The sequence below is a fragment of the Hyaena hyaena genome, unplaced genomic scaffold (assembly GCF_003009895.1).
Source record: "Hyaena hyaena isolate Hyena2069 unplaced genomic scaffold, ASM300989v1 scaffold_241, whole genome shotgun sequence".
NCBI lineage: Eukaryota > Metazoa > Chordata > Mammalia > Carnivora > Hyaenidae > Hyaena > Hyaena hyaena.
This window is the reverse complement of record NW_024080875.1, coordinates 347,176-481,449: the sequence shown is the minus strand read 5'-3', so window position 1 is coordinate 481,449 and position 134,274 is coordinate 347,176. Positions and strand designations below refer to the sequence as shown.

Sequence of the window (134,274 nt, the reverse complement as noted above, 5' to 3'; positions counted from 1 at the left end):
TTTCACGTCTTCACTGGAAATCTATATGAAGATATCCCTTATCTCAAGGAAAAAAATGGAAGTTATCTACATGTTCACTGAAAGGTCAATAGGTTAAAAATTGAAGTATATTTATACAGCACAACAATATAGAGTCTTAAAATACATGGATAGTTCCACATGCATCAACATATTTAAATCTCAAAAAGAGCAAATCTCAGAATAACATTTCAAGATGTATGTAAGGAAAATTTTACAAACCATACTTGTAAAGCAATATTATATTTTGTTTATGGATACAAACACATATATAGAGCATTCAAATATAGACCACCTTCAGGATGGTGATTATCTTTGGGGTTCAGTGAAGGGAATAAGAAAAGCAGGCCTTTACCTTTATTTGTTAGGGTTTTTTAATACTTAATAATGCTTTAATAATATAAGCTTCATTTGTGTTCCTAAAATTTTCTTCCATATAATAGTCATCAGCTAAATTTACAAGTATTATGAGAAAACTATTCTTCTTTAAAAAATAATGATAAAAAGTAACAAATTTTATTTTTCTAAATTGTCACTGTGATATCAGATATCTATAAAATTGTGAAGAAAAAAATTTAAATGTACAAATAAAAAATTTTCAGTTGGTTTTGAAGTAGAGTGAATGGCAAAGAGAATTTTCTGTGTGCAAAATAAACTGGAAGGCTACAAGGAAGAAAAGAGGACTGTCATTTATCCTTGTGAATCCATCTAGAATGCACTGCTTAAATGAAGCCAGAAGTGATTGTTCAGTGCTTCAGGGCTTTTTCACAAGACTTGAGTGACTTACTTAGCAATGTAAAGCAAGATAACAAACTTTGAGGCACATCTAGACTTCATTCCAATAGATTTCTTTTTTATGGTAGGTAAAGTTGCCATATGCCCAGCTGCTAAAGCATTATCTCAATACCCTGCAAAAATTAGATTATCCAATTTACAGATGGGGTGTTAGAGAATTTTCACTTAACTTTGTACATACGGTGTGTGGTTTCTTACAGCCAGTGACCTTTGGAGATCCTAAACATTGAAAAGATTATGGAGTCCTACCATCCCACTACATTGGTAATTCAAAATTTTATTACGGCACAAAACTCCCATGCATGCCAAAATTACAAATTCTTTTCTGGTGAGCACGGCATAATGTATAAACTTGTCAAATCACTGTGTTGTATACCTGAAACTAATGTAACAGTGTGTGTCAGTTATACTTTAATTTAAAATTTTTAAATAGATAAAAAATAAATTTAAAAAATTAAGAATTCTTTTCTACATTTTTGAATATGAAATTCTGGATAAAAATGTCAAAATTAAGTTGGTTATTTTTAGAGAAGATGCCCTTGCATTGCTGGTGCCCTGAACATGTCATAATCTGTTGGTTAGTCCCACACTGTTTCAGTTACCAATAAACTGAAGGGTTCTTTAAGGCAACCCAGTATTCTAAACCTCCTAAGTAACTAGGAAAATTATTCAAGGTTTTACGTTTTCTCACCAGTTTCAGGACTCAGATTCTAGTCTGAAACAGCAAAAGCTCATGTGACTGAAGCCTAAGAGAGAAATTTCTATTTCTCATCCTCTCCCACCAAACTAGCATGTAAGGCATCAGTGGAATTTGGACTTAGAATCTTCTGGATATACTACATGAACCCCTTTTTAAGATACCATACTCTTCAGTTCTGGACAGCTTTGTTGTATTTGCTATGGTGCAATTACTAAAACAAGATGGCTGAAATGTCTTTCCCAGCCAGTGCTACAGATCTCTGGAAATAAAGGTGATTCGGGAATATGCATACCCAAGTTTCAAAAATAAAGTTAATTTTAATAAATGAGTATGGTTTTAACCCAATTAATTTTAAGCCCATACAATCTTACCAAAAGGCTTTACATTTTTATAAACTTATTTAGCAAACTCAATGAGGTCAGGAACTCTCTATGATTTTCTATACAATTCCCAATTAGGTGATGGAAGAAGTGTTCATTTGTTACATTGCAAATTATAACAAGTCACTTGTTTTCCAGTTATCTAAAAACATAAAATAAGTATTTATGTTAAAATTCACAAAAAAAATCTAAATAGGACTGGTTAGGTGGCTCAGTTGGTTAAGCGTCTGACTCTTGGTTTTGGCTCAGGTCATGATCTTGAGGTTTCTGAAATTGACCCCCACATCAGGCTCTGTGCTGACAACAGTGTAGAGGCTGCTTGGGATTCTCTCTCTCTCCCTTTCTCTTTGCTCCTCCCCTTTCTTGCTCTCTCTCTGTCTCTCAAAATGAATAAATAAACTTTTAAAAAATCTAAATAGGGGTGGCTCAGTTGGTTGAGCATCCGGCTTTGGCTCAGGTCATGATCTCGCGGTTCATGGGTTCGAGCCCCGCATTGGACTCTGGGCTGACTGCTACCTCAGAACCTGGAGCCTGTTTCAGATTCTGTATCTCCCTCTCTCTCTAACCCTCCCCTGCTCATGCTGTCTCTCTCTCAGAAATAAACTTTTAAAAAACATTAAAAATAAAAATAAAAAATCTAAATAGATCAATATACTGATTTTTAAACAGAAATTCACCAAAGGAATCAAACACAATAGTATAATAGGAAATACCACTTCAAACTTTTTTTTAAGTCTTTTTCTTTTCTTTTCTTTTTTTTTTTTTTAAGACTATGGTTTGGTAAATCCAAGAACATTATCAATCTGTCAATTAATCGGTGTTATTGAGTTCCTATTATATGAAAAGTATCATAATATTACTGTATGAACTATAAAAGAGCATGAAGTATAAGTTTTGCCTTTAAGAGATTTATAATTTGGTCTGGAAGAAAAGATGTAAGTACATTGAAACATAAATTACAATATGTGAAAATAACACAAAAGCAGACAGAAGGCAGTATATGGCCAGTGGTCCAATCAGTGGTATAAACACTAAATAAAAGTATTGCTTTCATAAATGGAAGAAATCATTATACAACAAAATTTTGTACAAGAAAATGTTGTTATTTAGTCAAAAAACACTGAAGGAGAGGCAACTCACAGGTCAGTTAGGCAAGAGAATTCGTTCCCTTGCTCCAATGTTGAAACAAACCCTCAGGTCAAAACTATTTGCAGATAAAAGGGAGGGCCAGGGGGTCAATCTTAGGAAGACCAAAAAACATCTACCACTTGAAATATTGGAAATATGGTGCCATTAAACTCAATTCTTAAAATTCTCTTGTCTCCTTTTTATTTTTTTATTTTTATTTTTTTTAATTTTATTTCTAGGAGAGAGAGAGAGACAGCATGAGCAGGGGAGGGTCAGAGAGACAGGGAGATACAGACTCTGAAATAGGCTCCAGGCTCTGAGCTGGCAGTCAGCACAGAGCCCGACGCGGGGCTCGAACCCACGAACCGCGAGATCATGACCTAAGCGAAAGTCGGACGCTTAACCGACTAAGCCACCCAGGCGCCCCTCTTGTCTCCTTTTTAAACACAGTTGTACAGGGCTGAGTTCATCATACACCTCGGCTCATGCCCACTATCGTGGACCAGGCAATGACTCGTGTTTATTTTCTTTTAATGTATTTACTTATTCCCTTTTATCTCCCTGTTTCACTCCCTTTTCCTTTTGTCTTGTAGAAAGCCATTTTGACATATATGATGTGTTTAACATATATGGTGACATTTGCTGGTGTTCTTACAAAATGGATATTATTCTTTTGTCTGCATGTATTTTTTACAGTTTTATCAGGATATAATTCACATACCATATAATTCACCCATTTAAAGTATACAATTGTATGGTTTTTAGTATCCTCATAGATTTTTGCAACCATTGCTAGAGTCAATGTTATTTTTTTCATCCCAGAAAGAAACTCTGCACCCATTAAAAATTAGACCTTATTCCTCTCCACCCAGCCACTGGCACCCACTAATCAGCTTTCTTTCTCTACAGATTTGCCTCTTCTAGACATTTCATATAAGTGGAATCATAAAATGTGTGGCCTTTTGTGTCTGACTTCTTTCACTTAAGCACAATGTTTTCAAGGTTTATCCATGTTGTAGCACAAATCAGTACTCCATTCCTTTTTATGGCTGGCTAATATTTCATTGTATGATCATATTTTGTTTTATTCTTTCATCAGTTGATGAACTTTCAGGCTCTTATGAACAATACTGCTATGATCACCCATGTACCAGTCTTTTTGTAGACTATGTTTTCGGTTCCCTTAGATATATACCTAGGAGTGAAATTGCAAAGTCATATGGTAACTGTATGTTTAACATTTCAAGGAGCTGTTACACTTTCAAGGTGGCTGCTCCATTTTACATTCACACAGCAATTTCTCCACAATCTGGCCAACACTTGTTATTTTCTGTCTCTTTTATTATAAGCATCATGGGTATTAAGTGGTATTTCATTGTGCTTTCTTTTAAAAGATTTTATTTTTAAGTAATCTCTACACCCAACGTGGGGTACACACTCATAACCCTGAGGTAAAAAATCACATGCCCTACTGTCTGAGCTAGACAAGCATTTCCTTACTGTGCTTTTGATTTGTATTTCCCTCATAGTTACTGTTAGGCATCTTTTCATGTGCTCAGTGACCACTTGTATATCTTCTTTGGAGAAATGTCTATTCTAATCCTTAGCCTCTTTCTAAATTGGGTTGTCTTTGTATTATTGTGCTGTAAAAATTCTTTAAATATTCTAGATACAAGTTCTTTGTCAGGGCTGTCCCTTCAATTTCTTGATAGTATCCTATGAAACAAAAAAGTTATTCATTTTTATGATTTCTAATCTGTTTCTTCTTTTGCTGCTTGTGTTTTCGGAGTTATATCTAAGAAAGCAATTATGAAATACAAGATCACAGAGATTTTCTCCTACACTATCTTCCAAAAATTTTTATGACTCCAACTCTTACGCTTTGCCTTTGATCCATTTTGAGTTATTTTTGTATCTGCTGTGAGGTATGGATCCAACTTCATTCTTTTGCATGTGGCTATCTGGTTGTCCCAGAACTGTGTGTCAAAAATACTATTTTTACTTCCATCAAATTATCTTAGCACTCATGTCAAAACTTGATTTACCATAAATGTGAGGGTTTATTTCTGGATTATCAGTTCATTCCACTAATCTGCATACCTGTTCCATATGCCAGTACCATAATATCTTGATTATTGTTGCTTTATAGTTAGTTTTGTAATTAGAAGGGCAGAGCCTTTCAATTTTGTTCTTTTTCAATATTGTTTCGGTGCATATATTTTAAAATTTATAGCATGTTTCATTTTTATCCACATATCCTTTTTATAGGTGATGTTGAAACAAAGTCCTAGTGATAATTCCCTGTAAAATTGCATTTTCCTTTTTGTGGAGGTGCTCTGCCCTTCTCTGGATTGATTTAACATCAAGGCTCCTCTTGCTGAAACTGACTGAGGCAGTTTCCAAACAAAGCCCTTCTGTGAGGCTGGCAATTCTTCCTTCTTCCTCAAAGTTTCTCAGACCAGGTCTCATCTCTTTGTGTTGTTGTTGTTGTTGTTTTAACTCTTGAGACTCTTGGAACAATTGCTCTATTCTGATGTTGAACTGTTCAAATTGAAACTGAGTAAATTGTCTTAATAATATGCTTTTTGGGGTATATTTTTTAAAGCATGTGTACATAAAGCATGCACATAGAGACGAGCGTAAGTCATAATGGTACAGGAGTATCTTTATTTTAATTTATGCAAGTGACATTATGATAGATGTAGAAATATAGAGATAGCAATATATCTTATCTTTTTCCCGTAAGTTCCTACATACAACTCCTTTCATAAGACAAAATGTAAACAAAATGGTTTCATTCCCTCACCAGAATAGAGTATAAATTATAATTTAAAAGATTTTTTAAATATTTTATTTATTTTTGAGAGAGAGAGAGAGAGAGAGAGAGAATGAGAATGAGTGGGGGAGGGGCAGAGAAAGAAGGGGTAGGGGATCCGAAGCAGGCTCAGTGCTTGAACTCACAAACCATGAGATCATGACGTGATTCAAAGTCAGAGGCTCAACCAACTGTGCCACTCACATGTTTTAAATTTTAATTTTAAAACAAACAAACAGGGGTACCTGGGTGGCTAAGTCAGTTAACCATCAGACTCGTGGTTTCAGCTCAGGTCATAATCTCATGATTCCTGGGATCCAGCTCTATGTACGCAGAGTCTGCTTGGGATTCTCTCCTCTCTCTCTGCCCCTCCCCCTGCTCACATTCTCTCTCTCTCAACATAAATAAACACTTTTTTAAAGAATTTAAAAAATAAAAACAAACCATCCCTCCCTCCCCAGGCATTAAGCTATCGCTGTTGACATCTTTTTTAAATTTTTTAACGTTTGTTTATTTTTGAGAGAGAGAGAGAAAGAAACCTTGAGCAGGGGAGAGACAGAGAGAGAGGCAGACACAGAATCCGAGGCAGGCTCCAGCCTCTTGCTGTCAGCACAGAGCCTGAAGCAGGGCTCAAACTCACGGACCACAAGATGATGACCTGAGCCTTAGTCGGATGGTTAACTGACTGAGCCACCCAGGAGCCCCACCTGTTAACTATTTTTGTGTCTTGAGGAGCACAGGTTCCCTGGTGCCACCAACTCTGAGACTAGGGCCAGCCATTGCCTGAGACCATCTATGTGGTTGCCTTGGCGAGGGGGGTGGGGGTGGAGACAGAGAACCACTGTTTTCTTAACAAAACTTTTGGAAATATTTGAGTCCTTATATAATTTTTATTCATAAAACTTAAAAAAAGAGGAGGAAGAGGGGAGAGGAGTGTGGAAAATACATCAGTAAACAATTGCAATAATCCAGGAACAATGGAACTCTGATTAGAAAGGATGGAAATGGGGGGAGAATTGAATGAAGTTTCTTAGGAAAATTCTTAGGAAAGGGATTAGTGCCTGAATGTGGAAGAGAGACACTGAGGTGGCTAAAATCTTAAGCCATTTTACTGGGAGAATAGCATGTACTTAGAGAAAATAAACTAATATTGTATTGCACATATTGTCCACCTCTTACCACCAGTGCATCATTATATACTATCATGTTTTCTAATTATGTGATTGTAGAATTTAGTATCTATTTGTATTGGGCTGTCATCCTCATGAACAGCTTCACGTCTGTATCATCATTTTTTAACACTATAAACTCCTTTGCTTTATATTACATTCAAATGCTTTCATGGTTTCACATAGCTAGGGTTATAATAGATTCTCTATAAACAATCCATGGTTAATTGATGGCATTAGGTAGAAAAAACAGGTTTTACATGTTGACAGCTGGTAAGGAAAAAGAAATTCAAATCTATAATTTTAAGTTACTTTATTTACAAGTATATATGTTATTTTATACAGAAGTATAATTACTAACACTTATACAGTACTTTCTGTGGTCCAGACACTATTTTTAAGTGCCTTATATGTTTTAACTCATTCACCCCTCTCACCCCTCTCTATCTCATAAGGTAGATACTACTATTATGCCCATGTTACCAGTAAACAAACCAGAGCACATGGAGATTAAGTAATTTGTTCACAGTTACATAGCCACTAAGTTGCAGAGTCAGGTTCAAATCCAGATAGTCTTGCTCCAAGCTTATATTCACATATATATGTCACATGTTCTTACTGACATGGTATGATACTATTATGTGGTATAAAGAATTAAATAATTCACAGTGTGATTCAGAGAGAGAATGCTCAAGCCACCAGAGAACAGAGAGATGCTTATGAATGGAATGAATGGGAAAGAATTTCCTGAGGACACAGGATATGAGGACATCATAGGTCAGTTTGCTGTAAGTCAATATATCCAATGATTTATTTGTCAAATGACAAACTTGCTGAAATTTATCAGAAAATCATCACAGCTATGTTACCATATGAGCCACCAACATGGCCAGAGGCAGAAGGGACAGAGGTATCTAAATTGTGAGATGGGTAATAACCAAAATTGGTAATTTGGCAAGTGTAGCAAATCTCTAGCTGCAGGACTATAGCAAAGTTTTAAGGAAACTAGAATGTGGGAAAAGTCCCCAGTAAGGCAATGAAGTAATGGGTCAGTGAATAAATCATTCATGGAATTGATTTTTTGTGAACTAGCTTGTGGCAAATTCACTCACTATCAATGAATTGACTTTTGCTGCATGGGCCTGATTCAACACGTAGAACTGGAATGTATAAATGTAGGTTAGGTTCTATATTCTCCACCACAATGATCTTTTTTTTTCTGTTTTTTTTAATAGTTTATTGTCGAGTTGGTTTCCATATAACACCCAGTGCTCATCCCCACAAGTGTCCTCCTCCATGCCCATCACCCCCCTCCCCCTTCCCCCATCCCCATCAGTCCTCGGTTTGTTCTCAGCATTCAAGAGTCTCTCATGGTTTGCCTCCCTTCCTCTCCCCCACTATTCCCCCCCTTCTTCTCCCCACAGACTTCCGTTAAGTTCCTTCTAATCCTCCTATACATGCAAACATATGGATCTGTCCTCTGCCTGACTTATTTCACTCAGCATAACACCCTCAAGTTCCACCACAATGATCTTGAATCCTACTTTACTGCAACCTGTGGAATACACTTTGCAGCATGACTACGTGCACACACACACACACACAACACACACAAAAAAGTCACATTGCCCTTACTCCAGGCAAAGCACTCTGATATTTTCTATCCTATTTCTTTTTTTAAAAAATAATAGTTACAACCCAATAACATGATTTCCTAATCATTCAATTGGTTTTGACCTATAGTTTAAAAAACCCCTTCTAACAGAAAGCCTGGTGTAACTTTGAATATATAGTACAAAGTTAATAGTTCGATAGCACCAAACTAATATATTTAATACTGTTTTGGAGGAAATAATAGATATAGCTCCAACTGAGTGTTCCACTGCAAGGGAATGTTCTATTTACTCTATGTCCCGTTGTGGCACTGTAGGGAGATCTTGTAGCTACAAATTGCTGTTGCGGCTGCTCTGGCCTGATGGGTCACCGAGGAGGTAGTTAAAAGGCTGGGGGGAAAGAAATGCCTTGGTCACCAGATGCATCACTAATGGAGCCCTTTCTTTTCCTCTACCAAACCTATTTGTTTCACTTTGCACTGCCAGAACTGACTATCTGCTGCCCTTAGGAATTGTTCTTTCCTTCATTCCACTAAAACACCATCTCTAGCTTTTCACTTCTTCTTCTGTCTGGGAATGAAGTCGGCAACCGTTTGAAATTTCCTAAAGGGTAGAGTGGTGGCAATAAAAATGCACTGATAGGCTAGAAGTTTTCTACTGTATTTGCTTCATGGCCTTTCTTTTTCCCTTATGCCAGGTAGGAAAAGCTGGAATTGCACATAGATATTTGTGCTGAGTTTTCAAGTGTAGCAGTGTTGATTTACCATCATTTTAAGAAAAACCAGTTGTGGTTGTCCTGATGGAGCCCTCAGGTTATCTGCCTAAAATCATTATTTCTAATTCGGTGACATATAATATTAGAGGGGAAAATGTTAAACATAAGCCATGTGCTATTGTATAATGTCTCATCATTTAGTCTTGCATTTAAACAAATTAGATGCTGATTATACTTCAAGTGTAAAATGCTGAGGGCCTCTTCTGCCCTTTTGAGTTCAATTAAATTTTTAATTACTTGGTAAAAGGAAGCACTTCAGGAAAGAGAGGTGACGTTTCACCCAAAGGCTTTTGTAAAATTAAGAGTTGAAGAACAATGATATTTTTATCTGCTATTGTTCCCTGATGACCAGCCAGTGTGTTTTGTTTGTCTGCTTTTGTATTTAACCATCTCCATGTGTCCATCCCCAATGGACTTGTATCTGCCCAGCTGGATGCTGATAGAAAAGATAAGAATCAAGGATGAAGAATAAATAAAACCTCACCTATTTTCAGGTGTTTGCAAATTTCTGGGACTCATCCTTTGTCACTGGAGCTTTCCATATTGAGGTCAGTCCAAAACTTAACTTAAGGAGAATGTTTGATTAGCATTCCTTCAGTTATGAGACCTTTATAAAGCACAGTGTTTTCTTGGCATCTTAGATTTATTTTCTTCCTTATCCATGTGAACATATTTAGAAGAAGATGATGAAAGAACTGAACTTTGAAACGGACTTACCAAGAAGGTAAATGTTAAGTACTCAATTTGCAACACTGAAAAAATACAAAACTGGGAGTGTTATATCAGTATTTGAATATCCTGAAAGCCTAGTGTGTGTGTTGGATAATTCTAACTGAAACACCTAAGAATCTGTTATGGAATTCCAAGCCTACACTGGAGAGACTGATAACTCAGTGTGTTAGAACATAATGCTAATGATCTGAAATGACCATTGTAGTCCTTGTTTGCCTAGAGTCATTTTATTACTTTTACCACCACCACCACCACCACCACCCCACCCCCTCCCGGCCACTAAACTTCTAACCTCAGTGACCTGCTGGGAAATTTTGTGCTACTGCTCAAAATAGGACTGGTTGAGGATCAGGAGTGATTATACTATCGTTACTTGGAAAACCTTCAAATGCCTGGTACCTGATAGGCACTTGATAAACATTTGTTGACTGATTAGAGATGCCTGATTGTCATACAAAGAATACATTTATTCTTCCTGGAAGCAGTGATGTATAATGGGAAGAAGGCCAAATTTAGAGTTAGCTGCCTATCCTGCCAATTTTCCAGCTAAGTGATTTGCAGCAGGATTAAAAAAACAAAAAACGAAAAACCTCCCTATGGCTCCATTTACAAGTCTGTAGAACAGGGAGCACTCTGTCTCCAAAATGAACTGTGGAAGAATTACATGGGTAACAGTATGCAAGCACACCTGACAGACTGGGGCCCTTATCAAGTGCTGGATGAGTCAAATCCTAAATTTCCCGTTGTCGTGAATGAGTGTCTTTAATTTTTGTCGTTCCACCAATAATTTTAATCTATTTATTTTGTTCTCTGGATTATGTAGTTTTCTTCCTCCCTTAAAAATAACTCACTTTTTGGGGCACCTGGGTGGCTTAGTCGGTTAAGCGTCCGACTTTCGCTTAGGTCATGATCTCGCGGTTCGTGGGTTCGAGCCCCGCGTCGGGCTGTGTGCTGACTGCCAGCTCAGAGCCTGGAGCCAATTTCAGAGTCTGTGTCTCCCTCTCTCTCTGACCCTTCCCTGTTCACGCTGTCTCTCTCTCTCTCCTAGAAATAAATAAATCAAAACAAAAAAAAATAACTCACTTTTTGAGGCAAACCATGAGAGACTCTTGAATGCTGACAAAACTGAGGACTGATGGATGTGGGGGGGGAGGGGGGATGGGCATGGAGGAGGGCACTTGTGGGGAAGAGCACTGGGTGTTATGTGGAAACTAATTTGACAATAAACTATTTGTAAAAAAATAAATAAATAAAAATAAACTAACTCTGAATTTCTTCCTAAAAAAAAAAAAATAACTCATTTTTTGGCAGAGTACAGATGCAAGCAAAAATAATTGTAATATTAAATATTACAACGCCGATAAATAGAATTAAGACCAACTTTGAGATATTAGTAAGGTCACAGAGTAGCTCCAGGCTCGAGTCTATGTGGGTAAAGGAGGCAGGAAATCCAATAGTAACTTCCCTGGCTGAGGGCAACTGCAGCATTTCAGAGAGATCTCAGCTGATTATGATTTTATGCCATCCTCTGGTCAATGATGGCCTCTAGGCAGTTACCTATGCTGACATTACTATCGTTGTTTAGATTAATACAAAGCATCACGACAGCTGCTGGGGTATTTTCCTTCAAATAAAATGAAAATAAGACCCAAGGGAAAAGGAAGAGATACAAGTGAAGGAGCCAAAAGTCACCTGAGTGAGACGGGGCCATTCTGAACATATCCTCAGCTTCCACAGAGGCCGACATCTCCAGTATGAAACAGGCCAGACTCTTCGGGAGCTGCCTCTTCTCTTCTGCCAGACGTGATGATCAGTAACTGTCACATGAATAGGCAGAGCTGGGCCTGGCCCTGAAACTGCAGTGAGGAGCACTGGCCCAGCCAACAAGCCTGCAAAGAAGTTGGAGAATAGAAAAACGCTAATGTCCTGGGTCTCCTCAACCTTCAATACACAATACCAGTTCCAATATATGGTCAACTGTTTTAGAAAGGCAAAGAATTGTTTTTAGTAAAACCTGGCCATTTGAAAATCAGCTTAGAAATGTTCTTATATTTCAGAAACTTTTAAAAGTTTATTTATTTATTTTGAGACAGAGAAAGAGCTGGGGAGGAGCAGGGAGAGGGTGAGAATGGATCCCAAGAGGGTTCTGTGCTGTCAGCACAGAGTCCAACATATAGGGAGATCATGACCTGAGCGGAAGTCAAGAGTCAGATGCTTAACTGACTGAGCCGCCCAGCACCCCTATATTCCAAAAGCTTTTGATCTCAATGATATTTTTTTATAATTTTCATCACTAATCACTTTAATATTTGAAGATTTTTTAAAATCTAACTCTTCAAGTTTCTTCAGTTCACGTTGTAATATCCTATTTCTAAAGAAAGATGAATCTTAAAACATAATCTTGAGACCCTCTGCAATATGAAAAGTGGCTTAAAATAAGATGAAAATGGGGTGCCTGAGTTTCTCAGTCAGTTAAGTATCTCACTCTTGATTTCAGCTCAGATCATGGTCTCATGGCTCATGAGTTCAAGCCCCAAGTCATGCTCTATGCTGACAGTAAGCAGCCTGCTTAAGATTCTCACTCTCTTGAAGTGCCTAGGTGGTTCAATTGGTTAAGAGTGTGACTTTCAAATCAGGTCATAATCTCACGACTTGTGAGTTTGAGCCCTGTGTCTGGTTCTGTGCTGACAGGTCACAGCCTGAAGCCCGCTTCTGATTCCATGTCTCCTTCTCTCTCTGCTCTCCCTGCTCACACTCTGTCTCTCTGTCTCTGTCTCTCTCTCCCTCTCTCTCAAAAATAAATAAACATTAAAAAAATTTTTTAATATTCTCACTTTCTCTGCCCTTCCCTCTCACTCTCTCTCTCAAAAATAAATATTTATAAATTAATAAATAAAACAAAATAAAATAAAATGAGATGAAAAGTTTGTTTCCATGGTCTGATCTTGCCTCGTACAGTGTTTTTTTTTTTTAATTTTTTTTTAATGTTTTATTTATTTCTAGGAGAGAGGGAGAGACAGCGTGAGCAGGGGAGGGTCAGAAAGAGAGGGAGTCACAGACTGAAACAGGCTCCAGGCTCTGAGCTGGCAGTCAGCACAGAGCCCGACGCGGGGCTCGAACCCATGAACCGTGAGATCATGACCTAAGCGAAAGTCGGACGCTTAACCGACTAAGCCACTCAGTTGCCCCACATCCAGTGTTTTCTTATCTTAAGTTGGCATTCCAATGTTTTCATATATACTAGCAAGCTATAACAACAATGTTCACCCACTTTACACCAATAAAGAAGATAGTTCTGTGATTTTGCTACCCTTTGGAATGCTTCTCAAAGAAAAGCCGCTGTTAGTATACCTTTGCCTCTCTCAGACTGGATATGACCTGACTTGCTTTATAGTCTACAAGTTGAGGAGAGTAAATGCTCCTGCTCAACTTCATCATCTTGCCATGTTCTCCTACAATTTGGCCCAGCAGATTCTCTGCCAAAAATCATCTGAAGCAACAGATGTATCCTGGAATTGCCAATAAATATATGTGAAGGGAACAGTGCTCTAAAGAAATAGCCTGTGTTCTAGAGCTGTTGATACAAGGACACTTACTTTTTCATCTTAGAAATTATTTTTCTTTATAATTTAATTAAAGCTGGAAGTCAGTGATAGGTGTCCTCTTAGGAAATACAGAGAGGCACTAAACTGAAGTCAAAAAGTGAAGACTGTTTCCCCCATCTTGTGAGTTGTATTTCTTTTTTACTTTTCTTTTAAGTTAGCTAAAAATACTTTATTTAGTTACTTGCTGTGCTGAAAAACATGCTGTGTCCACAGCATACACCGAATATATTGCAAGAATTAGTTTTCGGTGTTGTAACTTCAGACTGAAGCGCAAAGGCTTCATAACCACTTCAAAGTCTCAACACTAAAGTTTGGGGGGGAAATAAGTCAATAAATGTTACGTTTCCAAAAGAGAACCTGGCATTCTAGCATTTAATGTCACCCTGACTATTCCTCTACCTAAAATGTAAACATCATAATGTATATAAATTAGTGCAGTTGTTAGAGAAACACCTTTATTTTCAAAAGTTAGGCAAGTTATAAAAGTCTGACAAAAACTTAGCCAAAGCAAAATCACTGATAATAAGGCCTACTTTTTTTTTTTTTTTGAAAGATTTATTCCTGGGGTGCCTGGGTGGCTTAGTCAGTTGGGTGTCTGACTTTGGCTCAGGTCACCATCTCATGGTTTGTGGGTTTGAGCCCCACGTTAGGCTCTGCACTGATGGCTCAGAGCCTAGAGCTTGCTTCAGATTCTGTGTCTCCCTCTCTCTCTGCTCCTCCCCAGCTCATGCTCTGTTTCTCTCTCTCTCTCTCAAAAATAAATAAACATTTTTAAAAATTTTAAAGAAATATTTACTCTTTCATATTTGTATGTATTATTTAAATTTACTATCGAAAAAAGATCCATGTCTGCTATAAGATGTATAAATAACAGAAGTAAAAAGTAAAAGTTCCTTCATCTAACTGCCAAGAGTTACGATTAACTGTTTTGTATGTATTTGAAATACATAAAAATTTGTCATATTAGCATTCTATATGGTGTGTATAAAATAAGTATAGATTTTACAAAATTGGAATTTTATTATGTTCTGCTACCTGCTTTTCCACTTTCCTACACTTTAGACATCTTTCTTTGTCAGTACAGTAAACAAGTAGAACAAGCTATTCCACTCTTCCCTGTGACTAAATATTCATTGAAGTAGCATAATTTTTAACAGTCTATCCACTACTAATGGGATCTGGCTTACTGTTACTCTTTCATTAATATCAACACTGCTCTGTAGAACAGAAATCAAAACTGGTTGATTTGGCTCAGTTGGTTAAGCATCTGACTCTTGATTTTGGCTCAGGTCATGATCTCACGTTTCATGAGTTCAAGCCCCACATCAGGCTCCATGCACTGGCAGTATGGAGCCTGCTTGGGATTCTCTTTCTCTCCCTCTCTCTCTTTGTTCCTCCCCTGCTCACTCCCTCTGTCTCAAAATAAATAAGTAAATTTTTAAAAAAAGAAATCAAGCATAGTTTCATTTAAATTTTTGAAAGCTATTTCACATTGCCCTCTTCGGTTCTGTATTGGATGCCTCTTGTGTCCACCTTGCATCTTGCCCATCTTTTATTTCCTTTATTGTTGTAGCTTTGTGCAGCTGTCTGCAGCATGACAGCACCTCACTCCAGCCTGACCTCATTATCTCTCACTTCTCCTCAGGGTCTATCAGGCTGTCTGACCAATGCCCCGGGTACACTGATCAGCTTTCACAAGTGTGTACACCTTGAAATGGGAAAGGCTAACACTTCTTGCTGTGACTCTTACCCAATGAGGACAGGAGCTGGTGGGTAAATGCTCCCCTCCCCTCTCCCATTCTTCAGATGGACAATTATAAGGCACAATTCACATAACCTCTCAAAGGTCCCTGAGCGATCCAGCCCTGACTGCCTACAAGGGTGGTGACCAGCTGGAAAAAGCTCCCCTGGACAGGCTTCACCCTTCCCTTTTCATTCCCCCCACTCCTGTTTCCCAGGCTCAGGCTCTGCTTTTGGTGGGGCCCGGGGTGGGGGGGGGAAGGGATGTCATTTAACACAGGTACAGATTATCCTACCAAAGGTGACTGTTTCTTCTCATCCTCAGTCACATCAGGCATTGTCCACCTTTTTAAATGTTGTTAGTCTTATAGGAAATAAATAAATCTCACTGTTTTAATTTGCAAATCTGAAAATAGTTAGTTACACATTTAAGGGAAAAAATTTAAAGTGAAAAAAAACACTTTAAAACATCAGCAAGTAAACCATAATCAAGAGTCGGTCATTTCTTCTAACATTAAAACTCTAAGGAAAAACACTTTGTTGCCTTTTCCCCCCTGATGAAGCTAGTACTTTCTGATTTTCAAATAGTAACTGACAAGACAAAGATAATAACAAGGATACAACAGGTCAGAAGTCTTTTCTTACTATCTTAGAGACTTTGACACATTAAGATAGGACTAGCAAATGATGGCTGCATAATTTGAACTGGGGTCGTTGTCCTTATGTGTCAGACTCTGATAAAATGCTGTTTGCTAATGATTCCCGTGGTGTAAATTTACACCCATCCATCCATAAAATGTTAGAGCTGAAGTAGACATTAAATACCATCTTGTTCAGCAAACTTACTTGGAAAATGGGGACAATAATGCCCAGGGAAGGGAAGTGACTGAATGATTCACCCAATATGACACAGACAGAGGGAGTGACAATCTGGGACTCCTGACTCTAGGTTTGGTGTTTTTCTTACTAAATTATGTTCTCATTCTTTCAGAAACTAATCATTTGGTTTCTACAAAACATCCTCAGCCCTTAGATCTGGTAAGAGCCCATTGACTATTGAAGTATAATAAGATAAATAATGTTATTCAAAATTTCACCATAACAACGTCACAAAGCACTACAAGTTTCCTCTCTAAAAAGAGAGCTTTCCTACAAAATCTTTTGTAAGCCAAAATAGCATAAAGCAAAGAAGCACTAACAATTAATTTATATGGAAAAGTTCTGAGCATTCCCAGAGCTCTCGCCACAAAAAAACTCTCAGGTTTTTCTGATACCACAGGATACATCTTGCTAATGGATGACAAAATAAATTGAGATAAAGCAAAGATGCTCACAGACACAGTTCAAAGCTATAGTGGCTTGATGCTGAGTGTAGTTCCCATGTTCATATTTCTTTTGATTAGCGAAAACAGGTACCAATGCGGGTCTTTAGCAAAAGCAAAGATTTGTAAGGAAAACTTTCAAAAAGAAAGGGACACCTACATTTTTAAAGAGAACTATCTAGAGAGGTTATAGCTTTTGAATGGTGAAAGAGCGTTCTAATGGCTCCAAAACTCACAATAGCAAATACTAGAATATTCGGATCCTGGCATACATCACTGTTCAAAAGTGACATACAATATGAGGTCAAGACAAGACTCCAAAATTAAAACCAAAATAAAACAAAACTGACAGTTGCTAGTGAAAAATCAATAGCAATGAATAAAGAGTTAGAGACTTAAAATTTATAAGAAGGCTGTAGCTACCAGCAGTGTAAAGAGAGCCTGGAGATTTGCATCTCACAAGAGTACATTCCTGAATTAACTTTGACTTTTTGGTTAGGTTAGAGATTTATCTTAAGTTTTCATATGTATAGTTTGCATTTTGATGATAAAAGTCTATTTCAGATAATGAAAGTTTTAAAAAGTCACTGGCGGTGATTTATATATTTAGGACAATTGAGTTTTAAAAGCATACTTTCAGTTTCTATTATAGTTAATTAAACCTTAATAATTCTGCTGGGGTTAGCCATATATTATTTCAGTATAGGGAACTGCTAATGTTTGTGGAGGACCTGCTAAGCTCCATGCACTTTACACAATTGCAACTTTATTTATCGCTAGCTCCAATCCTACTTTGAGTTGCCCTAAAACCAGACCTTGAGACAGGATGCTAATGCAAATAGATGTTTTAGAGGGGAAGGCAGTGGAGTGGAGAACTGGGACAGAAAAGCAGCTAATAAAAATTGTATTTCCAGGAAGGCTACCACTATCGGTAACTGGAGATCATTCCTCCTGGGAAAAAAAAAAATCTCGAAATTATTGCCTAACATACTCCTGAATTATTCCACCCAAAGGGTAAGACATTATGGTATGTTGGTCAGTGTTTAACAACAGCTCTGGAAGAGGATGGAAGAGTTCTTTTTTTTTTTTTTAATTTTTTCAAGTTTATTTGTTAGAGAGAGAACACGAGCAGGAAGGGGGGAGAAAAAGAGGGAGGGAGAAAGAATTTCAAGCCATCAGTGCAGAGTCCCTTGTGGGATCATGACCGAGATCAAGAGTCAGATGCCCAACTGACTGAGCCACCCATGCCCCCCAAGTTCTGATTTGTAGCATTTACTAATAAGTCCCGTGGTGTAAATACATCCATCATGGCCAGTTTCAAACCACCAATGTGACGTCACTGAACTTAAAGTTGAAAAGGGATGTGTACTGCAGGTTCTTACAAATGAGTGCAAACATCTGCAATAATACACCACTGTAACCCTTGTCATTGGTTAAGGACGGCTCAGGATCAGGGTTCAGGGTCCACTTCCAGCAGGCTGGATAGTCAGCAAAGTGAGCATTAGAGGCCAGAGAGACGTTGCTAGCATGGAAATGTAGGTAGTGTGCACCAAAGTCGTGGTAACAGTAGGAGAAGAAGGGGGGGCTCCAACAGAAAACCCCATGTTAATGATGACTAAAGTGTATACAACTTGTCAAAGGTCATGTCACTAATAATGGAAGAACTGAGATTCCAACACCAGCCTGGGTGATACCAAAGTCTTCTTGTATCTGTGTATTTCTGCTTCTCCTATAGAAAGTGGTATCTACAAGGCGTTCGCGAACAAAGAAAATTATATTGTATTAGTTATGGTAGATTAAATTGCTATGACAAATAGATCTAAATAAGCAATGGCACAAAACAATAGATTTTTATTCCTGGGAACGAATTCAGGTTTTCTAGAGGAGCTGTCCTCTACCTAGTCACTCAGGGACCCTTTTATTCTGTGACTCTGCTGTCCCATTGGGGTATTGTACTCATCAGTATCCAGCTAAAGCCATTTCTTTAAAATCATGGTTCACACATTCTATTGGTGAAACAACTCACATGGCCTTATGTAACTGCAAGGATGGCTGGGAAACAGAGTCCCTCACTGGGCAGTTGCTTCTCAGCTACAGCTATACACAGTGCTGCAAGCAACAGATATTTGTGGCTGGAGCCCAGGCCTCAGGACAGGGTGAATGGTGAGATCAGAATAATTTATGGTGGCAAATAGAAGGAGGAGATAGACTGAGAGTTCCAGGAGGATAGAAAGCATGTCTACTTTGGTCCGGTGATATTCTTGGGCCTTGTATGGTATCAAACACATAGGAGTTAATGCACTTAGGGGCGCCGCCTGAGTGGCTCAGTTAGTTAAGCGTCAGACTCTTGGTTTCAGCTCAGATCATGATCTTGCAGTTCAGTCAATTGAGCCCCACGTTTGGCTCTGCGCTATCAGTATGGAGCCTGCTTGGGATTCTCTCTCTCCCTCTTTCTCTGCCCTACCCCACTTCCAATGTCTCTGTGTCTCTCAAAAATAAATAAACTTAAAAAAATAGGGGCGCCTGGGTGGCTTAGTCGGTTAAGCGTCCGACTTTTGCTTAGGTCATGATCTTGCAGTTCGTGGGTTCGAGCCCCGCGTCGGGCTCTGTGCTGACTGCCAGCTCAGAGCCTGGAGCCTGTTTCAGTCTGTGACTCCCTCTCTCTCTCTGACCCTCCCCTGCTCACGCTGTCTCTCTCTCTCTCTCCTAGAAATAAATAAAACATTTAAAAAAATATTTAAAAATAAACTTAAAAAAATAAAAAAACTAAAACTACAAATCTTTTTTTAAAGAAATATTTTTTTAAAAAATATTTTTTAATATTTGTTGAATCAATGAAAGAAGGAATTTAGGTTGTATTCTCTATGTAATGTAGAACCATCAAAGAGTTTGAGGACGAGAAGGGACAGAATCGGAACTATAGTCTAGAAAGATAACTAACTGACAATAGTGCCTAAAATTTATTTGAAAGGTTAACTACTGGAAGTAGAAAGTGATTTACTCAGTTATATGTTACTATTTTCTATCTGTTGTGATTTTTTATTTACAGAAAATATGAATATGGATACTTTTTATTATATACCAATCTGGCCTAACCAGGCATTTAATAATCCATAAAACTCACAAGTGTTAGGTACAATGACTCTGGGACTGTGCTGTCCAATGCACTAGCCACTAGCTACATGTGCCTTTTGAGCACTTGAGTTGTAGCTAGTCCAAAATGATGTTTGAGGTGTTCTGAAGTGTAAAATACACACCAGATTTCAAAGATGTAGTACAAAAATAAATGGTAAAAGTTATCCTTAGTAATATTTTATGTATTGGTTAAATATTGAAACAGTAACATCTTAGATACATTATGTAAAATAACACATTATTGTAATTAATTTCACTTTGTTTCTTCTTAGTTTTTTTTAACCTGGCTACTAAAAATTTTTAAATTACATATATGACTTGACATTTGTGGCTTGCATTATATTTTATTAGCACTGCTCCAACAAATGTCAGTTTCGTATACCTATATAGCAGTTTTCATCCCAAAACAATACATATCAATTGCAAAGTGAAGGTGCAAATGTTCCATTAGATGCAGAAGTAACTAAGCCATCAGAAGTGGCAGTGAACTTCTTAGCTCACATGTAAAGCCTTCTAAGTGTAGGATTCAGCAGACTTGAACCAGCAGACCAAAAAGGAAGAGAAAATCAGCAGGGACATCAACTCAAAGAAAGCAATTGAATATTACAGGAAGACCTTGGGAAAATATATGCAGTTTTCAAATATTTTTTGCAAAACTAATAGTCACATAAATAAACCACAAAAGTCAAATGAAAAAGAATACCTCATCATATATCAAAACATCAACCAACATAGCTCATTCAAAGAATTCAAGGAATCAGTGCAATGTTGCAAAGATAGTAGAATTTTCCTGTGAGATAGATCCATTTCCTAAGTTGTAGTTTTATTTTAAAATAGAAAAACCCAATTTATCTGTTTTTCATTATTTACTACAAAATTTAGTTTCCGATTTTAAGTACATGCAAGTATGTGCAAAGTATTTTGATGGCTGGTTAATAAAAAGGAATAATAAATATGTATATATGTCTATATATCTTTATAAGCTACATATATTTTAAATATATTATTTTTTAAATTAATTTATTTATTTTGAGAGAGAGGGAGACCGGGGAGGGGCAGAGAGAGAGGGAGATAGTGAATCCCAAGTAGGCGCCACACTGCCAGGAGAGAGTTCAATGCAGAACTCAAACTCACAAAACATAAGATTATGACATGAACTGAAATCAAGAGTCAAATGCTTAACTGACTGAGCCACCCAGGTACCCCTTAAATATCTTATTTTAGGTTAAACATAAATAACACAACTTTGTTTTGTATGGTTTGGAGTTTCTTAACCAGTATTTGCCTGTAGGGCCTTGGTTTGTTGATCATGGGTTCACTATTTAGAGTTCCATGTATCTACGTCACATATCTCATTGCCTACAATTTTCACTTTTAGTTTTTCAAAGCCAACTGAGAACTGATAGATACTTGCTTTTGCAATCCTTTACAGTTATCACATCCACTACTACTTTGATAGGGACTTTTTTTAGTTTCTCACATTCTTTAATTTTCCAAAGCATTTAACTTAGCCTTCATTGGAACAACATTCTTTTTATATTTGCATACCCATGTTTTATTAATAATTAATTTAATAGTATTTAAATTTCCAAAAGATAGTTATAATTGTTATAATCAGGTTTGGGGACAAGTATGACAGATTTTCTTCGGGCCCACAACTCACCTGGAAGGAGAAACATACAGGCACCATGAACATTCATTGCGCTCTGGCATCCCTCTACACTTGTCCTGTTAGGGGGTTAGTTATCCTATCAAGGACAAGATTTCCTGACTTGGAACATCTGGAAACACCTGGGAAGTATGGTGTCTGGAAAGAACATGGAGAAACCAAGTTCTAATCCAAGTCTCCTGAAAGTACTCTGTACTAAATATATAAATATATTTATAGAACACAAGCTTTTTGTTCTATTCTCCGGGTTACATTTATGCTCTATACATCTACTTAAAAATAGTTTTACAAAAAAGTATGGAAACACACACAGATCTGAAAATTCTCTCAGAGTCAGCCTGATAAATACATAATAAGAACATTTGCACATAAAAAAATTTTTTAAAGGGGTGCCTGGGTGGCTTAGTCAGTTAAGCGTCCTACTTCGGCTCAGGTCATGATCTCGCAGTTTGTGGGTTCAAGCCCCATGTCGGGCTCTGTGCTGGCAGCTAGCTCAGAGCCTGGAGCCTGTTTCAGATTCTGTGTCTCCCTTTCTCGCTTTCTGCTGTCTCTCTTTCTCTCTCTCTCAGAAATAAATAAAACATAAAAAAGAACATTTGCAGATGGAATGTTTTATTTAATTTTGTAAATAAGAGAAACAGCAAACAATATCCCCAGAGAAGAGGAAAACTCCTTACATATGCATAGTAGGTGCTAGGTGCACAATAAATATGTGATGAATGACATACAGGCTGAAATATTTCTGCCAGTGCATACTAAATCAGTTCATTCTAATGTCAGTGATATTTGTGCACAATCAAGAAACACACCAATATTAAGCTAGATTCTCCAAATGAATGTGTGTAGGAACTGAAGTGTGACTTAGGCAATTCCCAGAAGCACTGTGTAGAAGCAATGATCTGTAAAGCACTAGCAGGTTACCAAAGTTGTCATGGCATAAGTGAATCATTACAATGCTTCCATCTGAGACAGCATAGAACTAAAGAACCTGGAAATAGCACCTGAAGTTTTCAATGCACAAGCAACCTTTGAAGAGACTCAAGTCTCTTTTATGTCAATAAAGAAATCAAATTAAGGCACTTCAACATATGCATTTGAGCAGTAACATAAAGCAAGATCCAGTAGCACCAAAACCAGAGCTAAGTCCTAACCAGGCTTAAATTCCATTTGTCAGTGTATACATGCATAATGACAATGCAAATATTTACATAAAAGATCAAGGGCAAAATTCCTCAAAGCCCCAAAAACTAGGCAAAAGATCAGTACTTAGGTTTCTCCATGGCTGCGGATGGTGGATGGAGGAGGTCACAGAACTGGGGCCAGTTGATAGTATTCCATTTGGTAAAAAAATAAGGAATTTTGCCAGAATCTTGCTCTACTTTGCTACTATGGCCAAAGCTTAGTAAAATTGGAACCATTTTGAAAGGCTAAGGCTTACTCCTCTCATTTACCAGTAAGTGTGTGTGTGTGTGTGTGTGTGTGCAGGCAATTTTAAGGTTTTTCTATCTAAATAGGAAAGAGGATAGTTTATCCTTTTCAATTTGGGATTTGGTGGGTGTGGCAATCTGGGAAGACCTGGGAAACAACTAGTATTTAGTTTGGATGATATACCTGGCTACTATTAAAAGAGCGTATAATTATAGCCTAAATGTAGACTAACTTTTAACAGATTTATCTAAACTTTCAAAATTTGTACCGTTGAACGTAACTATCTAAAACCATCCTGTGGCAGATGTGGCCGCAGTATTCAAAATTAGGCTAATATACACTACCAGTTAAAAAAAAAATCCCTTCAATATCACCACGCTCCTCAGTTAACGTTTATACTAGGGAATTGGGGGCTTTCATTTTATCTAGTTTCGAGAACTCGAATGAATTGTTTTGTAGACAGTTCAGACTTAACTTCTAATTCTATGAAGACTGACAAGATAGCGCTCTACTTTGTGTTGGTGAGGAACCCTCTCCCTCCCATCCACCCCCCCCCCACGTCTTAATTAACGTTTCACAAAATAAATATATGGGTGTAGGTCCCGGGTTGTGGGAGGTTTCCCGTCACACACAAACCTGCTCAAGGAAAAGAAGGGAGGGGAGAAATAAACGCCACACAGAAGCTCTACTAGTACGCCAGAAGAAAGGTCGAAAATCATTAACATGTAAATAGTGCTTTTTCCATTCCAAGGCATCTTATCGCCGAGACTGCCCCAGGGGCTGGAAGGGTTCGGAACGCCAAGTTAGGCAACTCAGGGACTGCAGGGGTGGGGGGTGGGGGCGGAGGGAACCCAGACCGTAGCCCGACCCTGCCTGGAAGAAGGACGTGCGGCTAGAGGCATCAGATTTAAGGGGGGGGGGGGGGGGGGGAGGACGGGCGGGGCTGGCCGAGGATGACATTATCGAGCCCTTTCCTGCACAGCCTAGTTTCCTTCCCCAAAATCGCTCTATGTTGTCCTGTAAACCGCTGTCCTTTCCCAAAACAGCAGAGTAAAAAATAAAGACGTACAAGGGGACTCCCGCTCCTCCGTGTCTCTCTCTAGCGGGGGCGGAGGAGGTGAGAGGGGTGTCCCAAATCGGTGATGTCAGGTCGTGAAAAAGATATTCCAGGAAACTTTTAAGTTTTATTTGTAGCTCGTGTTGGCGGTGGGGGGAGGACAAAAGAAAAGCGTTTTTTAAAAACTTATTCTTTTTGTCCGCGGCTGCACGTCTGCTGAAAATCGAGTTTCTTTCGCTTTCCACCAGGCGACAACCCTGGGCGCCACCTGCGCGTCCCACGCGGGGTGGGGGAGGGGAGATGGTCCTCGCCCCGGTTCCCCGACGACTACTGTAAAGGGCAGCGAGAATGACAAATCGCAAACTGTCTCGCCTGCATTCCCTTGAACGCACCACACACCTAAGTTTCAACTGCAACTCTCGTTGGCCGACCTCCCACCGAGCCAGTCCGAGATTGCGGCAGAGAGGAAGCTGCGCGCGGCCGCCACCGAGGCTCCTCCTCTCGCCGGTGCAGCCCGGGACTACCTGGCTGCGGTGGGGGGAGGGAAGTAGGGGTGCAGCACTCAAAGCTCAGGGCAGCTTTGCAGCAGCTATGTTCCAGCCCACTTCGCAGGCCGGCGCGGGATGCCGGGCGCACTGCCCACTTCTTCCACCTGCTCCCCTCCGTGCCCTCCCTCTTCCCTGGCCGTGCCCGGTGCGCCAGCCCTGCCTTCCACGCCAAGCACCCGGCGGGCCGTGCTCACGCAGTTGGCGCAGGCGGCCCTACGCTAGCGGCGCAGCGCCCGCCGGTGCGCCCGCCCCCTGCACTCTCCCCGCCCCCTCCCTCCCTCGCAGGGGCCGAGCGAATGTAGCCCGCGAGAGAAAATGGCGGCGGCGGCGGGGAATCGCGCCTCGTCGTCGGGATTCCGGGGCGCCGGGGCGGCGAGCCCCGAGGCGGGCGGCGGCGGAGGGGCTCTCAAGGCTAGCAGCGCGCCCGCAGCAGCCGCGGGGCTGCTTCGGGAGGCGGGCAGCGGGGGCCGCGAGCGGGCTGACTGGCGGCGGCGGCAGCTGCGCAAAGTGCGGAGTGTGGAGCTGGACCAGCTGCCGGAGCCGCCGCTCTTCCTTGCCGCCTCACCGCCGTCCTCCTCCACTTCCCCGTCGCCGGAGCCCTCGGACGCAGCGACGGGAGGGAGCAGTTTCCAGCCTGTGGCCGTGCCGCAACCCCACGGAGCCGCGAGCCGTGGCGGCGCCCACCCTCCGGAGCCGGCGGCCGCTGCGGACAGCGGCGCTCCGAGCCCCGCGGGGGCAGAGTCCGGGGAGAAGCGGACGACCGCCGCCGAGCCGCCTCCTGCAGCGGCCCCAGCCGGGTGAGCTACGCGGCCGGGGATGCGGCGGGGACTTGGGGGGCGGGCGAGGGCAATGAATGAACCCTGGGCACCGCGCACCGCGTCCCTGGGCTTCGCGCAGCTAAGCCGCGCGCCGCTCGCGGGGATCTGAGCCCTCGGGCACCCCCTTTGACCCCTCTGGCGTCGGGCGACGCCCCGGACCTGGCCTGGGGGACGGAACGGGGGCCCGGGGCGGGGACGTGCCAGAGAGTTTGTTATTGTTTGCAGACATGTGACAGGCGTGCGAGCCGCGCTGCAGGGACCCGTTGAGATAAGGTGTGGGGCCCCGGGCTGGCTTTGTGGGGCTCCCGGAATCGGGACTCTTGGAAGAGCCCCGGCGTGGGACCCTGGCGTTGCCTTCGGGTCTGGGCTGGGGGGCGGGCAGCAGCCCGGCGGCGGCGGCGCTCCCAGACGAGAGTCCCGGGATCGCTGGGGTGAGGCCAGAGCTTGCAAACAGGCGGTGGTCAAAAAAGGGGCGGGGTGGGTGGGGAGCGTAGCCCGAGACCGGGTGGGGAGCCTGGGATGGAGGAGAACAAGGTGAGGTCCTCCGGCCTTGACAGTCAGAGACCTTCAGCAGGTACTCGGGGCCTGACCCGAGGCCGAATGGCCACAGGGGCTGCTAGTGGAAGGCTCTGTAACGCCTGTCAAAGCGGTGTGGGCGGGCAGGCTGCACACTCGGGGACTGGCAATATTTTAGGAGTTGGGTTTTCTCATTGCGTCCCTCGAGGAGCTCCACATGTTCTTGGGAATGCGGACAGCGCCACTGAGACTTGAGTGACTTCTGTTTGGAGTTTGAAATTGGCCTTTGAAGTTTGCATTTGGCGGAGTGGTGTAAGAGCCAGGACCGGATGTGTCAGCCATTCAGTTTCAAAGCAGTGGTGACTGCTCCCCGCAGCCTCTCTGGCGTAGCTGGGGACCGCGGCTCGGGTGCGGTGCTTCCTGCTCCGTGCAGCTGCGCAGGCCGCCCGCCGACTGTGGGATTCCTGGGGTCACAGTGCGGTGGGCTTCGGCTCACGTAGTCCTGTAGTGCCTATGCATTGCGATATGTGTAAGGTAACAAACTAGACGTTCTTGGTCTGAACCCCCCCCCCTTTATTTGGCTACTGGAAATCTTTATGTTTAAGGAAATTCTTTTAAGTGTGACAGCCGTAATCCTTGTTTTTAGAAAGTTTGACTAGTGTTTGCACAGCATAGTCTTGATGAGTATTTTGAGTTGCTGAAACTGTTTCTGTGATGGTTATCCGTTGCCCTGTAGTTTCCTGACCTTTATTCTGAGTATTTCAAAGACTGTCTTAGATTTGTTTCCCTTGTGAGACGAATTTGACAGTAGGAATCCTTGGTTTGGGTTATCTAAAGTGCTTTGGCACTTTTTTGAGCTTTGACTATTTATTTATTTGTTTGTTTATTTATTTAAAGCCACAGTTCATTTATTACCAGGAAGTCGGCCCCCCGCCCTCACCAAAAAAGGACCCTAAAAATTATAGTCAATACTGTACCATGGCAATATCTAGAGGAAAGATTTGTGGCTGTGGTAGTTTTCTGCGTGTACTTGTAGATATAAGTTAGTCTTACAAGAGTTAAGTTACTCTATACTTTCCTGTTTATTTGCAGATTGGATTAAAAACTCAGTAGAATAATTCTTTGATTGTCGTTGATACTAAAAATGAGCTCCAGATAAAAATATTAAACCTTAAATTTGAGAAGTTAATTTTATCTCTTCTCACGAGAGCAACCTTTTGAATACAGTAAATAATTTAGTGCCAGCATTCTAGTCATTAAAGAGCTATGAATGTAGAAGAGCAACCACTGTAAAAATAATGTGTAGAAGTTGATTAGTGTTGTCTCCACACAAAATAAGAGGACTAAGGTGGAGGCAGGTAGAATTCAGAGACAGTAATTCATGCTTAATTTTTGCATTTTGTAACATAGATGTTTTCCCCCTCTTTGTTTAAGGGGTGGGTTATAATTGCGCAGTGTGTGAAATAATGGGCTAGTCAGCATAATCCCTTCTTAAAAATGAATTTCACTACCAGAATGCTGCTTGTTCACCCTAAGGCATACCTACAAATTTCATTTAAACTAAAATGTTGATTCCCTTAACTTTTGAAATACAGTGATTTTTCCTTCAAACTTCCTTGTCAGTGGGATTGAAATCCATTTGCATTTGTTGGTATAAACACTTTGATTATAAAGAGTTCATTGAACTTTACATTTTACTTTTCTGACGGTTTCTTTTGTACTTTCTGGAGGAAAATATAGCCTTGACATTTTGAAGTGTTTTTATGTTCTAGTAGTAGTATGGGTCTGGAGACCCCTTCTGTCTAAAGACCTATTGTATGTATTAAAGAGAATCCTATGATTTTTTAATTTCAGAATTTCCTTCATGTTTTTGATCTTTGTATGTAGAAACTGAAAATGTAGAAAACATATTTGTGTAGTAGAAATTATGTAAATTATATTCATAATAAAAATGGAAAAGTTTAAGTGTGTCCCTCTCCTTTAGGGTAATAATTGAAACCAGTGAAAGTTTTGTGCCTGTAAGTGGCACTCAAAGATTTGGAATTTTAACTTATATTACGGAATTAGGAACTTTTTCTTCCTATTTATTGTCTTTGAAGAAAAATTGCAGTGTTATCCTCCATTGAACAGGCTGTTGTGAGTTTGGTAGATATAATTACTCTATCCTATTTTTGTAACTGAAAAAAACCCTAACTATCAATTTGCTGGCCCAATGAAAGAACAAGATATGCTGTACTTGTTAATGTTAGTTTTTGTTTAAAATTAAAGTTATTTCATAGGCTGCTTTTATATCCTCATATAGCCCTCAGCTTTCACTTCCTTTTAGAAGCTGCTGGGTTAAATATATAATTTAGTGATTTTTTTACTAGGGGAGATATAGGAACATTATTACCTAAAAGTAAGTTTTAAAAATTTAAGTTGGCGATTTTACAAAACAGTAGAGGGAGTTACGTAAGTTAACATACATGAATTTGTAAGTTTTGTAGTTATGAATTATCTCCAAATTCTCTATTGAATCAAGTAAGAAAATTAATGCATTCTTCAGAGATTACCCTTATTAAATATAATTCTGAAAGAAAAATATCAGAGCTATAGTTGTTGCCAACTTTTGTTTTCTTTTCATATCTGATTTTGGCAGGGGTGACTGGTTAACCAACATTCCTTAATGTATGATTTCCAATACTCTATAATAACTCCATTTTGTTAGATACAAAAACCAGGAAGTAGCCCTGTTCATTGGTACTGTTTCACCTCTTCTATAATGCCTCAAGTCTATATTGCATGTTTTAGAAATGGTAATTGACTTACTGACCTGAAGATTTCAAAATATAGAAAGAAAGGAGTGTTCTTTGTTTTCAACGAGCGCAAAATTACCAGCTACAGCTTGCCTAGGCTGTCTGCTCATCAGTCCTTGACACTGGCTGTGAGCATTCCAGAAGAAGAAATAATGGGGTGGCAAGGCAGTTAATGGTGAATGGATTCCCCTGAGGGAAAATATGAGGCATTCAAAAGTGCTCTGAGTTAGAAAGTACAACTTTGCATTTGTAACCCATTTTCTTGGGTTGAAAGGTCTTTCTCTGTAAAGGCAGTAGAAAACATGGTATGGAAAAGTAATAGCCTCCAGAGGTTGCTTAAGAATTACAGTATATTGCACCTCTAACCTTGGTAATGTTTTAATTATATCGGATATACTAAATATATTCCTTAGACTTGGTGGTTTTCCTCAATCCTGGCCTCTTTTTATATCCTAAGTCAGAAGTTAGAGCTACTTAAAAATGTGAATGGGTCGGGGGCGCCTGGGTGGCTTAGTCGGTTAACCGACCGACTTTCGCTTAGGTCATGATCTCGCAGTTCGTGGTTCGTGGGTTCCAGCCCCGCGTCGGGCTCTGTGCTGACTGCCAGCTCAGAGCCTGGAGCCTGTTTCAAAGTCTGCGTCTCCCTCTCTCTCTGACCCTCCCCTGCTCACGCTGTCTCTCTCTCTCTCTCTCTCCTAGAAATAAATAAAAATATTAAAAAAAAATGTGAATGGGTAGAAGATAAATGTGAGGAAGCATGCAGTATTAGGAACAGATCCGAATTTTCTCTAACAAATAATTTAAGAACATTTTTACATGAAAGAAGTAATAAGGAACAGAATTAAAGTAAATGGTTTGTTACAAAACAGTGAGATTAGTCAGGTGATTTTATAGAAAGATTGTAAGAGGATTTTAGCTGTGGCTAAAACACGTTCATTAAGCATACAGATAGTTTGGATTCATTTTATGTAGTCACCTTTCTTGCCTTCTGCAGGCCAGGCAAGTTACAGCCCTCCAAGGCATTGTAATTTCTGTTTTCAAGAGGTGGAAACTCATAGGTGATGCTAAAGCCCTTTGATCACATAACTAGAAGACAGCTCCGTCATTCCTACTCCACAGATCATTTCTTTCCACCATCTAGGCTGCTTTTACTTTTTCAAATTAATAATTAAATTAATTGGTAATTTTTAAGAAGTAAGTTATTCTGCAGAAGTCATAATTAACTTAATAGATAGGTCTCTCCTGAGTGCCATTGCTAGTATATTTGTCTCTTATGTATATACTGTAGTTTTCTGTAACCTAGCCTTGGAAATGTAATACAAATAGACTGTACTAGATCACCTTATTGTGTTAGGCAAGAAGAATAATTGATTCATGTTGAGTGTTTCTTAGATTTCTTGATTTATGCTGTATTAAATCAAAAGTGGAGAGAAATGAAGCTGAAATTAACATCACTCATTTATCTAAATCATCACACATGGAAAGAAACCGTTCCAGTATAGCTGGACCCTGATCCGTTGTTGTTGTTGTTGTTATTGTTTATTTCATTTATCCAACACTTCTGAATCCCTACAAGAGGATGGTCTGGGTAGCAGAGAAAAGATCGTTAACGCGTGGTCTCTGTTTCTCTTGGTGGGTTCTAGTATGCACGTGTTCAACAATACTATGTTAAGTGCTTTAAGAGAGATACGAATTCAGAGAGACACCCAGATTAAAAATTAGTGTTGAGTCTCATCCACAGCATTCTGTACTGTATGCCTGCTGTGAATACAATGGTACCTTCCTAACCTTCTCAGGAATTAATTGGCCTTCCAATTTTTTTTTTGTTTCTTGAAAGAGAAAATGGAGATATGGGGAACTCAGTATATGCCAGTGGTGGTTTTAAAATTCAGTCCTAACTATTAGTAACAGCAACTCTGCTAGTTAAGAAAACAACATTGGGAAATGTAAATTATGCTCTATGGTATAAGATAATCAAGAAAACATCATTGTCTTCATATACTCTATGACATATCACAATTGGTTTAGGTAAGTTTGGTATGGCAGGGAGTTCTGTAGTGTTAGAGATGGAGTCCTGTGGAATACAAGTCTAGTTAGTTTGGTTTAATAAATAGATTGACATGTCATAAAGTACCAATAACTGTTAAGTTCTTAATACCCACCAACCACATATTTCCGAGAGTACAGTCTGTCACCTAGAAATCATTAATGAGGCCATCGGATCTTTTGAAGAGTGGAGGAAGGCCCTGGAGCTTACAGCGCTATAGTTAGTGCATTAACTAAGCTTACCACATTGAATATATTGAGTGTATGTGGAGTAAGGAAAGAGCAGATACTGGGTGGAGACTTTATTCTTGACAAATAGACATGATCATTACCTTTTGTTATTGCCTAAATAGTAATTTAACTGATATATTATCATGTAATCTTCAAACTGGTCTTACAGCATTCTGAATACTAAATATCAGTTGTTAACAAATGAGGAACTCTGTCTTATTATTTATACCATTGCCCAGTACCTAGACTAGTATCTGACACCCATGAATATTAGGTACCCATAAATGTTAGGATGAATTAATTTCCCAAAATGGTTATTTTTAAATTAGTGTTTCTGAAGATTACAATAATTTACTTTGATGTGATTTTAATCATGGTCTAGCTTAAATTAAGGCAAGTTTTGAAGTCAGTAACTGTTCCTTTTGGTTGATATTTAGTAGCAATACTTGGTATTTAGCAATCAGTGTTTGAAAATATTGATTGGTTTTATATTATGTATAACAAGATAATTTAGCTTAATAGCTGAGTATAGTCACAAAGTAATTAGTAATGCTCAAAGTATCAAATAATGAGAAAATTGAGTTTCTGATATTTGAAGTGGCTAGTTATTTGGACTGATGGTAATCCTCCTGATTATCTTCTTAATCCTGGCAATTCTTCCTTGGTGGCTCATCACCACCCTCTTCAACATCAATATTAGAAGATCCTCAAAGTGATCCTAGGGCTTCTGTCATTTTGTCTTCTCCATCCTTCCCTCATTCTTTAATGCCTTGAGATCAGTTATTGACAATTCACAATGATTGCCAAATTTATTTTCCTAACCGTGACCTCTCCTGAACTCCAGACCTACATCTAACTGTCCGTGTAACAGAGCCATACTCACATATCTAAAATCAAATTCAGGATTTTCTCTGTACCTTGTCCTACTAATATGTTCTCGGCTCATGGAATGGCAGAACCAGAACCTAGGAGTTACCCTTGACAGCTTCTTGTATTTAGTCTACCATCAGAGGCTGAGGATTTGACTTGTTACCACATCCCTAAGCCAGGCTTCCATGATCCTTATTTCGGCTAATATAGTGGCTTCTTGACTTGCTCCTGTATCCTGCTTTCTCCCTTCGAATCTGTTCTCCATATTATATGACCAGAGTGATTATTTTATTTTGTTTTATTTTACTTCCAGTTTATTTTATTTTTTAAGTAGGCTCCATGCCCAATGTGGAGCCCAACGCAGGCTTGAACTCATGACCTTGAGATCAAGACCTGAGCTGAGATCAAGAGTCACATCCTTAACCAACTGAGCCACCCAGGTGCCCCCAGAGTGATCATTTTAAAATGTTAATCTGATTATAACAATTTTCCTCTAGAAAAGTAAATAAAATTAAATATAAAAACTCTCACAAGCTTTCTGTTTGGTTAAAAACAGAGCATCCTTAACATGCCCTACCCGGTGCCAGCCCTGTCTGGCACTGCCTGCCTCTCCAGGCCCATCTCAGATCAACCTTGCCCTTGTTCTCTGCTGGATTGCCTTCTTTCGTTTCCTCAAACTCAGCATACCACCTCCTGCCAGAGGGCTTTGGCCTGTACTGCATGCTCCCTCTGCCGGGAACACTCTTCCCCAGTCCCAAGTCAGCACTTCCTTGTTCAAACCTTAGCTCACTGGTACTTCCTCAGGGAAGTTTTTCTTCCCTGGTCTTTCAGACTGGCTTGTAGCACAGTGTCCCTACTCTCAGTGTTGTGATTTTACGTTTGTTGTCTCCTGTGATGAATGCCTGCCTTCCCTAGAAGACTCTAAGACCTGAGTGGGCAGCACCTGTGGCTGGATAGGGACCTGGCACCTAGCAACTGCATGCCCAGAGTAGACCTCCAGAGTAAATCTTTGTGGAATAAATGAGTAAGGATAATAATGGCACGTTTAACCTAGTGAATTCTCTTTTATTATTATTATTTTAAAAAGTGTTTTATAGTTTTTATTTCTTTTTGAGACAGAGACAGAGCATGAGCGGGGGAGGGGCAGAGAGAGAGGGAGACAAAATCCGAAACAGGCTCCAGGCTCTGAGCTGCCTGCATAGAACCCAGTGCAGGGCTCAGACCCACGGACTGGGAGATCATGACCTGAGCCGAAGTCGGACGCTTAACTGACAGAGCCACCCAGACACCCCGAGTGGATTATCTTTTTGTCGCTGTCAGTCAAGGTATCCTAGGACCTCACTGAGATAGGAGTAAACATCAAGGGCCTAGATGATTGGTGTTTCCAAATTCTATTTGTGAGAGATTCACTGGGAGGTATCTGGACTGCTAGACACTCCAGGTGCCTTGAGTGAGGTAGGACAGCTGAATGTTGCATGGAGGAAATAGCCATATAGTAGTCCCTACCCCTTTTTCCATGGTTTCACTTTCCAAGGTTTCAGTTACCCACAGTCAGCCACAGTCTGGAAGCTGATGATCCTCCTCCCTCTTTCTGACGCTGTCATCAGAAGTTCAGTAGTACTGCCCTGCCCCACTCATGCTCCCCTGCGTGCGTGCGTGCATTCTCGTTCTCTCTCTCCCTCCCTCCCCCTCTCTCTTTCTCTGTCTCTCAAAAATAAATAAAAACATTAAGAAAAAATTTTTTTAAAGGGTGGCCCAAGGTGGTTCAGTCCCTTAAGTATCCGACCTCGGCTTATATCTTGATCTCATGGTTCATTAGTTTGAGCCCCACATTAGGCTCTATGCTGACAGCTCAGAGCCTAGAGCCTTCTTTAGATTCTGTGTCTCCCTCTCTCTCTCCGCCCCTCCCCTGCTCATGCTCTGTCTCTCTTTCTCAAAAATAAATAAAAACACTAAAAAATTTTTTTAAATAAAAATAAAGTAAGGTAGTAGCTTAACGCAACGGCACAAAGTCTGTGTCATTCACCTCACTCCAACTCATCACATAGGCATTTTATCACGGTATATCATCGCAAGAAGGGTGAGTACAGTACAGTAAGACTTTGAGAGAGAATGACCATGTTGACATAACTTTCATAAATTATAGTAATTCTATTTATCAGTTGTTACTCTTACTGTGCCTGATTTATAAATTTATTGTACATATGTATGTATAGGAAAAAAACATAGTTTATACAGGGTTCAGTAGGATCTGGTTTTAGGCATCCGCTGGGGGTATTGGAATGTGTTCCTAGTGGATAAGGGGAGACTGTTGTACTGCATGATAATATGTTATAGGTAAGAGCTTACTATGTGTATGTAATTCTTTTGTACTTATTGGTTGTTGAAAATGTGTGTGTATGTTTATGTATATATATGAATAAGTATACACATAAAGATTCTGTGCATTAATATAATGATTCCTTTTCTCAGGTTCTCAAAATGTTACGTAAACCTAAGATATCATTTTAGGATTCTTGTCCCAGTGTATTCATATGAATAAATACACTCATAAAGATGTTATGCATTAATGTAATTGTTCCTCTTCCACGAACTAACAATGTAACGTAAACTTAAAATGCCACTTCTAGGATTCTTATCCCAGTATAACCATACTTCATGTAAAATTTATTAAACTAAAATTTATTAAACTGTTATTGATAATAATTCAACTTGGGATAAATAGAAGTTCACATTTGCACTGAAGAGGAGATTTGCTAGGCAAATACTGTATGAGATTTTAGGAACCAAGAGCCCATGTAACAGAAAACATTTTAAAGTTTACTGGTGGTAACTAAACCCAGCAGCCTCCCTTATCTAGAACATGGTTTAGCACTAAGAAGTAAGGAAAAAAAGGCTCTCAGCCGCCAAAGAGCCTGTAACAAAATCTGTCCTTTGAAGTTCTTTGATTTTACACTTACTAGAGTTCCAAGGGCATTGGCTCAGAATTCACTGACACTTGTTTAAAATCTTCTTGCCTTCTTGTCCATTTGGTGTCCCCAGAACACAGCAATCAAAAGCAGCCAATTAGAAGAACTAGTGGTATGAGGAAGGGATCCCTGATGGCAGTACTACTGGCAGAGAGACTTGACAGCCAGAGACGAGAGAGAGGGGCAGAGGAGGATGTCACAGCATTGCTGTCGAGACACAGACACCTGGTGTGGGAACATTCAGTTCCCCATACCTAGGTAGCTTCTCAGATTATAAGTTTTTTAAATAACAGAACTTTCCACATTACTTCTGGAGTACCAGTTTCCTTATTTGTAGAATGAATATGATGAAGATTGTTTTTTATAATGGCGAGTGTGGTTCATCATAACAAGATTGTGGTGTTTCTTTCTACTCGGTGAACTGACATTAGAAGACATATAATATATTAAGTAAGATTTCCGTTCAAGATAGTTGTAGCAATTATTTTGATCCTTAAAGTGGTAAGCTTCTAAATTATCTAGAAGAGGTAGTTATATAGCCACAATGATACTAAATAATTCAAGAGTTATTTAGAATTTCACAAAATTGGATGCTACTCATTAGAAATGTCGTGTGGATTGTCTGTGTGGGGAAAATCTTTTTTTGTTTTATTTGTTGGCTTGAATCATACTCTACCCTGCAGTTTCTTTAAGATACTTCTTAATCACCACCACCAGGGTTATATCCTGACCTTTCTCCTAGTTAGACTGTCAAGTAGTAGGCTCTTGACTTTGTAACACTGATCAAGTTACTTAATGACTGCAAGGTTTTCAGTTTAATTACTTGCAAAAGCATTCTTCATGTCTGTATGCTTTAAGGTGATAAGTGTTTTGAAACCGATATTCACATTTCTTCTTTTTTCTCCTTCGAGGTAATTAATTGGCTGCATCTCTTATTTTCTGAATTTCTATTAATATTCTTAAATTCTGCATGGGTAGTAAATAAGATAATTTTCATTGAAACTTAGATTTTATAAAAGATGCGACAGTTTAAAGTAGATATTAATCTTCCTGAAAAAGTTTTAATTTTTTAGTCCAAGTTTATTTTGAATTATGAAATATATATCAATTCTTCTGCTACACCTCATCTCCATGCTGTTATATGAGGTCCTAATGATGTTTCTGGGATTCAGAATTTATAGAATTAAACCTCATTATTAAAATGATTGGACAGTTCTTTTGAAAGCAATAGAACCATTTATTTTTTTAATTTGTATTTTTATCATTTGACAAAAAGGACTATTGTAGACAACTAACTTTGCTTTTTTTCTTTTTTTTAAAATTTTTGACATTTATTCATTTTTGAGAGACACAGAGAGTATGAGCAGGAGAGGGGCAGAGACAGAGGGAGATATAGAATCTGAAGCAGGCTCCAGTCTCTGAGCTGTCAGCACAGAGCCTCATGTGAGGCTTGAACTCACAAGCCTTGAGATCATGACCTGAGCCAAAGTCAGATGCTTAACTGACTGAGCCACCCAGGTACCCCATAAATTTGCCTTTTTCTTGACAATATTTTGTTAGTTATCTTGATAAACATGGAACTGTCTCTTTTTTTTTAATGTTTATTTTTGAGAGAGACCAAGTGCAAGTGGTGAAGGGACAGAGAGAGAGGGAGACACAGAGTCCAAAGCAGGCTGAACATTCTAAACTGTCAGCACAGAGCCCAATGCAGGGCCTGAACCCACTAATGGAGAGATCATGACCTGAGCCATAGTCGGTTGCTTAACTGACTGAGCCATCTAGGTGCCCCTGAGCTATCTTTTTAATGACTGAATAATATTCTGTCATATGAATGTCTCATTAGCCACTTTCCTATTTTTTTTTCTCAGTTTCTGGTTTTTAGACATTTATATTGCTTGTGTTTGGATTGTTATATTAAGCCTCAGTGACTACCACTGTATATGCATTTTTATGTATTTGATCATTTAGTTCTGTAAAAGAAATATTCAGAAGTGGAATTGCTGAGTCAGAGGACCTGCATATTTAAAATTTGATTGTATAGCCGAATTGCCTCATCAGACATTGTACCAGTTTATATTTATTCCTGTTTCCTTCACAGTATGTGATAGTGCTTATGGCCCATATTTTGGCTATCATTGGATATCATCCATCCTTCATTTTCTGCCAGTTTGGATGAAAGATGGTTTCTTATTTTAATTTGCATTTCTTATTTTTTTAACATCATTGTGCAACTGGTCATATTTATTAAGAGTTGTACAAGTTGCTATATTTACTAATGTTTCTTTGGTATTTTTCCTTTCACACATAGGTAAGAACTGTTCATTTTTTCCTGTTGGTTTGTAACCACCCGTTGTATATTAAAATAGCTCTGACATGTATTGCAATTGTTTTCTTTCACTTTTGTGTAGAGAGTTAGGAATTTCAGTTATAGTGTTTTTCCATAAAGAAGGTTTAATTATTGTTTTCAAATTTCAATTATTTCTTTGCATTATTTTTGCTTTTAGATCTTATAGCATGGTCTGCTAGAGATGCAGTGCTATGTAGTACTGACAAGTACAGATGTATGAATTGTAGTCAGAGTGTCACCACTGCCAGGTATTGTAACTGGACAGTTACTTACCTTCCTTGCATTTCACTTCTCTTAACTGTAAGGTGAAGATACTCCTTCATAGTGGTAATGAGGACTGTTTGTAAAATTCTTTAAACAGTGCTTGGTGCATAGTAAACACTATGTAAGTAATGGTTCTTCTTATTCCTTATTGCCAATTTATAAAAATTCACCAGTATTTTCTAATATTTTTGTGTATTTAAAAAAATAACTATAACCTCTGATCCATCTGAAGCTATAAGGAGTGATAAAAGGCTCTAACTTCATTTTCTCCAAATGACCAACTAGGTGTCCCAGCACTGGTTATTGACTGAAAGTATGCACTTTATCACATACTCAATTTTAATATATTTGGAAGTTCTCAGATACATTTCTTTATTCCAGGTCTTTTTCTTGCACTAGGGGCCTAAACTCCTAAATAGCCATATTTCAAGATTAAAAGAAAGTCATTAACTAGAGAGAAAGGATATATCAGGAGATTATTAACTGTATTTTTGCTGACTTGTTCTTATTGATATTTCGGTCCCTGAAATGTCTTGGCTTCGGTGCCAGAACCCTGCATCCTGCTGCCTCTGGGATAGTTTCTCTAGAAGGTGCAGCTCCAGCAGGCATTACGGCCCTGTGTCCACACTGAATCCCTGTCCCCCACCCAAGCTTCCCCATCCTCTCCCTCAGATCTTATGCTTCTTTTGGGTGCCTGTTGGTAATTCCTGCCACCATCTCCCCAACTGCTGTGCTTTTATTCTTCTGGCTTTCTTATCCTCAGCATCCAAACAGTCTCAAGTTGTACTGTTGCCATTTCTCTGATAGCCTTGGAATCCACCCTACAGCTGCTAACCCGGGGTCACGCTATTGTCACCTCATCCAGATTCTTGCAAAGCCTCCTTCCTAACCAGCCTCCTGCTTTTAGACATGTCTTCCTGTCTTTTCTCTGCACTGCAGTCAGAGTGAGGCTTCTGCGCACTGCAGGTCTGACCCTGACACTTCTGTCCATGGAACTTTCCTTCATCCTCAGATTAAGTCCAGACTCCTTAATATAGCTCAGAAGCCCCTGGTGACCACCTCTGCTTCCCTTTTAGCTCCGCCTTTCAGAACACTGTCTTTATTCTCAATGTGCTATTTCTGCTATCTGGAATACTCCTTTCATCTCCAGTGTGAGATGGTTTTTAATATGTTTTTTCTTCCCTACTGGTATTCTACTAAATATAAGTGTGGCTGTTTGCAAAAGTCAATACTGTATTGTGAATTCTGCCAAACTCTTTGGTTTAAAGTTGCCCAGTATCTGAAATAGATTTGCCACTTTTGAACCTCTTCAGTTTTTCCTCTATGATTGCATATTCAGTCATGTCTTACTGAACAACAGTGTTTACAAAGAGTTGTTTGTAAACTATACATTATAAAGTGAGTTGGATTTTTCAGGTTGTATGATAATTTTAGAGGTGCAATGTTGAGAGAATATTTTGGTGCCACACAATGTATTGCTGTTTTTGAGAATAATCTAAGACCGTCTCCCATCAGAGAACAAACATGCTGAAATGTTGCAAGCACAGGACTTGACTGTGTCCTGGGCACATCATCCCAAGGTTTTAGCAGCTGTCTGGCTTCCTTGGGCAAGGTCCCAGGAAGCCATGGGCTGTAGGAAGACAGGCGTGTTACATGTGGGATCATTTGAAATCTCTTTTTGTCTGGTTTTTGGGTACTCTCTTTAGAGAGTCCAAAGGGCAGAGTAGTAAACATGCCAGGACGCATGTCCATTGCCAGTGTGGTCATCCCCCCGGACACCACCACTGTCCATGCCTTCAGGACCACTCTGAGTGACTTCTGTCAACCAGGCACCAAGGTGCTAGGGACCTAGCAGGGATGATGCATGTAAAGGAGTTTAACAAAGTTAAGTCTACTGATGACAGGGTTGTGTAGGTCTTAGTCATATGGGAGTGAGATTGGCATAGGGAGGGTTTTCGGGGAAATGGGAGGTCCATGCCAAGTTCTGAAGAACACAGAGTTGTGAAACAGGTGAAAGGGGCTTAGAGGGAGGTTTCTTGGGGGCAGGGGTGGGAGACAGACACAGGCCCTCTGCTGATAAGGTGAACTGCAAGTATAGTTCAGATAGCTCTGAATGGGTGGAGAGTAGGATGTAGATGGGGCTCAGGAACCAAGAGGTGGACAAGATTTCTGTCTCTGCCCAGGGAACCATGCAGAACTGTCTGCTTCATTATTGTTCCCACTGGCCAATCCTTAGATCTCTGTGCTTAGGACAAAATAAAAAGCTGTTGTAGTTTAACAGGTAACCACAGTGTGCCAGGAAGTGGGTCAGGAGGCCCAAAGAAGGAGTTATATCAGAGCTGGTGCAAGATAGTCTGCAGCCACAAGTCTGGGAGCTATGGCTCTTGCATGGTTCTCACAGTTGTAGAGGTACGCAGATTGGGAGGTATTGACCTGCAAAACAAATTCCATCCACTTTGATCCTGAATGTTGTTTTGAAACTGCACTGCACTGCGCTGTAGTGATTAGGAACCTGGGCCCTAAGAGTCAGACCTGCTAGTCACTTAATACTGTTTGACTCGGGGAAGTCACTTAACTTCTCTGACCTTCAGATTTCTCACCTCAAAAAGGGTGTGAGTGGAGTGATTAGATGAGATAATAAAGCATGCTTCTTGACCCAGTAAAGTACTCAGTAGGGGCGCCTGGGTGGCTCAGTCGGTTAAGTGTCCAACTTCAGCTCAGGTCATGATCTCACGGCTTGTGAGTTTGAGCCCCACTTCAGATCTGTGCTGACAGCTCAGAGCCTGGAGCCTGCTTCCAACTCTGTGACATTCTCTCTCGGCCCCTCCCCCATTCATGCTCTATCTGTCTGTCTCTCTCAAAATAAATAAATAAAATTAACATTAAAAACATTTTTAAAAGTACTCAGTAAACATTAACTGTCAGTAATATCACTGCAAATAACTATGAAGACCAATTAAAACTTTGTACAGATGAGGATGAGATTAAGACACTAAAGGTTACCTTACTAATTACCATTAGTTTAGCAAGTAGTGTGTATAGATTATGTGTCATCTTGAGAGGAATTTTTGTCCTTATTATTTTGATATTGTTTACTAGAAAAATGGAAAACACAGCTTTCAGAATTATGTGATGTGGGATAACGCGTATCATTGGCAGTACATAGATCAGGGCTCTCATCTCTTTGTGAGGACATAGGGCTGGTTTCCTGGGTTTGGTTTTCTCATGTGTGAAAAGAAGAGGTTGACTTACATAGCCTCTTGGTTCCCTTAAAGATCTAACAACTTCACAAAAATTTAATTTTAAAATTACCACTTGTGGTTATATTTAGTTGTAATCATCGAAACAATTAGTTTTGTGAATTTATAAACTCCTGGAATTTTAAATCTAGATATCAACCCTAACAAGAAATACAAATGAAAATCAATGAAGGCCTAGAAAAGAGAAATCATATTTATTAACTGACATGAAATGATGAGAAAATCCTTTTTTAAAGCCTATAACTATTGAAGTATAGTACTCTGCAAAGTGGAGAAAAATTAGGACTAAGTAGTTAGCATGTTTGTGGTTAAAGGAGAGGACTGAGGTAGTTAGCATGTTTGTGGTTAAAGGAGAGTTTTGAAAATAAGTTTGAATCTTAATTTTTGGTAACTATACTGTTAAAAACTGTCTATTTTTTTTTTTTACTTTAGCTTTAATTGTATAAGGAAGAGATATCTGTCCCCAGAGAGAACTTCTAATAAACAAAGCCCTTTTCCTAAGATTATAAAGTTGTTTCCGTAAATGCCCATATGTATACATTCCTTTTTACATAAAACTTTAAAATGCATTGTTCAGTGACACTTAGTTGTATTGTTTCCTGATGTTGAAAATTCAGATTTAACTGTATTGCAGGGGTTCTTTTCACATAATTTGGACAGAGTTGGCAATTCCTAGAAAGTATGAATTTCACTATGAATTGTTTTATTTTTAATCTGATAGTTTGGTGCTCAAATTCTAGAAGAATATGACTTTCTGGCAGATTTGGAATAGGGCTTTTTAACTGACTTAATCATTGTGATTGTACCACCTTAAAGCATAGCCACAGAAAACTTTCTTGCCCAGTGCTGTTCTTCATGTACAGAACTGAAGCCACTTCTAATTCATTGCTAAGTACATCCAATACTAATCACTCTTTGCCTTTGGATTCCTGGTAATGAAGAATACTTGACCCTTGCTGCTTCCATCACAACCCATACAGTTCCTGCGTTCTGAATGTTGGGATCAGCTATTCAGATATTCGGGAGCACTTACTACATGTTGCTAGCACCTGATTTATCCAGAGACACAGCTGTGATGAGAAATAGAGCAACGTTCTTTTGAGTCTCAGTTGCATTAGCACTATTCCTCTAGATTATTGTTACTGATAACTAGCAAAAGTTTTTTTTACCACCGAATAAGGCAGGTAGGCTGTCATTTTGCACAATGCAAACTGAAATCATCCTGCAGTTTTATAAGGGCACGGTAGAACATTCCCTCCACTGCAAGAGGATTGGCTAGGAGTCTTAAATAGTGCCAGAGATGTGTGAGGACAAAGCCTTCCTTCTTGGGGCTTAGATCCATAAAGACAGTTTTGGCATCCGGGAAAAAAGGTTTATGCTCTGAGCTTCTTGATTTCTCTTCTCCCTCTCACTTCCGGACCCAACTTTTGGTGATAAAATCAAAAACCATCAGTGTCTGACAGCAATTTGCTAAGAATTACATTGTGTAATATTAATGCTTTATTCTTATTGAAGGTTCCCCAAAATAATGTCAAAGATTTTAATTACTAAAAACCAATGAGTAGAAATTTCTTATATGAGTAAAGAACATGGTTGGCCATATACCAAGCCAAGATGAAAAAATTTTTAATTGTTTTTAACGTTTACTTATTTTTGAGACACCAAGATGAACTAGACACCTAGTTCTTTCTCTGTTTCATATTTGCCTGCCTGCAGCACATAACACGTGTCACCTCCCCTGGCCCCCAACCACCCCCAAACACACAGACAGGTCTTGACTTTTCTTGTGCTGGCAAGTTGTTCTAAGACTTGCTGTTTGTAAGCCACCTACACTGAATTCTTTGCTTTAGCAAGTTTCCTGTAATGTCACTGCAATCACATTGTTTCTCTATTTCTTAGTTCTTTATTAAAAATAAATATTACTTTATAAATCATTTATTAAGCATTGACAGGGTTTGCATTTGTGATCAGTTTGCTGTACACTCCGAATTAGTTATACCATCTTTTTACTCACTGGCTGATTTCCATCCTTGTGCTGTTGGGTTACTTTTGCCCCAGGATATTATTTTGTGGGAATGCAGAGCACAGGCGCTACGTTTTATACTGGCTGAAGCCGTATTGTTTTTAAATCTGTCACAGAAGTTAGCCCAAAGGCCTAGAAAAATAATATGCTATCAATTATTGATTTTTGAAGTAGCTAATCTGGGAATAATTTTAAGTGATCTATGAGAGATTGCCTGCATTAGAAACACTGATAAGAGCATTTACATTTTCTAAAAAGTTTCTGCTTAAGGGATATATTTTAAATGTTCATTTTCCCCTATATGCTTAGTTAGCCACGTGCATCAAATCTTTTTAAATACAATGTTCTATCTTTTTTCCATACACCATTAAAATATCCTGGAAATTTTATAATTTCAGCATTCCAGCTCTTTCTTCCACAACTCTTTTACCTGTGAAAATGGGATAAAATCTTGTTTTCTTAAGATGATGTGTAAGAATTTGGGGTGCGGACACTGTGGTCACTATGAAGATATGATATAGCTTCACCTTTCCCCTAGGATTATGTCACCTGTGGTTGTCATGGGGGAAATGGTGAAGTTAGCACTCTTAGTTGCTGTGGCTTTCATTTTCTGCCCTGCCACCTGGTAGTTATTTTGGGGTCTCTCCTGTAAGTCTGAGAAGCAAAACATCACTGGGTCTCACCCTGGATCCTAGACAACAGATAGGTCTGCCACTCTGCTGCAGCTGAAGGTGCAGTGGGCTCTCCGGCTCAGATCAGTTCAGGTACCAGAGACCTGCTTTTGGATAAGACTTACTCAGGATATTGACCTGTTCTCCCTGCTGGAGCACAGAAGCAGCCATTGAGATTTTAATAGGAGATTGGATCAGGAATGGGACAGAGAACAGAGGGGCTGCTGCTGGTGGCAGTGATGGCGGCCATGGCGGCAACTGGAGTCAGTCTTTACAACGACTGAACTGCAAAACCTGATCAGGGTTCTTACAAGGTAACTAGACATTGACAGAGGGAAATGGACCACAAAACACCCAGGCCTAAGTTTTTTGTTAGCCCCTGATTCCTAACTTCATGTGTTTCTAATTATTCATTTTGTGATTTAAGTTTAATCAGACTGACTTCACTTGGGCCTTTAGACTACCCTTTCAAAAAACTGGTAGCATGTTCACTTGACTGACTAAATGATATTTTGAATAATTAACTGTTACTTTCTCTTAGAACTTTAAACATTAAAAAAAAAACCTGTGAATATTCTAGTCTATTTCAAGATGTTTATGATTGCTTATGTAGGACTAATGAAAAAAATAAGGAACAAATGAGTTCTACTATGAGAATTTTTCTTTGACCTCTCAAGAGTCAAATAAGTAGCCCAACATAAAGGTGAGAAAAATGTGGATAATACTTTGAAAATGAAAATTATTCTGATAGAAAATTGAAGTTTTCTTTCCTGTTTCAGTTAAAATGAAAAGCCTAATCAAATTGCAGTTCAAATTCAAGAGTTTTTTATGGACACATCTGATTCCTTCTTTCCCCTTTCAGCTATTGTATAGTGAATTTTCTGTGTCTTTAGTTGAAAATTATTTAACCTGCTCTCCAGGAGCTGATTGTGGTAGACTATGTGTTAGCACTGGCTCACACCAGCAGGCCTGTCCCCACTACTGTCTTCCTACCTCTGCAAGACATTAAGTAAAATACTTTAACTGCTTTGAGTTTGTCCTCATCTGTGAATTGGAAATAATGTCTTTCATACTTCAAGAATTTGAGAAAATTGAATGAGATGGTGGATATGAAAGTGCTTTCAAAGGGTAAAAATACAGTACTAGGATTTTTGGTCCCAGAACTTCAGAATTACACAGTGCAAGCACCTGTCTCTCTAAGTATCACAGTGGCATTAGAGATCTGGAACAGTGGAGTGCTGGCTGGGGATGCTGGCCAGTGCTGAGTTGCCATCAGCTCATCCTAGTTCAGCATTGTACTCCTGCTGTGCTGGTCTTATTGGAAAGAGCAGTAATAGCTCACTTCCTCCATGACTGGTCCACTGGGTGCAAGCATCGTACAGCTTCTCTCATTTAAGCCTTACACCATCCTTATGAAGTTTTATTCCCATTTTCCAAGTGAGAAAGCAGACACTCTGTGAGTTGACGTAATTTGGCAGTTAGTAGGCCTTGAAGCCTGGATGTGAATCCTGGTAGTTTGACTCCAAGACTGTGCTCTTAACTTTTTTGATAATCTTTTATATATATATATATATGTTATATATATATATACACACACACACACACAAAAGGTGTGTGTGTGTGTATAAAATATATTTTATATAAGTTATACATATGTTTTTAAATCAGGAGATAAGTTTGAGTTACATCAGCACTTTTTTAAAAGTTTATTTAGAGAGAGAGTGTGTGCATGAGCGGGGGATGGGCAGAGCAGACGTGGGGCTTGATCTCACAAACCATGAGATCATGCATGACCTGAATTGAAATCAAGAGTTGGACACTTAACCGACTGAGTCACCCAGGAACCCCAGCACATATATCTTATTATCTGTTATTTATTTCCTTGTCTTGCCTTTTATTGAAGTAAAAATCATATCTGGTGTTGACTTTTTAAATTATGTTTAGGTCTTCCAGAACACACAGGAAGCATCCTTGAACCATGTTAACATTTTTCATTGTGACATGAAGTTGGTATAAAATAAAGCCAGTTGTAAACACAAATAAATTTAGACTTCATTGTGTTTACTGTGCCAGAGAAGAGAGTAGGCTCCAGGCTGCAAATATGGTTGGATTTTTAACTTGCAGACCTTTGCCAACAGAATAGGAGATGTGCTTAGACTGCATGTGCATCAGAAGTGGTCATTGTTAACACTGTGGAACCTTCACCCTTCACAGAGTGCATGCACAGACTTGGTCTCCCCTCTACCCTGTGACACTGCCATCATTCTCATTTTCCAGTTGGTGGAGATACCTCACAACAGTTAGGCAGCCTCTCCAGGCAGGTGAAGTAGTAAGAGGCAGAACAAAAACTCTGACCCTCTGTTCTCTATTCACACCCACTCCCTCCTGTGCCGCCTCTCCTCACCTTGGCACCTGAGTGTCCTAGTGCATGTGGGTATTTCAGGCATTTTGAAATTTGTTTCTCTATACCTAAATGTAGTTGTTAGAACTCTTGATAAGTGGGTCTTGCAAAATAGTTTTCATGTGCAGTGGTTTTATATAAAAGCTCAGTTCAGACTTCAGCATTCTTTCAGTTAGTGCAATTTAATTGTTGGTTATGCCTGTTTACTAATTTGAGTAAAGATATTAATATCTAAGGCTAACATCCAATATAGAAGTATGCCTAAGTGAATTTTAGTCCATTTCTTCTCTTATTGATGTTTGTTCTCTAGTAGTAACGTAAGTTAACAAATGTCTGCCTCCCGAGTGTGGAATCTTTATTTTGTGTTCAGCAGGCATCTTCTTTGATAATTCAGCTTAGTGGCTTTGAGAGAATTCTTTAATCTCCCTGACCCTATGCCTCCCCCCCAAACAAAGGAGATTATCTTTAACTATAGAAAGACCACTCAAGTAAAAATGAAATCTCCATCAGGGCAAGATAAATATCTTTGCCCTTAACTGTCTTTTATTCCCTTATTTTGTTTTCTTAAAAATCATAATAATGTGTTTGCTGTCCTTTAAAACTTACATATGTTCTCCTTGTAGAAACTTAAACTGTCACCTCAACTCAGTCCATGTTTACTGGCATACTGTGTGCGTACTTCTGTGCTAGGAACTCTGTTGGGGAGGTGAAAAGATGATTCACTTCTTATGTCTTCTGGCTATACGCTAGTTGTAGACCAGCTAGGTTCAGGAGAAACTCTTGGAGAAAACAGGAGTAGTGTCCATTGTACCTGGATTTGACAGTATTCATGTATATAATGGATATGAGGACAGCTTCATAAATGCTGCCTACTGATTATCCTTTTAGGATACAGATGATGTAGGCAATGAGGAAAAGAGATGAAGAAAGAACTACTATTGTGCCAGAAGAAAACCCTCTTAATAAAAATGTAAGCTGACACACATACCCTCCCCCCAAGAAAATGGTCAAGAATGATGCAGTGTCAAACTCCTGAAAATGATTTTATTATGTGTATTTTATTTATAAACATCTTTTAAGAAAATAATTTGTGGAAAGTAAGATATGTTTAATCTTACATGTCTTATTACAATGATTATAATTCCTCCTTTTGGACTGAAGTTTCATGGCTTCTCATGAGTGTTTGTAAGGATACCTTTGCTCAGTTGAACCCTGGGTTGCTCAGAATCTTTCACAATTGCTAAAGATTGAAGAATGAATGGGGAGTTGCTTTGGGCAATTTTAATTCCTTGATAGATAGGCCAAGGTTCATATCTGGACCTCTGAAAGAGTAGTGGGGAAATCCTAGGTCAGATTCCTCCTTCTGAGGAGTGCCAGGATTTCCTGGAAGAAAGCAGAAGAGAACCTGCAAAGGAGATGTCACAGGACAAATGACACCCAAAAGGCAGGGGAGAGGACTTTGTCCACAAAGAAAATGGTCAGCATTGGCAGTGCCACAGGGCAAGGAATGTGATGGTGGCAGTGACTCTCTCCTGACCAGCATTTTTATCAGGGTGGTGGGCATTGGAGCCCCTGTGCCTCATGATGGAGTAACAGGGCAGTGAGGAAGCACAGACTCCTCTCCAGAAGCTACTGGAGGATGGAAGGGGAGAGGGGAGAAAGCCTAAGCGTCAGCAAAGGCAAAGAAGCATTTTAGGATTGATGTGATTGGCCTTTATTTTAAGGGTAGGAGACGGGAGAATGCTTATAGGCTGAAAAGTTGGAGCAAAGAGAGGAGGTTTTGTTGTTCAAGTAGTAAGCATGCTTTTCTGAAACACTGATGTTTCTTGAGGAGGAGGCTTGGAGGGCACTTGACTGAATGGTGAATAGGAAGCCAGTCTGTGATTAAAAGTTTGCCATGGTTATGAAATATGTAGATAGGCATTTTCTCTGTGTTTAAATTATTGTAGTTCATGGTGTAACAAAACATTCGCTCACTCAGCAAATTTATTAAGAACTGGCTATGTGCCAGCCACTAGGAATACAGCAGTGATGGAACAGACAAAAATCCCTGCTCTTATAGAGATTATGTTCTAACAAAACATGGTTGTGATTGTACTTGGAAGCCATTTCATGGTTTCTACATGCACAGTTTGTTCATGTCTTATGGACTTCCCTGAGGATGACAAGGAACACTTTTTTTTAAGTGACTTTCCCTACCTCAAATGTTCAGAAGATTGCTTTATGTCCAAGCCCTCTTGGTGGCTTTTACAGTTCTCTACCATCGTCCTAACTGTCACTTACTCTTGCCTTGTAGAAATAGTAACCTGGTCCCGTTTTAACTTGGTCACCATGCATATTTGACTGGTAGACAGTCACATTTTGATCCTAAAGGTGTGGTGTGGTGATATACGTAGGGATGTGATGCAAGAGTACTTTCTTGGTAATAATAAAGTATCAAAGATTTAAAATATTTTTAGAAAAACAGTTTAGGATATATTTAGAAATAACCCTATAAAAACTACTTATTCTGTTGTATAACTGATAGGGTTTCATGAATGGAAAGTGGTAGAGACATGGTTTATGCTTGGTAGTTATTCAGCTTATCTTCTCTCTGCCTCAGGTAGAGGGTAACTTGTTGCTTATATATGGCTAGTTGCTGTGGCTTTGATAAATTATGCTCTTTCAACATTTTTTTGAAGTTTTGTCATACCTTGTTTATGTAAACATCAAATTGTGATGAAAACATGGTTGAGAATAGCTGCTTTAAGTCATTGGTGAACACTTTGGGCATCCATTCAGTTCTGCTGAAAAGGAAGGACCCTGAAGTGTCCCATGTAGTCTGCCATCCTGAGAGTGCTTACTTGGAACAGTAAACATCTTTGTGTCATAGGTGAACATTGAATTCATTTGAATTTTGTGTCTTAGTCATATCTGTATATTTAACAAAAACTTTCTTTGCACCGCACTCCCAAATCTTAGAATGAAATTGGCCTTCTAGAAATAGATGGTCTGTTTTTCATGCTTATGCTATGGCTTCTAATGCATCCTACCAGCTGTTTTCCCCTAAACTGAGAGTCCATATTTGAGGAATCTAGGTTTGGGGTTCCAACACTGCCCCTTCCCTTTCATCTACCCTCTTGGCTAGTTCCCTCTGAGGTTGCTTCCTAGTAAGATGTAGTCTCATGAGTTATGCCTCTCCCCTCCTCTGCACAAAACCTGTTGGGTTTTTCTTCAAGACTTTTTATTCCTCTTAACCATAGGAAAATGAGCAGGCATTAGCAAAATTAGAGTTATGGACAAGTTCCAAAACATTGGGAAAGTTTTTTTCACTGAAATGCAAATGCCTAGACTCATGGTTCTTGGCTTTTTTTATTGACCATCTCTTAGTGTTCTACTGAGATGAAATCTTTCACTCTTTCCCTCTTTCCCTCTTTCCACAAAGGGTGGTCATAGCCCTTCTCTTTGCAGCCCCTACAACTAATAGTGGTGGATATTTGGTTTAAATAAAAGTCTTGCTGAAGGTTGTTTACATCTTAGAGACATGGTCTGGAAGCTTATACTGTAAAGGCATTCCTTCCTCCCAGCCTGCCATATATAGGTACCAAGCATTTGAAGGTCCATAATATTAGGATGGAAAATGAGTAAGACATGGGCTTTACCCTCAAGTAAAATATAGCATGAGGGGGAAAAATCATTCTGTTCCTTTATTCAGAAGGTATTTATTAAGTACCTCCCATATGCCAAGCTTTCTGCTAGGGTTGGGGACATAAAGTTGAGGACACCCCCCTTTCTGCCCTCAGGGATCCCACAGTCAAGTGCTGGAGACAGTGTAATTTGCTGAGAGGATATGGAGGAATCCATTCCTCACTCCAACCTCAGACTGAAAGCCAGGTTCTGGGATAGTTTCTGTAAGGTAGAGATGACCCTAGAACTTTAGTGATAAGATGGCAACTACAGGGCGTTGAGACCAAGAGCTATGCCTAAGGAAAACTAGACAAATTTTATTTTTATTATTTCCTCCTTCTCTGTACTAGATAAACTCACATTTTATTGTCAGCTTTGTTTCCATTTTTTAACGTAAAAGTTTTGAGGTTGAGTATCAGCCAGAATGGTAATAAATTAAGTCAGAGTTATTCTAGTTCATATACATATTCATATACATGCTTATGAAAAAGAGTGCCTGTCATGCTTTAAAACAGGAATAACTCAATAATACAATTTACATAAGTATAATCTTTTGCCCCATTTCCATTCAGATCATTCTTTTGTAACTGAATTCATTAAAATCAGATGGTTAAAAGGACTGTCTTTTGAAGAATATACTAGTCCAAGTTATAAGTCAAAACCTGCCATTTTAAAATAAATGCAGTTATTAGGGTCTACTAAATTACAACTTTTGCTTTAGTAAAAAGAAATTGGCATATTTTTGAACACCTTCAGAATTCTGTTGAATTAAGGAAGACATTGTTTATTTAGGTACACAGAAAGTAATGATTCAGACTGTATTTGGGACAGGATATTGGAATTAATGTGCCTTTAAAGTGATTAGTGGGGCAGTTGACATCTTTGATAACAATATTCACTTACGTTACATTTTTAAGGAAAGAGTGCCACCTACTGAATTAAGATTTTTTTTCTTACCCTCATTCCATTTTAGAAGGTTCTGTTTCACTTTGAATTCATAGTTTTTTCAACTATATATAGGTAGCTTATGCCAGCCAAAGAACAAAAAGTTAGGTTCATCCCTGATCTCATCTTCCAGTGGATTAAATAAGGTGGCTAGTGTTCTTAGAGGAGGTTTGTGCCTCCAAAACCAGTTGCAGAAAATAAAACCTTAACCTAAACATGATTCAGCACTTTCCAAGTTTCACAACCCTCCCATGATTTTAATGTACTTACTGGCCCAAAGGTTTTTGTTTGTTTTGTTTTAAGATGGGCATGTGGACACTCATTGAGTAGGAATAGGTGAGCAAATGGCTGGGAAGAAATTATTCCAAGAAATAACTGAAGGGGAGTAAGGAATATACGACATTGTAAGGAAAATATGACATTGGTCAACATCTACTGGGTAGACCTCAGTCACCTAGAATAATGTTAGTACAGAGGTAGTTTGATCATACGTTGGCCATAGGTCATTGAGGAGATTCCTGAAGTCAGGTTGGAAATCTAAACACCTATTTCACAATAATCCATATGGTACTTTTGGTAGTTATTACCAAGATGTTATCTCATCAGTGAAAGGTTGAGAACGTGAATACTAGCAAACACAGCAGTAACAGACTTAAAAGATTTTATTTGAGAATTTTACATGGCCATTACTTGTAGTTTATTGGCGCATTTGTTGTTCTTGGGCTTAATTTATTGTCAGGCATCAGTCGTTGGTAGCTTTTTCCACTTGTTTATTGCTCTGTGTAAGTAGAGAATTTTTTTTTTTTAACTAGAGAAGCTAGACAGTATGCTAGATTGATTCATACTTGCTGATGTAGACAGAGTAATTGTACACCCCATGGAGGAATGATGTTTTATGTTAAAATCCTGAACTAAAAATAATACATAGTGTAAGGTGTTAGAATTTATTCTATGTAAAATATTTATGTTGTCTATTCACATACATCAAGCTTGTGTCCTAAACACCAGATGTAATTAACCAAAGGTTACTCACTTTTTCAGTTTAAGGAATAAATTGCATCTAAGATAGCAGATCTTAAAAAAAAAAGGAAGTTGCAATGATATCTACTTTTATTACTTAAATAAGTAATAATAATTGGCTGAATGAATGACAAGCATTCTAATTATAAAAAGCATATTTAATAATACAAAATCAAAAGGATTTCATAGTAATTGTGTTATCAGATTAGCACTTAAAATCACACATTAACTATTAACATTATCTCAGCTTTTCTTCATAAAAAACAAATTATCACTTCTGTGACATATATTAAGCATTTCTCTTTTTTTTTTTTTAATATTTATTTGGGGGAGAGCACAAGTGAGGGAAGGGCAGAGAGAGGAGGACAGAGGATCTGAAGTGTGCTCTGTGCTGACAGGCAGACAGTAGTGAGCCCCATGTGGGACTCAGACTCAAGAACCAAGAGATCATGACCTGAGCTGAAATCAGACACTCAACCACCTGAGCAACACAAGTCCCCCCAGATTAAGCATTTCTGAAATGATGACACCACATTACCAAAAAGCAGGCTGTGTGACTGCAGAGACCCCTGGAACAGGGGAGTTAGAATTCAGATTGGGCCATTGTCACTCTTACAGCCGAGACTTGACCAGAAACCAGCCACGTTTCACTTCTCATTTCAGGGTGGATAGTACTTCACATCTTTTTGACCTTATAGTACATAAATATGCAAAAATGGTTGTGTCTTTAAAAAAAAGAGAAATTTGTGATTAATTCATTTTAAAAAAAAAACTAGAAGAGTTTTTAATGTAAAACAACCTGAAAGTCCATGTTTTGTGGTCTCTCCTTTCTTGAATGTTCTTCCTGATAGGTGTTTGACATTTCCAAGAGAGCTTTGATAGTTTGTTAAATATAATACTCACCTCTTTTCTTAATAAGGTTTAAATTGCTTTTATGTAGGGACTATCATAGAGAGTCTGAAAGCTTAGTATTTCCTAGCCTGAGTTTTCACAGGGTCTGCAGATCCACATGTGTAGCTTGCTGATGATAATGGTAATGTTAAGAAAAGATTCTCACATTTTAAAATACTGAGAGCCACAGGATTATAGGAGTGGCAAAGAATATTTTATACAAATAAACTACTAGAAGGTACTCTCCAGCTTTAACAAATAAGGCAGTTTGTGGTTCATGTTGCGCTTTATATAGTCCCTTGCAGTTAAAGCATTTATATTGTGGCATTAATAAATGAATCAGGGGTGCCTGGGTGGTTCAGGCAGTTAAGCATCTGACTCTTGGTTTCAGTTCAGGTATGGTCTCTCACAAATTGAGCCTCTCATCAGGCTCCATACTAGCATAGACCCTGCTTGGGATCCTCTCTCCCTCTCTTTATATATAATATGACACATTAAATAAGTAGGCAAGTCATAATGTTCACATTGGATGGCCCCAAAATACTGTAGCCTTGTAGTTTGATCTGATTTGGTAAATTCTTAAATTCGAGAAAGGTTGTGGATTACTTACAATCATGTAGCTGATTAATGATTTACTGATACAGTTAGGACTTGACTGTAAATTTCCAAACACCCCAGTCCTATTATTTTTCTTTGGTTCTTGCAGACTCCCATGATGTAGAGAGTAGTAGTTCAGTAGCACATGCGTATTTTTAAAGATTTCAGGCATACAGAAAAATACAGAGGGAAAATTTTACAGAATAGTAAAATGAGCAGCCATAAAACTTTGGCCTGTATTTAATAAATGTTAATATTTTATCATATTTGCTGCAGGTACGTGCATGAATGCGGGTGCTTTCTAGGAACAAATATTAAACACTTGGAGCCTCCTTTGTCACCCTGTCTCCTTCCTGGCACTCCACAGTTAGCAGACCCCCTGGTAGACTTGTATATCAGTTACCTCGGGAACTGGAAAAACCTTGTATTTTGCTTCAGCATAGTGTACAAGGAGGAGAATAGGACTTTGAAGTCAGAGAAACCCAGTTTTAAAACTCAGAGTTCCCTCCAACAGTACATTAAAAGAATTATTCACCATGATCAAATGAGATTTATTCCTGGGCTATGGCAGTATTTCAGTATTCTCCTGTCTATCAATGTGATACATCACATTAATAAAAGAAAGGATAAGAACCACATGATCCTCTTAATAGATACAGAAAAAAGCATTTGACAAATAACAGCATTCTTTCTTGATAAAAACCCTCAAGAAAGTAGGGATAGAAGGAACATACCTCAATATCATAAAGACCATTTATGAGTGACCTACAGCTAATATCATCCTCAATGGGGAAAAACTGAGAGCTTTCCCCCTAAGGTCAGGAACATGACAAAGATGTCCACTCTCACCACTGTTGTTCAACATCGTGTTGGAAGCCCTAGCCTCAGCAGTCAGACAACAAAAAGAAATAAAAGACATCTAAATCAGCCTGGAAGAAGTCAATTTTCACTCTTCACAGATGACAGGAGACTCTATGTGGAAAACCTAAAAGACTCCACCAAAAAACTGCTAGAAATGATACATGAATTCAGCAAGTCGCAGGATATAAAATCAACATACAGAAATTGGTTGCACATACCTAGGAATAAACCTAACCAAAACTGTAAAAGATTTGTACGCTGAAATTTATAGAAAGCTTGTAAAAGAAACTGAAGAAACACAAAGAAATGGAAAAACATTCCATACCCACGGGTTGGAAGAACAAATATTGTTAAAATGTCCATACTACCTAAATCTACACGTTTGATGCAATCCCTATCAAAACACAGAGCTAGAACTTTCTTCACAGAGCTAGAACAAACAATTCTAAACTTTGTATGGAACCAGAAAACACCCCGAATAGCCTAAGCAATCCTGAAAAAGCAAACCAAAGCTGGAGGCATCACAGTCCCGGATTTAAAGCTGTATTACCAAGTTGTGATCATTGAGATAGTATGGTACTGGCACAAAAACAGGGTGAATGGAACAGAATAGAAAAGCCAGTAATGGGCCCACAGATGTATGACCAACTAATCTTTGACAAAGCAGCAAGGAGTATCCAATGGAAAAAAGACAGTTTCTTTACTGTCTCTTTAGTGTTGGGAAAAGTAGACAGTGACATGCAGAAGAATAAACCTGAACCACTTTCTTACACCATACACAAAATAAACTCAAAATAGTTAAAAGACCTAAATGTAAGCCCAGAAACCATCAAAAATCCTAGAGGAGAACACAGGCAGCACAACCTCTTTGACCTCAGTCGCAGCAGCTTCTTACTAGACATGTCTCCAAAGGGAAGGGAAACAAAAGCAGAAATGAACAATTATGACTTCATCAAGATAAAAAGCTTCTGCACAGCAAAGGAAACAGTTAACAAAACTAAAAGGCAACTCTGTGAGGTGAGAACTATATTCCAAGGGTTTAAAACAGTAAAAGGTTCATAGGAAAGTGCATCATAAATATTAGCTATCTCCATTTTTTAGAAGAAGTTAAGAGGAAGAAATTAGTGAGATTAACTTCCTTTTAGGCACTCTACATATGTATTAATTCTAAAAGTTGCTCTGTATGGTAAATATTATTATCCCCATTTTAGAGCAAAGAAGTTGGGGTACACAGAAGTTACATAACCTGGTCCAGAGTCATAGCTGTTAGTGTCAGACTTTGAATTTGAACCCAAGCAGTCTAGCTCCAGAGCTCATTCCCCTTATCACTGTGCCATATCTTTGGATTATGTTTGTGGCATGATAGTTTTATCTACCCTGTCCTAGAAATGTATCCTTCAAATTCTGTCATCTCTGGTGATTAAGAAGTCCTTTTGGTTTTATTATGTATACAACCCAGATTTTACTGGTTTGGGGTCGCAGTTGTCCCAATAGTACCCCTGAGACACCCTCCCCACCCCCCCACCCCGACCTTCCGCAATACTTTTTTAAACTTCCCAGTGTGGATCTCACATGAGTCAGTGAATGAATTTGGTCTGTTGCCCTGTAGCTGTCTCTAGGCAGCAATGCCTCATTGCCCCTTGTTTTTGTCTCCTTCAGCCACATTAGTCAAACAGCCTCTGTTGGGTACTGATGCTGCTTCTGCTCTGACCATCTTCCCACCAGTCACTGCCAGGAATATGGCCATTAGTGCCAAAAACACAAGAGTGCTCCCACTAGGCCGGACCTCTGGGCATTTGCAATGAAGTGAAGACTGTTGCCCCAGGTCCCTTTTTTATTCATATTCTGGGGCTTTACTCTCAGCATATAGAGATTAGAGATAATGGTTTGTCAAGGTTTTTGTTTTCTTCCTTTGGGTGATGTTTTATCTTCACCCAAGACCTAATTCCTTGGCAGAGAGTAAGTAGACAGGGGCAAATCTTAGTGACAAACTCTGGCCTCTGCTAGTACTTAGATTAGGGCAAGTTTGCATGTCTAACACCCACTTCTCTTAGTATGGGTTCATATCTGGGGATTTTACCCATCTCTGTAATTGGCTGTCGAATAATCTTTTTCCCCATATTTTGAATTCTTAGAGCCTTAGTTGCATTAAAAACATGCTGAGTTTTGTGATAGCTTGAGAAGTCTTATATTAAGACAGTTAAAACAGCTAGTTTAGTTTCTTCTCTGGATTTTTTTCTCTTATATATATTGACTCATTTGGGCCAAAAGGGACTATAAAGATGACTCAGTACAGATTTCTCACAATATGTCCCAAGAACCACTACTCTACCAAAGGTGTTCTGCTAAAAGAGGCTTCTGTGCCAAATGTGAGGAATGCTGTCTACCTTCTTTTGCCCTCTCCTTGGAAAATTAAGATGTACATAGGTCTTTAAATCAGCTTATTTAACTTCATTTTATCTAGTGTTTCCTAACAGCATGATTATAAACCGTTTAGTATTTTATAGAACATTATTTTCACCAAAGTTAGATCTTTTGTCTAGAATATCTTTCAGCCTTCATCAACTCCATGCCAGTCCTTCTCTTTCCTTTAAAATTATTCAGTTGTTTCCTTCTCTGTGGATCTTTCCAGATTCCCCTAGATAAAAATTAAGGATGGAGATCCACTCCATCCTTGGATCTGTTTATGATATGTTAAAATGCTTCTGTTACTGCAGAGATGGCATCATATTTTCTCTACAGTTAGAGAAACTACTAGACTAAGCACCTGCAGGGATAGAGGTCCTGTCTAACTTATCTTTTGTTTCTTTATCCCACTTTGTATATCTCTTGCTTAGACCAGAGATTACATGTAGTAGACATGCCAACATTCGTTGAACAATGTGGTTTTCTAGCATTACAAGCATAAAGAAGAAAAGCAACATTTGTCAGGAAGTCATTCTTCCTCATTTTGCGCATCCCAGTTAACATGCCTTTCCACCAGCTAGAAGGAAGTAGTACTATAGAAATAGTACTATAGAATAGTACATCAGCTGTTCTGTGGCATTTGAAAGAAATCATTCTCCTAGCAAAAGATGTAAGAAGGCTTTGTGCTCTTATTTGGCGGTATACCCTCTTCTCCATTAATCTGGGAACAATGAGAATAGCCCAAAGGTTTTTATTAACATAGATGGGATTCACTCTATTACATTTTTTTTATGTTTATTTTTAATTTATTATTCTTTTATTTCTAGGAGAGAGAGAGAGAGAGACAGTGTGAGCAGGGGAGGGTCAGAGAGAGGGAATCACAGACTGAAACAGGCTCCAGGCTCTGAGCTGGCAGTCAGCACAGAGCCCGACGCGGGGCTCGAACCCACGAGCCATGAGATCATGACCTAAGCGAAAGTCGGACGCTTAACTGACTAAGCCACCCAGGCGCCCCTCACTCTGTTACATTTTTAACTAAACCAACTTTTCTTAAAAGAGAGGAATATATACAATAACAGGCCAGTCTTCCAATTATTAGCCCTACTCATTTGATCTCTTAAAAGAATACTCAAACTGAACAGCCATGCTTTTTGAAAAATAATTGACTTAGTAAAAATGTAATCACACACCCATTGGAGAAGGTTCCAGAGAAAAGCATACGCCAGAGCCTCCATATAACATTGATTTGGGATCTTTTTGAAGAAAAGCAACATGGTGAAGAGCAGCCATCCCTTCCTCCGCCCCATACCTGCTTTGTGCCATGGACTATGTCCTAGTGCTCTGAGATGGAAGACCGGAGACCGTGCCTTGTGGGAAGCTGTCCCCTGTATGGATATAGGGAGTTCCAATCTACTTCTCTAATGTATTGCAAAAGCCCCCTATACTTATCCATTAGTTGTCATTTAGACACAACCCTAGATTTGTCATGTAGCAAAAAAAGGGGAATTCTTGAAAGGAAATACACATTTAGCCAGATACTATAAAATATTAGTATCTTTTTCCTTACTTTCTAATCTCTGATCAACAATTCAGGAAGACGATGCTCATATGTCCTATTTTTTTCAAAGGTTTGTAAAGGTTCTTCATCAGGTATCAAGGACACAACAAAGGGGGGAATAAACAGTGGAATTTCTAGCAATGACTATGAAAAGAATCCAAGCCTACAGGATTAAAAGTTTTTGAAGCTTCCGTGGGTTTTTGTTGGAGAGGAACAAATGAGAAATGGGACCATATTGGTCTTAAACTCCCTCTGTAAACACTGGTTCTCAGAAACTAGTTTACATTAAGCCGGGTGGATCTCACAAGTTTGTGAGTGTGAAGAAAAGAATAGTGTGAATCTCCTCCCTGGAAAGATAGGTGGAAGAATAGTAGTATTTAGAAATATTGTTAGAAAGGTCATTACTATGATAAGTAAAACAAAGATTTTTGAAAAATACATAGTTTAAGTAATAAACATTCCATTGGCAGCTAGTAACTTTTCAGTCCATTTGTCATTGTTAGTGGAATCGCATTCATTGTTTTTCTGTCACTAAGATTTTCATGTATTTTATGAGTTGATGAATCTTACAAAATCACAAAACTCAGGGCCCCTGGGTGGCTCAGTCACTTAAGCATCTGACTCTTGGTTTTGGCTCAGGTTATGACCTCAACGGTTTGTAGTTTCTAGACCCACATTGGACTCTGTGCTGATAGCGCAGACCCTTCCTAGGATTTCTCTCTCTCTCTCTCTCAAAAAATAAAATTAAACATTGTTTTTTAAATCACAAAACTCATTTCTATCCAATTCTGACCATTGTTACATTTTTACTTGTCTACTTACCATTTAATTTTAGTTCATAATTTGTGACAAGTCCATGAATTTCACTGAACTTGAGTCAAGTCATTATGGAACTGACAGCATGTTGGTTTCACTTTAGTCTGATTTGTTTTCTTTTATGTGCACACATGAGGGGTGTGACCTTCAAAAGGTCACTGGTTTCTGATTTCAAATTGCTAATCTTCTAGGATTTTTATTTCATTACCAGTGTAACTTAATTATTACTTATTATCATCTTACTTCCTTTAATGTTCTTTAAATTCTGAGACTGTGTGGCTCAGAAGGTTGTATCCAACTCTTCAGCTCAGCTCACACTTAGCAAGATCATGCCCTACATCGGGCTCTGTGCTGTCAGCCGGCCTGGGATTCTCTCTCTCCTCTCTACACCTCCTCTGCTTGTGTTCTGTCTGTCTATCTCTCTCAGAATAAACAAATATAAATAAATTCTCATTGCCTCCTGTTAAGTTTTAACTTCTTTTATAGAAATTTTCTTGACTGGTCAGTCACACACTTGTCAGTACGTAGGATTATTATCTTATATATCCTCTGGCTTGATAAAGTATATATAATTATTCTCATTTGATATAAATTATTGATTTTCAAATTCATCTATTAGCATATTTAGAATGAAGAGTGATTTTTTTTCCAGATTTGGAATATCACATTTCCATTACTGTGTGATGTTACTGGTAATACATTTAGACTGATCTGTTTGTGGTAAATTAGTTAACTTGAATGTAGTAGTTTTTAATGGAATGTGTCAGCCAAGAGAGAGGGATGTACCAAGGAAACTTCTTAACCATGTATTTGCATTGCTGCTTTACATTCTTCCTGGTACTAGGCAGGTGTTAAAAGGTGATTTTGAACATTATTTTTCTTTGTATCTTTTTCTTGGTTTTATGTGGTTGTTAAGCACAGGAAAAACAGCCCCTTTAGTTTGATGATATTTACTCATGCATAAGCATGTCTACCTGAAACTCTAGCCTTAGTGTTTGTTATACCTTCATTGTTCAGTAACTTTGGCAGCTACTAAAGTCCATCCATCAGCCTCATGTGTTAATTATACAAGATTTACTTTTCCTGCAAAGTAGTTTAATCAGAATCATATTTGAATATTGCTGTGAATATCTGATCAGGAAAGGTGCCTTTTACAATGAGAAACAATGAAATCTGGCCATGTGTAGCAACATGGATGGACCTTGAGGGTGTTATGCTGAGCGAAATAAGTCAGGCAGAGAAGGACAAATACCATATGTTTGCACGTATAGGAGGATTAGGAGGAACTTGACGGAGGAACAAGGGGGAGAAGAAGGGGGGAAATGGTGGGGGAAAGGGAGAGAGGCAAACCATGAGAGACTCTTGAATGCTGACAAAAACTGAGGATTGATGGATGTGGGGGGGAGGGGGGATGGGCATGGAGGAGGGCACTTGTGGGGATGAGCACTGGGTGTTATGTGGAAACTAATTTGACAATAAACTATTTGTAAAAAAAAAAAAAAAAAAAGGTGCCTTTTAATCATAAAATGGTGTTGAGTAGAATTAAATAAAATGCACTTCATTCATAAAACAACCTAGAATCATTTCTTTCTTTGCTTGAGGTGCCTGGGTGGCTCATTCGGGTGAGCATCTAGCTCTTGGTCTCAGCTCAGGTCATATTCTAATGGTTTTTGAGTTCAGGCCTTTCATAGAGCTCTGTACTGACAGCATGGACCCTGCTTGGGATTCTGCCTCCTCCTCTCTCTGCCCCTACTCCACTTGCTCTCTGTATCTTTCTCAAAATAAATTAAAATTAAAATAATAATAATGTATCATCTATCATAATATTGTCCTAGTTGGTAGTTATCAATATGTCGTATACATTTAAAAAACATTTTAATGGTGTATGAATTTATAACAGTTATAATTACCAGTAATAATTCAGATTAATCCCTTAGAGTTTATTCATTGTTCTGTACAGTCTTGCTTTAAATATATTTATACATTTTTACCAAATATATAAGAACATATAGTATAGAACAGTGTAGTTAAAATATACTTTTTAAATTATATTTATGTATTTATTTATTTGTTTGGTTTTGAGAGAGAAAGAGCATGAGTGAAGGAGGGGGAGAAAAAGAGGGAGAGAGAATCTTAATCAGGCTCCAGGCCCAGCACAGAGCCCTATGCAAGATTCAATGTCACAACTATGAGATCATGACCTGAGCTGAAATCAGGAACCGGGTGCTTAACTGACTGAGCCATCCAGGTATCCCTAAGATTTTAAGTAAATCTGTGCTCCCTGCATGGGGCTCAAACTTACAGTCCCAAGAGCAGGAGTTCCATGCTCCACCAACTGAGCCAGCCACATGCCCCCAAATACTCTGTTATTTTTGATTCACTTGAATTCTTTAAAAGGAGACCTTGAGGCATGTAGTTTATTCCATAGACTAGGTCATAGGTAATTGACTGCCAAAAAAAATTCCATATGGAATTGCTACCTTGAAGAATGCTTTGATACTGTCTAGTAGCTCCCTGCCTTTTGTAAACTCCCTGTTAAGCCAATATTTTACAGATTACTAATTAAGTAATCCATTGTTTATGGAGCAGCATGACATCTGTTGCTCTGAGTACCCTATTTGTAGCTACAGGACGTGCCAGGGGAAAGGCCCTGCCATCAGAGCATTTGTACTTTTCTTGTGTAGGTTGGCCTAAGTTAGCTAGTGAGTAAGTGACTGAAATATGATTACCCATTAATATATTCAGTTGGTTTAATTTTGGTTAATTTCATACATAGTCTTCATGTTTCTATACCATGTTCAACTTTTCCAAATCTTCTAAATTTTGCTGAATAATTTTAATCTTAAAATTCAAATGGAGGGGCGCCTGGGTGGCTTAGTCGGTTAAGCATCCGACTTTCGCTTAGGTCATGATCTCACGGTTCGTGGGTTCTAGCCCCGTGTCGGGCTCTGTACTGACAGCTAGCTCAGAGCCTGAAGCCTATTTCGGAGTCTGTATCTCCCTCTCTCTGACCCTCCCCTGCTCACACTCTCTCTCTCTCTCTCAGAAATAAATAAAACATTTAAAAAAAATTCAAATGGAGTGACAGTTTAGTTGAAACTAATGCTTGAGGTCAGATAAACTGCTTTTTAGCATGTATGTGATAATTTGGAATAATTTATAAATATGAATCCATCAGAATCACTAAGGTGGTATTAAACTGCTTATAATCATTGTTAACAATAAGTTGTATTATTGTCTTTGATATTTGGCCTCCATATTTAACTTTTGATGTTATTAACCAGAATATGGGCTTTTCAAGAGTGAGATTCTGTGCCTATATCTCTCAAAGGACTAAATAGGAAGATTTGTACACTACTAGAAATAGGTGGCTCCCCCATAAAGACTTTTTTAATGTTTGTTTATTTAGAGAGAGAGAGAGCACGAGCAGGGGATGGGTAGAGAGAGAAAGGGAAACTGAGAATCCCAAGCAGGCTCTGTGCTGTCAGTGCAGAGCCCAATGTGGGGCTATAACCCACAAATAGTGAGATCATGACCTAAGCTGAAATCATAGTCGGATGCTTAACTGACTGAGCCCACCAGGCACGCCTGCTGCCCCATATAGACTTCGTCGTCTTCTTCTTTTTAATTTTTATTTATTCTTGAGAGAGAGACGGTGTGAGCAGAGGAGGGGCAGAGAGAGAGAGAGACAGAATCCAAGGCAGGCTCCAGGCTCTGAGCTGTCAGCACAGAGCCTGATGGGGGGCTCAGACCCACAAACCGCAAGATCATGACCTGAGCCAAAGTTGGACATTCAACCCACTGACCCATCCAGGCGCCCCTGTCCCATAAAGACTTCTTCTGATAGAGATTCCACATAATATAAAACTGGTTATACCATGGCCATACCCACATTAAGAAATCAGTAGAGGGGATGGTGCGTGCATGGCTCAGCTGGTAAAGCATCCACCTCTTGATTTCAGCTCAGATTATGATCTCAGAGTTGGTAAGTTTGAGCCCTGCTTTGGGCTCTGTGTTGACAGTGCAGAGCCTCCTTTGGGATATTCTCTCTTTTCTCCCTTTTCCTCTCCCTCTCCCTCCTTCTCTCCCTCTCCCTCTCCCTTCCTTCCCCTCTTCCTGTTTCTCCCCTGCTTACTCTGTCTCCCTCAAAATAAATAAATAAACTAAAAAAGGAAAAATAAATCAGTAGGCTTTGTTGTGACAAAGGAGATGTTTACTCTGTATAGAAAAAAAGTAATTGCCTGTTTTTTTGTTATAAATCAGTCAGACTTGTGCCATTGTTAGTTCTCAGGTTCATATATTACTGACTATAACTTGAATAAAATCTTTTGGGGACTAATTTTCATAACATGAGCCATTTTTATATACTATTATTTCTTATGTAAAATTAGATACATTTTAAATGCTGGAAGATGGAAAAAAATGGAAGGGTTGGACTGACCATTGATTTTATTTAATCTTTCCTGCTCAGTAGCAGCCCACATCTCTCGAGAAATTATCTTACAGGAAAATAGAGCTGTTAGAGTTATTTTGGCCTCAGATTTGGTCAACAATTTTACTCATTTTCCTTTTGCCCTGTAGGATATGAGAGACTGCAGAATCATTCATACGTGGCTTTATTTCACGTATGACTTTTTCACCTTGGACATGTTACTTAACCTCCTTGTTTTGTTTTTGTTTTTGTTTTTTTATGTGCCATTGGGCTAGTAAAAGTCCCATGTCCTGAGAATTGACTGAGGTGACCCATGTGGAACTGTTAGCATAGTGCCCTGTCCGTGGTCAGGGATTGTTAGTCTCTGTTGTTAGCCATATGCTTCACCAGATTCTCTCCCTTGTCTTTACTTAGGTCATTCTTTCTCTTGACTTTTACCTGGAAACTTAAATTTTAAGGGTCCCACAACCGACTAGTTTTGTTTTGGAAGATAGTAGTTCCCTTACTCTCCTGTCCCCTTGGTACCAAAGTTTGTGGGTTTTAGTCTCAGAATTCCTTCTCTTAGGAGAACTTCCCAAGTGGACCTCAGTTGCATGGCTCTGAATTGTGCCTATCCCAAATAATTCAGTATATTTTCCAGGGCTCTCTGAGATTCCTTGGACCCTGAAATAATTAAGGTTCTTTCTATATAAAGTTATCTATGATTGAACTGTTCTGGCAATCTTTATATATACTAAAGTTAAACCCCTTAATTTACAGAAAGGTTTTATATGATCATTATACACTCCTATTACTGTGATGTGCTCTATTAATGAAGAGAATTGAGCTCTTTAATTCTTAGAATAGTCACCATTGTAAAAACTTGTTTAAACTTCTTTGTATTCTCATCAAATAGATAAACAGCACAGATACTTGGTGTTGACTCATTGTTAAAACAAAATCAGAGTTGACAGTGACCTGGCATAGCAGTCAGAGTCAGATTGACCAAGGTTTGAATCCTGGTTTTCCTCCATGTATATTATGTCACCCCAGACTTGTAAGCCTGCCTCTCCAAGCCTCAGATGGTAATGACCTCATACGGTTATTGGGAGGGCGAAGTACCTGTAAATATATATAAACCCCTTGCCTGTCATGTAACATTAACATTTTCTATTATAACATAGTTTGGCCATTGCTTCTCCATATCATTATTGTTGACTAACGTATTTCCATGCTAAAAATGAACTATTTAAGAAATAGCTTTTAAAAATTACACTTAACTTGGTAGGATTCTATTTTTTAGTGTTATTTGAATATCCTCTGTGTACCCAAGCAGTGTGCTGTGTTAGTAGTGCTACAGTCAGGCTTTTTGGGGATGCGGGGAAGAGAAACATGTTAGGGTTTATTTCAGTTCAATGTAAAAAAGACCCATGAAATTTCCTCCATTGTAGTGCACACATGCAGCCTCTGAAGAACTTGGTTATTTACCATCCAGGGAAGTTTAAAAGTAGCTCTAATCATGTAACTGCATATCAGGGGACCCAAGTACAACTCTTATCTTTATTTGCTTTGCTTCTCCCCTTCTTTCCATCACTAACCGCATCTTCCTTCTAATTTCCCTTTCCTCTCCTGTATTTGTCTCACTGTTCCTAGTTACTGCTTTGCTCTTTTTGTCTATTTTGGTGCCATTCTTCCTTCAGTGATCCTATCTGTGTATATTGCAAACTCCCACAGTGAGCGGATAATGGTTAAACTGTACAGTACCATCCTGTAGAGGAGGCCTTGAAATGAAGGCACATTCTTGAACTGGTCAACCGTGACTGCTGGAGGAGTTATCAAGTATAAAGCATGGTGCCCCTGAGCATCAGGCACTACCCTTAGAAGGGGAGGTGGCTATGACTGGATAGGTGCCCTGGCTTTGAGTCAGGTGTCTTGTGGCTGGCTTATCCAGGATGTTTGCCTGGATAGAAAAATGAATACGATGTTGCGGTCTGTCCCAGAAGAACTCCCAGTGTGGTGAGAGAAGCAGATATTTAAACCAGTACTGGCCTTTATGCTGTATTATAATTAATATTAACAAGGTGGGAGGGAGTGGTAACTGTTGTACAGTGAGCGTAGGAAGTTCTTGATGAAGGCATGTAAGATGATAGGGTGGTTCTGTCAGGAGAAAAAATCATCTGCAGTAGCAGAGAGGTATGAAATACCTTGGTGTACGTAAGAGAGTATTTCAGTGTCTTGAGAAGAGGGCCGTGGCTACCATTTAAGGGGCTCCAGGAAGAGGGTCCAGTATATGATACCAGTGAGGTCAGTCACAGAGTCAGAAGCAAAACTAGGAAAAAATCATCTAGAAGTTAAGGGAGAGGACATCTTTAAGAGTGACAATTTATTCAACAATAGCTGGTACCACAGGGGATCAGATAAAGAAAGGACCAAGTGGTTTCATTAAGAAGGGGCCACCAAACCATTTCATTTGTTACCAGGTAAATTCTGTAGGTCTAGAAAGAAACTTAGAGCGAGAAGCCTAACCTCAGAGGAGAAAGGTTCTTTGACGCTTAAAGTCGATCACAAATTCATTCTGAGGAATGTTTAGAACCAAAAAAAGCAAGAAACCTCATGTTTTCTAAATAAACAGGAAAGGAAGATAAAGCTTAATCTGTAACTGTTTAAGTTTCTCATATTTGGCTAAAATTTCATTTATTTTTAAAGTCTTCAAAGTATTTTCCCAAAATATTTGATGTTTGTTTTGTCAAAGAGTCAGAAATATACAAGCTATTACTTTAGATAAAATAACAGGTATTGGTTGTAGGTACTAGGGCAAAAATAACTCTCCAAAACACTCATGTTTAACCAAAATGAGTTAGAGGCCCTCTAATCTCCTGGTGATTTAGCAACTATCTGTTTAGATTAGTTTGTGTTTTTTTAAGATTAAGATTAATATTTAATATTGTTATTATAGCTATAATGTTAAATAGATGACACATGACTGCTCTACCCATACACACGTGATTTTTTTCCTAGTCAGTATAATAGGATTTACTGTATATTTCATTGAACCTAAGATCCCATTGGTTATAAACGGAACCAATTATTTTGTATAAACCCTGCCATAAGTTACAACATTTCACTGTAAGAGGCATTCAGATTTCAGAGATACTAAAGGTCAAAAATACACATTTTATAATTAATGATATATAATTTTTATGAAGACATTATTATAAAGAATACTTTGGTTTATATTTGCAGATTAATTTAGGAACAACAAAAATTGCTCTACTGAATAACATCTAAACTGCAATTGTACTCTTAATTAAATACAGGACTATAAAAAGAATAACCTGAATAGTCATTAAATTTTAAAACCAGTAAAGTCCTTAGGGCTGTCAAAGATGTTAATAAATGATTATCCATTTAATATATACTTTGATACCTATCATAAATCAGACATTGTTAGATGTTAGATATATAATGATGGATAAAACATTGGTCCCTGCCTTCGTGTTTATAGTTCTTGGTAGGGGGTGGAAAAATAGGTTTGCAAATTGCAGTGAGCATCTTAAAGGAAAAAAGTACAGTGCCATCAAAGAATGGAACAGGCGGTACCTGGCTGGCTCAGTTGAGTGTCCATCTTCAGCTCAGATCATGATCTCGTGATGAGTGAGTTTGAGCCTGGCATCGGGCTTTCTTCTGTCAGCACAGACCTGGCTTCAGATCTCCTGTCCCCTCTCTTTCTGCCCTTTCCCCACTCACACTCTCTCTCAAAATTAAGTAAACATTAAGGGGCACATGGGTGGCTCATTGGGTTGAATGTCCCAACTTCGGCTCAGGTCATGATCTTGTTTTCATGGGTTCGAGCCCCACATCAGGCTCTATGCTGACAGCTCAGAGCCTGAAGCCTTCTTCAGATTCTGTGTCTCCCTCCTTCTCTCTCTCTGCCCCTCTCCTTTTCGAGCTGTCTCTCAAAAAGGTAAAATGTTAAAAAAAAAAAAAACTTTTTTAAGATAAACATTTTAAAAAACGGAACTAGGGGTCTCTAACTGAAATTGAGACCATCTCTGAGGTGTAAAAGAAAACCCAAAAGCAAGTAGAAATTAAACAAGGTGAACAGTAGACACAAAATAGTCTGTGCAAAAGTCTTGAGCAGGAAACATGTTGGAGTTTTTTAAGCAGTGAAAGAAACAAAAGGGTGGGGTAGGGGTCTAGGTGATTTTGGTTGAGAAAGAACCATATGGTGCTTGGCCACACTGGACCTTTTAAACATTTTGGATTTTAATCTAGGCCCAGGGGGATATCCCTGGAGATTTTAATAGAGGAAGTGACCCTGGCTGCTCTGTGAAACCTGGATTGGAGTAAGATTCAAAGTGAAGAAGCCCCCTTAGGAGTCTGTTAGTACAGACCAGCTAAGTTGGCAACTTGACCTAAGGGGTTGTGGATAGATGATACATTTTCTTGAAGATAATTTGCCTGTGTTACCAGAAATCTTAATTTGTGTAGAGTAACCCAGCAATTCCATTTCACTCACTTGTTCTAAAGAAACGGACATATGTAAAAGTTGAGCTACTACTAGTATGCTCATCTCCTATTATTTATTGAGAAATTGGTTTAAATAATTATTTTCAAACAAATAGAAAGGAAAGAGGCAACTCATGGCACTTTAAGGAGGCCATATCTTCCAGGAAGAGGGGTTTAGACAGGGAGAGTCTTCTGCATGTTTGGGTAGGTGCCAGGGAGAGAGACACTGAAAATACAGAATGGAGAAGAGATACTCATAAAACAAATATGGGGGAGGAGAGACATTTAGGACCAAAGGGAAGATAAGCTCTCTTGTCTGGTTGTGCAGGAGCTTCTGATGTAAAAATGCACTGCAGTTCTGCAATGTGACTTATTTTTTGAGAACTAGCCTGGGAACCTAGCCACGCCTTGCAACGTTGTTACTGGAGGGGAAAGTGTTTGCTTTTCAAACTGGAGAGTTGTAAGTGAATTTTTGGTATGCAGTCAGTCCATAAATTCGGTTGCCTGTAAATCTGAGCTTCCCTGGGTAAGTAGTAACTGAACAGGATGAAATTTTGTGAAAACATATCTCTACCCCTGCCTTTTCCTTCCCTTTGACCTCCCCACCCCCTACTCTCTCATTCTACTCTCCTTTTCTTTCTTGTTCCTTCCCTTTCTTCCCTCTCTTCCTTTCCTTCTCCTGCCTCTCTCTTCTTTTATACACCGCAAAAGTTATGTATTTTATACTATAATCAGAGCAGGAAAAACAGCCAGGCACTTCTAAGTAAATAAAATAACTTTCCTTCCTTCCTCCCTCCCTCCCTTCCTTCCTTCCTTCCTTCCCCTTTCTTCTTCTCATGTAGCCTCTTTCTTTTTGACAATTTTTTTATTACCTGTGTGATGGAAATATTCTACTACATGTTCTTAATGCCCATTTGCAAGTTTTCAAATGTTTTGTACTCTTTGCATTCCTAAAACTCTCTAGACCAATCTCCGCACAGGGGTGTTTAACTTGTTGATTTCCACTCCCCTCTAGAATTGATGCTTTAGGAAAACCAGTTAACCATTTACTTTCTAGTGCATATTTAGTTTTAAATTTTTGCTAGTTCTCTGAAGATACTGATGCTGTGTGGTTGTGATTATCTGGAAAATTCCTAGAGGAGTTTGCATTTCACTTTTTAGTAAGTTTGCAGTTATCATCTCTGGTATTTCCTTGAGTATTTCCTTTTCCTATCTGTGTAGAAAAATCAGTTCTGTAGTTTTATAGAATTTCCAAAATTGTTACTGAGCTTAGTATTTTTTACTTGTTACTTCTCTCAGAGTGCAAATGCTATAATTGTTTCCTTTTGAATCAGGTTTTAAAATCCATCTATCTATTTGTATATTGTATTTGTTGTATATATCCGCATGTAGATATAAGTGTGTTTAAAATTAGTGGATGATTTACCTATTAAAGGCTAAATAATTTTAGGAACCTTTTAGAATTAATTTTCAAAAAGTATTAGCTTGCAGATTATTTTTTTCTGATAAGTCCGCAGTATATATTACAGAGGAAAGGTCAAATGTTTGTACCAACGTTTACTTTTTACATATGGAGTATCCCCAGTACTTTGATGTGGAAATATTGTTATGAGAATACAAATGTAGTCATTCAGGGTTTGAACAAATATTGTGGGATCATAGAAGATGTGGTTAGGTTTCACTTAGCTCATTAAATATTGATTTAGCTTTTTCAGAAAATGAGCATATACACCAGATTCTATCTATATTGACTTAAATTATTGGAAATCCTGGAAATCCTTAAGTTATTAGAAATCCTAGAGTAGCAAAATACTCTTATCAGTAATTATCTATTAAATACTTGAGTATGTGAGAGTAGTATAATTGGAAACAGTACAGTCTTCATGGTGTTTATTAATGCAGTGCTTAATGTCTTGGGATACATTTTGTTCACTACCTGGAAACAAAGGTCTGTGTTAGTAGTATTAGTAAGCCTGCATCTTCTAAATAGAACTTTTCTTTTTAAAGGCATTATTAAACTCACATTACCATACTACATTGAAAAATAGAGTATATATGATTCACAGTGATACTTTCATACTTGGCTTAAATCATTTAAGGTTTTTAGCAGTTATCTTTTCAGTTACATGTCCACTGAAAATATAAAATACTATTTATTCTTGGAAATTATTTTCTATATACTAATCTCATTCTTGTTTCTCCCTCCATTTTAGTCGTGAGATGGAGAATAAAGAAACTCTCAAGGGGTTGCATAAGATGGACGATCGCCCAGAAGAACGAATGATCAGGGAGAAACTGAAGGCAACCTGTATGCCAGCATGGAAGCACGAGTGGCTGGAGAGAAGAAACAGGAGGGGCCCTGTGGTAAGTGGCTGTGGGTTACCTGCTATAAGGAAGAAAGCATAGGAGGAGATGGGAAATTAAGCATAAATAGATCTTCTCATAAACTTTTTTTTTTTTTCTTGATTTTAAATGCAGTCATTTGATTTGCTTGATATTCTAGCCACCTGGTACAAAACAACTAAATCTATGGTCAGTTACGCACCTTAAACTGTTCTAGAAACTGAACTGATTGGATTGGGGAAGTAATGCTTAAAGCAACACTGCCCCCTACTGTCAGTATCTAAAATCTTTAAGATTTATATTGTACTTTAAGAAAGAAAAGCAATGTTTCTGGGGGTTTTTTTGATGTTCTAAGATGGGATCCAAAGATCTGAGTTTCAGAAATCATCCAGGAAATCAAAAAAGTTGAATAGACTCATGGGGTTTGAGGTAAATTTAAAAGATCCCCAGGGTTTGGGGAAAGAAACCTACATTACTAGGATTAAGAGAGAAAGTCATACTCCATCCTCTGCCATGGTTATTCTCTTTTAAGGTATACAAATACTATGAAATGTGCTTCTCATTCTTATAAAGGAGGTAGACCTCATTGTTAAGTGACCCAGTATCAGCCTGTATCAGCAAGTTTTTTGTCTTTTATAAACAAAGATAACAAGTTAAGATTTATTAGGTTTAGGGGAGACAAAGGGATGGTGGGTATAATCATAAAAGTTATTGGGCAGACTACTCATTTGACATTTGAAATCCTTCACCTATACCCTTTCCAAATGACCGTTTAGTCCTACATCCATCCCACTTGCCTATTTAAGTTTAAATTGAAGTTAAATTAAGTGTAAATAAAGTAAAAATTTAGTTCCTCAGCCACATTAGCTGTAATTCAAATGCTTGATAGCCACATAGACATCCCTCATCATTGAGCTGCATTGTCCTCCACGGTCTACCTGCTGGTGCTAACCCGTGGAGCCAGTATAGGATATATTTAATTATTCCTTTATACGGCAGCTTTTTAAGCTGTGTTACCCATGAGTTCTTTCCTTTCCAGCTGAGCTTCCACATTTCTTTCATTTGTTTTTCATAGGAAGTAGTATGAGGAGAAGCCCTCACTGGTTTAGTATATCATGTCAGAAAATGAAGATGAAGAAATCAGGAATTTATCTTAGAAAAGAGAAAGTTCTGTTGAAATATCTTATAGAAGGGAGTAAATTTCTACCCAGTTACTACAGAGAACTTTTAAGTAGTTAAAGCCATCTGAAATTTGAACGTGCTGCTTTCTGGAGCTCCTTGTGCTGGTGGAGAGTCTGAATCTTTTGAGAATACCATAAAGCAGAAATTACAACTTTTTAAAATGAAGTCAATAAAACCAGTCCTTTATTACGTATAAACTAAGGACATGCAGTTTTCTAAGACCAAATTTTGGTTTTTCTCACTTTCTCCTTTCTGGCAAATCCTTAAGTACGTTATCTGTATACAGGACAGAGCTAAAGAGGGAAGAGATGCGTGGAGTAAGACATGTGACACGTATTCCTTAGCTCATTTATACTGCCCTGTATCTTACATTTTACAGATATATATTACCCCTAAGACGTTTATAGTCTACTTGGGAAATCAGATTTTATTATGTCTTATATGAATTATATCAGATCCTTCTTGAAACATAAGTCAGGTATAAATATCCCCATTTGTAAAAATTCAACCTAAAAATAAAGGCATAAAATATCACAGAACAGTTTGAGTATAAGCCAAATGTGTAGAGTGGGCAGACAGAAATGATGACTTAGAAGGAAAATGTCAGGCCGATAGACTTTAAGGGCACTTTTGTAAAAGGTAGGATTTTTAACCAAGCCTTAAAAGGATGGGTGTTTTCACCAGGTGAAGGTATGCTACGTGGCATGCTGCAGGCTAGAGACACGGATTAGAAGGGAGAGTGGGAGTGAGAGCGCAGGACGAGGCCAGGTTAGGCACGTTTGGGAGGCAGAGTAGCTGGCTAGCAGAACAGTAGAAGAGTAGTGGGAGGAAGGCAGGAATCGTTGGCTAAGGCTACAGTGTTTGGCCTTTGGTCATAGCTAGATTAGGTCTGTTGAGAAACAGCAGGTTTTATAGCCTGCATTTCTGCTTGAGAGAGTGATCTTTTAAATGTCTAGCTTCTTTTGGTGACTCTGAAATACATGTCTAAACTATTGTAGTATAACATTACAAAAAAAAGGCAAAATGGTTTTCTATCGATTGGACATTTGGGCACTTAAATTATGCCCATTATTGTTTTCAAGATCCTGCATTTTCTCAGTAGAAACAAAAAGACATCTATTTCAATCTAGTTGAATAAGTTAACTGTAGAAGGTATAAGTGCTTATTTTTCACATTTGTTTACTAACCTGTGATTGTTGATTTTGAAAATTCAGTGATTTAGGGCACATAATAACAGATAATGCTAAATTCTAAAATTACGTATAACATTTTAACTAGTGATAAAGCCTAAATTAATGAAATCTATGGGTAAAAATAGTCTTACATATATTGTTTGAAGTAAGATTAAATAAAAGTTGATATGTTGTGTGTTTTATTCGTATAATGTGTAATAAAAACTTGAGTTCATGTCTTTGTTGTGTTCAGATTTACTTATTTTTTATATTTTCAAGTAATGAGAATATTGGACTTTTCATTTAGGTGGTAAAACCAATCCCTATTAAAGGAGATGGCTCTGAAAGTCACAGCTTGGCAGCTGAGTCTCCAGGAGAAGGCCAGGCGAGCACCGCTTCCCCAGCTCCCAAGGGCCGCCGTAGTCCTTCTCCCGGCAGCTCCCCGGTGGGTCGCACGGTGAAATCTGAATCTCCAGGAGTGAGGAGAAAAAGAGTGTCCCCCGTGCCTGTAAGTTAATGTTTCAACAAACATGTTAAGTTTCTACAATTTTTAGATTCATCTATAACACAGAAAAGATTGGCTAGACACCTGTTAGAGCAGCATTTCTCGAAGCATGGTCCACAGACCTTCGGTTGGGGGAAGAGGGCAGGTCCTGGGACCTGTTCTGTGGATCCATTAGCTCAAAACGGATTTGGTAATAAAACAGAGATGTTATTTGCCCCTTTCGTTGCATTAACATTTAAGTTTGTGGGTAAAGCTGCTGGTGCACTCATCTGAATTAAAACTGTGACAATAGAAATTGTATTCTTCATTTGGGTATTTGGCAGACATTTTCCTTAAGACGAGTTAAGTGAAGCAAGGAACATGAAGGAAGGCAACAGAAATGTTTTTCACCACTGGTAAAATTTGAGATTTCAAGCAAAAATTAGAATTTTGGAAAACTATCTACCACTGTAAGCTTGACAGTTTCTCAGTCCTTAAGAGAATTTTTAATGAGATCAGTGATTTTATCAACTGTAACTTTTTTTTCTATATATATCACACAGTGAAATGTGTGAACATTTGGGAGGTCTGCATAACTTAGTGAACACTATTTTCCCAATGACCAGTGCATGATGAAACAAAATCATCCTTAGATAAATGATCCATTCAAATTGTGTGAGGTATACCATTTGGATTTTAATACATAAAAGTAGGAAGTTTGTTGGTCTGGTTTCAGAGTCCATATCATAGTCCCCTTTAAGAAACCACTTCTTTGGAGTAGTATCAAAGAAGAGTGTTCATAATTATTGAAAAAGTCTTTTATCATACCTTTCCCAGCTACATATATTTGTAAAGCCACATTTTCTTCATGTACTTTAACCAAAACATAGTATCACAGTAGACCGAATGTAGAAGCATCAATGAGAATCCAGCTATCTCCTATTTTAAATCAGACATCAAAGAGATTTGCAAAATGGTAGGTGCTAACTTCCAGAGAGAGGATGAAAGAATGACACTTCTAGTGGCAAAATCCAAGTTAAAACTTACTTTCCAAACATGAAGAACAAATGAGTGAATGGTAGAATGATTAAGATCATGCCTACCAAGGGGAGATTTGGTTTTCCTCAGATCAGCATATAAGTCCTTCGAGAATTAAATTTTAAGTAAATCTTTTCACATTAAAGCCCAAGATACCTACCAATATTTATTGGCTTTATGTTGACACACCTTTAAATGAGCTATTTAAAAAAACAAAACTTAGAGCAATCATGAATCTGCAAATTAGGTGGAGCGACTTCTGTCTGTTCCTCATGGCCTCTCTGGAAGTTAGAATATCCAAGATGCTTCCTTACTCCCATGCCTGGTGTTTCAGCTGGGATGCTGGAACAGTTGAGGGCTGATGGCTACCTCACAGCATGGAAGTTGGATTGCAACACCAAGTGTTGCAAGGTAAGAGCATGAAACATATTCTCTCTCACTGTCCTCAGAGGGAATCCACTTTGCTGACACCTGCTCTTGGACTTCTAACCTCTGAAACTATGAGACAAATTTCTGTTAAGCCAAGAAAAAAAAAGTGTGTCAGGAGGGCAAGTCCACTACGGAAGTTCTTATAAAAGCTGCCTTATTTCCTAATGCCTTATTGCCCAAAGATAGTTACATGCTAGTTGCAAATCCAGAATCAGTGTGGTGGGAGACTCCACAAGGGTGTAAATACTGGGCAGTGTGGTTCATAGGGGCTATCAAAGTAAAAGTCTAAGGGTGCCTGGGTGGCTCAGTCAGTTAAGCGTCTGACTTTGGCTGAGGTCATGATCTTGCGGTTTGTGAGTTCGAGCCCCATGTCGGGCTCTGTGCTGACAGCTCAGAGCCTGGAACCTGCTTCAGATTCTGTGTCTCCTTCTCTTTCTGCCCCACCCCAACCCCCTTGCTCACACTGTCTCTCTGTCTCTCAAAAATAAACAATAAAAAAGTAAAAGTCTACCACAAGTAACATACAAATTGCACTCCCCTGCCCTCTCCCACTTTAGGATAGATGTCAGTCAGAGTTACCTCTCATTTAACAGCAACTTAGCATTTCATTATCTGGAAAAGTCATAGTTTACTTAATGAACTTCATACTAATGGACACTTATATTCCTTCTTAACTTTTCACTACCAAAAAAAAGTACACAGACATACTTTTTAGGCATACATCATTTTGCACATCTTGTGAGCAAATCCATAGCCTGAATACTTCGGTCATATAGCATGTACATGTGTACTTGTTTTCTTTTGCTTTTTAGTAACTGGCAAAAAATAATGGCTATATTTAGATATAATTCCTATATAGTACAGTTCACCTGTTTAAGTTGTGTAGTTTATTGGGTCTATTGGTTTTTTGTCTACTCAGAGTTTTAGCCATCACTGCAGTCAACTTTAAAACATTTTCATCACCCCAGAAACTCCAGACCAATGAGTAGTCTCTCCTCAGTCCTAGGCAACCATTAATCTACTTTCTGACTCCATATATAATTTGTGTGTTCTGGTCATTACATATACAGTGAATGGAGTCGTGCAATGTATGTGGTCTTTTGTGACTGGCTTCTTTCACCTGGCATCATGTTTTCAAGGTTCATTCATGGTATAAGTTGTATCCATACTCTACTTTAGTTTTGATTTCTTGTTTTTTTTCCCTCCACAAACTGTGTTTATTTACTAATGTGTGCCTTGGGGCACCTGGGTGGCTCAGTCGGTTAGCATCTAACTACAGCTCAGGCCATGATCCCACTGTTTGTGAGTTCAGGCCCCACATCAGTCTCTCTGCTGTCTGCAGCGCAGACCTGCTCCATCCAGATCCTCTATCCCCTGCTCACTCTTCCCCTTCCCTGCTTGCACTCTGTCTCTTTCTCAAAAACAAACATTAAAAATCGGTTTTTACCAATGTGTGCATTGATTTTTGCCATGTGCATTAATATTTTAACACAAAAATATTAGCTGTGCCTTTTATCATTCTTATTCCTTTTTGTTGTTGTTTAACATTCAAAACTAATTTCTGATCCCCCCACTTCTCTTTAATTATGTTTGGAAGTATTTCCATTTTTTTAAAAGTTTATTTCTTTATTTTGAGAGAGATAGCAAGAGAGAGCTGGGGAGGGGCAGAGAGAGAGGGAGAGAGAATCCCAAGCAGACTTCACACTGTCAGTGCAGATACAGGGCTCAAATTCATGAACTGCAAGATCACAACCTGAGCTGAAATCAAGAGTCAGACGCTTAACCGACTGAGCCATCAGGTGCCCAAGAAGTGCTACATTTTTTTCAAGTTCTAGAATAACATTCTTTTGTGTGGATATACACATTTGGTTTATCCATTCATCAGTTGGTGGACATCTGGGTTGTTTCCACTCTTTGGTTATTATGAATAATGCTGTTGTGAACATGTGTGCATGAATCTTTGTGTGGACCTAACTTTTTACTTCTCTTGGGTTTATACCTGGAAGTGAAATTGCTGGTTCACGTTTTCCAAAGCAGCTGTACCATTTTATTTTCCCACCATCACTGTATGAGAGTTCTAACGCTTCATGTTCCCACCAACATTTATTATCTTTAACAATTACGTTAGGCATCAAAAAGAATTAGAATTCCCACTGGCCATCGATGGAAAGACCCAAGTTTTCGGGGAATCAGTAGAGTAGAATGAGAGTGGTATTTGTCACCTTGACCATAGGTGAAGTTTTGTCAGTCTTTGGTGAGATGTCTTAATCTGAAAAAAGTCACTCACCATTAGTTCTCTACAGACTGCACCATGGGAGGAACTGCTTGGTAGTATTTATAAATTATCAGTTGCAAAAGAGCATTTGGTAACACCTTAAGTGGAAGGTGGGAAGTTGGATATTTAATTTTTATCACTAGAAGCAAGTCACTTTGCTTGCTTATGACTTAATTTTAATGCTTCCCATCTTGGTTTACATAATATTTTTCAAAGAACTCATGTATTTACAATTTGTAAAACTATCACATGGTTGTCTCACTCAGCCAGATATTTATCATTATTTATAGGGATGACTGAGATTTTAGTTTTCTTGTGATGCGTATGTCAGATAAAAGCACTAGCAATATGCATTTTTGTCCCACTGTATTGGGGGCATTTTTTCAGAATATAAAATGCCGCGTAGCCATCTGGTATGACCTTTAAGGCAAGTGTTTCTTATCAAGAAGTAAGCAATTTACCTAATACAAAAACAATGTTGTGAAGTTTCAGAGCGGGAGAATCACACCACCTCGAAGAGCCCCTTCCCCTGATGGCTTCTCACCATATAGCCCTGAGGAGACAAACCGCCGTGTAAACAAAGTCATGCGGGCCAGGCTGTACTTACTGCAACAAATAGGACCCAACTCTTTCCTGATTGGAGGAGACAGTCCAGACAATAAATACCGGGTGTTTATTGGGCCTCAGGTAGGATCATTCACCATTCTACAGTTTATTAGTATCTGGTATTAACTCAAATATATGTACTATAACATTCTTAAGTCTAGATCACTTATTTCCCTTTAGTAAACTAAAGTGAGTTTAAAAATTATTTTGGAATGATAAACATTTTTATTCAGTGTATTTGTGAAGGTTTCTACGGTGACTTAATATACATGAGAATACAAATTTGATCTGTTTAATAAGTTTACCAAAAATAAGAGATTAGTTCATAGATAATAGACTTTTCTTGTATATCCTTATATATCTTATTATATAAGAAGATAGAAGCAAATTAATAGAAACTTTGTTAAACTTGGAAATATTTAAAAAGTTATCTTGTGAATTCTAATAAAACCAGAGATTTGTTAACCCATAGGTTCTCTTTTAACTCTCTAGAACTGCAGCTGTGGGCGTGGAACATTTTGTATTCATCTGTTATTTGTTATGCTCCGAGTGTTTCAACTAGAACCTTCAGACCCAATGTTATGGAGAAAAACTTTAAAGAATTTTGAGGTAATTTTTAATAAATGCCTTAGAGTAAAACTGTTAATAAATTTTTATGGCTCATTCCCGACACTTTCCCACAAGGAGTCATTTTTAAGTTGTAAAGATACAGAAGAATTATTTGAGCCTTATCTCTTATAATCAATGGACTAAATTAGCTTTTTATTCCAGACTAAAAAAAAATGTAAACACTGACCTGCTATTATTTTGAAGTTCTTAAATTGGCTTTGTAAAAAACTTAAAAACTAAAAGACAAGTAATTCAACCTCTATAGAATTCTTTACATGTTGTTATGGCATGAATATCATTGTTACTGTCTTTTTTCAATGTTAGGTTGAAAGTTTGTTCCAGAAATATCACAGTAGGCGTAGCTCAAGGATCAAAGCTCCATCTCGTAATACCATCCAGAAGTTTGTTTCACGCATGTCAAATTCTCATACATTGTCATCATCTAGTACTTCTACATCTAGTTCAGAAAACAGGTTAGTACTGTTTAAGGAATTAAAAGCCTTAATCCAGTGTAACTTTAACTTTAGAGGTAATTTTATAAACCTACTTGTTAAGTTGCTCTAAAATAATTGACCTACTGAATCTTGGCTTTGACATTAAAATCAAGGGTAAACAATGTAGAAGGTCATCTGAGCATGTGTGTATATCCACACATATACACATATAAATATTTAGACTTTCCATCCTGAAAAGCCACACTGTTGAAAAATGTCACCTTAAATATTAGAATATAGTAAAGAGTTATTTCACAAAAAAATCAAGTGCAAGTATAAAATATAAGTGGCTGCTGTTTATTAATCATTACTTTGTGGCAAGCATATATGTTGTCTTATTCTGTTCATATGCCAACCTCATTGGGTAGGTTTTATTACTCTTTTGCAGATAATGAAGGTGAGACACTGTGTAAAAGATAGGTCTATAATTTTACTAACAAATTATATACAAGACAAGTGGTTTTCCAAAATCACTTTGAAATGCAGGATCTCTAAATTGTATGGCATCACTACTTTTTTCATAGATCTTTTCAGGGAATCCTCATTACAGGCTGTTTTACTTATGGGAACCCAAGGATACTCTTGTAAACAAATAGATTAATCAACTAAATAATACATACAGTAGCCATTAATGACAATTATTATTTAATATCTACAGCGCTTCTCAAACTTTTCCATTGCCTAGCTGGTAAGAATGAACACATAATACTGAAGGATATAGCCTAAAATGACCAGTGTGAAAATTTTTTCAAGTCTCTAGTATTATCATAAAACTTCTTATCAGTTGTCTGTCTTTTCCAACTTCCTTATTGAGATTAATGTAAAAATGTGATTTTAAAGTACTCCAGAAAGGAGTGCTGCTTCTCTTAAAAGGGCACCTCCTGTGTGCTCCTGAGGCACCTGAGAAGCATGGGTCTAAACGATTAGGTCCCATCTTCATCCCATGAAATTTTTACATATTGTAACTACTTCAAAATTCACGAATAACAGACAGTTATCAGGTCAGGAGATTTGTGAAAGATGGAGAGACCCATTTTTTTAACCTATAGGAAAAGCAGATGTTAGAATTTTCTTATTTTTGGTTAAAAGAGTTTGTTTTAGAATCATAGTTTTACAAGTTTTTTTGGGAATTAGAGATTTCTAGTTTATATGGTTCTGTGATAAGTGAAGGCAAAAGAGGTCATGCCGCTCAGCTGAGCAAAGGCAGAACTAGAACCTCAGCATCTTGACTTCTAATTCAGGACTCTTTTTCTTACTACTTATCTCTTCTAAATAGATGGAAAGAAGGAACTTTATTTCCCAAGCTTCCTGACCCAAACTCATTTTGGAGCATTTCTCCTTTTGATTGACATTCCTGTAGCTTTTTATTTTGGAAAAAATAAAAAAATGTTTAAAACCAAGTAGCTAAAGTTATGTTAGAAACTTTCTCTCTAATTTAAACAAAGGTACCTTCCAAATATGGGCTGGCCATAATATGGATATTAATTCATTTGGATTAACGTATCTGTGAGAAGAAACCGCAGAAGCTATAATCTAGATTTTACCGAGATTATGCTGTGTTGCTATGAAGATTAATGTTTCATATAATCACAGATTTTTATATCTAAAGACTCAAATTTAAGTAAAAAGAAAATTTATCTGGAAACCTGATTGCACTGTATTAATTTTAAATTATACAAGAAACAATAAAAAACAGAATTAGGACAAATTGAATATACTTTAAAAACTTTACTAAAAAAATTAAAGCTGCATATAGCAACCTAGGTCCCAGTACACAAATGGGCAAAAGGCATGAAGAGAATATTCACAAAAGAATGATCTCATCAGTTCTTGAGGTCAAGCCCCACATCGGGCTCTGCACTGACAGTGCAGAGTCTGCTTGGGATTCGTTCTCTCTTTTCAAAATAAATAAATAAGCATTTTAAAAATCTGCTTCACTGTATGTCAAGTGTTATAGACTTTCTGGACAACAATGTGCTTTTTTAAATGGTTATATTTATTGATCCAGTAAATGTACAGCTTAAATATCAAGCAAGGGAGTGGTTAAAGTATACCCATCTTAGGAATAGTTCATGTAAGTCATTAAAATTACACATCTGAAGAATACTGACTGGCATGAAAAAAAATCCAAGTATTAATGCTGTTTGTCATGCATGAACCCAATTTTTATATATAAAGGGTATTATGGGTGCATACATACTACAATGAGGACAAATTTTAATGGTTATCAAGACGTGGCCTTATTATGGGTGACTTTTTTATACTTTAAATAATTTGGGCTTTAAGGTTCAGTAGGTCTCTGTCACAATTACTCACCTCTGCCCTTCTAGCTGAAACAGCCATAGAGGATATGTGAATGAATGGATATAGCTGTGTTCTAATAAAACTTTAGTTACTAAAGCTGGTAACAGGCTAATTTGATCCCCTAGAAGTATGCTAATACCTGCTCTCTACTCACATGACTTGACTTGTGAAAAAACTGCTAAAGAAAAGAAAATCTGAAATGTAAAAGTGGGCACAAAGATGTTTCTACTTGTTTCTTAAAATGTGAAAATACGGGAACAACTCATTCCCAACAATAAATAAATGCTTACATAATTAGAATCTGTCTAGTCAGTGGAAAATGATGCCACCATTAAATTTTACTATGCTTATGAAGAGTTTAATAACAAGTAGAATTTTTATAAAATTTTTAAGAATATGAAATTGTACATGTATATAAATAAATGATCTAAATAATGTTTACAAAATATATTCTTAAAAAAGATGAGCAGAAAAATTCCAGAATGGAATTTTTAAATCAGAAAAGCATTTAAATAGTAAGTTATACTAGCAGTTGGACTGAATTGTGGGTTTTTTCTCCTAAGTCTTTTGAGTAAGCTAATTTTGGTGTAATTTGAAAAGTTACTTGACCTGGGATCATCTTAGCCATTAATATTTTTATTATAGATTGTTGTATAAATCATTTCTCCAATGTTTCTATTAATTTTTGTCATTGCTGCATACATATTTTGACAGCATTTCCCCACTCCATGTAATTCCATAATTATAAAAAAAGATAAAGAAAAGGGGTAGATAATCAGGAGGGAGAGAGACTAGTAAGTATGCCTCTAGCAAAGTATCATGACTTTACTAGACCTGTTTGTTTAGCTTTTAGGAACGTTTTTTTAGAAACTTATTTTGCTACCTCTCATTCAGAACAGTTTTTCAGGAATTTTTGCTTAAGGTAATAGAAGTATAACATTTAGTCAAACCTTGTAGCAGTTTGTTCAAAAGGTACACAAGCAGAATTTGGGGGCTATGTGGGTCTCTAAGATTATAGTTCATATACTGAATTCTGTTCATAGCAAGGAAAGGTTAACTCATACCCACAGTCTGTCACTACTTAGTGGTGTGAATCTTAAAGTTATTCTGTACTAGTGAATAGGAGAAATAAATATTTCTCAAATAGTTCTATATAAGATGTTCCTAACAAGAATTTCTATTTCATTTTTTCATATTGTAAAGAATCCAGAATTGTTTTTAGCTATGCCATTAATTCCGTACTCTTCTTTTGTGTTTAATGCTTTCATTTCCCCTTCCTTACAGTATCAAAGATGAGGAGGAACAGATGTGTCCTATTTGCTTGTTGGGCATGCTTGACGAAGAGAGTCTTACTGTGTGTGAGGACGGCTGCAGGAACAAGCTGCATCACCACTGCATGTCAATCTGTATGTGGCTCTTCCCTCCCCATGCTCACTCAGCATACTGGCTCTATGAGCCAACTATATCATTTAGGATTTTAACATGACTTTTGGGGAGACTAGGGAGATAATTTAGGTACATAATTTAACCTACTGTGTTTGCCTACTTCTAGGTAAATAGATCTGGTTGTTTTTTGAGGTTTTTTCAATATAAACCTCTACTAGCCATTAGTAACGGTTATTATATATAACTACTTAATGTTAAGCATTTATATTTTTGTAAAGTTTTTTCCCTTTAACTTTTCAGGGGCAGAAGAATGTAGAAGAAATAGAGAACCTTTAATATGTCCCCTTTGTAGGTCTAAGTGGAGATCTCACGATTTCTACAGGTAACAATTTTGAATTAATGGTTTAGATATGTCTCATAAAAAGTAAAAGTGTTCCCCAAATGTTATTTAAATCTGTTAATTATTTTTAACAAGATTTTGTTAATTTTTCATTTAGCCACGAGTTGTCAAGCCCTGTGGATTCCCCTTCTTCCCTGCGAGCTGCACAGCAGCAAACCATACAGCAGCAGCCTTTGGCTGGATCACAGCGAAGGAGTCAGGAGAGCAATTTTAACCTTACTCATTACGGAACTCAGCAGATTCCTCCTGCTTACAAAGATTTAGCTGAGCCATGGATTCAGGTAAGTAATTCTTATTCTTCATTTCTCAAATAAACCTTTATAAACCAATTAACGTAGTTGTGTCCCAATTGTTTATAGTTTAAGAAAATACATTTGCTTTGCCTCCATCATGAACTCTTACTTGACTGAAATTTCTACCTTTGGTGTTAATACTTTGCTGCTTACTATAGAGCTTAAATTTTGAAAATTTTTGGAGTCTCAGCTGCCCATCTCTAGGACCATCAGACATTAAGGATTATCCAAGGATAGACACTAGACCCCTTCAGTGCTAACTTGTTCAAATATTTAATCCCATTTCTACTAAGAATTGATCATTTTTTTATTTATTGCCATTTAAACTCCATTTCTCCTTTCTGTATCCTCATGGCATATATATAGAATAGCTGCTTAATAATTGCCAAGTGGATAAAAAAGAAAAAAATGTATGTTTGCCTTACATTAGTCATTTTTATTTGTAAGGACAGTTTCTGTTCCTTTATTTTCTCTTTGGATGAAATATTTTTTTCTTTCTCAGTCAGAATTTCTGCTGGTTGGTTGGTTGGTTGGGTTCTAGTGATTTTGTTATTTTAGTCCATGATGTTTAAAAATGTAGAATCCCGGGGTGCCTCGGTGGCTCAGTCGGTTAAGCATCCAGCTCTTGATTTTGGCGCAGGTCGTCTCACAGTTCATGGAGTCCAGCCCCATGTTGGGTTCCACACTAAGGATGGAACCTGATTAAGATTGTCTTTCCCTCTGACCCTCTCCCCCACCCTTGCTCACTCTCTCTCTAAAATATGAATGAATGAATGAATGAATGAAGAATCCCAAACCAAAGAATGTCTCCAGTAGATAATAGTGAAGTAAAATATTTTCAGTAATCTGTTAAATTCTGTTTCATACTATTAAATTTGTCAACAGACACTCATTCACTTTGTATGTCATTAGGATTTGTTTCCTTTCTCTTTTTATGACCGTTACAGTCCTGCAGCTTTTGAAACACTTCTTAGCATGTAAACAACCTATCATGAATCTAATAAAATTTCCAAACTTAATAAACAAAGCTTATTTATCTGGTTCATTAATGATATTTAACATGGGCCTTCACCTGTAAATCCTCGAGAGAACTCTAAAGTTGATACTGAGCTATTGGATGCCATTCTTTCAAGGCAGTTATATCTAGTGTATTTTGCTTAAGACGTAGGTTGGACTGTGTTACCTATCCCTATTTTTTTACTAAGAATATGATATAAGACAGAATTAAGACTTAGATCATGGTATGCTTTTTAACAGTGAGTGTCAGGCATATAATAAGTTATTATTATATAATAAGTTACTATAAGTAACTAAGTTAACTTACTCCCCTTTATTGTCAACTTAGAACATATATAAATAAGTCATCATTTGTTTTCCCCAAAATTATATTTATTCATCTCTAAAATTTGGAAATTTTTCATATGATAAATTACCTTCATGTGATAAATTCGGTATTAAGTTTACTTTTAGCTAATTGGCCCATAATGTCAAGACTATGTACCCTTTCCTTTATTTAGAGACTCCAGCTTTGAGGCATGGTAATGATGACTGTAATAACATGCTTTTTTTTTTTTGAGAGCGCAAGAGTGCAAGCAAGGAAGGGGTAGAGGAAAAAGGAGATAAAATTCTAAGCAGGCTCCACACCCATTGTGGAGCCCAACATGAGGCTCTGTCTCACCACTGTAAGATTATGACCTGAGCCAAAATCAAGAGTCAGATGCTTAACTGACTGAGCCACCCAGGTGCCCCAACATGCACTTTAATTATAGGCCTATCATTATCCTTTGCTAATTTGAACACAAGAGTTTTTTTTCTTTTGGCTTTAGATTTTTCCACTCCATTCATTATAATTCCATCTAATTTTGATGAGGGTTTTTTTTTCTTTAACCTTTTTCTACAATACAAAAATCTTCACAGATTTTTTCCTGTGGTAAGCATAAGACTACAGAAACATATAAATATCCATCTAATTACTTAATGGAGTTCACTCTTAATTTTATTTGAGCTAATAAATGTTAAGGACTGTTGATAATTACCAGCTAAACTTTAGTATAAAATTCCTCCTTAGGATTTTTAAGTGACTGGACATATTTGAACCTGTGTAGATTGGTAAAGATTTAAGAAAAGGCCACAATTTTTCAGAACTCCTGCTTATTACCAAATACTTTAGGTTCATTGGTTTTTCTTCCCATTAAATTCATTGTATTTGTTTGATTATAGGTATTTGGAATGGAACTCGTTGGCTGCTTATTTTCTAGAAACTGGAATGTAAGAGAGATGGCTCTCAGGCGTCTTTCCCATGATGTTAGTGGGGCTCTGCTATTGGCAAATGGGGAGAGCACTGGAAATTCTGGAAGCAACGGTAGAAGCAGCCCAAGTGCTGGAGCCACCAGTGGGTCTTCCCAGACCAGTATCTCAGGAGATGTGGTAGAGGCATGCTGCAACGTTTTATCAATGGTCTGTGCTGACCCTGTCTACAAAGTGTACGTTGCTGCTTTAGTAAGTAGCTTTATTATATAACCAAAGCATTATGGGTGTGGGTTTAAGCTTGTAGATATCATCCTTAAAATCCAGTAAAACTACTTTACCTGATTTAATTTTGGAAAATTCAGATTTTATTCCATAGTCCCAGGAAATTGCAATTTTCCATTTAGTCTCTTCATTTGGATTTTACTTGTTTTAATCTATTCAAGTTTTCTTATATACTGTTACTTTTCTCCCCTAAAATAGCAGTGTTTTACTGTTCATATATTTACATTAACCTTACATCTTACACATGATCAGCTTTAAAATGTTTTTAATGGATAGCAAGTGATCAAAGTTAGTTTGACTTTTTTGAGAATTTGCCATTAGTTAGACATTAAGGAGAACTGATTGTTAATCAACATCATGTATGTAAATTCAGGATCCTTTTCACAGAGGAAGGTTCTAGGACATAGATGATTGAGTTGTTTTTTCTAGTTTAACCTGTTAGAAGTTGTCTTTCATGAGTGAGATAGAATAGGGTGTTTCATTTATAATTTTGGAGGCTAATTTGACTTTTTTCATTCTGAGTACACATATCTTTAGGACAGGGTTTCTCAACCTCAGCATATTGACATTGAGCCAGATAATTATTTGTTGAGGGAAAGGGTGCTGTCTTGTCCACTGCAGGAGGTGTAGCAGCATCCCTGACCTCTCCCCCACTGGATACCTCTCTTCCTCCTCCTCCCTATCATGACAACCAGGAATGTTTCCAGGCATTGCTGTGTCCCCTGAGGGTCAGAATCGCCCCAGCTGACAACCACCATAATTCTTACCTAGCCAGTTTTCAGAACTCATTAATCCCTCAGCTTCCACTTTCTTTTTATAATCCATCCTGTAACAGCTATGCCTATGAATCTTCTTTTTGAGAGGTAATATAGAATCTGAAGTCAAAACTGAGTGACCTTATAATTTATCATCCTAACTGGGACACTTGAATAATCTGGTAGTTTAGATAGGACTGGCATAGGTAATCTGGACATAAGGTCAAGATTATAGACACCTTTATTCAAATTCCAGTTCTTCCATTGGTTAGCATTGTGATGAGGACTCTTAAATTTCATGTTTGTAATCTATAAGGAAAATATTATCTCTTGGGTTTGAAATGAGATTGTGTAAAACCTCTATCCATAATGTCTGGAACATTGAACATTGACTGTACAGTAGCCATCAGTATTCCTTAAAGACCACTTTGATTATTCCCCAGCTTAGAAACCTTTAGAGGTTTCTCTTGCTTTAGCAGCATTTCCAAAAGCATATTCTATGGAAGTTTGGCAAGATAATGAAAACCTCCTTTTAAGACAAGAGTTCTGTATTCAGTTAAAATTGATGGACAATTAATTACACAAATTAAATGGGTTTGTTCACTGCAAGGATTCTAAGATCCTTCAGCAAGCAAATACACATTAGGAATCTATGAGATCAAGGAGTAGGATGCATTATTTCCCAAATCTGTCTTGCCCTGGTCTGTTTTTTCAAGTGGAATATTCAGGGACCAGCATACTGTAAAGACCAATGTTCTTCGCCCAGCTTTTTATCTCTTCTTACTGTTATCTAACACAAACCTTCAGACATATTTGACTCTTCATTAGACTGTCTGTCTGGTTGTTTAAGTTCAGATGGTTTCCCATCTAGTTAGTGAGCTATAGATGGAAAGGACTCTGAGAATCATCCTATATTCTGATTCCTCTGTAACTATGTAGTGTGCCAGGTACAATGCAGGCAGAAGTGGCTCCTTCCCTTAAAACTCCCCCTTCCCTCTCTCCCCTCCCTTGCCATACATAATTCTTTGCTGAACCTTTTGAGAGTTAATTTGTAAGGCATCATGACATGACATTTCACCTCATATACTTTAGCAGATATCTCTTAATAAATGCATTATCCTGTATGAACCACAATGCAATCAGCAGACTTAGGAAATTTAGCATTAACAATACTATTATGTACTTAGAAAGTCCATATTCCAGTATCCCTAGTTGTTCCAGCAGTGTTCTTTACAGCTAAGCTGCAGATTTTAATCAGTTTTTACCACTTTTCCCATAATGTCTTTTTTCCTGTTTAAGGATCCGGTCCAGAAACTCAAATAGCATTTAGTTACCGTGCTCCCATCAGTGACAGCTCCTCCGTCTTTCCTTGTCTTGCACAGATCTTGACACTTTGCAAGTGTGCTGACCACTTATTTTGAAGAATGTCTCTCGTTTTGGGTTTATCTGATAGCAATTTCCTCATGACTAGGTTGAGTTTATGCATTTCTGTTATAGTGCACTGTGTCAAGGGATACATGATGTTGATGTGTCTAGTATTGGTGATGCTGTCCTTCATCACTTGGTTAAGGTGAGGTCTACTGGGTTTCTTGCTATAAAGTGACAATAAATGTTTTGAGGCAGATACTTTGAGACTATGCAAATACCCTGTTTCTCTTCAGAATTTGGCCCAGTGATTTTAGCATTTGTCAGTGGATCTTTTCTACAGCAGTTATTGTGGTATTCTAATGGTGATTTTCTATTTTTCTCATTCCTTCTACATCAATAGGAATTCTTCTATAAAGAGGAGGTGTCTTTTCTGCCCCATCTGTATTTATCCAATTTTTAAGTTTATGTCAATATAGGCTGATGAGTATTTATTTTAGTCTCTAGGTTATAATGCAATCCTGTCATCATTTAAATTGTTGCTTGTATTATTCCAGTTTCAGCCATTGGAAGCTTTTCATTTTGAAATTCATACTTTAAAAATTGTAGAAATAGTTCAGAGTATTTCTTTCTACCCCATCTATTTACTCTTCAGGTTTTTATTTGTATCAGTATGGATTCATGGATTTTTTATTTATGGGTTATAATCTATTCCTACCATTACTTATTGTGTTTATTAAATTGTCTCACATTATACTAGAGTCTCTGATGCTTTTCAAATGCAGTTAAACTGACCTTCAGGTTTCCCCTCCCACTCCCACAGAAAACGTTGAGAGCCATGCTGGTTTATACTCCTTGCCATAGTTTGGCAGAAAGAATCAAACTGCAGAGACTTCTCCGGCCAGTTGTAGACACCATCCTAGTCAAGTGTGCAGATGCCAATAGGTAAGACCCTATTGATGAATCGTTTCAAACTCTCTTATAGTAAAAGCCTAGCAAAAAGCCTCACACCTGGTGAGTATTTGATACATACTTATTAAATGAGGCTTTAAATATTGTTTTCTATTACTAGATTCGAAATTAAAATGTAACACTTAAAGTTTTTGAGCACTAGGGAGAAGGGCGAATGGCAAGTAAAAACCAGGGTAACAAACTGGTTTTTGCATGGATAACCACATTACTGTGTTCTTTTGTTAGAAAGCAGTATTCTTAATCTCAAGTCCAGTTGGAAAGAATAGTAACTGATACCTATATAAACTCATTTTAAAGAATGAATTACTCAGAATAGGAACCAATAAAATCATTATACCTGCTTCAAAAAAACAAACCATTCCATATTTGCTGTATAATGGAATTTTACTCTATGATAGTTAATATTTAAAACAATAACAAATTGCGATATATGTAAAAACTGACAGGGATCAAGAGTAATGCTAACTGGAGGAGTAGAGATAGTAAGGTAGAGAAGTGAGGCATAATCATAGTAAAAAATAAGCTCAAGCTGTGCTTTTATGGGACCACTGGTTTGCTTTTATTTTCCCATTCTGTCAAGTTGGAGGAAAAGATCACTTTTCACTTAGTGAGCGTAGCTGAGAACATTGTTTGGTGGTTCTCGCCTCTTCATGACCAGCCCATTTCAGGTGGTAGGAAGCATGGATTCGCCTTTGCTGTGCGTCTGCCGTTAAACCCATTTGGAGCTCTCTCAGCCCAGCCTCTGTCTTCTTCCCTCCATCGCCTTCTGTTGTTTGCAGCCAGTCTCAAAAATTAGGTGCTTAGATTTGATTTGCTTCTCATTTCATAAACTCTTTTTCCTCCATTTTTTTCTCTACCCAAGCCTATGAACTGACAGTATTGGAGGTTTTCTTTATTCAAGAGAGTACTGTAATATATGAAAAATATTAATAGGCAAATTGACAAATAATTTGCAAAATGCATAGAAAAATCACATGGTTTTTCAATATGAGAATCAGTATTTTTCTGAAAACTTCACTGCTTTTGTGGCAGTTGTGTGTTGTATGCCTTCTGGAATTCTAAAGTTAGATTGTTCACCTGGTTGCTTCACTGACGGAACATTATAAATTCAGTAGAAGTTTTAAGATAATTTGGAATTCTCTCTGGCTATATAAGAGAACATAAAGGTTTTGGAGGAAGTTTTTGTTTTTAATTCAAGAGATTCTGAGTGAAAATTCAGAAATCAAAATGAGTCTTCTGCCTTTTGTACTTTAATGAAATAATCAAAATATGCTTTTTATCTGGTTTGCTATTTAAATCAGTGCTTGCTAAGAGCCACTATTAAGATTCTGTGCTTAACATAGATGAAGTAAAGTTTATGAAATTAGACCTTACATAATGAATATTATCCGTAGCAACACTGTAAATGTGATTTTAGTGGTGGAACTATTTTTTGCCACCTTTTCATATGGCATTACATAACTATTGTCCTTCTAATGTGTATTTTATCCAAGATCCAAGTCTAATGTTGCTTCTTTCATTTTTAGTCGCACAAGTCAGCTGTCTATATCAACACTGCTGGAATTGTGCAAAGGCCAAGCAGGAGAGTTGGCAGTTGGCAGAGAAATACTTAAAGCTGGTAAAATCTTTTTACTTAAAATAAATGTAGCAGGTCTTACCCTAATTGTATAGTCTCTGATAAGGCAGCTGTATACAGGATTTTGAAGTAATTGTGTAAATTGATTCAGTGAGCTAACATTAGAAATAGGAATTAATCTAAACAGTACTTAAAATGAATATAATTAGAGTATTTTTCTTGGCCTTTATGCTATTTTGATCATGTTTTGTTTTAGATTTTAGTATCACTATTTTTCAGTTATGTGTTACTACTTTCCTTTCTGTAGGATCCATTGGTATTGGTGGTGTTGATTATGTCTTAAGTTGTATTCTTGGAAACCAAACTGAATCAAACAACTGGCAAGAACTTCTGGGCCGCCTTTGTCTTATGGACAGACTGCTGTTGGAATTTCCTGCTGAATTTTACCCTCATATCGCCAGTACTGATGTTTCACAAGCTGAGCCTGTTGAAGTCAGGTAATTTTTCTTCTGCAAATATGTTATTTGTTCTTCCCTCCTACCCCATCCCCAGCCTACCCCTCACCCCCTAAAAAGGACACATTTTAGATTCATGAAAGACTTAGAAATTACAGAGCATATATAGGTTACTAATACCTTAATATTTGATTGACATAAAAGCCTCAAGCCTGGCCTATTAAAAATTTATAGATCCTTTGTACTGAAAGGACTTTTTTTAGATGTATAAGCTGTAAATTAATACTTTTTATTTGTGTGTATTTTACAGTAATTTTAACTTGTCTAGTAATTGTGTTTTTTCTTTCAGGTATAAAAAGCTGCTGTCCCTCTTAACCTTTGCTTTGCAGTCCATTGATAATTCCCACTCAATGGTTGGTAAACTCTCTCGAAGGATATATTTGAGTTCTGCAAGAATGGTTACTGCAGTACCCCATGTATTTTCAAAACTGTTAGAAATGCTGAATGTTTCCAGTTCCACTCATTTCACCAGGATGCGTCGTCGTCTGATGGCTATTGCAGATGAGGTGGAAATCGCTGAGGCCATCCAGCTGGGCATAGAAGACAACTTGGATGGTCAACGTGACAGCTTTTTGCAGTTATCTCTTTCTCCCAGCTCTCCAGAAACCACAGAGAACAGCTCTCTTGAGCGCACAGACCACTTAGAGAAAACTGGAAAAGGACTGTGTGCCACAAAACTGAGTGCCAATTCAGAAGACATTACTGACAGGCTGGGCAGCGTTTCAGTAGGACTTTCTAGTTCAACAACAGTGGAGCAACCAAAGCCAGTGGTTCAAACTAAAGGCAGACCCCACAGTCAATGTCTGAACTCCTCTCCTGTATCTCATCATTCCCCATTAGTGTTTCCATCCTTGTCAACTCCTTCTTCATCTGCCCCATCTGCACCAACTGGCACCGGAACAGATCTCTCTAAGCATAGACCTCAGGGTTTCATTCCCTGCAAAATACCTTCTGCATCTCCTCAAACACAGCGCAAGTTTTCTCTACAGTTCCAGAGAAACTGTTCTGAAAACAGAGACTCAGATAAACTTTCCCCCATCTTTACTCAGTCAAGACCCCTGCCGTCTAGTACTATACACAGGCCAAAGCCATCTCGACCTACCCCAGGTAATACAAGTAAACAGGGAGATGTCTCAAAGAATAGCATGACACTTGATCTGAACAGTACTTCCAAATGTGATGACAGCTTTGGTGGCAGCACCAATAACAGTAATGCTGTTATACCCAGTGACGAGACAGTATTCACCCCAGTAGAAGAGAAATGCCGATTAGACGTCAATACAGAACTCAATTCCAGTATTGAGGACCTTCTTGAAGCATCTATGCCTTCAAGTGACACAACAGTAACTTTTAAGTCAGAAGTTGCTGTCCTCTCTCCTGAAAAAGATGAAAATGATGATACCTACAAAGATGATGTGAATCATAATCAGAAGTGCAAAGAAAAGATGGAAGCTGAAGAAGAAGAAGCTTTAGCAATTGCCATGGCAATGTCAGCGTCTCAGGATGCCCTCCCCATAGTTCCTCAACTACAGGTTGAAAATGGAGAAGATATCATCATTATTCAACAGGATGTAAGTATAGTCTTAAAGAGATTAGAGTTTCCTTGGACTAAGCGAAAATAAATCTAATTCAGAAATGATGTTCTTAACACAAGTTAATCATTAGAAACAATTTTTCACATAGAATTATACACTGTATATAATATCATGTCATTGCTTAAACATAGACACTCCTTGACTATTTCAGAGGCATTTCTGGTTGATTCTATAATGACGATCACTTCTCCTGCATTTGACATTGGTCACCAACACTGCACATTCAGAGGTCGGCTTTATAGGTGGTATGGGAAGCCAGACAAAACAAGACTAGTATCCTGCCAGGCTAATTTCACAGATCTTTCTTTCCTCTTTAACTTAACAGTAAAAAGATTGCTTTCATTTAATATGTAGACACCCGAAACTCTACCAGGACATACCAAAGCAAAGCAACCTTACAGAGAAGACACTGAATGGCTAAAAGGTCAGCAGATAGGCCTTGGAGCATTTTCTTCTTGTTATCAGGCTCAAGATGTGGGAACTGGAACTTTAATGGCTGTTAAACAGGTAAATAAGTATCTAGTGAGCACATAAATTATTTAAATTATAAAAATGAAGCATGAGCAAATAAGTAAAGCCTAGTTCCCTTTGTGTATATGCTTTAGCCCCTTGATTTTCAGAAACCTAAATTTCAAAGTAAACACTGCCAAAGCATCAAAAGTATCATGAATTCTATTGAAAAGCTGAAGCATAATTATTTTAACAAATTATATAAATGATCCCTGAAAGTACTTGACTGCATGATGATTTTAAGATCCAACATCAAGATGGGCCTCGTAGTGGTTGTTTTTTGGTTTTTGTTTGTGTTTTTTATAAACAGAGGTGTGGTTTCATACTCCTTTTAGCAATGTTACGAATGCACCATCATCTCGGGGCCTCTGGTAGTTTACTTTTCATGATGAGCATGCTTATCAAAATAAGAAAATCATGAAGTTTTTGTTTTTAAATCACATTGGTTCTTCCATGAATAGGCCTTTCTAATTCTGTCTTCAGTTTGGGAGGATTGGCTGTGTCCCATTTTTTTTGGTCATTTTTCTGATACTTCACTGCTTAAGCTACACCTTTACTATCTAAAAGCATTTTAGTTGGTTTTTTATAAAGCATCTACTTTATAACTAATATGAATTTGTCCAATTTAGGTCAGATTGTTAGTGAAAACTGTAAATAGAAATTCATCAGAATTCAAAACTCTGTAAACATGGTTATTGAAACAGGTGACATATGTCAGAAATACATCTTCTGAGCAAGAAGAAGTAGTGGAAGCATTAAGAGAAGAGATCAGAATGATGAGCAATTTGAATCATCCTAACATCATTAGGATGTTGGGAGCCACATGTGAAAAGAGCAATTATAATCTCTTCATCGAATGGATGGCAGGTATGTTCACATTTTAAATTACCAATAAAAGTACATGAATTTAACTTTTTGGTTGATATTAAATGAAGGAAAAACAGTTTTATGAACACTTATTTTTATTAAATAGCTTGAATTTCTTTTCTTTTTTAATGTTTATTTCTGAGAGAGACAGAGTGTGAGCTGGGGAAGGGCAGAGAGAGAGGGAGACACAATCCAAAGCAGGCACCAGGCTCTGAGCGGTCAGCACAGAGCCTGACACAGGGCTCAGACCTACAAACTGCAAGATCATGACCTGAGCAAAAGTTGGACACTTAACCAACTGAACCACCCAGGTGCCCCAATTTCTTGAATTTCTAAAAGCAAATCACCCCTAACATAATATGAATTGTAAATATTTCATTTTGTCTTTGATTTAAATACAAATGAAATATTCATTGTCTCTAATTTTTTAACTGTTTCAGTGTTTGTTTTTTTTTTTTTTTTTAGTGTTTATTTTTGAGAGAAAGAGACAGACTGTAAGCAGGGGAGGGGAAGAGAGAGAGGAAGACACAGAATCCAAAGCAGGCTCCAGGCTCTGAGCCGTCAGCACAGAGCCCGATGCGGGGCTGGAACTCAATAATGGCGAGATCATGACCTGAGCTGAAGTAGGACACTTAACCAACTGAGCCACCCAGGTGCCCCTCAGTGTTTCTTTTTAAATGATTATAGAGCATTCTTTTATAAGAATAATTTTTTTAAAACCTGTGTATAAGACCCATATTTTTCCAGATGGCTATCATTCATTGGACAGATTTGAGATGTTTTAACTTGACAATATAAAAGTGAAATTAAGATAAAACTTGCAGGGGCACCTGGGTGGCTCAGTCAGTTAAGCCTCTGACTTCAGCTCAGGTCATGATCTCATGGTTTGTGAGTTCAAGCCCCACGTTGGGCTCTGTGCTGACAACTCAGAGCCTGGAGCCTACTTTGTATTCTGAGACTCTCTCTCTGCTCCTCTCTAGCTCACGCTGTATCTCAAAAATAAATAAACATTAAAAAAAAAGTTTTTTGAGATCTAAGTTGGAAAAGTTAAGCTATGAAGTATAAAATTGAACCCTAAAATATACCATATATACAGTAAAGTAACTTGGGATGTAATGAATGAATAAGTGGTTTAAATTCTGAGATTTTTTTGTGTTTGAAGAATTGATTTCTATTGTTCTTAATACATTCTTTGATGTTGGTTGTAGCTGGGTTGATGCTTGTTTTCAGGTTGACTATTACAAATACTTCCTAAGGTTTATTCAGTTTATAACTTGTCCCAGGTCACAGCTAATAGATAATAGAATATGAAGCCTAGTGTTGGATCTTTTGGCTCTTCCTATTCTCTTTACCTTCTCCTAAATAACATGTGAGCATTTGTTTACTTAAGTCTTATTAATAAAAAAGGTATTTTGGGGGCACCTGGGTGGCTCAGGGGGTTAAGTGCCGAACTTCGGTTTAGGTCATGGTCTCGAAGTTTATGATTTTGAGCCCCATGTCAGGCTCTGTGCTAACACCTCAAAGCCTGGAGTCTGCTTCAGATCCTATATCTCATCTCTCTGACCTGCCCCTGCCCATGTGCTCTCTCTCAAAAGTAAACATTTAAAAAAAATTTTTTTTAAGGTATTTTGGGAGTACCTGAATAGCTCAGTTGGTTGAGCATTGGACTCTTGATTTTGGCTCAGGTTATTATCTCACGGTCATGAGATCAAGTCCCACATTGGGCTCCATGCTGGGGGTGGAGCCTGCTTAAGAATCACTCTCCTCACCCCTCCCCCCTGCTAATGCTCTCTCTCAAAAAAAAAAAAAATTGTATATCTGTCAAAAGGACAGGGAGGTGAATGGTGCTTTTCAGAAATGGTTCTGTGTAAAACTGTTAAGTTTTAAAGCTTTCTGAAATCTTTCAACTTCCAAAAAACTAGTTCATGAAAGTTTCATGAAAATGTCCAATTGATAGGAATGTGTTTTTAAATCAGTCTCACTTCTGATGCAGAGTGTAAATATAACATTTCAAACGTGAATGTGAGTTCATGTGGTGCAACCTTATGTAACTAAAGTGTAATCAACGGTTTTAATTTGGCTTAAATTTATGATAACGATTATTATATGTTTGTCTTACAGGGGGATCAGTGGCTCATTTGCTCAGTAAATATGGAGCCTTTAAGGAATCAGTAGTTATTAACTATACTGAACAACTACTTCGTGGCCTTTCATATCTCCATGAAAACCAGATCATTCACAGAGATGTCAAAGGTAGGAATTCTTTTCATTACTACCTATTAGCAATAGGTAGAAAACAAATGTAGTTTTAAAACTCAGACCTTTGTTCCTTTGTTGATAATTTCTAACTTGATCAACTATGGGACTGTTTCTCTTGAGTAACTCAAATCACTAGAATTATTAGAAGTGAAAGGAACCTTTGGAGTCCTATCATCTGCCTTCCTTGGAGAGGCTGTGACTTTTCTATTCTTACTGCTTTTTTTTTTTTTTCCATTGTACTGCTAACGGCAAACCATATAAAATTCAGGTCTCTGATTACCTTTCTTGGTCTCCTGATCTCTACTGCCTCCCCAAATTTCCCATTCCTGGTTTTATTTAAAATAACTGGGATATTATGAACTTCTTTTGAGAAGAAGCCTTTCAAATATTTTGCAGTTCATTTTGCTAAGAGGAGCTTCGGTTTTCTGGACATAAACGTCTTTGGCTAGTATTTGACAGTGTATATTTTGAATTGGTCTTAGGTATTTTTCAACGGAATTCTGTCGTAAGATGTAAACTACATTAAAACTTTAATGTTGAGGGAAGATTTTTGTTGGGAATAATTATGTTAAAGGTTTTCAACACCTAGTAACTTTTCACTAAATGTCTGCCTTTATCTCTTTATGCCTTGTTACTTTGATCTTCCCTCTGAGGATTTGGATTTTACTTGTTTTACATGTTGTTACCTTTGTGCCTTCAGCAATAATGAAGTGAATTGAGAGGGGAGAGTTCTCTGAACCTCTGACATGTCCACTTCTTTGATTGTCCTATTAGTAGTATTTTACTGAGATATTAATCTGTCCTTTGGTTTTTTAACATACAAGGTCATTTGCTGTTTTTGTTGACAGGCGCCAATTTGCTAATTGACAGCACAGGTCAGAGACTGAGAATTGCAGATTTTGGAGCTGCCGCCAGGTTGGCATCAAAAGGAACTGGTGCAGGAGAGTTTCAGGGACAGTTATTGGGGACAATTGCATTTATGGCACCTGAGGTGAGAAGCAGCTTTGAATGTGCTGAAAGAAAGTATCTGGAGTTCTGTGTGACAGAATGATAGCAAATTAGTTTGCCATGTTTTTCACTATATGCTTACCACTTAGAAGTCCATGGGTCTAAAAATAAGGTTTTAATGATATCCTTGATTTCAGACTCTTAATCCCTGCCTTTCCATCTTTGTCTTGACAAAATTTTTAAAGTATGGGTTTTTGTAGATTTCCTTAAAGGCTATTCCTAACAAAGAATTGTGGGATAATTTATACTACTTGTTTTTTAGTAAACCCAAAGTGCACATAATTAGAAATCTTAACAGCAAAGGGAGGTGGCAGAGAAGCAGGATTTAGTAGTAGTAAAAGAAATTGAAATAAACATTGTGATTCTGAATTCAGCTTGTGTTCGGAACTCTTTGTGTTCCTATGTAGGTATAATTTGTTGTCCTCTGGCTCCATGGTTCACTTTAAGTGCACTGGGGCTATTTTGAAATCTGTGATGTGATCCTTCTTCAGAATCTCCCTGGTCTCCACAATATTTTTGTACCACATAAACTTGATGAAATAAATGAAACATCAGTCTAGTCTATGGAATTGCTGTTTGTACCATTTGTTTTGGTCTGAAATAAAAAGCTAGAACCCCTAACTACAGAATGTCTTTCTCTTTCTTTAATGAGTCCTATTTCCAAATTAACTTCCTGCTTTATTTTAGGTACTAAGAGGTCAGCAGTATGGTAGGAGCTGTGATGTATGGAGTGTTGGCTGTGCTATTATAGAAATGGCTTGTGCTAAACCACCCTGGAATGCAGAAAAACACTCCAATCATCTTGCTTTGATATTTAAGGTAATTGTGATATAAAAATGACTTCTTTCCCCTAAAATTGGCAGGAGGCAGATTTTTCATGGGTTCTCCTTAACTCTCAATCTAATGTCCGGGCAGATCTTCCTTGAAACAGTTATGTAGGTATACATCTGTAGGGATTCATGTGGTACAGTGAATGCTGGCAGCATGTACAGTTGGTTCTCATTTTTCGCAGTAGTTAGGCTCCATAAAGTCACTGTGAACAATGGGTTAGCAATTAATAAGCCATTTTTCCTAGGTGAAATGTGTGTAAATCTATATCTCAAGACTTTCAGGGGCGCCTGGGTGGTCAGTCAGTTAAACTTCCGACTTTGGCTCAGGTCATGATCTCACAGTTTGTGGGTTCAAGCCCCGCATCAGGCTCTGTTTTGACAGTTAGCTCAGAGACTGGAACCTGTCTTCGGATTCTTTGACTCCCTCTCTCTCTGACCCTCCCCTGCTCACACTGTCTTTATCTCTCTCTCAAAAATAAATAAAACATTTTAAAAAATATAAAAAAAGACTTTGAAATGTAAAAACATAAGTCTCTTCATGTATGTAATCCACAAATTTTTACTAGCTGATTTACTATTTCCTGTATTTAAAAAATTTACACCTGGGTCGGGTGCCAAATCCTGTCTGTTCTACCTTTCCAATAACTCTCAAATCCATTCTGTCCATTTCCATTTGAGAATAGTATATTTGAGATGTTTAGCCTTTGATCCAGACATGTGCTAGGTAAAAGCTCCAGCTTTGGAGCCATACAGACCTGGTTTCAAACCCTGGCTCCATAAAGCCGGGTGAATAGGGAAATTACATCTTCTGTCTACCCTCTGTTGTTTTGGTGATTAAATGGGTATAACAGCACCTACTTCATTGGGTTATTATGGGGATAAACAAAATTACCTCTGGGTCTTAGTAAAGCACTTCGCCCACTCAGCTGCCTGTGTGCACAGTATCAGTCCTGTGCACTGGCTCCCCAGCAACTCATACCTGCCAGAACCTCTTTCAGCCCTTTTCACACTCCTAGAACTTCCTCCTTCAGTGCAGGTGTGTTTCTGAGGTAGTGGCAGGTTTGGTTTTGCTCAACTGGAACAGCTTGCTGTGCTGAATATTAGAAAATGCATGATGAAGCCAAGATGACAAGCCATACTGGAGAGTGAATATGAGGAAAGCATATGGCAAACTGGATACCTGTCTGACCATTTTGATGCACTTAGTCTTGTTTATTTGAGACAGGAAGGAAACCACAGATCCATCAGATCTGGATGTACTTGATCACTCTAAAATCCTAAAATTTGAAAGTTCTTGAAGGAAGCCTCCTATCCACCAGGTGTTTTTCCACAGATTGTCAGAAAGAAGTCCATCCACTTCAGCCTCAGTGCTTCTGTATACAAGATGCCCATACAGAGGCTATGAAATCTATGCACATGTACTGGTACATCCAAAGTTCCAATTGTGGCATGTTCCAACATTAGTGGCTTTGTTTTTTTGTTTTTTACAGATTGCAAGTGCGACTACTGCTCCATCGATCCCTTCACATTTGTCTCCTGGTTTACGGGATGTGGCTCTTCGGTGTTTGGAACTTCAACCTCAGGACAGACCTCCATCAAGAGAGCTACTGAAGCATCCGGTCTTCCGTACTACATGGTAGCCATTTATACAAATAAACTGTAATGGGGACAGGATGCTCATCAAGAGCAAAAAAAACTTTTGTGGGGAACCACGTTGATAATCTGCTGGCCTTCATGCCACTGAACAGCTATGAACAAGACCAGTGGGGAACCCTTACCTAAGTATGTGATTGACAAATCATGATCTGTACCTAAGCTTAGTATGCAAAAGTCCACAGTTTGTGCAGACACTATAAACCGTGCCTTTCAAAGAACTGGCCATAGGTAAACAGGAAAGCAATGACGTTTGCATGACTAATGAACGGAAGCATATTTTGGGGTTTTTTGGAGCACTTTTTCAGCAATATTAGCAGCTGAGGGGCTCAGGATCTATTTTAATGTTTCAATTATTCTTCCATTTCATATCATGATCATAGGCAGGGGGTTCTGCAGTTCCGTTCAGTTTTTTGTCACTGGCTATAAATCAGTATCTGCCTCTTTTAGGTCAGAATATGCTATAAGTAGCAGTAAATAACTATATTTTTAAAAGTTGATGACTTCTTTATGAACCACAGCTGACCTTTATTTTTTAAAAGCCTGGGCAGTTGTAGTTCACTGTGCATTTTACTGTTGGCCCAATCATTTCGTTTTTGGAAATTTTGGTTCTATATTTTCATTTCACCTTCACTTTTGTTTAATATTCAGGGAAAGGTGATCTTTTCAATCCAGAAAAAAAAAAAATAGAACTAGATGTGAACTAGAGTTTATTAAATATCTTGCTATTGCAAGAGTTTTTTTAATACAGATTTAATTTTGTTTTTTAAATTGGAATTTAATAAAATACTACCTTCATTGAGTCAGTCACTGCTCTTTTCATGCAGGTTAAATATAAATTAAGTGAAAATCTATTCTCTGTGATGCAGCTCACAACCAAGATCAAGATTACCTTGAAATTTATTTGAATTTTTTTAATGTATGGGTTTCTTTTGTAGGAAACATCACACCATTGAAGTCTTACTTTGTATGTAACAGTCCATCATTCATCACCACCACTAATAATAACATGAAACTGCTATTTTCCTTCTACCATGCATCATCTCTTTCCAGTTGGCCTGGCTGACAATTAAAGAAAAATTAACTAATGACTCAACTATCAATGAGTAATAGCGTTTTTACAAAATAAATCTGCTTAGAACTTTGAAAATGTGTTTAAAAAGAAAAGTGAAATGGATTCCACTTAACACGCTAATCCTTAGATTTTGCACAATTATCTAATGGTTTTCATCTGAGTGGGATTCAGATGCATGCAATCCTGAAGGAAAATGGCAGCTCTTTTATCCTTTTTTTTTGTGAGTCTTTTAAAATCAAGTACTGATTAAATATTTAATACAACTTTTTGAGATGTTAAGTTTTAACTCTTCAGAAGCCAGTTGAATTGTTGCAGAGTGAAACAGAATTGGTTATTCTCAAAGACTCAGGATAAACTAAATAAGCTATATAGAGTACATTTTAAATGTACAACACAAATTGGAAGTAAAATAAGTTACAAGATAAGTTTACAGGGATATATTGCATATAATTTTTAAAAGACAGTTTTTTTTTGTTTTTTTTTTTTGTTTTTTGCTTTTTTTTATGTGAATGTGTCTCTTAGTGAAATTTTACATTCCTTTGTTTTGGAAGATTGGCAATATTTGAAGAGTTAAAAATAGTACCGAAATGTGAAGTTTGGTAGCTCTAAATGTGTTGTACTTGACTTTCTTTTTTATTTTCTATCTTGTGTGTGTGTGTGTGTGTGTGACTACTTAGAATTTTCACAGCTCTAATAAGATTGTTTCCAAGTTTCTCATGTGCAAGCTTTAACGGATGCACTCTTGCCATTTGATGTACTGGAAGATCACTGGTCAGATCAGTACTGTGTCTGACAGAAATGTAAACTGTATAAACTGAGGAACCTCAGCTAATCAGTATTACTTTGTAGATCACCATGCCCACCACATTTCAAACTCAAACTGCCTCTAGTTGTCCAAATCCATTGTTTGAGTTTGTTTGCAGTTCCCTCAGCTTGCTGGTAATTGTGGTGTTTTGTTTTTTGTTTTGTTTTGTTCTCAATGCAAATGTGATATAATATTCTTATTTTCTTTGGATCAAAGCTGGACTGAAAATTGTATTGTGTAATTATTTTTGTGTTCTTAATGTTATTTGGTACTCAAGTTGTAAATAATGTCTACTGCTGTTTATTCCAGGTTCTACTACCTCAGGTGTCCTATAGATTTTTCTTCTACCAAAGTTCACTTTCACAATGAAATTATATTTGCTGTGTGACTATGATTCCTAAGACTTCCAGGGCTTAAGGGCTAACTTCTATTAGCACCTTACTGTGTAAGCAAATGTTACAAAAAAAATCTCTGGGTTAAGAAAATTTGGCTTAAATGTATCCTTTGTTATTTTAAATATATCGAGATATTTTAATTAAAATTTTTACCCCATTGAACCAATTTTATAGTATTTGTACCTATTTTGGTGTTTTGTCTTTATAGTAAATAAAAGTTTTTGAACAAAGGTTGGTAATTTTATTTATTTTGCCAGTGCCCCATTAGGTCCTTTATGGTTAAAGGATTCAAACTAAGATCACATGTTCTTACTAGTTGTCAAGACTCATTCAATCCAGAACCATGCCTCAGTTTTTTCTTGACCTTTATGACCTTAATATTTTTAAAGATTACAGGTGACTGTTTTATAGAGGTTTCTTCTTTGGGAGTTTGGTTCTTCCTCATGACCGGATTCAGAGTATGCATTTGTGACAGGAATATCACAGAGGTGATGCTATGCTCTTCTTATGAGGAGGTGCTTATTATCAAGTCAGTCTGTCCTGATGCTGGTGATACTGTGATCATCTGAGTAGACTTCACCAATAGAAAGTTATTCTTTCCCTTTATAACTAGTATGTAGCTTTATGTTAAGTATTTTGCAGAAGTAATATTTTGAGGCTACATAAACAGTTTGTTCTTCATTCAACTTTAACTCTTTGCTTTTCACTTTCTTGAATTCTGAACTGTTACTGATAGTTGCCAAATGGTGATTTTCTAGTTCCTGCATTCCATCTATATTTTAGTAATAGTCATTTTGCTATAAAAACTTATTATTTATAATAAAATGGATTTGTGGATTCCTATTCATTGAGAGCAAATCCATTATTGTCATGTATTTGCTCAAATTGTCATACGTAGCCACTGGGTGACTCTGAAAGCTAGCTTCTCTGTCCACTGGCAAGCCACCATTATTGTCTGAACACTTTCCGTACTTTCAGACCCATCTTGTGTGTTTTCTGCTTCAGCCCTGAGATATGCCATTTTCCAAAGATATCTTTGATGGAGACTGGTATTTAAAATCAGGATGCAACTCTCTCCCTTCTTTCTGCCTCTCCTTCTCTCAAAATAAATGGATACGCCTTAAAAACAAAGTGGGGATACCTGGGTGGCTCAGTCATTTAAGAGTCTGACTCTTGTGTTCAGTCCAGGTCATCATCTCGCAGCTGAAGAGTTCGAGCCCCATGTCGAAGCTCTGCTCTGGCAGTACAGAGCCTGCTCAGGATTCTCTCTCCCCCTCTCTCTCTACTTCTTTCTCTCTCTTTCTCTCTCAAAATAAATGGATAAACTTTAAATAAATCAATAAATAAAAACAGGGTGCTAGATATACTCATTGCTCCTGGGTGTCACTTTGTCACTTGCTCCCAGATCCTCCTGGTAAACAAAACTATATATGCATATGTATCTACACACATATATATGCATATGTATATACACACACACACACTATACACACAGCTTTTCTTTTGCTCATATGAGAAATACATATACACACAAACCATGAGTTGTACCAATCTAATTCCAGTTTACCACCACCAGAGTTCATTCAAGCTTTCCCTCTTTACATATTTTTAACTCCTTTCCTAGACCGTGAAAAACCTGACTCCTATCTACCTCAATATATCTTGTCAAGTCCTCCCCCCACATAACCAATCTCAAATCTTCCTAATCCCCATGAGGCTGCCTGCCTTCCCCAGGGCCCAACCTTTGCTGGACGGCCTTCATTTCAGCTTACCTATGGGCTTTAATATATACATGTTATATACATTTTTTTAAAAGCTATCTTACAGGTACACATGAAAGTCATACATATTATAGTGTGTGTGTGTGTGTGTGTGTGTGTGTGTGTGTGTGTGTACACAGATATCCCTCCCCCCCCCAAGCAGTTTTAGGTTCACAGCAAAATTAAGCAGAAGATTCAGAGATTTCCAATACGCCTCCTGGACCCATTATTCACAGCTCCCCCACTTTGACAAGAAGAAGGAAAGCTCTTCTAAAACAATTTTTTAATATCTCTTAAGTGAAAATTCTAACTCTTTAACAATCTACCTTATGTGGCTTTACATGTTACATACTTTCACATAGATACTACCGTTCCCAGGCAGCAAAGATTCTGTTCGTACAACTCTTTTTCTTTCATATGGTATTTAAAAGAAAGAACAAAAACTTTCCTCTTATGTTAAACTGCTTAGAAGGGGAATGAAGATTTACTCACCAGCTAGCATTTGTCAGGCATACCTTGGAACACAGTGATTATACTCCATTTCACAATCACGGAAATGGGGCAATTTCAATCATTCTCCAATTCAAGCTACGCTAGCAAGCTCGCTTGCCCTCCCCAGTTTTAGTCTTACGTTGTACCTTGTGGGTATGTGCTCATTTCCACATGAATCCTTCATTTTTCTGTCAGCAGTCATTTCTCACAGGACCAAACTCATCAGAAACAAGACGAATCAACTCTGCAAAACAGGTAATGTCACTAAGTAAGTGTGGGTTCAGATGGCATTTTGTGTCTACATTTGTTTTAAAGCTTCCATATTATTTGAAAATGTGTGTCTTATGTAGGCTCTAGATATTACTGCTGAAGGGTACACTTTTGTCATTTTGAGAAAATACTTTTTTTTTTTTTTTTTGAGAAAATACTTTTGAGAACAGGTTTTTGCCTCAGGAATTAAGATAAATTCTATTGTTCTTTTACTCTATTTCAATGACATTAATAATTGTGTAAAAGGACGATACCTGTAGGTTAGAGATAATCTGAAAAATGCTGGGGTATCATGCTTACACAGAAATGCCAATGAATGCATATGTGAACTAATACAGTAATACACCTGTTACAAAATAAAATGCATGAAATCCTGAAGCCAGTGGGGAAAAGAGTGACTAACAGAAACTAGCAAACTATCATCTTTCTGTGTCATGACAATTCTTAGGTTTGTCCTTTTAATTTGTTTAATTTTTTTCATGTTTATTTAGTTTTGAGAGAGACAGAGCACAAGTGGGGGAGGGGCAGAGACAGAGAGGGGAGCAAAGAATCTGAAACAGGCTCCAGGCTCTGAGCTGTCAGCACAGAGCCTGCCAAGAGGCTCGAACTCAGGGATGGGGAGATCATAACATGAGCTGAAGTCAGATGCTTAACCAACTGAGCCACCCAGGTGCCTCTGTTTTTAATGTTTTTAAACATTTATTCATTTTTGAGAGACAGAGCATGAGCGGATGAGGGGTAGAGAGAAAGGGAGACACAGAATCCGAAGCAGGCTCCAGGCTCTGAGCTGTCAGCACATAGCCTGACGTGGGGCTCAAACTCATGAGCCACNTGAGCGGATGAGGGGTAGAGAGAAAGGGAGACACAGAATCCGAAGCAGGCTCCAGGCTCTGAGCTGTCAGCACACAGCCTGACGTGGGGCTCAAACTCATGAGCCACAAGATCATGACCTGAGCCAAAGTCGAACCCTTAAACAACTACCCCTAGGTTTGGCCCTTTTTAACTTAAGCTGTAAGCAAAAATCTCAGATTGAAATGACATAAGGGAGGAAAGGATGGGCCTTTTAATTAAAGTAGATCATAAGGATGGACCTGGAAACTACAGAGCATGAAAAACATAACCTGGGTCACATCTACTCTGCCACTTGCCATTTGACCTTCTGAACCTTCATCTCTACTTCTTTGAAATGAAAGTGACAGTGTTGTGTGAAGTAGAAGAACCTATGTAAGTGACCGAGAATTACCAGGCACATTGGGTGTACAATATATGTTTGTATGAATGAATGAGTGACCCCAAGGTCACAGACTCAAATACTTCTATGTGGGTAGAAGTGTTCTTAGCAGGGCTTGTGGCCAACCTGAAAATTCATGCCAAATTCATGTCCAAGAAAGGGGTCCAAGCTTGCCACACTGAAATGGGGAAAAAACAGAACAAAAAGCATTGCCAAAGCCTTTAAATTTTCAAAAAAAGCTGGAAATTGGGATTTTATCTACAATTTCCTGTTGTTTGTTTAAACAAGAGAAACTAATTTAAAATTTAGATAAGGAACTATAGGCTAACCAAAATTCATATGCTGGATTTGACCTGTGGCCAGCCACATACTGGTCTCTGACTTTGGTCCCAGGCTTCTAAAATGAAAGAAGGTAGAAAACAGGAAAGTGGGTCCAGGACTTTTGTCTTTTAAGAGCTATGAGATGGGGACAAAGTAGAGATGCTGATTACAGATGCCAGAGAACTAACCTCTGAAGAGAAAACTGATGTCTAATTATATGCACTGATGTGACATGTTTACCACTAAAGCCTGATTAGCAGGTAGCATATTCTGCATATGTAGCATTCAAATATGCCATTACTGTGATATAGATAACTTTGTAAATTTTATTTGACAATAGATAGGCACTATCTGTGACCAATGGATAGGACTCCATTCATGACTGAAGCCAGTCTCATCACTTTGTAGTTAACCCAGAATCACTACAGCCCAGGCCTCATGGCCCTCCTACTTTGCCAGCCATGTAGAGATATAACTAGGCTAACCTGATGGTGTAAGGCAAAGGCATCATGCACCAAAGTTCCATCTCCCATAGGACTGAAATTTCTGTCGGAGTTTATTTTTGAGATAACTAAATGCTATTTCCCCTTAAAGTTAATTTGCTGAGGGAGATTTCCCAACACGTATAAAGACATACTAAGGAGGAGTATGTGGCTAGGAAAGGGGAAGAAAGGAAAGGGGGAAAGATAACATAGTATGAGAGATACTGAAAAATCCTTGGCATGACTGCATTTGTATTTTGTAAACATCGTGCTAGTAGCATCTTGAAGAATCAAACCAGCTAGTAGCAGAGGTAAGTACAAAGTCCGAAGATAACTGCTGTATCCAGAGAAGAAATTAAGAAGTGAGAGTGACACCAGCGTCATGGCACCATCAAAAGTCCCTACCAAAACTGAATCATCAGGAAAAAAAGCAAATGTGAATAGACTGATAAAAGTAAGGAGACTGAATCAGTAATCAACTACCCAAAAAGAAAAGCCCAGGACTAGATTTTTTTCACAGGTAAATTCTATCAAACCTTTAAAGAGTTAATATCCTCCTCAAATCCTCCTTTTCCAAAAAACTAAAGAGGGAACATTACCAAATTCATTTCATGAGGCCACCATTACCCTGATACCACAGCCCTAAGGACTCCACAAGAAAACTACAGGCCAGAATCCCTAATAGAGATGGAAAAAATCAAAACAAAACATTATCAAACCAATTCAACAGCACATGAAAGGGATCATAAACCATGAACAAGAGGAATTAATTCTTGGGATACAAGCATGGTTCAACATCTACAAACCGACAGGTGATATGCCACATAAATGCAGAAAGCTTTTGACAAAATGGCAATATCATTTTATGATACAAATGCTCAACAATCTGGGTAAAGAAGAAACACATCAAAATAGTAAAGGCCATAATATGACAAATACACAACTAACATACTCAACTAAGTTTCCATATATGTAACTGTTATTTTAAAGTCAATTTACTCAAGGAGATCTCTCAACATTCACAGAACATGCTGACACGATAAGGGATGTACATAACTTTGTGATGTAGATGAAAAGTGAAAAGCTCTCCCTCTAAGGTCAGGAACAATCAGGGGTACGTACTCTCACTAATCTTATTCAACAGACTACTGGAATTTCCTGGCCAGAACGATTAGGTAAGAAAACGAACTGGGGCACCTGGGTGGCTCAGTTGGCTGAGAATCTAACTCTTGATTTCGGCTCAAGTCATAATCCCAGGTTTTGGCACAAGCCCCACATCGGCTCCATGCTGAGCATGGAAGCTACTTAATATTCTCTCTTTGTCTCTCTTTGTCTGTCTCTCTCTCTCTCTCTGTCTCTCTCTCTCTCTCTCCACCCCCCCTGCTTGCACTCTCTCTAAAAATAATAAATAAATTAAATAATAAAAAGAACTAAAAGGCATCCAAATCAGAAAGGAAGGAGTTGTCTTTGCTTGCAGATGATATCATCTTACATATAGAAAATAACTAAAGACTCCACCAAAAACTGTGAGAATAAATTAATTCAGCTGCAGGATACAAAATCAATATAGAGAAATATGTTGCATTTCTATTCAATGAGAACAAACTAGCAGAAAGAGAAATGAAGAAAACAATTCCATTTACAATGGCATCAAAAAGAATAAAATACCTGGGAGTAAACTTAACCAAGGAGGTGAAAGACCTGGACTCTGACAACTGTAAAACACTGATTCAAGGAAAGTGAAGATGACGCAAGTAAATAGAAAGATAAACCATGCTCCGACTCTGGAAGAATTAGTATTGTTAAGATGTCCATACTGTCCAAAGCAAGCTAAAGATTCAAGTCAATCCCTATCAAAATACCAATAGCATTTTTCACAGAACAAGAACAAAGAATTCTAGGGGCACCTGGGTGGCTCAGTTGGTTAAGCGTCCGACTTCGGCTCAGGTCATGATCTCACAGTTCGTGGGTTCGAGCCCCGTGTCAGGCTCTGTCCTCAGAGCCTGGAGCCAGTTTCAGATTCTGTGTCTCCCTCTCTCTCTGACCCTCCCCTGCTCACGCTGTCTGTCTCTCTCTCAGAAATAAACATTAAAAAAAAACTTTAAAAAAAAATAACAAAGAATTCTAACATTTGTCTGAAACCTCAAAAGATTCCAGATAGCCAAAGCAATCCTGAGAGAGAATAACAAAGCTGGAGGTATCACAATCCCAGATTTTAGACTATACCACAAAGCTATAATAATCAAAACATTATGGTACTGGCCTAAACATAGAAACATCAATGGAAGAGAATAGAGAGCCAGAAAAAGGCCAACACTTATATGGTCAATTAATCTATGACAAAGGAAGCAAGACTATATATACAATGGGGAAAAGACTGTCTCTCCAATAAATGGTGTTGGCAAAATTGGACAGCTACAAGTGAAAAACTAAAACAACCATTTTCTTTTATCACATACAAAAATAAGCTCAAAATGGATTAAAGACCTAAACACAAGAGCTAAAAACATAAAAATCTTAAAACATAGGCCATAAACTCTTGGACATCAGCCTGCAATATTTTTTGGCGCTCTCCTCTGGCAAGTACAACAAGAGCAAAATTAAACTCTTGGGACTACATCAAACAAAACCTTTTGCACAGTGAAGGAAGCCATCAACCAAACAGTAAGGCAAACTAGTGAATAGGAGAAGATATTTGCAAATGATATATCCAATGAGTGTTAATATCCAAGTATATAAAGAACTCATACAACTGAACACTGAAAAACAAACAGTGCAATTAAAAACCGGGCAGAGGACATAAAGAGTTATTTTTTCCAAATAACATCTACAGAAAGCCAACATACACATGAAAAGATAGATGGTCAACATCATCAATCATGAGGGAAAGGCAAATCGAAACCACAATGAAATATCACTTCACGGTGATCAAAATAGTTACTATCAAAAAGACAAGAAACAATAAATGTTGGGAAAGACATGGAGAAAAGAGAGAACTCTTATGCACTATGGATGGGAATGCAAAATGGTGCAGCCATTATTAAAAATAGTATGGAGGTCCCTCAAAAAATTATAAATAGAATTACCATATGATCCAGTGATTCATTTCTCAGTATTTACCCAGAGAAAACAAAAACACTAAGTCAAAAATATATATGCTTCCCTATGTCTTTTGTCGCCTTATTTTCAAAAGCCAAAAGACAGAAACAACCCAAGTGTCCATCAACGGATGGATATAGAAGGTGTGGTATGTGTATATAACATATACTATGGAATATTACTCAGCCATAAAAAATAAAGTATGAAATCTTAACCACTTGTGGTAACATGGATGGATGTAGCAGGTATGTTATGCTAAGTGAAATAAGTCAGATAAAGACAAATACCACATGATTCTACTTCTATGTGAAATCTAAAAAAACAAAACAGATGAACAAATGGGCTCATAAATACAGAGAACAAACTTGCAGTTGCCACAGGGGAGTAGGATGGCAGGGGGGCAGTGGGGTAACAAGGAAAAAGCTGAAGTGGAGTAAGATGTACAAACTTCCGGTTATAAAATAAGTAATGGGATCAAAAGCACAGCATAGGGAATATAGTCAATAATACCAAAATTGGGGTGTCTGGGTGGCTCAGTAGGTTAGGTCATAATCTCACTGTTTGTGGGTTTGAGCCCCATGTTGGGCTCTGTGCTGACAGTTCAGAGCCTGGAGCCTGCTTCGGATTCTGTGTCTCTTCCCTCTCTCTCTGCCCTTGCCCTGCTCATACTCTGTCTCTCTCTCTGTCCCTCAAAAATAAATAAACATTAAAAAAATTTTTAATAATACCAAAATAACTGGTTGACTAACAGTAACTATGTTTATCATAGTGAGCATTTCATAATATTGAATCACTGCTTTGTACACCTCAAACTAATACAATATTGCATGTCAACTGTACTTCCATTTAAAAAAAATTTTAAGTTGCAGGTACGAAATTAACAGAACAGGACAGAAATCAGCTGTTTCTATACACTAACAATGAAATATCTAAAAAATAAATAAAGAATAAAGAGGGATGCGTAGGTGGCTCAGTTGGTTGGGCATCTGACTGTTGGTTTCAGGTTGGGTCATGATCTCACGGTACAGGAGTTCAAGCTCCACATTAGGCTCTGAGCTGACAGCATAGAGCCTGCTTGGGATTCTCTGTCTTCCTTGCTCTCTGTCCCTCCCCCACTTGTTCTGTATCTCTATCAAAATAAATTTTAAAAACTTAAAAGTATTGTAAAATTAAAAAATAACAAAATAACAAAGAAATAAGAAAACAATCTCATTTACAAGTGCATCAAAACCAATAAAAGAGGAATAAATGTAACCACGGAGGTTGTAATATCTAGACACTGAAAACTATAAAACAATGATGAAAGAAACTTAAGTAAACACAAATCAATGAAAAGATAATCTATGTTCATAGACTGGAAGAATGCTCAAAACGTCCATACTACCCAAAGCCCTAGAGTCAATGCAATCTCTATCAGAATTCCAGTGATAATTATCAAAGGAAAAGAAAAAGCAATTCTAAAATCTGTCTGGAACCACCAAAGACACCGAATAGCCAAAGCAATCCTGAGAAAAAAGACAAAGCTGGAGGAGTCACACTTCCTGATTTCAAGCTATACTAGAGAGCTATAGTAATCAAAATGGTATAGTGGCATGAAAACAGATGCAGTGACAAATGGAAATGAATGAAGAGCATAGGCATGCACCTTGTATAAGCAGTCAACTAATACGTGACAAGGGAGTCAAGAATATTCAGTAAGGGGGAAAAAAAAGCGTCTTCAAAATGGTGGTGGGAAAACCTGGATAACTATATACAGATTAATGAAACTGAACTCTTGATCTTACATTACTCACAAAAATTAACTCAAAATGGATTAAAGACTTAATCATGGGACTCAAAAATCTGAAAGTCCTAGAAGAAAACACAAGAATAAAAATTCTTGGCACAATTTTTTGAATAGGACACCAAAGTGGAAGCAACACAAACAAAAATTAGTATGTGGAACATGAAACTAAAAACTTCTATACAGAAAAAAGAAACAATAAAACAAAACAAAAACCAATCAACAAAATAAAAAGGAAACCTATTAAATGGGAGAAAATATTTGCAAATCATGTATTTCATAGGGGTTAATACCCCAAATATGCCAAGAACTCACAACTCAATAGCAAAACCAATGTGATTAAAAGATGCACAGAGAATCTGAATAGTTTTCTAAAGATAACATACAAATGGCCAACAGATATATGAACAGGTGCTCAACATCACTAATCATCAGGGAAATGCACATCAAAATCACAATGAGACATCACCTCAGGGAATGTAAATTGGTGCAGCCACTACGGGAAAACAGTATGAAGTTTCCTCAAAAAATAAGAAACAATTTCCACGTAATCCACCAATTCAATACTGCTGGGTATTTATCCAAAAGAAATGAAATTAGTTTCTCAGCAAGGTATCTGCACCACTATGTTCACTGCAGGTTTATTTTCAATACCCAAGACATGAAAAAAACCCAACTGTCCATCAAATGGATGAACGGATAAAGAAGTGGGATGTGTTAAAATATTATTTAGCTGTAAAAAAGAAAGAAATCCTACCATTTGTAACAACATGGATGGACCTTGAGGACATTAAGCTAAGTGAAATAATTATGTCAGAGAAAGACAAAGACTAGATAGACTGTATGATCCACAAATATGTAAAATGTTCAAAAAATAATAAAAACCTAGATACAGAAGACAGATTGGTGGTTGCCAGGATTTGGGGGTGGGGGCGCTAGAAGGGGGGCAAAATGGGTAAAGGTGGTTAAAAGGTACAAACTCTCAGCTGTAAATCCTAGGGATGTATGTACAGTATTGAGCACAACACGGTGACTATAGCTAACAATACTGTATTGCATATTCGAGAGAGTATCTTAAAAGTTATCATCACAAGAAAAAAATTATAACTGTGTGGTGATGGATGTTAACTTAATGTGATCATTTAGCAATATATAATATATCCAATCATTATGTTGTACTTGTAAAACGAATACATTGCTATATATCATTTTTTAAAAATACATAGGAGTAAAAGAGAAGGGAAGTAGTCTAGATGCTTAAAAGTCCTTTTCATGGTCTGACCTCTCTTAACTCCCTCACCTTCTAAACTATCACCTTCTGATGACCAAGATACCTTCCCAGCCATTGCTATTTCCCAGCATAGGGTATGATCTCCCTTATCATCACACTCCTCTACCAGGGCATTCTGTCCCTCTCTTCACTTGATTCACTCCAACTAGTCCTTCAAGACTTACTCTTAATTCCTCTAAGAAGTCACCCCTGTCCATGCAGAGTCAGACGATTCTCTCCTATAATGCTATGGCACCCATAACTCAACTTTTTGGTCCTCCCCCTACTGGGCTATAATCTTTGAAATACCTTTCTTCTGTATGAGACTGAGTTTTGCAACTCTAAGAACAGTATCTTACTTATTTCTGTGCCCTCAATGACTTATACAGGGACTAAAAAGAGACTCAACTTACGTTTGTTGAACTAAATGGCAAGGAGAAATTACTGACTAAAAAAACGGAGTTGATTTCTAACTTAATTAAAATATTTACAGATGAATGGGGCACCTGGGTGGAGTGGCACAGTTAAGTGTCCAATTCTTGATCTTGACTCAGATTATGATCTCACAGTTAGTGAGTTGGAGCCCCATATCAGGCACTGCACTGATGGTGCAGAGCCTGTCTGGGATTGTCTCTTTCTCTCTGCCCCTCCCCCGCTTAGGCGTGCACTCTCTTCTCTCTCTTGTAATAAATAAATAAACTTAAAAAATTTTTTTTGATATGTTTATAGTTTAAGCATCTGATGAGAACAGTTTTCGGACTATATATTCTTGGTGGGACATATTCAAGACCAAAAGAAAGCAAATATATATTTGGTTTCAGTAGCAATACTGTAATTCTCAAAGCATTTTGCATTTTACAGGATACAGTGAATAAGAAAATATATTGATGCCATCAAAAGACAGTGTTTTCACTGTGGGAGAAGATACAAATATGAATGGGAAGAGGTGGGGAAGAATCAAATGTTAGTAAATTTCAACTGGATATGAACTCATGGTTTTTAAAATATAGTTTTTAGTAACAACTGAGCACACTTAGCTCTTCAATCTTGGCTTCCAAGGCTGAAAACCTAAATGAAAAACAAAACAGGGCTCCTCATAGAAATAGCTAGTTTCATATCTGGAACAATAAAATAAAAAGTGAGCCCAGTACATTAGCCTAATGAGGCTTGTCAAAGGATGCAGCTCAGGATGCTGGGTGGCTCAGTTAAGCATCTGACTCTTGATTTCAGCTCAGGTCATGATCTCAGCGTTCATGAGATTAAGGCCTGCTTCGAGTTCTATGCTGAGAGCAACAGAGCCTGCTTGGGATTCTCTCTCTCTGCTCCTCTCCTACTCATGCTCTCTCCCCAAATAAATAAATTTTTTTTCAAAGGATGCAGCTTAGGGGCGCCTGGGTGGCTCAGTTAGTTAAGCGTCTTGACTTCGACTCAGGTCATGATTTCATGGTTCATGAATTCAAGTTCTGCACTGGGCTCTGTACTGACAGCTCAGAGCCCAGAGCCTATTTCAGAATCTGTGACTCTCTCTCTCTCTCTCTCTCTCTCTCTCTCTGCCCCTCCCCACTCACGCTCTGTCTCTGTCTCTAAAAAAATGAATAAATGGTTAAAAATTTTTGAATTAAAGATGTAGCTTAACAGGGCTCCTACAGAATAAATTTGAGGCAATTTGATCATCAAGTGGGCTAACAATGGTAACATGTTGAATTAAAAAAAAAACCCATGAGTCCACAGTGATTACAAGAGGGCAGAGAATGAGAAAAGGAAAGTTGTTCTTTATAAAAGAATATCAGCTAATAAACTAATAAATATAGAAAAGAGGTTCTAATTAAAAACCCATCATTTCATGAACCCCCGTGTAATAACTGACTCACACAAAATTCCTCGTTGATGATGAAACCACTGAGTGAAATGTTGGGGAAAAAGATACTCTCAAGGTCACAGAGCATCACTCTAGAGATTACTTATAAATACAAAGGGAAACCATTATCTTCCAGGGAAGGTCTGTTGTCATTTTTTTTTTAATTTTTTAAAATGTTTTTTATTTCTAGGAGAGAGAGAGAGAGAGAGAGACAGCGTGAGCAGGGGAGGGTCACAGAGAGAGGGAGTCACAGACTGAAACAGGCTCCAGGCTCTGAGCTGGCAGTCAGCACAGAGTCCGACACGGGGCTCGAACCCACGAACCGCGAGACCATGACCTAGGCGAAAGTCGGACACCCAACCGACTAAGCCACCCAGGTGCCCCTGTTGTCATTTTTTTAAAAGTGGTCACATGTAGCATCAACAATACCAGGATAGCCCGAAATGATGTGACTCCTGATGTGATGCAGGAAGAAGCACACATTATATATAGCATACAAGATAAATATCCCTCTCATGAAATGGTGAACTTAAAGCAGTTATGCAAGACACCAGGTCTGATCTCTTTGTAAAAGTTTTATGTCATGAAAAGTAAAAGCAGGGGTAGACTAAACTAGACCAGATTAAAAAAGACTGAATGCAGCGTGTGAACTTTAATCCAATTTAAACACCAAATAACAAAAGAAAAAAAACAGCTATAAAAGTCATTTTTGAGATGAGAGAAATTTGAGTATTGGGACTATATCTATTCATGACACTGAATTAATGCTCATTTTAAAGACAGGATACTGGGATTACATAGAAAAAATGTTGTTCTTGTAAAGCTGATATGCAGAATTTATGTTCAAATGGAAAGGAAAAAAAGAGAAAGGGAGGCAATACTGCAAAATATTAACAACTGGTGAAACTACATAAAAGACAGATGGCTGTTCATTGAACTTTTCCATAGGTTATAATTTTTCAAATAAAAGTTGGTGAAATATTTCTAAGTTTGTATATTTTTTGGTTTGGCTTCATTTCTTTTTTATATTTTACCTTGATTTCCTTCTTTTGCAGCTCGTTTCCACCCTTTCAGTGGCAATTCAGCGCATACTAAGTGACCGACAGTGTTAAGAATTATTTAGGCAATTATATAATCTCCAGAAGAGGGCAGCAGAGGAAAATTTTTCTTTAATTAAAGGATGATCTTGGTGTTGGCTTTGCCAATGATCTGAACATTAGAGTCTACGTCACCTTTCTCTCATGAATAAAGCAGTTGTGTCAGTGTTCCTCTGAGAAAAGTGAACAGCTCTAAAGGCAATCACTGAGACTTCTATTTTTCCAATCTAAAATCTAGACTCAATGTTCATTGTCTGACAGGACATCCCTATTTTCTCATTCCTTCTGACAGACACCACGACCAAGAAGAGGCTGTATCAAGACACTTGATTACTTCTTTCCTACTCTCCTGTTCTGAAAACCACGCAGCTCCTAGCTGGCCATCCATGCTCCCACCCATCCATCCACCATCCATTTACCCTCCCATCTAGCTTCCTAAGCTTTTTCTACCTTCTAAACCTTCAATGACTACCTACTCCCTAATGCCTCAAATCTCAACATTTCCAATGGTGTGATCTTACTCTGCCTAAAAACTTTATTTCCTGCTATTCCTAATGCAAATGTTTGCTTTACTCAGATCACTGTAGTCTTGCTCTGTGAACCCATTGTGTTCAATCTCATCTCTGTACCTTTGCTCATGCCAGTGGTTTTCAAACTTCTTGGTCTCTTAATTTGGTCTGAGAAGTGGCTAAGAACCAATTTCACAGAATCTTCCAATTGATATGCAAAGCTGCCACAAAACTACGCAATTCTATGGGGCATTATTCACACGATAGTCCTAATAGATGTGTGTATTTATTATAACTTCCTTCCACTAGATGGCAGTAAAGTGGCTGGAGGAAGAAGTGGCTTTGCAAATTCACACGGAGACTAGCAGAGATCATTGTTTTTCTTCCCCTTTTAAAGAAATATTTTAGGTCATACGGTAGAAATACTTTAGGTCCTATGGCACAAGATAACTTCAAAATTCTTTGTGCCTAATTTTATCAATATGCGACATACTACTATAATTCACAGAATGGGCATTAACTCCAATGAAAGGTCTTTCCTCAAAATTTTGCTTCACAATTTATAGTTCTAACACTCGATCTACAACATTTTTGTCTTCAGACTGTGTTATCCTTTTGAAAATTATCAAGAGTCCCCAAGGAGCTTTTGCTTATGTAGGATATATCCACTGATATTTTCTGTATCACCTGAAAACTGATGTTTTAAAAATATTTACTTATCTATTCATTAAAAATAAAAATTCAAAATCTATTACGTCTTAATATGGATGACACACCTTTATGAAAAACAGACCATTCCCCCCCCCCCCGACAAGTAGTGAGAAGAATGGCATTTTTTATATTTTTGCAAAGGTATTTTATCTCTGGCTTACTAAAAGAACGGATTCTTGAGACAGGGGAAGCTGGCAGAGTAGGAGGACCCTAAGCTCTCCTCTCCCCACAAACACGACTCGACAACTATCAAATCATCCTAAATACCCCAGAAATCAACCTGAAGACTGAGAGAACAAACTCCACTACTAAAGGGAAAGGCCACATCAAAGAAGATAGCGAGTAGAGAGACAGGTTTGGGAGAGAAATAGATTGCAGCCACTGCAATGAGGAGGGAGCCATGGCCGCAGATAAAGGCAAGAGACACACGGATAGGGGAGCACAACGGGGAAAATGAATCCCCAGAGCAATTGGCTTAGAAAGGAAGAGGACCCAAATTCCTTGAGTTCTTACACCCAGTGGTGCTTAACCGGCAGTTTTAAAGGTCAGCATGCTTGGCCCTGGGAGAGCATGGAGGACCCTGGACTACTCTTGGAGAAAGGCAGATCAAATACTCTGTAGAATTATGACATGGAAAGAGTGATCTGAAGAGCACCTGGAGCACACACGGTGAGGTCAGTTGCTCATCTCAGAGTATGTCACAGAGAGGCCCCTCCTGGAAGGAAAGAACTCAAAGGAACTATTTCCCACCCTGTCTCTCAGTATAAGCACAGGACTACCTGTAGGAACCAGCACAGACACTTGCTGGCTAATTTGCCTACACCAAGGACTGCACCCCCACGCTCCGGTGGAGCCATCCCTCCCAGTCACACTTGCCTCAGTCCCAAAATGGCAGGCCCTTCCCAGAAGACGGGCCCCAACCCACGCTCATGCCTCATCCCCTGACATGGAAGTTTTGGGGACGGTTGGTTCTGGCAGCAGTGGCCCAGTGGCAACAGGTCTCTTCTCACACAGCAGACCAGGGTACACGTGGGTAAAACTTGCCACAGTCACGCCAGGGGCCAAGCAATGCCCACAACAGGCAAAGAGAGCCTCTGCTGACTACTGGCCTGATAGATAAAGCAGCCAGGACACAACAGCAAAGCACACACTGCCTACGATGGAGACACTCTAGAAACCACCAGGCCCAGGGGAAAGGTGACACTACATGCAGGGACCTCTTCTTCATAAAGCCATTACTTTCAAGAACAGGAGACACAGCTGACCTTCCTAATATACAGAAGCAGGCACAGAGACTTAGACAAAATGAGAATACAGAGGAATTTCTTTTTTTTTTTTTTTTTTTTTGAGAAAGCGGGCACAAGTGAGTGAGGGGCAGAGAAAGAGGGGGAATCCCAGGAAAGGGAGGGAGGGAGGAGGAGAGAGAGCAGGAGACAGAGGGGGGAGAGAAACAGAGAGAGGGAGGGAGGAGGAGAGAGAGGGGGAGGGAGGGAGGGAGGGAGGGAGAGGGAGAGAGAAGTGGGGCTTGCCAGAGGCAGGGCTCATGTTCACCTGAAGCTGGGTTCACGCTCACCCAATGTGGGACTGGAAATCATAAACTGTGAGATCATTACCTGAGCTGAAGTCTGATTCTTTTCCAATGAGCCACCCAGGCACCTGAGGAATTTCAACCAAATGAAAGAACAGGACAACGCCATGGCCAGATATAATAAACATACCTGAAGGAGAATTTAAAACAACGATCACAAGAATACTTACCTGACTTGAGAAAAGAGTGGAGGACATCAGTAAGACCATTTACATGGAGACAAGGAATAACATAGCAGAGATAAAGGGCTCAATAAAAAAGAAAAACACACTTGATGTAATAAACAGCAGGCTGGCAGAAGCAGAGAAACAAATTAGCGACCTAGAAGACAGAATAATTAAAGTATAAAGCTCAAGAAAAGAGAGAGAAAGAATTATGCAAAATGAGAACTGACTTAGGGAACTCAGTGACTCCATCAAACATATCAGCATTCATATTATAGGAGTCCTAGAAGAAGAAAGAGAAAAGAGGGTAGAGAATTTATTTGAAGAAATAATATTCTGAAAATATCCCTAACCTGGGGATAGAAACAGACATCCAGATCCAGGAGACACAGAGAACCCTCAAAAATAACAAAAGTAGATCCACACCAAGACATATTGTAATGAAAATGGCAAAATACAGTGATTAAGAAAAATATCATATTATTAAAAAATGAAAACACTAATTTGAAAGGATATATGCACCCCTATGTTTATTGCACCATTATTTATAAGAGCCAAATTATGGAAGCAGCCCAAGTGTCTCTCAAGAGATGAATGGAATCTTGCCATTTGCAACAATGGGGATGGAGCTAGAGAGTATTATGCCAAGCAAAAGAAAGTCAGTCAGAGAAAGACAAATACCATATGATTTCACTCCTGCATAATTTAATGAACCAAACAGATGAACATGGGAAAGAGAGAGAGGCAAACCATAAAACAGATTCTCAACTATAGACAACAAACTGAGGGGTGTTGGAGGGGAGGTGGGAAGGGGGGATGGGCTAAGAAGGGCACTTGTGATGAGCATTGGGTGTTATATGTAAGTGAAGAATCACTAAATTCTACTCTGAAACTAATATTACACTATATGTTAACTAACTACAATTCAAATAAAAATTTGAAACAAAAAGAATGTAAGGTTCTACTTATCAAGCTAGAAAAAGAGTAAAACCAAAGTAAGTAGAATGTGTAATAGAGAACAGAAATTAATAAAATAGAAAATAGACAAACAAAAGAGAATATTAATAAAGCCAAAAGCTGTTTTCTTGGGGGAAAAAAAAAACCCAAGTTACCAAGATGAAGAAAAAGGAAAAAAACCCCAGTAAAATCAGGAATGAAAATGGGGTTCTCACTATAGATCATACAGACATTAAAAGGATATTAAGACTATATTTATATACTCTGGTTTCTCTTCAGATCGTATAAATCTTTCGCCTTTTAAGATTATATTTATGAACTTTCTGTCAAAAGTTTGACAACATAAATGAACAAATTTCATGAATCCTATCTTACCAAACTTGAAACAAGATGAAACAAATTTTCAAGAGTGCTACATCTTTCAAAGAAATTGAATTCAGGAGGTGGGATCGAGATGGCAAAGTAGGACGATTCTGAGCTCACTTCCTCCCACGGACATACCAAAATCTACAACTACGTAAAGAAAAACTGTCTCTGAAAACAAACTGAAGACTACCAGAACAGATCTTATACAACTAAGGATATGACGGAAAAGCCACATTAAGATGGGTGGGAGGGGTGAAGAAATGATCTCATCAGGACCCACAGCCCCTGCTCAGTGATCCTCTGCAGGAAGGATATCAAACATACAGGCCCTTCAAGAGAAACAAGGAGTCCAAGCCCCACATCTGGATGCCCAATTAAGAGAATGGTAGCCAGAGACTATTAGGCTAAGCATTGGAAAGATGAGCACCCATAATATCTGGCTTTGAAAAACAGTGGGGCTTATGTGTGCAAGACTCAGAAAGCAAGAGGAAACTGAGGTTCCATAGTTTAGGGGAGGTGCATAATCTCAATCATCCCAAGTTCCAGAGCAGAGGCAGCAGTTGGAAAAGTACCTGGGTTACATGGAAAAGAGATCCACTGACCAATTTTAGAACATGTGCCAAAGGGGCAGGGATGTGTTGTTAGAACATTCTCCAAAGATGGTAGTGTTAGCAGACAACTTTTTTTTTTTTTTTTTCCCACCACTTCCCTTCTACCTAGCTGGTTCAGCCTGGCAGGAGCCATTTCTGACACTCTATTTACTGTGTGTTATAATACCAATCGCCTATCCCCAGCCTTCCTCTGCAGATTTTGCCACCCCAGCCCAGCACCCCTCCAAAGCAGCTCCCACAACTGCCACACCTGGGGGTGGAGGCAGCTGTACTGGAGCCCCAGCTTCCCACTAACCCCATCTCCACCAAGCAAACTCCAAACACCTGCAATAGTCACAGCTGGACATCACAGTCAGCCACACTGGAGGCCTATCCCTCCCACACACATGGCCGCAGCTGCAGCAGCAGGACTTCACAGCCAGCTGCACAAGAGGCCAACCATGCACACCAGCATGCCCATAGTAGTTATGTCCTGGACTCTCAGCCAGACAGGCCAAAGACTAGCCCCAGTCACCAAGACATCCATAGTCGACATGGCAAGCCCCAGAGAAAGCTGCACACAAGGCCTGTGCACCAGTGAGTTCACACCCAGGGCAACTCAGCTAAAACAGAAGGGTGCATGCAGCCCACACAAGAGTGACCACTAGGGCACCTGCCTCAAGTAATGAGGAGGTGAGAGAGGGGGTTACACAACTGGGCCTGACAGGACTTCTGCATAAAGCCAATCTTTCAAAACTGGAAGATATAACTGATCTGCCAAATACACAGGAACAAACACCAAGAGTTAAGCACAAGAAGGAGACAGAGGAATATGTTCAGAACACAAGAACAAGACAAAATCTCAGAAAAAGGAATAAAGATAGAGAAGCAATATACCTGATTAAGGTTCAAATTAATGTTCATAAGATGTTCACCAAACTCTGGAGAACGAATAAACACATTGAGAACTTCAACAAAGACAAACAAAATATAAAAGAATCAATCAGAGCCCAAGAGAAACTGACATGAAAAACACACTAGAAGAAAATAGTGGTAGGGGCGCCTGGGTGGCTTAGTCGGTTAAGCGTCCGACTTTCACTTAGGTCATGATCTCGCGGTTTGTGGGTTCGAGCCTCGCGTTGGGCTCTGTGCTGACTGCCAGCTCAGAGCCTGGAGCCTGTTTCAGAGTCTGTGACTCCCTCTCTCTCTGACCCTCCCCTGCTCACACTGTCTCTCTCTCTCCTAGAAATAAATAAAACATTAAAAAAAAATTTATAAAAAAAAAAAAAAAGAAGAAATAGTGGTAGATAAGATGATGCCCAAGAATGGATCAGAAACCTGGATGACAGAGTAGTAGAAACTAACGAATGGGAACCACAAAAAGGAAAAAGAATCAAACACAAAGAGGATAGTTTAAGGGACTTCTGGGGCAACATTCCCAGCGACAACATGTGGGAAGCACAGAAACATATGCATTATGTAAATACCAGAAGAGAGACATACAGGGGTAGAAGACCTATCTTAAGTAATAATGACAGAAATTTCCTTAATGTGGGGAAGGAAACAGACATCCCATTCCAGGAAGCACAGAGTGCCAAACAAGATGAACCCAAGGAGACCCACGCCAATACACATAATAATAGTCAGTGTCAATAGTTAAAGACAAAATCTTTAGAGTAGCAATAGAAAAGCAACTAGTAATGTATAGGGGAACCTCAGCAAACTATCAGTGGTTTTTCAGCAGATTTCACAGGTCAGAAACATTTAAAACAAGAATATTCTACCTGAGAAAGTTATCACTCAGAACTGAAGAAGAAGGGTGCCTGGGTGGCTCAGTCAGTTAAGCGTCCGACTTTGGCTCAAGTCATGTTCTCACGGTTCATGGGTTCGAGCCCCGTGTCGGGCTCTGTGCTAATAGCTAGCTCAGAGCCTAGAGCCTGCTTCAGATCCTGTGTCTCACTGTCTCTCTGACCCTCCCCTGCTCATGCTGTCTCTCTCTCTCAGAAATACATAAAAAACATTTAAAAAAATTTTTAAAAAAAAAGAACTGAAGAAGAAACCAGAGCTTCTCAGATAAGCAAAAGCTAATGGAGTTCATTAACACCAAACCAGTCTTACAAGAAACATTTAGGATATTTTTTATGTGGAAAAGAAAAGGCCATAACCAGAAATAAGAAAATTGTGAAAGAAAAAAATGTAACTGGTAAAGGTAAACATACAGTAAAGATAACTGATCAACCACCTACAGAGTGAGTTATAAGGTTAAAAGACAAAAGTAGTTAAATCATCTGGACCGACAATAATTAAAGGATACACAACATAGTAGTATGTAAAGCATAGCATCAAAAACAAAATGTGGCGAGGGTCGTAAAACTGTGGTGCTTTTAGCTTCAAGTTAAATGGACATGAACTTAAATGACCATCAACTTAAAAGAGATATATACACAGAATGCTATATAGAAATCTCATGTTATATATAAAGCATAAAACTAAATCCTATAAATAGGACACACAAAAAATAGACACACAAAAATAATACACAAAAAATAGCATACAGAAAAGGAATACAAACATAACACTAAGTAAAGTCACCAAATCACAAAGAAAGAAAGGAAGAGAAGAAAGGAACAGAGAAGAACAGCAAAAACAACCAGAAAACTGACAGAACAGCAATAAGTACCTATCTACCAATAACTACATTAAATGTAAATGAACCAAATGCTCCAACCAAAAGGCATAAGGTGTATAAATGTATTAAAAAAAAAAAAAAACAGCCAGGAAAGCTGTGTATTGTTTTAAAAATTGTAAAAATTATTCTGATGATTCATTTAGCAAAGAGAAAGGTGGACAGAAGGGTTTTCCTATGTATCAAAACTTGTCTATAATTATGTCATCTTATGTACCTAGAAAAAATAAATAAATTTCTTCAGTTGACTATGAAAAAAAAAAAAAAAACAGAAGAAAAGAAACATAAAAAGTAAAACCCATCTATAAGCTGCCTACAAGAGACTCACTTCAGATTTAAAGACACACACAGATTGAAAACTGAAGAGATGGAAAAAGATATCCCATGCAAATAGAAATTTTAAAAAGCTGGAGTAATATTTATATCAGACAAAAACATTCTAACACACAGACTGTGACTAAAGATAAAGAAGAGCATTAAAAAAGATAAAAGGTCCAACCAAACCAAAGAATGTAATACCTATAAACATCTATGCACCCAACACTGGGGAACCTAATATATAAAACAATCTTAACAGACATAAAGGTGAAAATTGACAGTAATGAAATAATAGCACTGACATCAGTGGACAGATCATCCAGACAGAAAATCAACAAGGAAACAATGGTTTTAAATGACATGTTACATCAGGCGGACTTAATAGATACACAGAGCATTCCATCCCAAACAACAGACTACACATTCTTTTCATGTGTATAGGGAATAGTCTCCAAGTAGATCACATGTCTGGCCACAAAACAAGTCTCAATAAATTTAAGAAGACTGAAATAATATCAAGCATCTTTTCTGACCACACTGTATGAAACCAGAAATCACTTATAAGAAAAAAAATTGGGGGAGAAAAAAACAACACATGGAAGCTAAATAACATGCTACTCAACAACAACCAATAGGCCAATTTAAAAAAAAAAAAAAAAAAAAACTGGGGCGCCTGGGTGGCTTAGTCGCTTAAGCATCCGACTTTCGCTTAGGTCATGATCTCCGGTTCGTGGGTTCGAGCCCCGCGTCAGTCTCTGTGCTGACTGCCAGCTCAGAGCCTGGAGCCTGTTTCAGTCTGTGACTCCCTCTCTCTCTGACCCTCCCCTGCTCACGCTGTCTCTCTCTCTCTCTCTCTCCTAGAAATAAATAAAACATTAAAAAAAAAAAACGGGAAATTTAAAAAGTACCTTAAGACAAATGAAAATGCAAACACAATGAATGGTCCACAACCTGTGGGACACAGACAAAGCAGCTCTACGAGGGAAGCTTACAGCAATACAAGCCAATCTCAGGAAACAAGAAAAATCTCAAATAAACAATCTAAACTTAAACCTAAAGGAACCAGAAAAAGGAAAAACTAAGCCTAATATTTAGAAGAAAGGAAATAAACATTACAGAGGAAATTAATGAAATACAGAGATGGTTCTTTGAAAAGATAAACAAAATCAATAACCATTACACAGACTCAAGAAAAAAAGAAAGAGGGCCCAAATAAATATCAGAAATGAGAGAGATGTTGCAATCAAAACCACAGAAATATAAAGGATCATAAGAAAAGTCCTGCAATTGAAGGCTAAAAATGGGAAAACGTAGAAGAAATAGGTAAATTACGAACATACAATCTTCCATGATTGGATCAAGAACAGAAAATCTGATCAAACTTATAACTAGTAATGAAGTTGAATCAGTAATCAAAAAACTCAATACTCAAGAATTCAAGGGGCACCTGGGTGGCTCAGTCGGTTAAGCATCTGACTTCGGCTCAGGTCATGATCTCACAGTTGTTGGGTTCAAACCCCCTGTCGGGCTCTGTGCTGACAGCTAGCTCAGAGCCTGAGGCCTGCTTCAGATTCTGTGTCTCCCTCTCTCTCTCACCCTCCTCTGCTCACGCTGTCGCTTGCTCTCTCTCTTCACAAATAAATAAAAGCATTTAAAAAATTAAAAAAAAAAAAAAAAAAAGAATTCAAGACCAGATGGCTCCACAGGTGAATTCTACCAAACACTTAATGAAGAGTTAATACAAATCATTTTCAAACTATTCCAAAAAATTGAAGAGGAAGGAAGGCTTCCAAACCCATTCCATTATGCATTACCCTAATATCAAGAGCAAAGAAAGATACCCACAAAAAAGAAAATTACAGGCCAATGTCCCTGATGAACATTGATGCAAAAATCCTCAAAAAAATATAAGCAAACTGCATTCAACAACAGGATGAAAAAATCATACAGAATCAGGTAGGATTTATTCCAAGTATATAAGGGTAGTTCAATATCCACAAATCATCAATGTGATATACCACATTAACAAAAAGAAGGATAAAAATCATATTATCTGAATAGATACAGAAAGAAACATGTGGTAAGATTCAACATCCACTTAAGTTAAAAATTCTCAACAAAGTGGGTAAGAGGAACATACCTTAACATAACAAAGTCCACAGCAATCCCTACCAAACCAGCATTCTTCAGAGAGCTAAAACAAACAATCCTAAAATCTGTATGGAAGCAGAAAAGACTCTAAAAAGCCAAAGTAATCTTGAAAAAGAAAACCAAAGCTGGAAGCATCACAACCCCATACTTCAAGCAGGATTACAAAGCTGTAATCATCAAGACAGTATGGTATTGGCACACAAACAGACACTCAGATCAGTGGAACAGAATAGAGAAACCAGAAATGGACCTACAAATGTATGGCCAACTAATCTTTGACAAAGCAGGAAAGAACATCCAATGGAATAAAGACAGTCTCTTCAGCAAATGGTGTTGGAAGAACTGGACAGCGACATGCAGAAAAATGAAACTGGACCCCTTTTTTTTAATGTTTTATTTATTTCTGAGAGAGAGAGGGAGAGAGAGGGAGAGAGAGAGAAGGAGAGAGAGAGAGAACGCGTGAGCAGGGGAAGGTCAGAGAGAGAGGGAGACACAGAATCCGAAACAGGCTCCAGGCTCTCAGCTGGCAGTCAGCTCAAAGCCTGACACAGAGCTCGAACCCACGATCCATGAGATCATGACCTGAGCCGAAGCTGGAAGCTTAACCGACGGAGCCACCCAGGCACCCCAAACCTGGACCACTTTCTTATACCATACACAAAAATAAATTCAAAATGGATCAAATACTTAAATGTAAGACAGGAAACCATCAATATACTAGAGGAGAAAGCAGGTTAAAAACCTCTTTGACTATGGCCTCAGCAACTTCTTACTCAACACATCTCCAGAGGCAAGGGACACAAAAGCAAACATGAACTATTAGAATCTCATCAAAATAAAAACTTCTGCACAGCAAAGGAAACAATCAGCAAAACAAAAAGGCAACTGACTGAATGGGAGAAGACATTTGCAAATGACCTATCAGATAAAGGGTTAGTATCTAAAATCTATTAAGAACTTATCAAACTTAACACCCCCAAAAAACAAATACTCCAGTCAAGAAATGGGCAAAAGACATGAACAGACACTTCTCCAAAGAAGACATCCAGATGGCTGACAGACACATGAAAAAATGCTCAACACATCATCAGGGAAATACAAATCAAACCCACAATGAGATACCACCTCACACCTGTCAGAATGGCTAACATTAACAACTCAGGCAACAAGAGATATTGGCAAGGATGCTGAGAAAGAGGATCTCTTGTGCACTGCTGGTGGGAATGCAAACTGGTGCAGCCACTCTGGAAAACAGTATGGAAGTTCCTCAAAAAATTAAAAACAGAACTACCCTACCACCTAGCAATTGCACTACTGGGTACCTATCCAAAGGATACAAGTGTACTGTTTCAAAGGGGCACATACACCCCAGTGCTTACAGCAGCACTACTGACAATAGTATGGAAAGAGCCCAAATGTCCATTGATGGATAAATGGATAAATAAGATGTGATACACACACACACACACACACTAGTATTACTCAGCAATCAAAAAGAATGAAATCTTGCCATTTGTTAACTACGTGGATGGAACTGGAAGGTATTATGCTACGTGAAGTAAGTCAGAGAAAGCCAACCATTCATTCCTATATGGAACATAAGGTACAAAACAGATGAACCTAAGAGAAGGGAAGCAAAAATAATATAAAAACAGGGAGGGGGACAAAACAGAAGAGACTCTTAAATATAGAGGACAAACAGGGTTGCTGGAGGGGTTGTGGGAGGGGGTAGAGGCTAAATGGATTAGGGGCATTAAGGAATCTACTCCTCAAATCATTGTTGCACTGTATGCTAACTAACTTGGTTGTACTTTAAAACACTAAATAAATTATTTAAAAAAAGCCATATGTGACAAATCCAAAGATAACAATATTCAAAGGTAAAAAGCTGAAAGCTTCTCCTCTAAGATCAGGAATAAGACAAGGAGGCTTACTCTTGCCACTTTTTTTTTTTTAAGTATTAGAAGTCCTAGGCAGAGCAATCAAACAAGAAATAAAAGGCAACCAAATTAGAAAATAAGTAAAAATATCACCATTTGCAGAAATGTGATTCTATACATATAAAACGTAAACACTACCACGAAAAATCTACTAGAATAAATGAACCCAGGCACACCTGGGTGGCTCAGCTGGTCAAGCATCCAACTTAGGCTCAGATCATGATCTCACAGTTTTTGAGTCTGAGCCCCGTGTTGGTCTCCACACTGACAGTGCAGAACCTGCTTAGGATTCTTGCGCACGCTCGCTCTCTCTCTCTGTCTCTGTCTCTCTCTCTCTTCTCCTCCCCCACTTGTGCATGTGTGCTTTCTCTCTCTCAAAATAATAAATTTTTTGTAAAAAAAGAATGAACCCAATAAAGTTTCAGAATAGAAAAATAATAAACATAAATCCATTGTATTTCTAAACACCAATAATGAAGTATGACAAAGAAAAATTAAGAAAGCAAGCCCATTTACAATTACATCAAAAAGCAAAAAATATCAAGAACTAAATTTAACCAGGAGATGAAAAGCCCATACACTGAAAATTATAAAATAATGAAGAAAAAAATTAAAGACAACACAAATAAATGAAAAGACATTCCATGCTCATGGATTGAAAGAATTAGTAATGTTAAAAGGTCCATTCAACCCAAAGAAGTCTACAGACAGTGTAATCCTTATCGAAACACCAATAACATTCCTCATAGAACTGAAACAACCCCAAAATTTTCTGAAACAAAATATGCCAAATAGCCAAACCAACCTTGAGAAAGAACAAAGCTGGAAGCATCATGTTCCCTGCTCTCGAACTATGCTATAAAGCTACGATAATCAGTCGGATGAGCAGCCAACTTCTGCTCAGGTCATGATCTCATGGTTTGTGAGTTTGAGCCAGGCATTGGGCTCTGTGCTAACAGCTCAGAGACTCATCTCCCTCTTTCTCTGCTACTCTCCTGCTCACGCTCTCTCTCTCTCAAAACTGCATAAACATTAAAAAAAAATTGTTTGGGGGGGGATGGGCATGGAACAGGGCACTTGTGGGGATGAGCACTGGGTGTTATATGGAAACCAACTTGACAATAAACTATTTGTAAAAAAAAAAAAAAAAAGAGCAACCTTTTGTAAAAAACAAAACAAAAAACAAAAACAAAAATTGTTTAAGCTATCATAAACAAAACAGTGTGATGTGGCACAAAACCAGACATATAGATCACCAGAATAGAGTCCAGAAAAACCCCTACACTTATGCAATTTTTTTTTACATTTTTTTTAATATTTATTTATTTCTGAGAGAGAGAGAGACAGCGTGAGCAGGGAAGGGTCAGAGAGAGAGGGAGACACAGAATATGAAACAGGCTCCAGGCCCTGAGCTGTCAGCACAGAGCCCGATGCAGGGCTCGAACCCAAGAACCGTGAGATCATGACCTGAGCCGAAGTCGGACACTTAACCGACTGGACCACCCAGGCACCCCTTATGCAGTCAATTTTCAACAAAGAAAATAAGAATATACAATGAGGAGGAGACAGACTCTTCAGTACTTTGGTCCTGGAGAAACTGGAGAGCTATGTGCAAAACAATTAAACTGGACCACTTTCTTAACACCACATAGAAAATTAAATCAAAATGGGTTAAATACTTAAATGTAAGACCAAAAACCATAAAACTCTTAGAAGAAAACATAGGCAGTAAGCTCCCGGACATCAGTGTTAGCAATATTTTTTTGGATCTGCATTCTCAGGCAAGGACACCAAGAATAAAAATAAATGGGACCACATCAAACTAAAAAACTTGTGCACGGTGAAGCAAAAACATCAACAAAATGAAAGGCAACCTACTAAATGGGAGAAAACATTTGCAACTAATAAAACAGGGTTAATGTCCAAAATATATCAAGAACTCAAACAACCAATTTAAAAAAAGTACAATTAAAAAGCAGGTAGAGAACCTCAATAGACATACTTCTCCAAAAACATACAGATGGCCAAAAGACACATGAAAAGTTACTCAACATTATTAATCTTCAGTAAATGCAAATGAAAACCACAATGATATCACCTCACACCTGTCAGAATGGCTAGTATCAAAAAGACAAGAAATAAAAAGTGTCAGCAAAGATGCAGAGAAAAGGGAAACCTTGTATTATTGCTGATAGGAATGCAAAATGGTGCAGCTGCGGAAAATAGTCTGGAGTTCCCCCCTAAAATTAAAAACAGAAATACCATACAATCCAACAATTCCATAGCTGGGAAGAAAACAAAAACACTAACTTGAAAAGATGTATGCATCCCATGTTCACTCCAACATTACTTACAATAGCCAAGATATGTAAACAACCTAAGTGCCCATCAATAGATGAAAGGATAAAGAATATGTGGTATAAATATACACAATGGAATATAACTCAGCCATAAAAAATGAAATCTTGCTATTTCAAAACTTGTAACAACTTTGTATGATGACGGATGGTAGCTAGACTTATGGAGATCACTTACTAATCTATATAAATGTTGAATCACTATGTACACCTGAAACTAATTTTGTATGACAACTGTACTTAAATTTTAAAAACGGAATTCATTATCAGAGAAAACTACAAGCCCAAATGGCTTCACTGGTAAATTCTATCTACATTCAAGGAAGGAATAACAGCATTCCTATACAAATTTTTGTTTATTTTTCAGAAGTAGAGGGAAAGAGAATGCTTCTCAACACATTTTATGAGGTCAGCATAAGCCTAACACCAAAACCTGAAAACAAACTACAAACAAGCCATGACACTGAAAATTTTAGAACACACTTCGAAATAAATGTGAGGCAACTAAAGCAAATAAAAACCTATAGGGTATGACCAATGTGTTACTCATAACTATCTAGCTATCTCAAAAATCCAAGCATGGTGTAACATTTGACAATGTGCCATTATAATTCATACACTAACAGAAGAACATAGGGAAATTATGGGATCACCTCAGAAAATAGCACAGAAAAGCATGTGATACTCATTAACTTAGAATTAAAACAAAAATTCTTTACAAACCACAACTAGAAATTTTTAAACTCATAAAGTATACTTACCAGAAAATTACAGTAAATAATAAACTTGATGTTAAAACCTCAGAAGGACTAATAAAGTGGAAATATACAAGCTAACATGGGAAAACTCCAAAATACATTTTTGACTAAAAGAAGTTGCGGATAGTTGTAGCTTTAAAACATTCACACATATTTCTATGATCTTCTGTAGGAATATACACAGGTATACAAGCACTAAGAAATAAGAGTGGTAAAAAACACATCAGATAACTTTTTTTATGTTTGTTTATTTTTTAGAGGGAGACGCAGAGTGCGAGCGGGGGAGGGGGAGAGGGAGAGATGGGGAGGGAGAGAGACAGACAGACAGACAGAATCTGAAGAAAGCTCCAGGCTCCAAGCCTGTCAGCACAGAGCCTTACCCCGCGCTTGAACCCACCAACGGTGAGATCATGACCTGAGCTGATGTCGGAGGCTTAACTCAGCCACCCATGCACCCCATAAATTATTATTAAACACATACTGATTTGAGAGATTCTTGTAGTTTGCATCCACTGACTCTAAGCGTGGTCTGAACTTGTCCCAAGTGGGCGGGTGTGTGTGCAAATACACGAGCAAATCGACAAGGAGAGTGGAATAGAGGGCTTCCCTCAGCTCTACGCACCCAGGATTCGGCCAGCTGTGGTCTATAAAGCTGAGGCACGGAGGCCACCGGCAACAGGATCCAAGGGAGTACCTCGGCCACCGCGCGCGGCACTGAAGGAGGAGACCGAAGAGGGGCGGGACGGCGTGGCCTCCGCTCCTCCCCGGGCCAGGGCGGGCCCCAGAATGCAACCCACCTCTCCCGGGCTGTCCCCGTCACAGCGCCGCGGGACAGCCATGCCGGGCCGCCTGCTGCGGGGCCTGTGGCAGCGATGGCGCCGTTACAAGTACCGCTTCGTTCCTTGGATCGCGCTGAACCTAAACCACAACCCGAGGTGAGAGGGAGAGCCGGCACACCAGGGACGCCTCTCAGCCCCAAGAAGCCGCCGGGGCCGCTGGACCCTAGGCGAGTGGGCCCGTAGTGGGCGGGGTCTCCGGCGGACGGCCCTTAAAGCGGCAGTCTCTGGGAGGCGGAGCCTCAGGCGGCCCAGGGGCCCGACGTGGGCGGGCCCGTAGTGGGTAGAACCTGAAGTGGGGCCGGGCCCGAAGTGGGCGGAGTCCGAAGACAGCTGGGATTCTAACGAGGGTGGGGAGTCCTAGGAGGGTGGGACTTGAGGCCTACTCTCCCAGAGTACCCCGCGCTTTCAGGTCTGCGAGGNCCCCCCCCCCCCCCCCACCTCCGTCCGCCAGGGCAGTGGCCGGTGTTCCCCTTTAGAGGTCTTCGCTGACGGGTGCTTCTGTCCTGGCAAAAAACAGAAACTTTTGAAAAAGAACAAAGTTCATACAGCGTGAGGGTGCATGGCCTTCTCTCCGCCAGGGCATAGTTAGAAGTTCCTCAGAAAAGACAAACCGAGGTTTATTTTCACAGCTCCGTAGTTTATCTGTTGAAAGCAGCCCGGCTTGGATGTGAGGATGACAGCTTGCACTAGCTGACGCAGAAAAACAAGCAGAATGTCAAAAAACGCTTCCGAGTGTTGGGTTTAGAATGGTGCATGCCTGAAGAAAGGAATCTACTTGAGTGGGTGGCGGTGGAGTCAGTGTTAATTCCGGTTCTAGTAAGTGGCGCGCTAGTGATCTGGAAGAAGCTCACTAATGCTCACTTAAATAGGCAAAACGAGCAATGTTGAAGGCTAGTTAATAACCAAAGAGCTTTTCCAAAGTTTCATACCGCGGAAACGTGAATTCAGGGCCGTGATTACTATAGTGTTGTTTAGCGGAAAAGACTTTTTGTCAAGAAGTAAAATTAATACCATTATGCAAGTAAAAATGATGCAGCCGTTAAAGAAGTAAGTACTCCCGGGAGAGAATGTGACAAAGTATATAATGTTAAATTTGTCTTTGAAATTACATGCCTATAAAAAGAGCCTTTGCAATATGAGGATCCTTATGTGATATTCCCTTAACTGCCATGGATGTAGGGGGAGGAAGATTTCTGTTTCAGCTGTGGCTCTCCCACTAAACAGCTTTCGGATCTTGGGCAAGTTCCCCAACATCAAGCCTCAGTTTCCCTGTCTGCAAAGATGAGATAATGAATGTAAGGACCCAACAGCTTTTGGTACAGATAGAACCTTTCACAGATAACTGGCTATTGCTAACTTGGGTAGGTGTTGCTGGGAGTTAGGTAACTATAACCATCCCCAAACAACTCTTTTCTGAACTTTTTAGTTTTATGCCCTTCACACACATGGGAACAATCGTCATTAAGCCCAGCAACTCAGAAGACCTGAAGGCATGAAGCCTGACTTTAATCACTTGAAGGATAGTGAATGGAAATTTTTCCTGTTTTCAGGACCCTCCGATATGTTCCAGAGGAATCCAAAGACAAAGTTATCTCAGATGAAGATGTCCTAGGAGCATTACTGAAAGTTTTCCAGGCTCTTTTCATTAATGATTTCAATAAGCAATCAGATATCTTGAGTATGCTTCCAGAAACTGTTGAATCAAAATATCATGATCTACTGTCAGTTCAACATCCAAGGGTGAAACTGCTTGAATACAGACATCAACAGCAAAATATCTTTAAACCAGAAGAAATTCTTTATAAGACAATGGGTTTCAGTGTTGTCCGAGCAACTAGCTCGTTGATTTCTGCTGGAAAAGGTGTCTTCGTTTCCAGAGGACTGGTACCAAAAGGCGCGGTTGTATCTATGTATCCTGGTAATGGCACAATTAGTGCTTTGCCGAGAGTTTCCTATTTATCAATTAATATAAGTTCAACAAAATATTCCTATAATCCTTTGAGTAAGGGGTTGAATTGGAAACTGAGACTTTTATACAATTGTAAATCCTGATTTGGAAAATAACTGTAAATTAGTTTATGTGTTAGCATCTTTGAGTATGTGTTTGGATAAAAGCACTTTTCTTTAAGGAAATTTCTGTAGTCAGTGGTTAAATCTAGAATATAGTATGCCTACTTTGATTAGATGAATTACTTAGAAAGCACTAGAGAATAAGTTAGTTGGCTTACATAATTGACAACTAAAGGTAAAAATAGTATGGATGAAAACAGGAATGACAGAATTTAAACCTGTAAATCAGTGAATAAAGACTTTCCTGTCATTTCTATGCTTTGAAAGTAAAGCAGCTTCTTTGCAAAAAGATCATTGACTAGAATGCTCAGTAGGGTATGTTATTTGTTAAACTAAGATTACATTATTTGTGAATGTTTAATTCAGACATATGTCTTCAAAATGTCATTCTACTCTTTTCTAATTTTACACCCCTAAGCAAAATAGTTGGTTTCCTCCTACACAACTAACCTAACTGTAAAGACTAAAGAGAACGAGCTGCTAACAAATTAATACTAAAGTAAATTTAATAGATGAGGATGCCTATAACATAGGAGGCACCCAGTGAATACTATTTTTCTCCTTTCTTCTATTGCTAGTGAAAGAAACAACCTGAATGTTATTTAATTGGTTATTAACAAAACAACCTGAATGTTATTGGTTATTAACAAAATAAATTTCTTAAAAAAAGACTTTTTTGAGAGAGAGAGAGGTGGGGCACAAGTCAGTGAGGAACAGAGAGAAAGAGAATTCCCTGGAGGGGCAAAGACAGAGAGACAGAGAGAAACGCGGCTCACCTGAAGCAGGGCTCAAGCTTACCTGAAGCGAAGCAGGTCTTGAGTTCACCGATGTGGGACTCAAACTCACAACCATGAGATCATGACCTGAGCAGAAGGTCTACGCTTACCACCGAGCCACCCATGCACCCAAAAGACTTTCTAATAGATGTCAAGTCACACTGTATTTTAAAAAGCAAAAACAAAACAAAAAGCCCCATAACTTTGTAAAGCTGAATCTCAAATGTGGTGTTCACATTTTAATTAATCAAAATAGTCACATTTTCTTTGGCTCTGTGAACAAGTTGATCCTCTGCTCCTTTTACTTTTGGGGATTCTTTAAAGGGAAAAAGTAGCCAAAGAGAATGTGATAATCTAGACTGGAGGTGAAATATTAGAAAAAAGTAGAGGAAGTAAACTATCTTCTTTCATGTTATGTTTATGTTCCCGAGAAAGGTTCTTACCATGACGTTAATAATTTTTACATGTTGCTATGTCCTTATCTTCTTTCATAATAGGTACAGTATATCAGAAGTATGAGCCAATCTTTTTCCAGTCTATTGGAAATCCATTTATTTTTAGATGCCTGGATGGTGTACTCATTG

General features: G+C 38.3%; 2 protein-coding genes across 2 annotated transcripts in view; both read left to right on the top strand.

The window, feature by feature from the left end:
- The first annotated feature begins 24,944 nt into the window (after positions 1-24,944).
- Positions 24,945-101,413, top strand: MAP3K1 (mitogen-activated protein kinase kinase kinase 1). Its single transcript, XM_039244510.1, has 20 exons — positions 24,945-25,426; positions 69,734-69,884; positions 72,525-72,725; positions 76,930-77,130; positions 77,542-77,658; positions 77,983-78,131; positions 81,741-81,862; positions 82,143-82,224; positions 82,340-82,523; positions 84,756-85,034; positions 88,011-88,132; positions 89,686-89,777; positions 90,043-90,232; positions 90,540-91,821; positions 92,200-92,352; positions 93,060-93,222; positions 95,344-95,475; positions 96,330-96,472; positions 97,177-97,308; positions 98,810-101,413. Exons 1-20 carry the CDS (start codon positions 24,945-24,947, stop codon positions 98,957-98,959), a joined length of 4,527 nt encoding a protein of 1,508 aa, XP_039100441.1. The 3' UTR covers positions 98,960-101,413.
- Positions 101,414-130,808: 29,395 nt separating this feature from the next.
- SETD9 (SET domain containing 9) overlaps positions 130,809-134,274 on the top strand; it is a 7,176-nt gene continuing 3,710 nt past the window's right edge. The window contains exons 1-3 of the mRNA XM_039244511.1: positions 130,809-130,940; positions 132,395-132,762; positions 134,188-134,274. The exon at positions 134,188-134,274 is cut by the window's right edge and continues 37 nt beyond it. Of these exons, the coding sequence (XP_039100442.1) occupies positions 130,843-130,940; positions 132,395-132,762; positions 134,188-134,274 (553 nt within the window). The 5' untranslated portion in view covers positions 130,809-130,842. The remainder of the gene's footprint in view (positions 130,941-132,394; positions 132,763-134,187) is intronic.

What these genes read in the sequence shown, in the direction of transcription:
- MAP3K1 (XM_039244510.1), top strand. Translation starts at nt 24,945, where the DNA reads ATGGCGGCGGCGGCGGGGAATCGCGCCTCGTCGTCGGGATTCCGGGGC. An exon ending in AGATCTCACGATTTCTACAG is followed by an intron (nt 82,225 to 82,339) that starts GTAACAATTTTG and finishes TTTTTCATTTAG; the next exon opens with CCACGAGTTGTCAAGCCCTG. An exon ending in CTTCATCGAATGGATGGCAG is followed by an intron (nt 93,223 to 95,343) that starts GTATGTTCACAT and finishes TTTGTCTTACAG; the next exon opens with GGGGATCAGTGGCTCATTTG.